This window comes from Temnothorax longispinosus, chromosome 6 (genome assembly GCF_030848805.1).
Source record: "Temnothorax longispinosus isolate EJ_2023e chromosome 6, Tlon_JGU_v1, whole genome shotgun sequence".
Lineage (NCBI taxonomy): Eukaryota > Metazoa > Arthropoda > Insecta > Hymenoptera > Formicidae > Temnothorax > Temnothorax longispinosus.
The window spans coordinates 14,815,026-14,959,204 of record NC_092363.1 but is presented as its reverse complement, the minus strand read 5'-3'; the positions used below and the strand labels follow the sequence as shown (position 1 = coordinate 14,959,204).

General features: G+C 33.1%; 13 protein-coding genes, 3 long non-coding RNA genes and 3 pseudogenes across 35 annotated transcripts in view; 9 read left to right on the top strand and 10 right to left on the bottom strand.

Moving 5' to 3' along the window:
- Prosalpha6 (Proteasome alpha6 subunit) overlaps positions 1 to 977 on the bottom strand; it is a 5,715-nt gene extending 4,738 nt beyond the window's left edge. The window contains exon 1 of the mRNA XM_071781613.1: positions 829 to 977. Coding sequence (XP_071637714.1) covers positions 829 to 831 — 3 coding nt within the window. The 5' untranslated portion in view covers positions 832 to 977. The remainder of the gene's footprint in view (positions 1 to 828) is intronic.
- A 9,742-nt stretch (positions 978 to 10,719) lies between these two features.
- LOC139814272 (WD repeat-containing protein 26) lies at positions 10,720 to 23,845 on the top strand. Of its 5 annotated transcripts, none has more exons than XM_071780419.1 (11): positions 10,720 to 11,329; positions 11,715 to 11,951; positions 14,064 to 14,223; positions 14,868 to 15,038; positions 15,236 to 15,409; positions 21,069 to 21,254; positions 21,662 to 21,928; positions 22,239 to 22,384; positions 22,474 to 22,682; positions 22,840 to 23,031; positions 23,169 to 23,845. In XM_071780419.1, exons 1-11 carry the CDS (start codon positions 11,316 to 11,318, stop codon positions 23,222 to 23,224), a joined length of 1,812 nt encoding a protein of 603 aa, XP_071636520.1. In that variant the 5' UTR covers positions 10,720 to 11,315; the 3' UTR covers positions 23,225 to 23,845. The 5 variants fall into 5 exon arrangements, with proteins under 5 accessions (XP_071636520.1, XP_071636518.1, XP_071636517.1 ...); XM_071780417.1 differs by having other exon boundaries at positions 21,066 to 21,254; XM_071780416.1 differs by having other exon boundaries at positions 11,703 to 11,951.
- An 8,085-nt stretch (positions 23,846 to 31,930) lies between these two features.
- On the top strand, positions 31,931 to 44,338 carry LOC139815028 (thioredoxin-2). The gene is made up of 4 exons (XM_071781620.1): positions 31,931 to 32,148; positions 43,251 to 43,367; positions 43,457 to 43,570; positions 44,010 to 44,338. The coding sequence occupies exons 1-4, from the start codon at positions 32,110 to 32,112 to the stop codon at positions 44,070 to 44,072; spliced, it is 333 nt and encodes a 110-aa protein (XP_071637721.1). The 5' UTR covers positions 31,931 to 32,109; the 3' UTR covers positions 44,073 to 44,338.
- On the bottom strand, positions 39,447 to 40,905 carry LOC139815030 (uncharacterized). Of its 2 annotated transcripts, XR_011732647.1 has the most exons (5): positions 40,764 to 40,904; positions 40,478 to 40,687; positions 40,096 to 40,386; positions 39,831 to 40,001; positions 39,447 to 39,710 (listed from the first exon to the last, which is right to left on the bottom strand). It is a non-coding gene; the product is annotated as an uncharacterized lncRNA (long non-coding RNA). The 2 variants fall into 2 exon arrangements; XR_011732646.1 differs by having other exon boundaries at positions 40,478 to 40,905.
- A 2-nt stretch (positions 44,339 to 44,340) lies between the features above and the next one.
- Positions 44,341 to 57,057, bottom strand: Rpi1 (RNA polymerase I subunit RpI1). 3 transcript variants are annotated; one of them, XM_071781607.1, is made up of 8 exons: positions 56,805 to 57,057; positions 56,342 to 56,400; positions 56,036 to 56,146; positions 55,764 to 55,968; positions 49,656 to 53,992; positions 47,606 to 47,761; positions 47,201 to 47,504; positions 46,867 to 47,029 (listed from the first exon to the last, which is right to left on the bottom strand). In XM_071781607.1, exons 4-8 carry the CDS (start codon positions 55,939 to 55,941, stop codon positions 46,911 to 46,913), a joined length of 5,094 nt encoding a protein of 1,697 aa, XP_071637708.1. In that variant the 5' UTR covers positions 55,942 to 55,968; positions 56,036 to 56,146; positions 56,342 to 56,400; positions 56,805 to 57,057; the 3' UTR covers positions 46,867 to 46,910. The 3 variants fall into 3 exon arrangements, with proteins under 3 accessions (XP_071637710.1, XP_071637708.1, XP_071637709.1); XM_071781608.1 differs by lacking the exons at positions 56,036 to 56,146; positions 56,342 to 56,400 and having other exon boundaries at positions 56,805 to 56,953; XM_071781609.1 differs by lacking the exons at positions 46,867 to 47,029; positions 56,036 to 56,146; positions 56,342 to 56,400; positions 56,805 to 57,057 and adding an exon at positions 44,341 to 44,474.
- Positions 57,058 to 57,409: 352 nt separating this feature from the next.
- LOC139815031 (uncharacterized) lies at positions 57,410 to 79,726 on the top strand. Its single transcript, XR_011732648.1, has 3 exons — positions 57,410 to 57,424; positions 79,015 to 79,578; positions 79,712 to 79,726. It is a non-coding gene; the product is annotated as an uncharacterized lncRNA (long non-coding RNA).
- On the top strand, positions 58,734 to 60,824 carry LOC139815027 (uncharacterized). Of its 3 annotated transcripts, none has more exons than XM_071781616.1 (6): positions 58,734 to 59,228; positions 59,406 to 59,556; positions 59,678 to 59,887; positions 59,955 to 60,156; positions 60,232 to 60,425; positions 60,509 to 60,824. In XM_071781616.1, the coding sequence occupies exons 4-6, from the start codon at positions 60,122 to 60,124 to the stop codon at positions 60,718 to 60,720; spliced, it is 441 nt and encodes a 146-aa protein (XP_071637717.1). In that variant the 5' UTR covers positions 58,734 to 59,228; positions 59,406 to 59,556; positions 59,678 to 59,887; positions 59,955 to 60,121; the 3' UTR covers positions 60,721 to 60,824. The 3 variants fall into 3 exon arrangements, with proteins under 3 accessions (XP_071637717.1, XP_071637719.1, XP_071637718.1); XM_071781618.1 differs by having other exon boundaries at positions 58,734 to 59,237; XM_071781617.1 differs by having other exon boundaries at positions 58,734 to 59,252.
- LOC139815023 (uncharacterized) lies at positions 60,864 to 66,259 on the bottom strand (annotated as a pseudogene).
- On the bottom strand, positions 68,615 to 69,600 carry LOC139815026 (uncharacterized). Its single transcript, XM_071781615.1, has 3 exons — positions 69,376 to 69,600; positions 69,023 to 69,292; positions 68,615 to 68,842 (listed from the first exon to the last, which is right to left on the bottom strand). The coding sequence occupies exons 1-3, from the start codon at positions 69,598 to 69,600 to the stop codon at positions 68,630 to 68,632; spliced, it is 708 nt and encodes a 235-aa protein (XP_071637716.1). The 3' UTR covers positions 68,615 to 68,629.
- On the top strand, positions 70,686 to 77,375 carry LOC139815022 (putative nuclease HARBI1). 6 transcript variants are annotated; one of them, XR_011732644.1, is made up of 8 exons: positions 70,724 to 70,874; positions 71,008 to 71,208; positions 71,295 to 71,555; positions 71,672 to 71,887; positions 72,169 to 72,915; positions 75,277 to 75,446; positions 76,270 to 76,383; positions 76,816 to 77,375. XR_011732644.1 is itself a non-coding variant. In XM_071781610.1 (5 exons), the coding sequence occupies exons 1-5, from the start codon at positions 70,736 to 70,738 to the stop codon at positions 72,600 to 72,602; spliced, it is 1,251 nt and encodes a 416-aa protein (XP_071637711.1). In that variant the 5' UTR covers positions 70,686 to 70,735; the 3' UTR covers positions 72,603 to 73,156. The 6 variants fall into 6 exon arrangements, 2 of the variants coding, with proteins under 2 accessions (XP_071637711.1, XP_071637712.1); XR_011732643.1 differs by having other exon boundaries at positions 76,481 to 77,375; XR_011732642.1 differs by having other exon boundaries at positions 76,270 to 77,375.
- On the bottom strand, positions 74,052 to 76,899 carry LOC139815021 (uncharacterized; annotated as a pseudogene).
- Positions 77,371 to 82,838, bottom strand: LOC139815029 (uncharacterized). The gene is made up of 5 exons (XR_011732645.1): positions 82,650 to 82,838; positions 78,678 to 78,785; positions 78,294 to 78,446; positions 78,034 to 78,099; positions 77,371 to 77,951 (listed from the first exon to the last, which is right to left on the bottom strand). It is a non-coding gene; the product is annotated as an uncharacterized lncRNA (long non-coding RNA).
- On the top strand, positions 79,860 to 81,344 carry LOC139814833 (uncharacterized; annotated as a pseudogene).
- Positions 81,760 to 82,655, bottom strand: LOC139814832 (uncharacterized). Its single transcript, XM_071781325.1, has 2 exons — positions 82,233 to 82,655; positions 81,760 to 81,893 (listed from the first exon to the last, which is right to left on the bottom strand). Exons 1-2 carry the CDS (start codon positions 82,555 to 82,557, stop codon positions 81,760 to 81,762), a joined length of 459 nt encoding a protein of 152 aa, XP_071637426.1. The 5' UTR covers positions 82,558 to 82,655.
- A 990-nt stretch (positions 82,839 to 83,828) lies between the features above and the next one.
- On the top strand, positions 83,829 to 88,420 carry Thg (tRNA-histidine guanylyltransferase). Of its 2 annotated transcripts, XM_071780575.1 has the most exons (4): positions 83,829 to 83,988; positions 84,051 to 84,551; positions 86,162 to 86,406; positions 87,916 to 88,420. In XM_071780575.1, the coding sequence occupies exons 2-4, from the start codon at positions 84,200 to 84,202 to the stop codon at positions 88,369 to 88,371; spliced, it is 1,053 nt and encodes a 350-aa protein (XP_071636676.1). In that variant the 5' UTR covers positions 83,829 to 83,988; positions 84,051 to 84,199; the 3' UTR covers positions 88,372 to 88,420. The 2 variants fall into 2 exon arrangements, with proteins under 2 accessions (XP_071636676.1, XP_071636675.1); XM_071780574.1 differs by having other exon boundaries at positions 83,859 to 84,551.
- Positions 88,421 to 88,993: 573 nt separating this feature from the next.
- Positions 88,994 to 91,403, bottom strand: Vhaac39-1 (V-type proton ATPase subunit VhaAC39-1). The gene is made up of 6 exons (XM_071780576.1): positions 91,172 to 91,403; positions 90,466 to 90,816; positions 90,172 to 90,329; positions 89,923 to 90,099; positions 89,680 to 89,757; positions 88,994 to 89,581 (listed from the first exon to the last, which is right to left on the bottom strand). The coding sequence occupies exons 1-6, from the start codon at positions 91,290 to 91,292 to the stop codon at positions 89,420 to 89,422; spliced, it is 1,047 nt and encodes a 348-aa protein (XP_071636677.1). The 5' UTR covers positions 91,293 to 91,403; the 3' UTR covers positions 88,994 to 89,419.
- A 2,791-nt stretch (positions 91,404 to 94,194) lies between these two features.
- LOC139814131 (uncharacterized) lies at positions 94,195 to 97,690 on the top strand. Of its 4 annotated transcripts, XM_071780182.1 has the most exons (5): positions 94,195 to 94,347; positions 94,437 to 94,607; positions 94,729 to 94,852; positions 95,023 to 95,471; positions 96,928 to 97,690. In XM_071780182.1, the coding sequence occupies exons 2-5, from the start codon at positions 94,440 to 94,442 to the stop codon at positions 96,982 to 96,984; spliced, it is 798 nt and encodes a 265-aa protein (XP_071636283.1). In that variant the 5' UTR covers positions 94,195 to 94,347; positions 94,437 to 94,439; the 3' UTR covers positions 96,985 to 97,690. The 4 variants fall into 4 exon arrangements, with proteins under 4 accessions (XP_071636283.1, XP_071636279.1, XP_071636282.1 ...); XM_071780178.1 differs by lacking the exon at positions 96,928 to 97,690 and having other exon boundaries at positions 95,023 to 96,854; XM_071780181.1 differs by lacking the exon at positions 96,928 to 97,690 and having other exon boundaries at positions 94,226 to 94,347; positions 94,456 to 94,607; positions 95,023 to 96,854.
- A 1,588-nt stretch (positions 97,691 to 99,278) lies between these two features.
- L(2)gd1 (lethal (2) giant discs 1) lies at positions 99,279 to 126,638 on the top strand. 2 transcript variants are annotated; one of them, XM_071780176.1, is made up of 12 exons: positions 99,279 to 99,577; positions 99,813 to 99,957; positions 100,756 to 100,868; positions 100,955 to 101,318; positions 103,374 to 103,745; positions 108,609 to 108,971; positions 113,801 to 114,162; positions 114,343 to 114,518; positions 118,164 to 118,430; positions 125,889 to 125,927; positions 126,241 to 126,331; positions 126,411 to 126,638. In XM_071780176.1, the coding sequence occupies exons 1-12, from the start codon at positions 99,518 to 99,520 to the stop codon at positions 126,528 to 126,530; spliced, it is 2,472 nt and encodes an 823-aa protein (XP_071636277.1). In that variant the 5' UTR covers positions 99,279 to 99,517; the 3' UTR covers positions 126,531 to 126,638. The 2 variants fall into 2 exon arrangements, with proteins under 2 accessions (XP_071636277.1, XP_071636278.1); XM_071780177.1 differs by lacking the exon at positions 125,889 to 125,927 and having other exon boundaries at positions 99,280 to 99,577.
- LOC139814132 (uncharacterized) lies at positions 114,538 to 116,329 on the bottom strand. Its single transcript, XM_071780183.1, has one exon. The coding sequence runs from the start codon at positions 116,012 to 116,014 to the stop codon at positions 115,142 to 115,144; it is 873 nt and encodes a 290-aa protein (XP_071636284.1). The 5' UTR covers positions 116,015 to 116,329; the 3' UTR covers positions 114,538 to 115,141.
- Positions 126,639 to 144,179: the final 17,541 nt, after the last annotated feature.

The following is a 144,179-nucleotide window of genomic DNA, read 5'->3' as shown; positions in this document are numbered from 1 at the left end:
TCGACTCTTAAAACGCTTTATAGGCAAAAATAAAAAAACACGACACAAATATTTTTCGAAGTTCTACAAGTGTGCACAGTTTCAAAAAAATCGGCGTGACACCTGGGTGGTGTTACTTGTTACTTACATGCATCCAGCAATTCATTATCAAGATATAAGTTGAGAAGAAATGGACATCAACATAAAAGTCAGGTCAAAAACTGTGTCTATGCCAATGATATAATAGTTGTATATTTAACACATTCCATGTCACTTCCCAGGTAGCAAGTTTGTCGTCATTTTAACGTTAAAATGTTAAAAACGTTATTTTAACGTCTAAATGATGGCAATGTCAGTTTGCTACCAATGTTGTACCATCAATTGTCCATGCTGAATTATTTCCATTCAGGCCATTTCGATATTTTGAGTATAAGCAGATATGTTATCATAAAATATTTCATATCATTGATTGATACATTATATATACAATTAACATGTATAGAATAGTTATCATACCATATAGCCGTATACTATCGGTAGTATCTTAAATGGGCACTTGCGCACAAATCTCGATACATGTTAATGTTTAATTATTCAATTTAAGCAATAAACTAAACACTTATACACAAATTTTTCATCTTTTCAGGCAATATATTTATTTTTTCTCATATACCTTTAATCATTACTATTTCGTCACGTAATGTATACTTTCATATTGCTATATACAAATATAAGTACATAACCATAAAAATGGCGACTTTGACATGATTTATAAATTCTTTTTGTAATAATCATTAAATAAACAGAAAGCTCGAAGTATAATATATCAATAATTAACTAAATACTTACCATTTTTATTAGCAATTCTTTCAACTGGAAGAGTAAAGATAACAAACAATATTATATATATACTTGCAAAAACACCCGACTTTCGCCGACTAACCAAAATCACTTGTCATGCAGTGATCAGCAGTGATCAGTGATCTGCACTAGTGATCTGCACTCTGCATGGTGGAGTGATCCAGTGATGTGCGTTAAGGTGAAATTTCATGGGCAGTGAAAAGCAGCAGCAGATCGTACTGATTGGCTGCAAAATAGAGAAGTTCTCAAGTTTCTAGAACTTCTCTATTTTGTAGCCAATCAGTAATCAGTACAATCTGCTGCTGCTTTTCACTGCCCATGAAATTTCACCTTAAAGGTGGAAGCATTTAAAATTGCAGGAGCCATAAGCAGAAAGCAGAAGCCATATGCGCATGCGCTATGGTATCTGCAGAGCTCTAATAAATACCACAGCGCATGCGCATATGGCTTCTGCCTTCTGCTTATGGCTCCTACACGTTTATGTGCTTCCACCTTTAGGCTGCATCCCCATGGAGAGAGAAATAGCGGAACGGAACTAATGGCGTTTTCGATTTACTACTCGACCCGACTCGGGTCGCATCAATGGACGTGGAATACATACATAGATATGTATGTATTCCACGTCAATGATGCTAGAGTCCTGTTTACATGATGCGACCCGAGTCGGTTTGAGTCGCAAATCGAAAACGCTATAAAACGGAATTGCTCTGGGGACTTATTATGGACTTGTTCGGAATGGATTCCGATCGGAATTGTTCAGTTATTTCCTAGATTTCTATTGTCTTTTCTAGGGAAAACGGAATAATTCCGATCGGAATCCATTCCGAACAAGTCCATAATAGGTCCCCTGATTGGCTAATCTTCAGGTGGAGGCTCTCAAGATGGGATATTAGCCAATCGAAGGAATTCCGTTTTCCGTTCCGCTATTTCTTTCTTCATGGGGATACACCCTTAAGGAGGCCACAGACAGGACGCGTCAAGCGTCAAGCAGCGAGCAGTAACCAATCAGCGAGACGATATTTTCTACGCCTGCTGATATCACCTCATTGATTGGGTTGCTGCTCGCTGCTTGACGCTTGACGCGTCCTGTCTGTGGCCCCCTTTACTAATGACGTCGCTTATTTACCGGCTAAATTAACACTAAAAATTATTTTTGTGATTACGTAAAAACTATTAACTAACAAACGTTTTAATTAGTCTAACAATCAATAACAAACGACTAACAATCGATTCGTAAAAAAAATGTCATAAGTCGAAATTGTCCGGCTAACTTCTATGAGGTTTAGCAGTATAAACCAGCTCTGGTAACTTAGCCGGTCAACTTCGACTTTATTAATTTTCATATTTTTTTATCGTTTGTTGGTCGTTTGTTGGTGATTGTTGGCTTAATTACAACGTTTGTTGGTTCTTAATTTTTTTTTTAATTTAAAAAGAAAAATTAGCATTAAGTTAGCCGGAAAAATTGTATTTTTAATTTCAAAAAAGCCTAATCGATGCGTAATCGTTTGCTGATGATTGTTGGTCTAATTTTAGCGTTTGTTGGTTTATTATTAGTCTTAAAAACGAAAAAAAAACGAAAAATTATCTCACATATTAAAGTAATCGAAGATTGGTTTATTTGCCTACGACTTAAGCTTTATTTCTATCAATTTAAGGCTAACAGCTATAAAACTGCCATATGAATACGGGCCTTAACATCGGCAGAAAATCGCGAAAACATCAAGAAACATGGTGGTTCGTGGGAAGCACACACACACACACACACACAACAGGGGGGGTGCGAGGGGGGGCCTTAGCCCCCCCCCTCCCCCGCACCCACCCCGCCGGTAGGCTGCGTGGACCTCGCTTTACAACATAAAGTACATGCTAAGTTGTAAAACGAAATTATAAAGCACATGCATGGAGGGGTGCAAGGGGGCTTACATGCGTGAGCGCACGTGAACAGAAAGGCTTTTCTCCCCTGCACCCTCCCCCATGCATGTACTTTATAATTTGGTTTTACAACTTAGCATGTATACTTTATGTTGTAAAGCGAGGTCCACGCAGCCTACCGGCGGGGTGGGTGCGGGGGAGGGGGGGCCGAAGGCCCCCCCTCGCACCCCCCCGTTGTGTGTGTGTGTGTGTGTGTGTGTGTGTGTGTGTGTGTGTGTGTGTGTGTGTGTGTGTGTGTGTGTGTGTGTGTGTGTGTGTGTGCTTCCCACGAACCACGATGTTTCTTGATGTTTTCGCGATTTTCTGCCGATGTTAAGGCCCGTATTCATATGGCAGTTTTATAGATGTTAGCCTTAAATTGATAGAAATAAAGCTTAAGTCGTAGGCAAATAAACCAATCTTCGATTACTTTAATATGTGAGATAATTTTTCGTTTTTTTTTTCGTTTTTAAGACTAATAATAAACCAACAAACGCTAAAATTAGACCAACAATCATCAGCAAACGATTACGCATCGATTAGGCTTTTTTGAAATTAAAAATACAATTTTTCTGGCTAACTTAATGCTAATTTTTCTTTTTAAATTTAAAAAAAAATTAAGAACCAACAAACGTTGTAATTAGGCCAACAATCACCAACAAACGACCAACAAACGATAAAAAAATATGAAAATTAATAAAGTCGAAGTTGACCGGCTAAGTTACCGGAGCTGTATAAACCAATAGTATTGGTCAATACTGCTAACTTTAACCGTCGGTTAAACTAACTGTGGTTGGTGGGCCCTTAAAAGTTGAATAAGGACATATAACGACGCTGGTGTGCATCCGAGACCCACAAGCTCCCAGCCAGCGACCTCTACAGTAATGAAACTTACGATACATGAAAAAAATCTGCTTAATTTGCTCCTTCATAATATGCATGTTTCATAATTTGCTCCATTTTCTTTTTTTATAAATAAATGATAAAGTTAGTAACAATGTAAACGTTAATATAAGCGAAAATCATTAGAATTTGTAGATTCGCAAGGTACAGAAAAATTGCTCCCTTTTCGTTTGAATTTGCTCCACCTTTACAAACTAATTATCTACAGTATTTATTAAGAAAAACGTAAATAATTGCTTTATGCAGTTCGGAGGTTATCAAGAAATTGTGCGCATGCGCAGTACTTAGCGCCTGCGCAACAGAAATCGAGCGCGCCATTTTTTAAATTATTCATTTTTCTTTAATTTGCTTTATACAGTTTGCGAGATATCAATCATTAGAATTTGTACATTCTCAAGGAACAGACAAATTGCTCCATTCTTGTTTCAATTTGCTCCACCTTTAAAAACTAATTATTTACAGTATTTATTAAGAAAAAAATAAAAATTATCGTTTTATGCATTTTGCAGGATATCAATCATTGGAATTTGTACATTCTCAAGGCACAGACAATTTGCTCCATTCTTGTTTCAATTTGCTCCACCTTTACAAACTAATTATCTACAGTATTTATTAAGGGTCGACAGGAGTAACACTACCGACCTCTGTCGGGTTGCTTAGCTGCGAGTCCGTATTTTATTTATTATAAATTTTTTAAAAGCCAAAATGGAAAATCCGACTCTGTACCAGCTTGCGGCTGATCTTACTGATTAAAACGAGCATAAGTGAAATGAGATTCGTTAATTAATTTGGCTAAAATTTGGGACAAACCGTTCCTAAGCAGCTTTGCAGCTCTAAGCAAGCCTGCAAAGCTGCTTAGGAACGGTTTGTCCCAAATTTTAGCCAAATTAATTAACGAATCTCATTTCACTTATGCTCGTTTTAATCAGTAAGATCAGCCGCAAGCTGGTACAGAGCCGGATTTTCCATTTTGGCTTTTAAAAAATTTATAATAAATAAAATACGGACTCGCAGCTAAGCAACCCGACAGAGGTCGGTAGTGTTACTCCTGTCGACCCTTAAGAAAAACGTAAATAATTGCTTTATGCAGTTTGGAGGTTATCAAGCAATTGTGCGCATGCGCAAAAGTATTTAGCGACTGCGCAACAGAAATCGAGAGCGCCATTTTTAAAATTGTCATTTTTCTTTAATTTGCTTTATGCATTTTGCGGGATATCAATCATTAGAATTTGTACATTCTCAGTGCACAGACAAATTGCTCCATTCTTGTTTCAATTTGCTCCACCTTTAAAAACTAATTATCTACAGTATTTATTAAGAAAAAAATAAAAATTATCGTTTTATGCATTTTGCGGGATATCAATCATTGGAATTTGTATGTACATTCTCAAGGCACAGACAATTTGCTCCATTCTTGTTTCAATTTGCTCCACCTTTAAAAACTAATTATCTACAGTATTTATTAAGGAAAACAAATAATTCCATTATGCATATTGCGGGATATTAAGAAATTGTGCGCATGCGCAAAGGTATTGGCTGCGTTCAGCAGAAGTCAGCGCTTAGTAAGCGCTTTGGGCTGATTGGATTAAATTTGTAGATCTAGAAGAATAGTCCTATCTCAATTAAGATGTAAAAAGGTTTGTTCGCGTCGCATGCCCCACCATGCTCCTACTCACTCCAACGCACTCCAAAAACTCATCTGCTCCAATCGCAACCTTTACTCGTGATCCAAGTGCTCTCTGGTGTATATTGGAGTATGCGACGCGAACAAACCTAAAGTCTAAAGGTGAAATTTCATGGGCAGTGAAATGCTGCAGCAGCGAGCAGCAGTTTAGTAATTTCTTAGAAAATTTCTAGGAAATTACTAAACTTCCCTAGAAAATATTAAACTTTTCTAGAGATTACTTAGTAATACTTAGTAATTTTTAGGAAATTACTAAACTACTAAAAACCCACAGTCCGTATCTACTAATAGCTGTAGTAAGCCTCAAGATGTAAGAAATTGACCAATCACAGTCGATTATTCTCCTCACATTCGCCTGTAATTGGTCAATTGCTTACGGCTTGAGGCTTAAAGGCCTTCACACATAAAATCGCGTAAGAACGTAAAACGTAAGCGTAAGAAAATCGACCAATCCCAATCAAATATTGTGCTGTCCGTAACCACAGTAGGGGGAAATACTTGATTGGGATTGATCGATTTTCTTACGCCTACGTTTTACGTCCTTACGACATTTTATGTGTGAAGGCCTTAAGCGGGGAACACAGACTTTTGCATAACGCATAATACGTAAGCATGAGAAAACTGATTGGTCTATTTCCTTATACACATTTGTATGAACCAATCAATTTTCTTATGCTTACGCATTATGCGTTGTGCAGAAGTGTGTGCTCCCCGCTTTACTACACCCATTGTACCCATTGTAAATACGGACTTAAGGCCATTGCACGTAACAAAGTTTTAGTCATAATCGTAAGGCCGTAAGAAAATAGACCAATCACACTCGATTATTCTTCAAGCTCAAGGAGAATAAACAACTGTGATTGGTCTATTTTCTTACGGCCTTACGATTATGACTAAAACTTTGTTACGTGCAATGGCCTTTAGGCCGGTATTCATAGTCGGTTCTTATTTTAAGACCGTCTTAAGTAATGTCTTAAGATGCTAATACGGCTTTGTGATTGGTTAATGACATCTTAAGATTGTACTTAAGACGGTCTTAAATATAAGAACCGACTATGAATGACCGGCCTTAAGGTGCCTCCCCATGCAGGGCGAAATTTCGGAAAACGGAATCTCGGAATCATTCAGATTGGTTAGCCTCATGAGACTAACCAATCAGAATGATTCCGAGATTCCGTCCTGCATGGGGAGACACCCTAAAGCCCCTTGCACAATGCCAGGCAACAGGCAATAGGAACAGGAAATAACCAAAAAATCGTTAATTACAACCTAAAAAATTCAAATGCTATGATTGGTTGGCAATAGGCAATAGGCACAGAATTTCCAACGTGACGGAAACTTTGTGTCTATTGCCTGTGTCACTGTTTATTCTGCATTTATACATGATTTCTGATTTCTATTCCCTGTTCCTATTGCCTGTTGCCTGGCATTGTGCAAGGGGCTTAACGCCTTGTGTCCTCCAGCTCGAAGAATAATCGACTGTGATTGGTCTATTTTCTTACGGCCTTACGATTATGACTAAAACTTTGTTACGTGCAATAGCCTTAACAACAGAATAAAAATATAGAATTATGATTGGTTGATACCTATATGCGTTATGCAAAAGTCTGTGCTTCAGCATTCAGTTTGTTAATTTTTTAATAAAAATGCAATAAATCATTAAAGTAATGATGGAGCAATTAAGGAGCAATCGTTTTATGTTGGATATACTTGCAGAGAACTATAGGAAATATGTTATTCCAAAGAAATAAATGGTTTTTTGCTAAAATATCATTAAAAATTAATTATACGAATGGAGCAATTAAATATCTCAATAGAGCAAGCGAGAATCAGTTATTCTAGCAAAAATCAATAGGAAATATTGACTAAACTCTTTGAGATATAGTTATAAACAATAGAGCTGTTATATTACGTTTGAATATTTCCGCCAAATTGTCTGTGCCTTGAGAATGTACAAATTCCAATGATTGATATCCCGCAAAATGCATAAAACGATAATTTTTATTTTTTTCTTAATAAATACTGTAGATAATTAGTTTTTAAAGGTGGAGCAAATTGAAACAAGAATGGAGCAATTTGTCTGTGCACTGAGAATGTACAAATTCTAATGATTGATATCCCGCAAAATGCATAAAGCAAATTAAAGAAAAATGACAATTTTAAAAATGGCGCTCTCGATTTCTGTTGCGCAGTCGCTAAATACTTTTGCGCATGCGCACAATTGCTTGATAACCTCCAAACTGCATAAAGCAATTATTTACGTTTTTCTTAATAAATACTGTAGATAATTAGTTTGTAAAGGTGGAGCAAATTGAAACAAAAATGGAGCAAATTGTTTGTGCCTTGAGAATGTACAAATTCTAATGATTGATATCCCGCAAAATGTGCATAAAACGATAATTTTTATTTTTTTCTTAATAAATACTGTAGATAATTAGTTTTTAAAGGTGGAGCAAATTGAAACAAGAATGGAGCAATTTGTCTGTGCCTTGAGAATGTACAAATTCTAATGATTGATATCTCGCAAACTGTATAAAGCAAATTAAAGAAAAATGAATAATTTAAAAAATGGCGCGCTCGATTTCTGTTGCGCAGGCGCTAAGTACTGCGCATGCGCACAATTTCTTGATAACCTCCGAACTGCATAAAGCAATTATTTACGTTTTTCTTAATAAATACTGTAGATAATTAGTTTGTAAAGGTGGAGCAAATTCAAACGAAAAGGGAGCAATTTTTCTGTACCTTGCGAATCTACAAATTCTAATGATTTTCGCTTATATTAACGTTTACATTGTTACTAACTTTATCATTTATTTATAAAAAAAGTAAAATGGAGCAAATTATGAAACATGCATATTATGAAGGAGCAAATTAAGCAGATTTTTTTCATGTATCGTAAGTTTCATTACTGTAGAGGTCGCTGGCTGGGAGCTTGTGGGTGCATCCGAGTGAAGTTTTCGAACGCAGAGGGACTCTACTTTGGCTGCATTCCAAAATTCACTGTCAGCAACTTTCAGTACTGAAAATCTATAGTAAACGTGAGAGCTATGAAGTTGGTCGGACAACTTCAACGTATCGAACTTTCATTAATTGGAATCGATTGGTGGTCGTTTGGTGGTCTTTGGTAGTCTAGTCCGATCGTTTGGTGGTTAGTCGTTTTCCTGTAAAATAAAAATGAAATTTCTGGTGTGAAGTTAGCCGAACAATTTTTATTTTTCAACCAATTTAACTTTTTTATAGCTCATTCGACGCGGAATCGTTTGGTGGTCACGAATATCATCGGTAAAACGTTTGGTGGTCAACCGTTTTCCCAGAAAATAAAAAAAATCGTATGCGCATAATGCTGGACATATCACCACTGTGCCATTAGCCGGAAAAATTGTATTTATCACCCAAATTGACTTTGATAGGGCTCAATCGACGCGGAATCGTTTGGTGGTCACGAATATCGTCATTAAACCGTTTGGTGGTCAATGGTTTTCCTAATAGAAAAAACCGTACTCTCACGCCATTGGTCGTATGACTCCGTCACGTTAGCTCGGTAATTTGATGGATAAACATTATTTATCAATCAAATTGACTTTCATACGGCTCAATCGACGCGGAATCGTTTGGTGGTCACGAATATTGTCATTAAAACGTTTGGTGGTCAATCGTTTTCCTAAGAAATAGATAAAACCGTACTTTCACGCCATTGGTCGTATGACTTCGTGACGTTAGCTCGGTAATTTGATGGATAAACATTATTTATCAATCAAATTGACTTTCATACGGCTCAATCGACGCGGAATCGTTTGGTGGTCACGAATATCGTAATTAAAACGTTTGGTGGTCAATGGTTTTCCTAAGAAATAGAAAAAACCGTACTCTCACGCCATTGGTCGCATGACTCCGTGACGTTAGCTCGGTAATTTGATGAATAAACATTATTTATCAATCAAATTGACTTTCATACGGCTCAATCGACGCGGAATCGTTTGGTGGTCACGAATATAATCAGTAAAACGTTTGGTGGTCAACCGTTTTCCCAGAAAAAAGGAAAAACCGTATGCTCACGCCATTGGTCGTATGACTCTGTGCTATTAGTCAGAAAAATTGTATTTGTCACCCAAATTGACTTTGATAGGGCTCAATCGACGCGGAATCGTTTGGTGGTCACAAATATTGTCATTAAAACGTTTGGTGGTCAATCGTTTTCCTAAGAAATAGATAAAACCGTACTCTCCATTGGTCGTATGACTCCGTGACGTTAGCTCGGTAATTTGATGGATAAACATTATTTATCAATCAAATTGACTTTCATACGGCTCAATCGACGCGGAATTGTTTGGTGGTCACGAATATCGTCATTAAAACGTTTGGTGGTCAATCGTTTTCCTAAGAAATAGATAAAACCGTACTCTCACGCCATTGGTCGTATGACTTCGTGACGTTAGCTCGGTAATTTGATGGATAAACATTATTTATCAATCAAATTGACTTTCATACGGCTCAATCGACGCGGAATCGTTTGGTGGTCACGAATATAATCAGTAAAACGTTTGGTGGTCAACCGTTTTCCCAGAAAAAGGAAAAACCGTATGCTCACGCCATTGGTCGTATGACTCTGTGCTATTAGTCAGAAAAATTGTTTTACTGATTATATTCGTGACCACCAAACGATTCCGCGACGATTGAGCCGTATGAAAGTCAATTTGATTGATAAATAATGTTTATTCATCAAATTACCAAGCTAACGTCACGGAGTCATGCGACCAATGGCGTGAGAGTACGGTTTTTTCTATTTCTTAGGAAAACCATTGACCACCAAACGTTTTAATGACGATATTCGTGACCACCAAACGATTCCGCGTCGATTGAGCCCTATCAAAGTCAATTTGGGTGATAAATACAATTTTTCCGGCTAATGGCACAGTGGTGATATGTCCAGCATTATGAGCATACGATTTTTTTTATTTTCTGGGAAAACGGTTGACCACCAAACGTTTTACCGATGATATTCGTGACCACCAAACGATTCCGCGTCGAATGAGCTATAAAAAAGTTAAATTGGTTGAAAAATAAAAATTGTCCGGCTAACTTCACACCAGAAATTTCATTTTTATTTTACAGGAAAACGACTAACCACCAAACGATCGGACTAGACTACCAAAGACCACCAAACGACCACCAATCGATTCCAATTAATAAAAGTTCGATACGTTGAAGTTGTCCGGCCAACTTCATAGAGGTGTAAACGTGACGTAAAATATAGATTTGCAGTACTGACAGTGAATATCGGAATGCAGCCTTTTTAGCTAAACGCGTAGTCTATTCTTGCTTATGTCTATGGGCTTTGCCGTGGACAAAGAAATCTGAAAAAGAGAAGTCAGTGGAACGACTATGATAGCCAAATACAGTTAACGAGCGGATGTAGTAGGCGCAACGATCGCTAATCTATCCGCAAAGAAGAGCACGACGTGACGTAAACGACGGATCCAAACAAGTATCAGCTGTGTTGTAGTCATTGTTCCCTGGATTCATATCGGTTTTGGCAGACAGATCCCAGTTTCCCTCGACATCACCATCGAGTCCTTCGGAGACTGATAAAAACGGCGGAGATAGCGACGGTGGCTGGCCCGCGCCAAAGGACATAGCGAGGAAGCGCGAACGTTTTTAAGATCCGACGCGACAAGTGGTGAGAGGAGAGAAAAAAAACGGAGGAAAGCTAGGCCAGGCTCTTTTTTTCGTTCCTAACAGCAATCGTGGCTGCGCGCGTGCTACCCCGGCCCCAGCCCCAGGTCCGTGCCACTATTCACCAACGGTTATCCCCGGGGGACAATAATAGTGTGAAAAACGGGGCGGTACGCGCATAAGCCTGGCCTCGAGCAGCGAGTCGGACGACGGTGGACTCGCTCCGCCACCGCGCAAACGGTCCCGTAGTTCTGTACCGGCTACCCTACGACCAGCGGACGAGCACCACTCCTCCAGTCCGGACATGGATAATTATCGGTAATGTACAATATTTTCGAACACTTCAACGTGAGCGCGTCGACGGAGGTCTATCCCGTATATGTCCGTGATTTCAGAATCTCGAGACATTTTCACACGTTCGTCTTTCTTTTCTCATATGTCTCTCCTGTGTCCATTTTTTTATGTGCTCATATTCTTTACAGGGATTCAGTCTCTTTATACAAATTATTACAAGTTATTATTAATAAGTTATATTATCTCTTTTATTTTAAACTGACGTGAAATTTACGGTGGATTTTAAACTCTTCAAGATCATTAGAATATAGTTTCTATATTGAAATAGTACCAGTTAGTATGCCCTTGAGTTAATGTGGTGATATCATTAGTATTGCCATTATGGATAACATTCCAGTATGCACGACAGCATAATGCAACAGCAGGCCTCAAACGGTGGTGTATCTTCTGGACTACAGCAGAATGGAGCTAAGGCAGATTCTGGTGGGCCTCATGCCAATGGCAATCTGTTACCAGAATCAGATAGTGACATTAATGGTGTGAATGGAGATATGAATCAGAGTTTGGGACCACCAAAAATAATGGACAAAACTAATCAAGACATTGTGAGACTTATCGGACAACATTTAAAGACAGTTGGATTAGAGTATGTAACATTGGTGGTTTAATTAATTCTTAATACGTTAATTCGTTAGTTGAAAGATTTTAGTTTATAAAAGTAAGAAATTTGGCTTACGTATTTAATACAAATATATTTACCTTTTTACGATATATCAAGATTAGAATGTATGTACTTGTATATACATATATAAATATATATACAGAATATCTCAGGTTTTTCCTTACAAACTTCAGTGTGTTCTATGAGCAGAGATAAGAAAAAAAAGTTATGTAAACATAGGTCATCAAAATACTTTATTAGAAAGTTGTCGTAAAAGTTAGAATTTTGTATTAAAGAAATAATGATGGTCTTATCCACTTCTTTTAGTTGTGCTTACTGTTTGAAATGATTGAAGGCGATTATAAAAACTTGTATGAATACTAGTAATGAGCAGTACTTTGTAGAACATTAGAGCCCCTCTAATCAGAGTCTGGCCATATAGCAGCAACTTCTGATTGGTTTGCCATTTCTTGATAAAAGCAAGAGAACAGTAAGAGAAATCGATATAAGAGAGAAAGAGAAAGGGATATGAATGTATATTCTCTGGTATATCGCTTTCTCTTTCTCTCTTGTATCCTTCTCTCTTGCAGAATTTGCAAGTTGGCCAGACTCTGATTAGAGGGACTCTAGTAGAACATTATCTCAAAATGCCGTGAAAATGTCGATTTCACAAATGAAGAATACATGGATAATCATTTTGTATACGGTTTGTGTGCAAGGAATATAAGGACTTCTGTTAGAGAATAATATTAACGAAGATTCTCTAACAGAGAGAAGAGTGCCGTATCACACAGTCTTAACCAATATTTATTTGCAATTACGCTTGGGTTTAAATTCCTAGAGTAATACATTTTTAGTATTATACTGATGTATAGGTTGTATGACATTGGCGAACTTTGAAGTGCAAACTTAAGTGAAATTGTTTCTTACATATTTATATCGTACTTTTGCTATAACTTTCTAATAAAGCATTTTGAGACTTATGCTTATATAACATTATTTCTTATTTCTGCTCATAGAACATATAACTAACAATAAAGTTTGTACGGAAAAACTTGGGACACCTTATATGTATATGTATACGCACACACTTAAGGCCCCCGCACAATGAAAAATATAAGGAATAAGGAACAGATATTAGCGATTAGAAATAAGAAATCAGAGGAATAAAGCTGATGTAGCATTGATATACGGCTTCCGATAAAATCTATTGTCTGTGTTATTCCCTGTTTCCGTTGCCTGTTTCATCGTGCATCCAACTTTATTCTTGATTCTTTAATCCTAATCGCTAATATCTGTTCTTTGTTCCTTATATTTTTTATTGTGCGGAGGCCTTTAATTATACAATAGTAATTTTGTTATTGCCAGAAACAAGATATCAAACAATTAATTTTTTTATTTTTATTAATTTATTGTCAAGAGAATTACATTAGCCTTACATAAACTGTATTCGTATAGTAGGAAAGAGCTGATTATAGAATTTTGAAATACAGGAAATACATACTATGATATCTATCAATTACATTTAATTTATAATGACAGGTACTTTAAAAAAGTATTGAAATATTTTAACCATTAATAAATAAATAATTTAAGTTTGAATAAAACTATAATTATATTTCAAAATTATTTTAACCTTCTGGTCGACGCGTCCTTTTCCATAACGGGAGGAGGCGTACCGTATACAAAGTACTGCATGGAGTAAGATTGGAAAGAAAGGATAAGGGATATTATCGTAAAATAAATATTATGCAGTGAAAGTTTACGATATTTTAAAACTTATTAGACACTGAAGGAATAGCTCGGGGAGCCGAGACTCAAATTGAAAGTTTTCACGAATTTCGTCCAGAATCGCCGCGCGTGTACAAAGTACACACACGCGCCTACCAGAAGGTTAATAATATGAAATAATAAGCATTAATATCTATCATTATTTAGTAACTTTGACGCAGATAAAATATTTTATACTCTTGCCTATACATTTGTTAATATAAAGTCTTAAAAGATCTTACTTAAATTCTTAGTGAGATTAAATATTAAGATTAGATATTATAATTTATAATTAACAACAAGTAACAAAGGAAATATTATTTTTAGTCGGACAGCAGATTTGCTTATGCAAGAATCAGGCTGTCGTCTAGATCATCCTGCTGCAGCGAAATTTAGGCAACATGTTATGGATGGTGATTGGAATAAAGCAGACCATGACCTTAATGAACTTAAGTCTTTTTTAAATAGTGCAAACCAGAGTTTAGTGGTAAATTTTTTTTTATATAATTGATGGTCGTACTAATAGAATGTTTTTAAAATGTTTGGTCAAATTGATATATTCTATTAATTATATTAATGACAGAAAAAAATATGTAAATATTTTTTATGTAAATGCTTTTTATTGTTTTTATTATATATGATACAAATTTAAATTAACAGTTAAATTTGTAAACATTACTTAACATTGCTTCAATACAATAGCAAAATGGAAACAATTTGACACTAATGAAAAGTATTGTAACTATAATATCTCAGAAGATTTAATTGTATAATAATGTTCTTTCCAAAAATATTTTAAATCATGAAAATAAAAAAAAATTTTACAATCAATACATAAATATAAAACTTTTCATTTTTTTTAAATAATAACTTTTTAATATAATTTGGTCAATTTTGACAAAATATTGTTGTAAAATATTCTTGTTCCCCAAAGTTACAATATTTTTTACACGTATACACGTACACAAATGATGTTGAATTATATTTAAATACAAAATAATGACAAGAAGAAAGACAATAAAAGACAATTTTAATGAGTTAGAAAGGTATAGGGTTAAACTTTTATTAATAAATTAATAAAAGTAAAATACTTAATTGACAATTCAATCAATTTCTTGTTTTTATCCGTAGGAGATGAAGTTCTTATTGCTAGAACAAAAATATTTAGAATATTTAGAAGAAGGCATGGTGTTTGATGCGTTACATGTACTGCGCAACGAACTTACACCATTGGGCCATAATACCGGTCGTGTTCATCAGTTATCTTTATTCATGATGTGCAGTGGACGTGATGAATTACAGGTATTCCATATATTTGCTTCAAATAACGAAAGAAAGTTACAAAGAAGTTACAAAAAAGTTATGGTATTTTATTGAGCTATAGGTGTCTTGTACTAATGAGTTCCTACAAAAACTGAAGCTTTCTCATTCTTAAGACATAGTTGAAACTAACTTACAACTGAAAATTTGATCACTAGCAAATGGACACTTGTTGACAGACACGTGCAGGCTGGGATGGCAAAGGGCCAGCCTCCAGGGCTGCGCTTATGGACAGACTGCAAAGATTCCTGCCACCCTCCATTATGTTACCGCCACGCAGACTTCATTCTTTACTTTGTCAAGCTGTGGAAATGCAAAATCAACTGTGCACGTATCATATAACACATTCGCAGGTACATTGTTGAATCATATTACAATTGGAACTAAGCTATCTCTTATAGTATTACTTCCAAAATCTTTGTCCTATTTTTTTAACAATATTATAATGTTATTTTAATACTAAATACCTTTAATAAGTTCACTACAATATTACAACACATATATTTATCAAAGAATTTAATGTTATTTATAATACCATAAATAATTGATAATAATAAGATTGATACTAAATAAGATGAAACTAATGAATTAATCGTTTTTAAAATCATATTTTTGCTAAAAGAATAGTATTTATATTTGCTATATTTCTAAATTTCATTATTTTATTTTAGAATGATAACGTGTTTTACACTACTTTTATTGATAACAATGAACAAATTTTTCGTATACTTGAAATATTATAATAATAATATCTTAAGAACTTCTTAAGTTTAAAAACTTAAGTTTAATTACATTCTTATGTTGAAATGCTATAGCATCTTGATACTAACAATAAGTACACAACGATAAGATAATGATGACTGTTTATATTTTTGTCTATTGTCTATTGTACCCGTTTTTTTTCTCTCAAATTCTTACGCAAATTATATTTTTGATTAAAATATTTCAGGACTAATATAATAAAAAATATAATCATACTTTTGGCATATACCATTACAAATATTTAATTGCAATTAATTCGAATATATTTAACTTCAAAGTTAAATATATTAATTTCATTCTACACCCACATGCACATACGCGCATGTACATTCATACTCGCACTTGTATCCACATCCCTATATATAAAAGAATTTTAGATATGAAGCAAGGTGCGCTCATGGTTACACTATTGTTTTTTACATTTCTTGACAAATAATGATTACAGTAATTATTATTATATTAAGCAATATTTTTAAAATATAATTAATATAAAATAGATAATATAGCAATTAATATGATCATTAACCGTTATTATCATTATTTATTTTGTTGAATTATGAGAAATCTTATATATTTATTTTTTTCCTTTAATTGTTTACTTAATACTTAAGCAGTTATATATTAAAAACGTAATTAAACATAATTGATCATATTTCTGTTAAAACTGTCACCAGAGTGGGTCTATTCTGTAACTCTTAACGACAGTTTCGTTATCGTTATATTGGCGTTGCGCAGCTTTTTTACCATATATAATATCTGCTCAACGCAAATATAACGATAACGAAACTGTCGTTAAGAGTTACAGAATAGTCCCACACAGAGATATTTATTTGTGAAAGAAAAGCTCAAAGTACTCTAATAAAACGAATAACTTAAACGATTTAAAAATAAAGCGCACATTAAAATAATAGATTCCTAAAATAAAAAAATATAGTACTTTTAAATAGTAATTTCAAATAATTGGATTATTATGACTTAACGTAAGCAATTAAAAAATTATTAATAATTATTTATTAATTACTTATATTATACTTATACGAAATATTGATCAAGAAAATCACTAATTTTGTGTAAGTTTTTAAAAATTGCAAATATTAAATAAGAATAAAATCAAATATTTATTTTTGAAAGTTACAAAAATACTAAAATTTCTTGAGGTTTTTATTAAAGAAGATAAACAAAATGTCATATACGTAAAAAACTATTTGCAATAAAAGTAAAAACTAAAAATATAAAGGATTATTAAAACATTTTAAATATGGATATGAAATGAATTACCTAGTTACTTAGATTAGCTACCAATAATTTATAAGCTAAGCAATTTAAGATTTTTTTAATTTCCAAAGTACATTTTATACAATATTTATAAAAAATTTTATTATATTACACAGTTTAGAAGACTAAATAAAGTATAAAAATTTGGTTTTCTTGCTTAGATCATAGACTCAAATACCTATGTTGTGTCGTAGTTGTACATTTTCTATGTCATATGTAAATTATTTGAATCAAATAAATAGAGTAAAAATATTATTGTATATAATATTTACACGTTTAATGAGATCTATATAAAAAAGAAACATCAAGAAAGACAGCTTATTTATCTATTAAAACTGTAATTTATAATGTTTATTTTTATATTGTCTAATCATTTATATTATATTTATATTATTTGAAATATTTTGATATAAAATATTTAAACTGAAAATTTGCGAACTATTACAAGAAAAAAATTGAAATAACCTACAGATTCGCAAATATACGTATAGCTTGAGTACATTTTAATTAGCGTTAGTTAAACGTTACTTATTAAACGCTTTGAGATAAATTACCTTAGGTAAAATTTTACATGACTTAAAGTTTACACAATATTGTCAAACAGTAAGGGCTCATGCACAATGAGAGAAATAAGGAACAAGGAATTAAACATAAAGAGAATTCATAGTCGCATCTTTTTTTAAGACAGTCTTCTCTCTTTTTTCAAGACACAGAATTTTTTCTATGTTTAATTCCTTGTTCCTTACTTCTTTCATTGTGCATGAACCCTAAGGGCTCAGTCACAATGAGAGGAATAAGGAATAAGATAAAGGAATAAGGAATAAGGGAATGTCGCATCTCACTTCAGTACACGTACATTAAAGTGAGATGCAATATGCCTTATTCCTAATTCCTTTATCTTATTCCTTATTCCTCTCATTGTGACTGAGCCTTAAGTTTGCTTTCAAATTTTAGATATTGTATGAGAATGATATTTCATGTACTGTATAAGTTTTCAGATATATTGATTGACTATTGAATAAAAAAATTTTGTAATACTGAAAACTTCTAAAAAATATCGTTTAAAGTTGGTAACAAATTATATTGCTAGTTATGATAAAATGTGCAATTATTTATATTTAAGTACATTATCAATTTGGGATTAAGATATTTTAAATAGTTTTTAATCACAGCAGCATAATTCTCAGTTTAAGAAAATTGAGAATGTAAAAAATGCTTCTCTTAAAGATAAATCAGTTAACATCGTATAACAAACATCGTACGAATTGATATGCAAGATATATGTATAATTATTTTGTAAGATAGAAATATAATGAACATATAACTCACAAAGAAAACACATACACGTTTACAAAATATGTTCCTGTGTTATTTATTATTGACTGCTTTTCTTGTAACAAGTGAAAAGATATGAAGAAAATCGAAAGAAAATTTTATTATTTTGTTATAAGAAACGTGTAATGATTTATATCAATTATCAAAAAATTCATAATATTTTAACAAAATCTAAAAGGTTTTCTTTATTTTTTCTCTGATTACTCATATATCTCAAAAACGTGTTACTTTTATTGTGTGTTATCTTATTATATTGTATTACTTTTATCGAAATAATGCCTTGAAATGATCTTTCATATGTTTCTATTTTTTGTATTTGGTCATTATAAGCATGAAATTGCAATATTTCCTTGGAAATGCTTAAATTGAGGATTCATCAACGAAATATTAAACAAAAAGATATATTTATGCGCTCGTTTCAAGATTAAATAAAAAATTATGAAAAACATATAGGGGAGACCAGGGCTATCTGTCTACGGAGGCTATGTGTCCACAGTACTGCTATCTGAAGTTTTAAGAGACAGATGTCTTTACCATTGTAACAAGTAGTTGAAAAATGCCCTACGTAAGATATTTAAATGTTATTTGTTTTCTTGCGATGCCTCTCGCAGACGCTATATACGTTAAAAGAAAAGCGAAAACAATTAGTCACATTTTTTTGACGGTCGAAAAATTTGCTGTGCGACAGTAGTTTAACTCAAATTAAAGTAAGCAATTCATAATATTATTAATTAATATATAGTTATCAGGTGTGAGAAGCGTCAAATCTTAATTCTGCATTATCTAAAATTGGCAACATGTTAAAGACTGAAAAACGTGATCGGGGCTATCTGTCTTATTTTTGATGGGGCAATGTGTTCATACTTCAATGATGAATTGTTCTTTTATAAATAGATAACGGTGCGTAACTACAAAAGAAAGACTTTCCTTAAGACGGATAAGGTAGAAATATCTAATAAAATTATATTTAGAGCGATTAAAAGAATAAAAATTAAGCGAGAATCTTTTCGTAAAAACAACGTTAGACTTGGGAATAAATGTTCGGGTTCTCACTCGTTACTGTAAAAAAGTGACCTACGAGCAACTACTTGATCCTGCGATTCAAGAATCGTCACCAAATTTTTTTTTTTTAAATACGCGTCAAGTTAAATATATGAGTTTGTCTTAAATTATTGAATATTTTCTATTTCAAACGCTGCCGAGGATAAAGTAAAGGCCCCAAATTAAAAAAAAAAGATTAAAGAATTGAGAGGACAAAAGAAACTCATTATATTGATTTTGCAACGGACTCAAAATCAGTTTGATGCCACCGTATATAAAGAAAAGTCAGCTCTACGCAGGAAACTTGTCAAAAAATCTACACAAAGTGCCTACTACTTCTCTGACTCCAACGACTAGGCAGTTTTTTTAATATTATATATTAATAATAAATAATATTATAAATAAGTATAGAAATTAATATAAATAATGTGTTTTTTATTATGTGGACAGATAGCCCCGTATAGGGGGCTATCTGTCTACACTTGACTTGTCCACTTAAAAAAATCGCCTCTTTAAAATGTTAAAAGATCAACGATTCTAATTGTTTTTTTTATAGAAAGGTTGAAAGGTTATACCATTAAAATTTTAGCCAAATATCTTTATTAGTTTTTAAGTAAACTTGAAAAAAGCGTAAAGTGTGGACACATAGCCCTGGTCTCCCTTAGTCTTCTTCTATGTTATGAAGGCAATTGTCAAGATAAGTTCAATGCGATATTAAAATGAAGTTAAAGAAAATCAGAAATATGAGACGATTAATTTAGATATTTTACATTTTTACGATACTTTATTTATTATTATTTATAATAAATTACGCTTTTAAAAGAAAGTATGCAATGTGCAGTATGCAATTACATATTTTTTTTTTAAAGCAATTATATATTTTCTTTACACCAATTGATTTATTTTATTATATTGTGTGTAAATGTATTAAAATAATGTCATTAAAAAGTCAATATTTTTTAAAGTATTTCGGATTTTATGTCAAGATCGTCAAGATTGTAAAATATTCTGTCTTACTTGTAAACTATTGATTTATTGATAATTAATCTTAATATTTTATATGCATTTTATATGCAGAATGGCTAGAGGAATGACATATTAAAAAATTATACATGTCTATAAAATATATATACATATATATATATATATATATATATATATATATATATATATTATATATATATATATATTTTTTTTATAAACATGTATAATTTTTTATACATTTTATATATATATATATCTTTATATTTTTATATATATCTTTTATATATATCTTTTATATACATATTGACGACATTGATATTTTAAAAATTAATGCATATTTTCTTCCTAAAACCGAAAAATTTTTGCCATGTGACATTGTGTGTGTGTGTGTGCGTGCGCGCGCGCGCCTATAATTTTTTTATAAAATCCACTTTTTCGAAATTATGTTTAGATTTTTAAAATAGGATACCCTACATATCTCAAAATTTCTATAAAAATAGATTTATATTATTACATATATATTGAATATAAATCTGTGTGCTTGAGATTATCCTTCTGTATAATATCTTATTGTATGCGATGGCTGAAAACGAAATAATTTTTCTTCTAAAGCAGACAAGCTTAGAGAATGTTTCTCTGCTTGTGGATCATAACTGTGGCAAGGAACAGTTCCCGTGCCATACCATACAGGTACTCAACGATCATTGCGACGAAGTTTGGTATTGCAAATTCTCACCCGATGGTCTCAAGCTCGCCACAGGTTCTAAAGATATGACTGTAATTATATGGGATGTTGACCCAGTGAGTATACATACGTATAGTGTAGTGATATAATGTTAACAATGTGTATCATATCCTTCACTAAAGGCATTTTTTTATTGTAAATTCTTTTATCAACCTTGACACGATTTTTTTTTTAAATGTCAAAATATAGCTCTCAAATAAATAAAGACTGAAAATAAAAGGTTTTTCTCAGAGTAATTTTTTAGAAAAATAGATAATAAAGTTGTTTTTCAAATAATTTTGAAACATTGCTTTGATAAAAATTTGAGATTTAATTGATATTGAAAGATATACGTAATATTGAAAATTGGAAAATTGTAATAAATTATAACCCTTTTCGAAATTTTTACTTAAAGAAATTACAGATTAATTTGAAAATAGTTCAGAAAGATATATAATTAATAAACGCTTTAAATGTAATGCAGGAAACGCTAAAAGTGACGCATAGGAAAACGCTCGAAGGACATACGTATGGCGTAGCGTTAATTACTTGGAGTCCCGACAGCAGCCATCTAATCGCTTGTGGTCCTGAAGATTGTCCAGAATTGTGGCTTTGGAGCGTTGATACACCTGATTGTGAATTACGCGTAAAGTTGACACAAAACACGGACGACTCGCTGACGGCTTGCGCCTGGCATCGCGATTCAAATAAATTTGTAGCCGGAGGTCTCCGTGGTCAATTTTATCAATGCGTATGTTAAGAAATAAATAATAAATAACAATTTATAATGTTAACTTTTTTAGTACATAAAATTACTTTTTGAAGATTCTCAATAAGTAAAATAGGGATTTTTTACAATTATATAAAATGTCCAAAATTTTCAATCAGTACAAATTAATTAAAATTTGAAGCTTTTAAGTCTTGCATAGATATGTACGGCATTCACAGCTAAATAGTTAACAGGGGAGGTTTATCTTTTTATTAGATAAGATTCATTGAACATCTTAAACATATATTAAACGTTCTTTCTCAATGTATTAAATTCTGATAAAAATATTTAGGATATGGACGGCAATGTTTCTGATTCATGGGAAGGAGTAAGAGTAAAATGTCTGTGGTGTCGCAGCGATGGAAGAACTGTTCTAGCAGCTGATACTCACCATAGAATTCGCAGCTATACTTTCGACGACTTGGGCGATACTACTATGTACAATTTAAAATAACCAATTTAACGTATACTATCTCGATTGTCTTATTAAACAAAACTTTTGATGGAATATTTCCACACTGTTACAGATTACAAGAGGATCATCCTGTTATGTCATTTAGCGTAAACAAAGCAGATCGACTCGCATTACTTAATGTGGCAAATCAAGGTGTGCATCTTTGGGATTTAGAAGACAAATGCCTTGTAAGACGTTTTCAAGGTGTTACTCAAGGACATTTTACTATCCATAGCTGTTTTGGAGGAGTTAATCAAGATTTTATTGCCTCTGGCAGTGAAGGTTTGTCATACATAAAAATAAAATGTATTTTTATACATTGCATCACTGTATTTTACTAGTTTTATTTAAAAAAGCAATATGATTTTATGATGCGCATGGATTAATACGCATATGATTAATAATGACTAATAATTGTTTTCTTCCTATTTCATTACAGACAATAAAGTGTATATATGGCATATCAAAAGAGAACTGCCTATAGCGACTCTTACAGGACATAGTAGAACAGTCAATTGTGTTTCGTGGAATCCTGTTTACCATCAAATGATGGCTTCTGTTTCGGATGATTTTACAGTGAGGATATGGGGCCCAAGATCATTTTCTTCAGATGGAGAAAATGATAAGACAGGTAAGTTTTTGCACAGCAAAATCTTTCAGGATATATTTTTTTCTGTAGTTTTAAAGAATTGCTTTAATTTATCGTGTTAATGTCACAATCTCTCGCATTTCTTTCTTCTCTTTTCATGTATTTCTTATTTCTTTCAGTTTCGCTCGAGACCAACTCTTCAAATAGCAGCGGCTGGCACGAGATGGTATCGTAGCGAACTACAGCGCACCCAGTTCACACTGTTCCCATGACCTCATGGTGTTCAAAAGACTGTCATACTGACATTTGACTGTCGTACTGTCCTGTTGATTGTCGTACTGACATTTTACTGCCTTCTGTAGCAGTTGCTCCTCTATACCTCTTGTCGATCTTGATTACTATCTACTGTGTACAGAGGTAACGGGAGGGATGTATATGTTTAGCAACAACTGCTAAATTGCCTGCAATTATTAAAACCGAAAATCAACCATCGAGCGTAATTATCACATTTGTGTATACTTTTTTTTCATAGTACCTTTAAGTATTTGATATGCATCCATATATAATATCCGTTGTGTTGGTATCTAAATTAAAACTTCGAATGCTTTAACGTCGGAGCTAATAATCGAAAATAATGTGACGCAGCATAATACGATATAAAGTAGGTCATATGGCAGAGTAGAAAATAAAGAAAATTCCGTCTTAGGATTGGTGTGTAAAGGTAAAATTATGTAAACAAGAATATGGAATGCATCCACGTATTGGGACAGTATCGTAGAAAAACACTATGTTTTGACATAAATTTTGTCAAATTTGACTATAATTGTATCAATAAATATTGTACATAACAGTTTCAGATGTAGAGTTTTATTCTAAGTCGTTTATCGATTAATTACTTAAACATTATCTTTGCTATGTTATGTCGCAATTTTTGTCTTTCATTGAAAGACTAAAAATTTTCAAATACTGTGATCTCGTAATGGGATTAACGGACTTTGCGGATTGGACAGGAATTCAAGAACATTCGATGGAGAAGCAATCTTGTTGCGTTCACAGCAGCACACCAAACTATAGAATTTAGAAAGCGCTATCTGTAAGTGACTGAAGAAATGGCTTTATTATTTAGGCATTTATAAAGAAATAATTATATATCAATTTTTAGTTAGAATTATAATGATTTGTGCAAGAAAAGTTATCCAGTCCATGTATATCATTAGACTGTAACATTATAATGAAGAGTATATCTAACATGAATTATAAAAATGTTTTTTCAGTGAAGACTAATTTATTTATGTGTAATTAAACAATCTGAAATGACGAATATACATAGATAATATTGGAAAATTATAAGTATTGAACTCGTCTTATTAACTGCCATGTGTATCGAAAGATGCTATCTTTTTCATTACTTATTATATTCAATAATTATATAATACAGAAACAATATATATATATATATATATATATATATATATAATTATAGCGTGCTTAATGTAATAATGTCTTGATAATGTGATGATATTATAATATTTAATAAAGTTAATATATTTGTTTTTTTTATCATTGTCGTCTATTTGTTTACATAAATAATTTATAAAAATTATATGGTATAAGAAGAAATTGCAAAAAGTATATTAATAAAACAATCCATTTTTTTTTAATCCGACGATTGGTTGACTTTTCTTAAGTTGTAATGAGCTCAAAATGTAATGGCAATTAACGGGATGAGTACATTTGAAAAAAATTTAATTTATTTTACTCTGAAATAAACACGAGAACGAGAAGTCTGAGACTATCAAGAGATGTAGGGTATACCTATATATGTAAACATGTATAAATATCTTTGCAACATATGTACCACTATTAAACATATTTACACACAAAAGAAACTCTGTAGTTAATGATCTTAATGTTAATAGGAAGTAACAGTGTTAATCACTATTATTATTTGCATTTACCTATGGTGCCTTAGCACTTTATAATCTAATCGAAAATCTACAATTTCTTACGCAATTTGAAACTATATTTAATTCTCAACTTGATAGATTCTGTAGACTTGTGTACGATGATATGGTAACAAGCTATATAATTCCAAACAATCCACCAAAATATATATATTTTTGATTTATTTTATGATTATTTTTCATTTTAATTTTTTGTATTTTTATTTTCAAATAAATCTGATTGCTATTTTCACAGATAATGTACGTGTTTTTTTTTCATTAACTATGACTTAATTGTTACATGCTATCCGTTAAAGTTTCCCAATTTATAATATTCCATTAAAAAAAAAGTAATTCAATAATAAAAATAAGTAAAAATCCAATTAAAAAATAGAAAATATTCGAACTTCCTCTTTATCTATAGATCGAAATTTCAGGATGGCTGTCTATAAATTTATCAGATTTTTTGATAGCCATTGGAAGAGTATAAAAATTATTTTCGAAAAAAATGAAGAAAAAGTCCCTTAAAAAATCGAAGTTATTGAAATCTCATCTTTATCAAAGATATAATATTTATATTGATCGTTACGCGAGCAAAACATATTGATGTAATAAAATTAGCTTTTAAATAGAATAATTTTACTATATTAATCTTTGATGAAGAACTAAAAAAGGATCAATTAGAGAGAATACCATTTGCGATCCGGGCTGAATCTTAAGTAGTCCAATAATAATATTTCTTTGTTAATTTTGTATACTTTTTTCCAAACTCAATAAACTGCGCGCCGATATTTTATCGGTTGTTAACACAGCTCTTTGTTAGAACAGTAAATCCACATATACTTAAGTCAATAAATCGATTTAACTTTTTGGGGGGGTCCCGTTTGCCTACAATCCCGATTGCCAACAGCTTCGTTTGCCCACAACATTTTGCCTACAGCTTCGTTTGCCGACATTCCCGATTGCCTACAGAGCGATTGCCTACAAGCATTATTGCGCACATGTAATATTTAAAAGTACGAAAGTACGTTTGCGCACATGACCAAACATATTGCACACATGACTTTATTGCACACAAGCAGATTGCACACATGACATTATAGCGCACATACACTTTGCACACATGACATTATTGCGCACACACACATTGCACACATGACTTTATTGCGCGCATACACATTGCACACATGGCTATATTGCACACATAAAATAAAAAATCATATTAACACTTTGCACACATGACATTATAGCGCACATACACTTTGCACACATGACATTATTGCGCATATACGCATTGCACACATAAATTTATTGCACACATAAAATTAAAAAAATTATAATAATAATTAATATTTTGCACACACGACTTTGTTGCGCACATACACTTTGCACACATAACATTATTGCGCACATACACATTGGACACATTATTATTGCGCACATGAAAATAAGAAAATCATATTAACATATTGCACACATGACGTATTGCACACGTACACTTTGCACACATAACATTATTGCGCACATACACTTTGCACACATGACTTTATTGCGCACATACACTTTGCACACATGACATTATTGCGCACATACACATTGCACACATAATATTATTGCGCACAAGAAAATAAAAAAACCATATTAGCACATTGCACACATGACGTATTGCACACATACACTTTGCACACATAACATTATTGCGCACATACACTTTGCACACATGACATTATTGCGCACATACACTTTGCACACATGACATTATTGCGCACATACACATTGCACACACAATATTATTGCGCACATGAAAATAAGAAAATTATATTAGCACATATTGCACACATAACGTATTGCACACATACACTTTGCACACATAACATTATTGCGCACATACACTTTGCACACATGACATTATTTCGCACATACACTTTGCACACATAATATTATTGCGCACATGAAAATAAGAAAATCATATTAGTACATTGCACACATGACATTATTGCGCACATACACATTGCACACATAATATTATTCAACACATAAAATAAAAAAATCATATTAACACATTGTACACATAAAGTTATTACACACATACGCTTTGCACACATAACATTATTGCGCACATACATTTTGCACACATGACATTATTGCGCACACACACATTGCACACATAATATTATTACGCATATACGCATTGCACACATGACTTTATTGCGCACACACACACATTGCACACATGGCCGTATTGCACACATAAAATAAAAAAATTATATTAACACATTGCACACATAACGTTATTGCGCACATATATTCATCCCAAGTTTTATAAGGGGAACAGAAAAGTCAAAATAATGTCACTTTGATGTCACATTGACCAAATTTACTGATTTTTTATCACGATTGAAATCTTTTGATCTTAGATGACTTAAAACAGACTTTACGCTGACTCCTTTTATTATTATATCTTTTTGATTTTTAGAAAATGTGGTATCCCAGACAAAATGCATGTATCAAATCGGGACAAATGACGTCTTAAAGGCGTCATTAAGATATCTTCAAGACGTCATATGATATGACGTCTTTAAGACGTTTTAAGGTTGGTCTATAATAGCCGTAACCGTTGATTTAAGCCGTAATCTTTAAGAAATTGACCAATTACAGTCAATTATTCTTCTCACATTCCACTGTGATTGCTCAATTTCTTAAAGATTACGGCTTAAATCAACGGTTACGGCTATTATAAACCAACCTTTAGGCCGGTATTCACAGTTGTTTCTTATATTTAAGACCCGCGTCTTAGGTACAATCCTAAGATGTTATTAACCAATCACAGAGCCGTATTCGCGTCTTAAGACATTACTTAAGACAGTCTTGAAATAAGATCTGACTATGAATACCGACCTTAATGGTGTCTGTTATTGGGAGTTTGAACTATAGACTAAAGGCCGTCGCACACAAAATTGCATAGGCTGCATAAGCATAGCATAAGACCGCTGGACCAATGAGCATCTTATGTAAATTAATATGACGACTTTATGCTGGATGCTCATTGGTTTAGCGGTCTTATGCTACGTCTATGCTAAGCTATGCATTTTGTGTGCGATGGCCTTAAAGAAGGGAACACAGACTTTTACATAACGCATAATGCATAAGCATAAGAAAATTGATTGGTCTATTTCTTTACGCACATGTATGTATATATAAACCAATCAATTTTCTTATATTTACGCATTATGCGTTATGCAAAAGTCTGTGCTACCCGCTTTATATAGATATAAACCGGTTCCTGCCGTAAGAGGCAGCGTGGGAGCATGACGGTGCAGACAGGCTGAGTTTCCACTGAGCGTATCATGCGTCACGCATCATCACGAGTTAACCAATCAACACATCCCATTTTGATCCCGTCATAAGTAATGTAATAAAATGGGATGTGTTGATTGATTAACTTGTGATGACGCGACGCGTGACGCGTTCAGTGAAAACTCAGCCATAGCCTCAATTGTAGTTTTTTCTCTTTCTTCTGATCGCTTGGTGGGGATAGAAGTCGTGTTCAGCAGACCAAGCCGCTCAGTAGTAGTCAAATGTGATTGACTCTTACTTTTGGAACCAACCAATCAACGCAGTGTGTTGATAAGATGAACTCAACAGTTGTGCAACAATTGTGTCTGCTGAACGCACCCAATGTATCTACGCTAGTTCAGATTTCGCCACCAGAAGCGCTCGCGCAGAACTTTGCGTAAAGTCACTAGATTTATAAAGTACCGCAATCATCTGCCATTTTGGCTTCATCACACAAACAAACAGCGTATACATATAAGGGTTTTCGCGGTTTTCGCACACATGAATCAGGTTTGAAAATGACACTTAACGTGTAGCTAAGTTACACTATGTAACATGATAAATGTGCACTTTGGTACACTTTTTGACGCCATTTTAGCTTTAAATGCTAAAGCATTGGGAGACAATTACTACGTTTACGCGAGCGTTACTTCTGTAGTAATTTCGATAATTTCATCGCGTAAACGGGATTTTCCTTCGCGTCAACGGGATTTTGTAGTAACTTACGATAATTTACTCCGCGTAAACGAGTGATATATCGTAAGTTACTACAGAAGTAACGCTCGCGTAAACGTAGTAAATGTGGATTGTGGTACTTTATAAATCTAGTAACTTTAGCTTAATGATGTAAAAAATTATTATTTTGTTCATGTTACATGAGAAATGTTGACATAAGGTTTGGACACTTTGTGAAATGATCATGTTTCTTGACGATAGTAGATTTGTTTGTGTTGCTTGAAAATCCAAAAAATTCCTGCATTTCAAACTAGAAAAATATATATTAGGCGTTGGAGAAAGAGAAAGCAAAGATTCTAAGTGCAAAAAGTGCAAGCTACACAAACAGACATAGTGATGCATAGGGACTTTTTTAAAACAATTTTGTATGGAGGCCCCTTAATTGTCCCCGGGCTCAGACCCCTTCACAAAACCCTCTACGGTCTAAGTTAGAGTATCATGAGATAGTATACCAAATTTAGTTGTTCTATTTGTGAAAACTAAAACTGTGATCGATAGAATAATAATATCACAAATTTAAATTAATCATCAAATTCTAAACGTAACTGATGCTAATAAATAACATTCTTTCCCAGCAGACCTTTTCCCCTCGCCTTGACCCCTTCCCAAAACTCTCTACGGGCTAATTTATTAGACAATAGACGATGTTTTTTCCCCGAATAGTAATATTTACCTCCGAAAATTTTTTTTTTAAAAGGGACCTTTTTTAGACAATTTTGTATGAGGGCCCCCTTTTTTTATTTTTCTTTATTTTTTTTTATTTTCTCATATTAATTTATTCTTTATCGACACCATCCCTGAAAAATTAGACAAGTTTTGGCACCTGTTTTCAAGAAAATCGATTCATTTATAAAGGAGTATTTCGCGGTTTAAAAAATTTTTTAAAAATTTGGCACCGGTTTCAAGAAAATCGGTCCATTAATGAAAAATTAAACCGATCGATACCATCCCCGACAAATTAGACAAATTTTGGCATCGGTTTCCAGAAAATCGACGACTTTATTTGTGTTATTACATTTGTGTTCTAGCTAGTCTTACGTCCACCAATATACCTATGATTCATAAACACATATTTTCAATAACTTTCCACATCACACATGATCCTCGCCAAATTCAATAACAACCTTCCTTAAATGATAGGTACTCTATCCATCAAATAACTTATACATTTTTAGGCATAAATCGGTATCCCCTTCAACGATCCTCGCCAAATTCAAAACAACCTTCCTTTAAAATGCGCGATACTCTATATAAGATATGACATGTATAACTTATACACTTTTTAGGCAAAAATCGGCAACCCTTTCACCGATTCTCGCCAAATTTAATATCAAATCGGCCCCCTACCTTTAATAATACTCCATCCATAAAAAAAAAATTTAGCTTCATATCTCAAAATTTACGGAAATTAGAGCAATCACGTAGATTTTTTTTAACAGAAATCGGTAACCCCTTTATTATTAGCATTTTTTGAACCCTTACAGAAATTTAATACTGTAAGTGATTATTTAGCTAGTGATTAATTACTTATTTAAGTATTAAAAGTACTATTTTTAATGATTTTAATACTCAAAATAAGTAATTAATTACTAGCCAAATAATTACTTACAGTATTAAATTTCTATAAGGGAATTCTATATTATATTCCTCAGTTTTTTCTACCCCTATTTCATATATAATACTTTAAGATTTGGTTGATTAGTTTTTAAGTTAATAACGTTCAAACATACACCACCCGTAAGAATTTTATATATGAGTACGACACCATCCCCAAAAAATTAGAAATTTTGGCACCGGTTTCCAGAAAATCGGTCCATTAATGAATGAGTAGTTCGCAGTCAGACAGACAGACAGATAAACATTAGGAAAATTTTGGAACCGGTTTCCCAAAAAATCAGTAATGATGCGGTTCTCAAAATACGTCTACGGTCTAAGTTAGAGTATCATGAGATAATATACTAAATTTGGTTCTTTTAATTCGAAAACTGTAGATTTGCATAGCGGACAAACCGGGACAAACATACATTATACATTCATTTTTATATATAGAGAGATATATAAAGATTAATTAATTGCATCTGATGTACTCTAACAATAAGTATTTGTTTAAATTTATTAATATACAAAATTTTTATTTGTTTCATTATTATATTTTTTATTTCTATTACTATATATTTATCTATCCAAAAATGTGTAGTCACAATTATAAATTATCTAAATTATCTAAATTATTTCAGTCTAAATTATTTATTTAATATCTATAATATGTATTAATATATTATGAATTTATGTATATAATATTTATAATCTTAAAATTATCAATCAAAAATATTATTTTACTTTTATTTTATTATATATATTAGTTTTTTTATAATTTAGTATATTAATAAGAGTTTTAATATATAAAATGAACGTTAAGACTTTTTTGTACTTTTATATAATAAACCAAGATATTTGAGTTTTATAAATGTTTTTTTTGTTTTATGAATATTGATTTGTGAAAATTTTCTTTATCCTTGCAATAAATGCAGTTGGTATTTTATATATATTTCTACTAAATAAAATATTTTATTTTACGTCATAGTAGGTACGTTTGGAAGTATACATAATACGTTTGAGAGTCATTTTTCTCTTTTTCACTTTTATCCTTTATTTTTTAAAATTAAATATATAGATTATACTGAACTAATATGTCTTATAATCATATGTGCATATGCAGCATATGTATATGCATGTATATGTGTGCTCATATTTTTTCTCAATTTTTGAAAATTTTTGAAAATGTTAAAAAAATTTTTTATAAACGATTAACAGTACATCTTTTTACTTATATTAGATACTTTATTGATATCGCTTTCGTCGCGCATGCGCGAAAAACCAATACTGGAGACTGGACCCAATCAGTCGCAGTCGCTACTCCTGGCTTATTATTGCTGGCTTAAGTCAGCTAGGTGGCTAGTAATCCTAGTATCGCTACAGCCGAGTGAACGCTACTGACGCTGACGCTACCAGTCGCTGCCGAGTAACTGTAGACACTGTAGTGCATGGTCAACAACGATCTCGCTATTCGCTAAAAGAAAGTCTGCCACTCATCGTATTCTCAACAATGGGCAACGAAGGAGAAGTTACTCTTATTCAGAATTCTGTAAGTACTGCTAGTATATGAGAAGAATTCGATGGATCAGCGCACGAATGTGTATCTGCATATCTTCGGTGTGGCTGGCTTACACAGATATGTGAAATAAGATAACCTTGAGTATACGCCGCACACGCAAGCGCGGCAAACGGATGCGTTCCGTCCTACTGCAATGTTGCCAGAAACTAGGGCTGTGTTCCAATATTCACTGCGTTAACTAAAAATCTATAGTGTACGTAAATTATAGATTTTGGTTACTGAGAGTGAATATCGGAACGCAGCCGAGAGAAGTACGTACATACAATACCAACTTGAGGAAATAGTGGCGCATATGTTGCGACAAAGCCAACAGAATGATATCGCGCGATTACAGCGATTTTTGCTTCTAAAACAAATTTAGATTTATGAATTAAGTTAATTCGAACGCGATGGAAAAGATATGCGACACTGTTTCCTTGTTGCGAGAAAAAAAATACAGATTAGCTAACAACCACCTCACACGACTTGTTTAGTTACAGACCGGTATAAATCTGGCAACACTGTAATCCCAACGTACCCGCGTGAATCGCATTGTACTTTTTTCATGAAACCTTCTTCGATATTAGTCCTCGGGTCTCGGGTCTCGACCTATATCCATGGTCTCGACCTTGAAAACAATCGATTTCGCATTGCGTTATTACGCGAGACGAGTCTTTGTTGTAGATAATAATTTGAAAGCGCGAATTCTAACGAAACGACTTTCCACGAGTGTGTGCCGATCGTGGAGACGGATGATTCGTTGAATATTGCGTCAATCGTGAACGATTTTAATTACGTCACTGTTTAATCGCGAGGACTTGAATCATCGAGTCGAAGGAATGGCGTGTAACGTGGTTCTGCCTTATGCCGCGGGTTTTTTGCCGAACAATTGAACGCAATTACCAACGAGATATTAATAACACATTGAATACGTGGCAATGGATACGTCGCTCTAATTCGCATCGTATAATTTATATACATACATATATATACTTGTGTATATAATATATATACATATGTAATTTACATTACATATATAATACACATATATATATATATATATATATATATATATATATATATATGAATTAATTAATGTAAAGAAAACGCAGTTTTAAAGAAAAAATGTATAATTGGGCATTCTATATTTTTAAAAATAAGTAACTAATATGTTTTCTTCATACTATAATTGATTTATTTTATTATTTTGCAATGTACACTGACGATATATAGATTATATAGATATTTTATACTCTAATCTGACATATTTTGACATGATATGTGAAATATCTCGTAAAATATTAATTTTTCGACAATATTTTTTGCAAAATACACTGCCGGAAATGGAAATTCCCAACACCAAGGAGATAACTCGGATCTTTATTAAAATATCTGTGTATCGTCAGTGTACGTTCCAAAATAATAAAATAAATCAATTTTAGTGTGAAGAAAACATAGTTACTTATTTAAAAAAGGAGATAATTCCTTCTTGGTGTTGGGATTTCCATTTCCGTCAGTATATTTTGTAAAATTGTCGAAAAATTAATATTTTACGAGATATTTTATGTCATTTCAAAATATGTCAGATTAGAGTATAAAATATCTAAACCATTCATTTTTTATCCCGTTTTTATCTTTTTATACAAAACATTTCAAAGAATAGATTTATTTAAAGAATTAAGGAGGGCCAGTTTTTTATATATTCAAATTTCTATATGTATTCAAATACAAACATTATTTGTATGTTTATTGTAAATAAATACAGGGAAACAAGTATTTCCAAATCGAAGATATATATTATAATATCTAATTCCGATTTGTATTGGGAAATAGCATTCATGGACTTACTTTGCTTTTAATTAATCCTACATTAATTGCGTGGGTTTCTTTAACGTAATTACTAGCTTCAAGTGTATTTTACACCAGAACGTTATATCTCAATTTTCATTATTCTCTTTGATGATTTACAATTAATTGAAGATTGATAATCTGTATATCTTTTAAATAAAGATAAGCGCAAAAGTTCTTTTTAATTGTGAACCAATTTGTGCAGCATTCGATCGATAAAAAGTTTTACTCTGTAAAGAAGGCTGTGCTATAGTATTTTACACCCCACGCGAGCAACATAGGGTTAATGTATGAATGCAATTTCCATCCATTAATTTCCATCCATAAATTAGAATCAAGTCAAGTTAGACAGAATTAGAAATGTTCGGATATGTCTCAGTGAAGATCTTTTCTTCTGATGTTCATGCATTTATTTTGCAATAAACGTATATGTATATATAATGTGAAATTTATATTTGATGACCTTATAGATTATTACGTTCAACTCTGCATGCTCTATCATGTTTGTTAGTTAATAAATAATAATTAAACGGCTAAAAGGTTTTAAAGTTTAGATAAAAATAAAGGTCCTATTTATTGCAAAATGCATTTTGCAGCGGAAGAAGGGACTACCCGACAGTCCCGACACCCATTTTGCACCCCCACTCCGGAAATATTCAAGCATTTCTAACCTTTTTTTTACGTGGGGGAATTTTCCAAAGACACCCCTGTCCCTTAGCCGGGGGGTAGTGCGGGATTCATTACTCATGTTCATCCCGGCTTATATACCCCTTGCGGGGTACCAGCCAGCACATAGAACATAGAACGCCTACCCGCTAAACCACCCACGGTGACCATAGTGAGACCAGTCCCTATGTAAATCTAACCTGATCTAACCTATCTACTTTGGTGAAAAAATATCAGATTTTTTTAATATTATTATTAGGGCCAATTTCACCAACCACGGTTAGCTTAACCGACGGTTAAAGTTAACAGGATTGACCAATAGAAAGCAGGGTGGATTCATTTCTATTGGTCAATCCTGCTAACTTTAACCGTTGGTTAAGCTAACCGTGGTTGGTGAAATTGCCCCTTGTCAAAATAAGTCAGTTTCTATGAAAATTTAGAGACTTTCTCAGAATTTTTTAGATTAATTTTTTATATGAATTGTTTAAAAAAAAAACAGACGAAATAATAATAAAATATTTCAGATTTTTCCTGCTAACACATCTAGAAATCTGAATAAATATGAGAAAATCCGTGCAATAATTTATCAGAAATTTTCATATACTGAAATATCCAAAAAATTCTCATCCAAGTATCTGGAAGTATCTGAAAAATTTTACAGATTTTTTCAGAATTTTTTATAAATTCAAAACATGAGAAAATTTTAAAACAAATTATTTTCTGCTTTATATAAGTGTTATTATATTGAGAAAATATATGAGTAATTTTTTCACCAGGGTAACCTCATTTAGTGTGGTTGACATCCCGCTGCGGGGCAGGCGGCGCGGGGAATTATTTGCACCTATTTTCATTATTATCATTTTTAACAATATGCTTTCGAGAATTACATTACAGGTTAGGTAACATTTTTGCTATGTCGCCCGTGTATAAGAGAGAGACAAAAAATATAACTTCAATAATTAATTACTCAACAACCATGCAGACAATTGTTTTCAACTTTGGCATGGACGACAGATTCCCATAGACGAATATTCTCCATAAATTTGAACTAATTCTTATCATATTGATTTGAGCAACCACACACTTTAATTCTAATTTAAAATGAAATAAACTCGGAAATAAATGAATAAGAAATTGCATCATCCATACATGATATATACTTTACTTACGTAGGAATGAATTTTAAAAGTCGTTATCTTAATTATTGACAACATATGTTCAGGTCATTAAATTGAAGCTGCATCCTCTTTTTTTATAACTGTCATAAAATTATTTTTAAATAAATATTTAGTGTTATAGAAGCAATTACATTGATTTTTATGAAATATGTATGTTTTACACAGTTTGAGATGTAGAAATCGAATCTACTTGAAAAAACTTGGTGTTTGCTGGGTTAATTTTTATATATAATAACATTTATACAAAGCAGAAAATAATTTGTTTTGAATTTTTATAAATATAGATAATTTTAAAAATATAAAAAGAAATTTTTTGAACAAATTTAATTTTTGCTGATATAAGCGGCGTTTCTGAAAGATTTTATCAAAATTTGAAGGTGTGTTTTACTGATGTAAAAGATAAAATAATATGTATCTAGAAAAGCTTTTATTTCTAGTTATAAGTTTCTTAACAGTTTCACGAAAAATCCACAATGTGATAATATATCTTTTCGCAAATTAAAGATTGTAGACTTAGGCTGGTATTCATAGTCAGATATTATATTTAAGATCGTTTTTAAGTTTAGTCAAAGGCAGTATTATATAAAGGCCGTGGCATCCAAAAAAAGTTAAGCATCAGTAAAACGTTAGCAGTAAGCAAATCAGTAAGACATATTAACGTAAGCGATAGCGAATCCAAACTGTTGATTTCCTTACTGCTTATGTCTTACTGCTTAAGTTTTTCTGTATATGTGCCCAGGCGTGAAAAATAACAAAAAAAAAGTTATATTCTTGCATCGTAGAGCATCATTTTTCGTTTTTATATACATAGTATTTTTATATTTAAAATAATTGTAGTGTTAAAATATACTGAAGCTTTCCATTTTGTTAGAATTTAATATGTGAAAGTAAATATTTATTTTAATTCGACAACTTTTTTTTGTCCTTGATCATGATTCGACATATGTATATGAGTTATTTATTGATCAGTAGATTGATTTATTGATAGAGTTTTCAATATATAAGTTTGTTCTGTCGATTATACATGCTATTTCATTAAAAACATTTTTATTTTAATATATGATACAAGAAGTTTTATGACGTTTTTTTCGCTTCTGATTATCAATCGAAGTTGGCTCAGGCTACATTCCGATTATTCACTGTCAGTACTAAAAATCTATATTTTTCTGTATTTTACGTCACGTATACTTTTTAGATTTTCAGTACTGACAGTTGCTAACAGTAATGCGAGTCGTAAATTGACCAATCACAATCGAATTTGATAATAATCGACTGTGATTGGTCAATTTCTTACGACTCGCATTGTAGACCCAGAATAAGTATCGAAATGCACTGGAGCATTTTCTTAAATCTGTTAGATGACGCAATACTGTCTTTTTGTTTATAATTATGTGACAGAACTTAAATATTAATCTATCAGTCATATAAAGAAACGGCATGCGGTGTGCAATACCGCCACGAAAATGTTAAGATAGTGTTAATAAATCTTAATAAATTTATTTTTTATTAAAATAATCGTTTTATACTTTAAGGCGACATTTTATACTTTAAGGAGGCAGTCAGATTTGTCGAAAATAAAGCTTTTTTTAAATTTATTACAAAGAATTAATTAAAACCGAGACTTATCCTTTAACAATGTTTATTATGATTATAAACTATAAAAAAATTTTTTTTAGTTGAAAATATGCAGGCTCAAATCGACTTGAAAAAAATTGAGCATGTTCACAATACGTTTAATTTGGGACTAAACCTGTAAAAAGTCTGTACAAACTTCAGTTTTTGAGAAAAAAATCAAACAGCTCTTTTTCGAAAAAAACGAACGTTTTGTTTGAAAATCACGCGCGTAATATTCTAATACACTTTAATATTTAATACACTTTTTAATATCTAATACACTCTCACTGGTATTAGATATTAGGGTAGTATAAATAAGAAGTAATTATGTAAATAATTATAATTATATTTTTTTAAATAGATAGGCTGTAGAATGTTGAATGGTTGCAAATGTTTATAAACAGTAAAAGATATCATTAACAATAAGTATTTTATTGCCTTTCACAATTTGTTTCTAGTTTATAGTGTTCTCCATTATCTTGACCGTGAACTTTTATCTATAATTTAGAATAAAATCTTATTTTAAACACGTGTCTGTATATACGAATACAGTATTAGCATTTTTATTTGATAACTATTTGCACGATGTTTACCAGTGTGTATTTTCTTATCAGAAAGTATAACCCATTAATAAAAAACAAAAAATGCAATGACATCGATTCGAAAACATTCGATTCTGGTTAAATATTCTCTTGACATTTGGATAAAATTAATTTAAATTTTATTTTACGTTTAAATCTCGATGGAATGTTTGAAAAAGAACTGCCATAAGGCCATAACTATAGAAAATAAAAACAGTTTACATTTGGAGCAAAGTTACATTTTATGTTTAAGAAATGTACTTGATTGATTACCTATCGATTTTCATACGCTTTAATAAATTGAAAACAAATCAATATGTATTTGATCATTTTATTCTTAAAATTTCGATTTGATATTTAATCTAAAAATGGACTTTCAAAATTTTGATCTGAAACGTATATTTCCTAAATCTTGAAAGAAACAAAGTATCGCAGATTATAAGACATTTATAGGTAAACAGTATAGTTGTTGGGGGTAAAACTTCGGATTAAGGGCGACCTCACCGATTTCAAAATGATCTTGATATATGTTGGCAAGGTCATGACCCCGAGTGACTGACCTTCAGAAGGTTTTAGCCGTCGCTCGTTATTCGTTAAAAAGTTATTAACAAAAAAAGTTTGGAAAATATAGTAGCTATTTTGAGTATTGGAATGCATAAATGACTAATATATATGTCGAAATAGTTCACGCATATACACTTTCCACGCGAGACGAGTTGTCACATGGGTTCGTGGCGTGCTTTACAAGCTCGTTTATATATATACATACTATCTGACCTTGATTATTTACATTCTGTAGTATTCGGTCTATTTGGCGTGTTTGTGCTCATATTCTATCAGTCATCTTTTGTCAATCGTTGTTGCAAGACTGATACGACTTAAAATGAAGCTTTACGAGTTTTTGGGAATATGTGATGATAAAAATAAACTTATTAATTATCTAATAAATCACAAAGTTCTGCCAAGTTCTGCGTGTTGTCCTCGATGTAATAATTTGATCCCAGCAAACACGGGTATATTACTGTTATATTATCTTGATATAACGAAATGTAACACGCAATATAACACAATTGTATCAGGTTATGTACACGTTAGTGGTAATTTCCCACTCGTGTGTATTGCAGTTATATAATATAAATATATAACATTTATATAGCAGTAATATAATTTAGAGCATTATTGTAATATAACTGCAGTGTAACTGTTATTGTACCTTTTACTGTATATTAATTAATTTATAATTTGCCTTTTGTACATACTAATTCCAGAAAAGATCGTTAAATTAATTCTAAGCGAAAACAAACTGTTTTATTTGCTTTTGCTTGAAATTAATTTAAAAACCTTTTCTGGAATTAGTATGTGCAAAAGACATACATGTTTTTGCGTAGGAAAGAAACAAATATAAATATTTAATAATTTTATTAGAAATATTATTGCAAATTCCATTATGTACATCTTACACATACGAAGTAGATTAAATAGATTATTTGTGGTGGAGAAGAAATAATTACGGATAAGTGCGGTAAGCTAAAAACAATCTCGATCGTTTTCTTATAATCCTCGTGTAGATAGTGAAAATGGTGAACAATTTAAGTGAATAATTTGCTCTCGTTGTTCTGACTGTTAGCGTCGATGTTCGCGTCCTCTGATAGATCATCGTCCGCGCCTGAAGAACGTAACATAGAAAAACATAAAATAATTAAATAAAATAAGATATATTGATCACAAAATCGCCAACATATAAATTTAAGAATTAAGTTAACTCAATAATAAACTCGAGACTTACATGTCTCTTCCTCTTCGTCTTCTTCTTCTTCTCTGGAAGAGGAATCGCTGTCGCTATCTGTGCGCTTGGAGTTTGGAGTTTGCCGAAAGGGAACATTGATCGTATGGCTCAGATTTGGAATAAACCTCCGCGCCAGGGAAAATGTACCTGCCAATTGATAGTAGGACTTTTCTGTAAAAACAATCGCAACCCCGTATTAGCACTTGTATCATTTACAAAAATGCCAAAGTATTAATTTGTCGTATGCAAAATAGTAGATTTGTACCTGGTAGTCTAGAAGCGAGGCTCTCCCGAATCTTTGGTTACCAGCAGTGTCTCTCCAATCTTCTATTCTTTAATTCGGCTATATCGAACTTTTCTTCTGTGCTATCGATGCTGTTACAACTGTCGCCTATGCCGGAATCCAATAAGGAGTCTACTGATGCTTGCCTCGGTTTCAGTATCGTGCTATCCGACTCGGCGGCGTCTAGATTTGCGGCGTCGTCATACTTGTTCGATTTTCCACGTTTATTCAGCGACTTGTGAGACTCCAAAGTGTTTTCGCTTATTATAGCTTCTGAGGAAAGGGACAATATTGTCGGTATCACCAAATTTTATGTGCAATAATGTGCATAACGTGTTCTAACCTTCTAACATATATCACATACCTTCAAGTAGGTTATTTCTCGTACGAGGGCGAATCAAAGCAACGTCCTCGACCGTCTCTCGCCGGCGTCGCATCCTTTTACGACCGACGGGCCGTCGGACGCACGAGACACCCGCGAACGTGGTACACAATCTCCCACGGACGGGTGCGGTCTTCTAAATGTATATCGTCGCGATCACGTCGCGATCGTGGCACGATGGCACTAGCGGAACTGCGGAAAGAGACCTATATTATAGTATGATATGCACAACGTATTCTAACCTAGCTTTTAACGTGTATATACATACCTTTAAGTAGGTTATTTTTCATACGAGGGCGAATCAAAGCGACGTCCTCGACCGTCTCTCGCCGGCGTCGCATCCTTTCACGAGCGACGGGCCGTCGCGTCGCGCGCACGAGACACCCGCGAACGCGGTTCACGATCTTTCACGGACGGTCGGTCTTCTAATGTATATCGCGATCGTGGCATGATGGCACTAGCGAAAGCGGAAAGAGATCGCGAACTTGCACGCGCCGCTATGGCACATGCTATCGAGGTTATATAATTCCGGCGGTAATTGAAATTATGTTATACAGCATTAATATAATATCAACGCAACAGTTGTTATATAACACGCAATATTGCAGTTATATTAATGTGTTTTATAACCTAGTTATATTATAATAATACAATAAGTTATATAACTGTTATGCTACTACAGTCTAACACCTGTTATATTATCTGTTACTCCTACGTTATATACCACTTATATTTGGTGTTTGCTGGGATGGATTTTGATCACAACTCTTTATTGTTTCGATGTTACAATGTAGAGTATATTCGTAACTGTCATAAAAAACGATTCAGAGATCCATTTTATGTATTACTAGATGACAAAATATGTGTATTCAGGAAATTAATAGAGAATATATATAATGTTTCATTATGTATATATATAAACGAGCTTGTAAAGCACGCCACAAACCCATGTGGCACCGTTTCGCGTGGAAAGTGTATGCGTGAACTATTTCGACATATATATTAGATTAGTCATTTATGCCTTCCAATACTCAAAATAGCTGCTATATTTTTCAAACCTTTTTTTGTTAATAACTTTTTAATGAATAACGAGCGACGGCTAAAACCTTCTAAAGGTCACTCGGGGTCATAACCTTGACAACATATATCAAGGTCATTGAAATCGGTGAGGTCGCCCTTAATCCAAAGTTTTACCAAAATGTTTTTAATTATAAATACAAAAATATTTAATACACTTTTAAAAGAAATATTTTTAAACATTTTAATAGTATTTTTTTATAATCTTTAATTTTTTTTAAGATGTGGCCAATCATTGTAGAATGGCCAACAACTGTACTGTTTACCCCTAGTCCAAAATTACATAATCAAAGGTTCAACTTCCTTTTTCATAAATTTTCATGAAAAATAACTATATAAAATAACTAATTTTGGAATTTGTTGAACCTTATACATAAACTACACCTCCTCTTATATTACGCCTTTAGATAAAGAATTTCTCACGTAGCAAAAAAATCGCTATAGGATTATCTGATTTGATTCCATTTTGATCCAAACTAAAAAATCATCCATAGGATTACTTAAGAATATCTTATACAACATTAGATATTTAGAAATATCCAGTCGATATTGTTGGGATCGAATTTCGTTATGTAATTATATCCTAGGGATATCCATTAATCGATCCATTGTTGAATATCCTTTATAAGCGAACATATAGGCATCCGAACATCCAAAGTATGATCCTCAGATTTTATGCGGATAAACCCTGTGGATATTCGAAAATCTCTCGAGATTGCTATGTGGATTTGTACTCTCAATTTTTTAAATATCTTTCTAACATTTCTTGCTTCCGATATATTTTAATGCTGAAGACATTTTTATTTTCCCCACATTTTTGCTAAATTCTAACGATAATCTCGACTTCAGCTGTGTTTGTGCGGCGAAAAAATAATTAAAAAAAATTATATTAGCTGATAGAAGTTTAATTGAAAATAATCTTGTAAATTCATTAACAATATTAATGATACAAATACGTGCTCTTGTTTTAATGAAATGTTTCATTAATACTGTTATTGAATTGAACTGTTTATTGAATGAGATTAATTAATGAGATTATTTTCAATTAAATTAATGCTGTTAATATATTATTTTTTCTATATATTTTTTACTTTCAGGGTTGCTTTTGGAATTTAGATTTTTAAAAAAGTTTATCTATTAATGCTATTATAAGCACATGTAGAGTACTGTTACTTTTATTCTTACTGTTATTCGAGTATTTGCGTGCGCAATTTAAAATAATATAAATGTAATATTATCTATAATATCAATTTGTCATAAATAACAATGAAAATATTAAAACAGTGCAAAGATTTATTTTTTATTATTACCAGCGAAAGCTCGTTAAAATCGGATAGTCAGAGAACCATGTCCTCCAATTAGAGTTATTATACAATAAATATTTATATTGTATTTCTTTTACTTATATTATTAGTGTTTATTTAAGCGCATTATTTCTTATCACTTATAAAATTAGTAACTTTATTTGTATTATTATTTAGTGGCACTTTTAAGTACCTGATATCTTATCTATTTTTGATAACTATCTTTTTTTTCTATCTCATTTAACTTTATCGTACAGTACTTTGCATTAAACGACGCATATTCTTTCAATAATTTATGTATTTTCTATCCATCAATTAACAAATATTTATTTAATAAAAAAGAACCGATATAATCATTATTCATTTTTTTATAGGATGACCTGAAAAATAAGCTTAAAGATGCAGGCAATAATTTGGTAATTATCGACTTCTTTGCCGTATGGTGCGGGCCATGCAAGATGATTGGCCCATTGATTGAGGAATTGTCAAAGGTATTATATTACATTAATTTGTTATTAAATCAAGTTTCATGATGGATTTGAAGTTGAAATTGAAGACACGAATATTTTTGTTCATGTAGGAAATGCAGGATGTTGTTTTTCTTAAAGTTGATGTGGACGAATGTGAAGATATCGCTGCTGAATACGAGATATCCAGTATGCCTACATTCGTTTTTATAAAGGAAGGTAAAGTGGTACGTATTGAATAAACTATTTATCTAAATATTGCAGAAAATATTGCAGAAACAAGGCGAGGGGAAAAGGTCTGCTGGGAAAGAATGTTATTTATTAGCATCAGTTACGTTTAGAATTTGATGATTAATTTAAATTTGTGATATTATTATTCTATCGATCACAGTTTTAGTTTTCACAAATAGAACAACTAAATTTGGTATACTATCTCATGATACTCTAACTTAGACCGTAGAGGGTTTTGTGAAGGGGTCTGAGCCCGGGGACAATTAAGGGGCCTCCATACAAAATTGTTTTAAAAAAGTCCCTATGCATCACTATGTCTGTTTGTGTAGCTTGCACTTTTTGCACTTAGAATCTTTGCTTTCTCTTTCTCCAACGCCTAATAAAAAATTGTCAAATAAATAGTCAATAATCAAATAAAATTTTTTATGCTTTCAGTTGGAGACCTTTTCCGGTGCGAATTTCGATAAACTTAAAAATACGATTCAAAAGCACAAATAAATAAATAAATTGTCACGAGTGTTTAAATATATTGTATTCTTAAAAACTGTAAAATGACACATATTAGCTATAATTACTATTTTACATAAATGTTATAGAACGGCTATTTAAATAGAAAGGATAATTTGCGTTATTTACATTGTGCACATTGAAAAAAATAGAAGAAATTATTTTTTAATAATGAAAAAATGATTTCCATGGATTTTGTTGCAAAAATGTATAATAAACTCACAAATATATAAAATATAATTATGAATTAAAATGTGGATATTGATATTAAGAAATTTTATTATTTTTACATATTGTACAACGATGGTAAAATAGAAAATGCCCCAGTTCCAGATCTGCACGGTTGTCCTAACATCAATCTACTTGAAGGTGATAATATGTCATCTTTTTTTCCTATAAATGATAAGACAAGAATAAGATAATGTACATACAAACAAGTACACATGTGTGCATGCATGCATGCGTGTATAATTTTAAAGGAGAATTATGAGTCTTTCAATCAATTTTTTATAATACATGTTTTTCTATGACAATATCATTGATATATTTTCTTCAATAGAAAAAATTCATGATTTTTTTTATATAATTTGTTTTTCTTCATCACGTAATATTGTGCATATAAAAATATAGTAAATCTTTGGAAAACCCATCTATATAAAATAATGAATCAAAAATACCCAATTCTTACGTATTTTTGTCTGAACATGAATATGAAACTTAAAAATGGCGTTCGAGACAAGAAACATCGAAATTTGCAAAAAAAAAAGAACAGAAAAACGCAAAAAAAAGTCAATGAAAATCAGCGTTAGCTGAATATTGATGCTAAATCAATATTTGTAATTATGCATAAAAACATTCCACTCTCTAATGACCTTGACCTTGACATATGTTGCCTTGCAAAGTACATGGGCTTTCCACGCGTGGAAAGTTGTAAACCCATGTGGCACCTCGTTTCGCGTGGAAAGTGTAATGCGTGGAGGCAGTAGGTTCCATCCCCCTGCAAGGGGCTCCACTACCGTTAAACCAGACACATAGCGTGCCTTGCAAAGTACATGCGTGGACTTTCCACGCGTGGGAAGTTGTAAACCCATGTGGCACCTCGTTTCGCGTGGAAAATATGTATGCGTGGAGGCAGTTGCTTCCGTTCCCATAAAAAATAGGTAGGGTACATATTCTTCGGGCTCCCCTAATTGATTATTTATCACTGTCGGAGTCACAACAAAAATGTTTATCAAGAGAGCCACAAAAAAATATCAAAATTTGGAAGAGGCCCTATTCCGAATAATTACCTTATTTCTCTTCAACTTGCGATCGCCATTTTTAAGTTTCATATTCATGTTCAGAGAACAAAATACATATAGGAATTGGGTATTCTTACATTATTTCATACAGATGGGTTTCCGAAGGTTAAAGGTCGACAGGAGTACGGGTGCACTTTATGCACTAAGTGCACTTTAAACTGCACTTTAACTGCAATATTCGTAATATTTGTTTTCGGAAAATTTATTTTGACCCTTTTTTCAAAATCCGGCTCTGTAGCGGGTTGCGGCTGATCTTACTGATTAAAACGAGCATAAGTTTAATGAGATTCATTAATTAATTTGGCTAAAATTTGGGAAAAACGATTCGTAGCCAAGATCGTTTTTCCCAAATTTTAGCCAAATTAATTAATGAATCTTATTAAACTTATGCTCGTTTTAATCAGTAAGATCAGCCGCAACCCGCTACAGAGTCGGATTTTGGACAAAGGATCAAAATAAATTTTCCGAAAATAAATATTACGAATATTGCAGTTAAAAGTGCAATTAAGGTAATCCTAAAGCTGTCTGTAATACCTACACTCGTTTTTAACAATATTTGCTTCGTATAAAAATTCTACAACTTGATGTTACAAAATGAGGGTGCAGGTCCATTCAGTAGACATCAAGGAATATCATACCGTTTGTAGAATTAGGCTGAGACTCCAAACAAAAAAGTTAAACGAAAAGTACGATTACGTGAACGTAATGTACGTACATTATCGTACTTTTCGTTTAACTTTTTTGTTTGAAGTCTCAGCCTAATTCTATAAACGGTATGATATTCCTTGATGTCTACTGAATGGACCTGCACCCTCATTTTGTAACATCAAGTTGTAGAATTTTTATACGAAGCAAATATTGTTAAAAACGAGTGTAGGTATTACAGACAGCTTTAGGATCACCTTAAAGACAGAGGTCTTCACCCGTACTCCTGTCGACCCTTAACCTGTATTTTTCTGTTTTTTGTTTCTTTTCGATGTTTCTTGTCTCAAGTGCCATTTTTAAGTTTTACATTCATGTTCAGAGAACGAAAATACCTAGGAATAGGGTATTTTTATTCATTATACATATAGGTGGGTTTTCCGAAGATTTATCAAAAATATTAAAATAAAAAGTAATCTAAAAAATAATAGTTTATAAAATATCCTGTATATAATTTTTAAAAGTTTTAACGTAAAATATGAAACACATGAAATAAATATCTTTGATTTTACTTCTATGCACGAAATAATAAAACGAATCAATTAATTGATATAAAAGTTATACATAACTGCATTTTGAAAAACACCAAATATATATTCTACATATAGCATTAATTTAATTTTTTTCTGTACATAATTGCATTATAAAAAGTATGTAATATACATTCTATAACATTAATTTAAATTTTTCTGCAGATATAAAATATTCTTTGAAAAAAGTTATTTATTTTAAACTTTATAGAATATTTTTAATAGGGCAGATTTATTTATTTGCTATGTATATATTTACCAAATTATCTTTCTTTATTTAAACAATTACATATTTTTTAAAGTAAATATTTATGAAAAAAGAAATAGTTTTTAATAATTTTGTAATCGATACAATAAATAAAAATCTTGAGTTGTTGTAAATAAGAATAAAATATGTCATTGATTAACATTCTTTCTGTAAAGAAAAATTATTTAGAAATATTGTTAAATTATTTTGTCTTATATTAAAAACAAATACTTTTTAGACTCATGAGTTTTTTTTTCCTATGTGTTTTGACACATTTTGACCATTTCATATCTTTAAAAATTGACAGCAATTTTTAAGTTTATGTCTAACATAACTCACCTTGCAACGTCGCCGTTTTCAAAAAACCTAGCGAACTTTCGAAGCTTATTTGTTGTAACGGCGAGGCTGAATCCTCCATTCCTTTTCGACTAAGTGGTTTGAACGTGCCATCAAAGGTCATGTAATCCGCGATTAAGGACAGATGTCTAGAGTCAACAGTGATACCATACATCTTGAAGACATCCCGAACTTCTTTTACAATGACTCTATTTGCAGCTTCGATTCCATACGTTTGAGAAATATTATAAATGTCATTAGAATATAATCTGTTTAAATCAAGTATGTTATCATACTTAAACATTTCCTGTAATGAAAGAAATATGAAATATATTAGAAAAAGGTACAGTAAAATATCCCACTTACAATTAGATAGATTGCTTATGATTTGTATTTATATTTATTTACCACTATATTTAAACCATCTGTTTTGAGAATTGTTTCGCCTTTGCTGTTTTGAAATGTAAAGGCTTTCTTGATGCATGGTGTTTCCCACAAAACAGTTTTGCTTGCAGCATTCTTGATTATCGTTGGCAAATCCAATCTGATCGTTTTAAGCGGTAACTGAAAAGGATTAATATATGTCATTTGTTATAGTCTGTTGATGCATTCTGAAATATAAACTGATAGTAAAAAAAAATATGATTCACATTATATAAGATATGATTCACGTTATATAAGATTTTCCGTAGAGTATTTCAGAATGTACCATATAAAGGATGTTAAAGAAGAAAGGTTCTAAACTTTGATTTTAACTGCATCCATAACTAAAGAGTTAAAGGCGTATAATATTCACTGACAATAAAAGTAAAAAATACTTAATCAACGTAGGTAAAAAAATCAATCTTATTAAAGATAAAAATGTTTTCCAGTTTCGACAATATAAGTAATTTTTGCACCCAAATTAAGTCATTGTTATTAATTACATATTGTATATTATTGTTCTACAATTTCTATATTTATTAACATTTGAGGACATTATGTGCATAGATTTACTTAATAATTTTTTGAAAAATTCAAAAAACCAAAAAATATTAAATGGAAGAAGGAGATTAAGTAGCTTATTGTGACAATATTTCTAAAAAATGAAAATATTAATTAAGCGAAAATATTAAAAACGCTTTTGTATTTTCGATGGAATTGCCATTTTATAACAATTTAAAACAATTCAAAGTCGTTATCAAATAGTCATTTATGTGATAGTAAAACTTATACTATTTGTTCTTCCAGAATATACAAAAATATTATATTTATTATTAACAAAACATGTATTTTATAGAATAGAAAAATAGAAAAATTTATAACAATTATTTTATTACTTGATATTTTCTAAGCATTTTTACACACATGTTTTTATTCCCACACAATTCTTATTTTTTCCTCTTTTATATTAATCCTCCGCCCCATATGGATGACGGAAAGTAACTGTTATAATTATACACGATTATTTATATCTCATTAAAAAGCTCATTTTATTATTTCAAATTTAATATAAACTCTTACTATATTTTATTAATTTTTCCAACATAAACAATCACCTGAAGTGTGTGATTTATACATCCCAACAAGTTTCAACTAGGTGGAATTATAAATGTACAGGTCACTATTATAAACTTTTTTTATTATGCAAGTTGGGTCTCGGAACCTTCGAAAGGTATGAATTCTAGATCAATAACAAAAATTACTATGACGTGTGAGCTTGATTTTTTCAACGCTAGGGTTTAAAAATCACCCCAGGTGACTATTCTCGGATTAAGGTACTCTTTTAGTTTGTTTCTTATATGTATAAGTATATATATATATGTATATATAGCTACAGCATAAGAAAATAACCTTTTTATATTAAAGCAATGTGTGAATATTCACGGATTAATTGTATATTATATGTAATATTATATTATCCTTGATATAAAAGCTATATTATTTTGTATATTTCTTTGTAAGGTAATAAAAAAACAAACAAGCACAGTAACAACTGTGCCGCAATTAACACGTAGAACTACGTCTATTAGAATAAATAATTTTTGGGATTTTGGATAGTGCGACTTTTTCAGCGGTTATGTTCTTCTGATACTTCGTTAATTTGTCGAAAACATTTGCAAAAACATTTAGCTTACATCGAGAGCTTTCAAAAACTATATAATAAAGTATATTTTCCTTTAATACTTTTCGAGAACAAACCCATATCGAAAAATTAACCACGAAAACATTTAGCTTACATCGAGAGCTTTCAAAAACTATATAATAAAGTATATTTTTCTTTAATACTTTTCGAGAAAAAGAAAACGTTGCATGAAAACGTTGCAAGAAAACGTTGCATGAAAACGTTGCATGAAAACGTTGCAAGAAAACGTTGCAGTCATACCCCCATACCCCCCGAGAAAGACGTAGTTCTACGTCAAAAAATTGTAGAGATAAATCTTTGCCCAAGGCAATTTACCAAGAGGTAAATACATACCCAAAAAGTGAATTTGCACCACGATAATTTACTCTCGTCATAATCATAATCCATAGCATTATCATACATATTTATGACACATTCCTTTCTGTTAGTAAATTTATTTTTTCTATTTAATGTTTTAATATCATCGTCATCGTCTTCGTCACCTTCCTTATTCTCGACAATTTTACTTGCATTATTATTATCATCTGCTTCTTCTTCCTTATCATCTGCAATATCTTCAATTTCTTCGGGATCTTCATATTCCTGATTTTCTTGATGACGCAACAATGACTTAGTCATTGTCGCATCAGCGTCTTCCGCAGCCTGTTCCTCATCGGATGACTCGTGCATTTCTCCCAAATCCATTCGCGTTCTGTTTCCAGTATTTTCCGGTACTACCTCGTCAGGATCAATTTGATCTATTGCCGCGTCCTCGTCATTTGCCCATATCTTTTCTCCCTCGAAGTGTAACAAAACCTTAGTCATTTTGGCAAATTTCTTAATTTCTTTGAATATATTCTTGAAGAAGGTTTCCTCGGTGCACTTAATCATGGTCCGCGGATGAACGGAAAATTCTCCTTTATAATACTTGTGAGGAAGATATTTGATTGTTATAGTGTGCACCAATCTTCGGTGTGGGCTCTCTTCTATTCTCCTGCTCATCGTGATATCTTTTAGTACATCGCGCAAGACGCATCTTGTTAATCCTAATCTCACCTTTTTCGCCTGTTTTTCAAGATTCTGCAAATTACTTTGGAAGGGTATTTCCATGCTTGGAGTTTTTATGTTTCTCGACGCCATCATTAAGATCTCACGTAATCTAGGAATACCCAAGGTCACGTTCATCTCTCCACGTCCCGCAAAATGGAAAGTATTCAAAGTCATTTGAGTGGACGGCTCACCAATGGATTGCGCTGCTAATAAACCAACCGGTTCACCAGGCGGGCAAATTGTCTTCATAACTTTTATAGCTAACAGATCTCTCAAGGCAGATTTCTTAACAGATTTCGATGAACGAGAGAGATATTCATCTACTAGGCTTTCTATTCGTTCAGATAATACACCGAATTCAATGTCTTGTCTGTATTTTGATATTATCGGATCGGGACATTTAGCACATTGTGCGCGAAATGACTCTTTCACTTCTTTCTTCGCCTTCCCCCACTTCCTTATAAGTGATAACGCGGCTTTGGTCCTTCCACTATAGTTATCAATGGCCTTTTGTTTGGCATTGTTGCTCTGATTGGAATTCTCCATAGAGAATCTACTGAACTCACTGACTCTTCTCTTTAGCAAAGAGGAACCATTTTTACTTTCCCACTTCTTAATCTTTTTTATCGTCTTCATAATTTCCTCACTGTCTGTCTTTAGATATTCCAATAACTTCGTATCTATAATAGAATCTTTATTGTCAACTAGAAACGCAATTTGGTCCTTATTCAGAAAACGCGAACCCGGTATATCAAGGCCGTCCTCTCCGTAATAAAACTGAATTAAACTACCATCATAGTCTCTAACCGTCGCGTCGTAATTAACAATCAAACCTTCCAGATGTTTTACCAAACATCTTTGTAGGTAACCGGACCTACTGGTTTTTACAGCAGTATCGATGAGACCTTCGCGTCCTGCCATACAATGAAAGTAACATTCCTGACTTTTGATGCCGGTCATAAATCTACCATCGATAAAACCACCGGCTCTGGGTGTCGGATCGTATGCTGGAAAACCCGATAAACTCTTCCCGCTGATCATTAACGGTGGCCTTTTACCTTCCAATTCGCTCTGACCGAGCAAACACGATATTTGCATAGTATTAACCGTTGATCCCTTTGCACCAGATTGCACCATAAGCTGTAAGTTGTTGTCCGGGAACTTCTTAAAGAGTCCCGTTTGCAGGCAGACTTTGTTAATATCATTGGTATAAACGTCCAAAGTGCTCTTATACTTGTGATCAATTTGCGCACGAAATTTCGCGTTATTCCAATAAGATTCTTCCATTTTAGTTCGAATTTCATCCATAGGCATATCGTCAGGTACTTTTACAATAGATTTTTGTATAGCCTCTCCGACTTTTCTGCAATTGGAAATGATCTCTTTACGTTTTTCGTCAGTTTCACGTGTTATTAAAATGTCTTCGACACCGAGAGTAAATCCGTCGCACTGTAGAAACATTTGGAATAATCTGCCAAACGCGCTTAACATTTTGCTCGCGCATATTCCTCCATATAACTCGTAAATACAATGAATGAGACCGTAAGGAGTCGCGCCGTAATGCATTTTATCGAGTACGCCGCATAATAATTCTCCGTGTCGAATTATAACTTCAGCTTCCGACATGGTTATCAGATTTTCAAATTCTGTTCCACATTTCCAATGTCGCGGAGCCTTCGTCTGCCATTCTTTTGCGTTAATCTTTGTGGTAGAAACTATATTGATTCGCGCCTTATGCGAGGGAATAATGTTAATAATAACCGTCGAAAGGATCTGCTTACCCGACCACAACATTTTCGGTTTAATGATAGCTGGCGGTAGAAGAATTATATTCTTTTGCTTTATCGGCAGCGCAGTATAAACTAGTTTCGTATAATGCGCCTTTGAGAAGAATTTACCTCTAGTTGTTAATCGTACTCCGGATACCATGTAATCCTGTATAAGGCCACTTAATGGAGTTCCATCTTTCGGCACGAGATACTGATTGAATACATTGGCTATGTTATAACTTTCGCTCCTGGCCAGTTCGTTTTGCGGGAAATGGGCGTTGAGTTCGTCGCCGTCGAAGTCCGCGTTGTACGCTTTACAATTGGCATAATGAAGATGTAACGTTTTCTCTCCTTTCAAAACACGCGCTTTGTGAGCCATTATACTCGGTTTGTGTAATGTTGGTTGTCTGTTCAATAGCAGTACATCGCCGTTTTGGAGATGCCGATGTACTACTTTAACTCCAATGAAGGACTCGTTAGTCCTGTCGTTCGTTGTTAAGAGACGTTTCGCGATAGCTTCTCTTTGCGTGGAATCGTTACTATTAATGGCTTGTATCGACCCATCCTCATTTTCTACCATAACTGCACCAGGATGAACATCGGGACCATTTAAGACTAATCGTCTCAATTCAACGACGTTCCACGGCGTTATAGCTACAGGATACGTTAATTTGCGAGCGAAAGCCTCGGGAATGCCAACTTCATCGATATTCAAGTCGGGGTCAGGAGTAATAACTGAACGCGCGGCAAAATTCACCCTTTTGCCCATCATGTGCATTCGAATGATACCTTCCTTCTTTTCGAGAATTTGCTTCAAGCCCTGGCCATTGATAGATTCCGGTGTTTTGTTCATATCGCGATCTATCAAGTGATTCACGTTGCTTTGCAACGCCTGCCAAGCATTGTGCAACTTTTCAACAGCCGTAACTCCCTTTATCTGTTCAAAGACAAGTCGACCCTCTTGAGGTAAATGATCGGTACCTCCATCTTGGATCGTTTGTATAATATTTCTCAAGACCAGACAATCTTGTATGATGCCTTTATAAATGTGAGTTTGAGGATGTTCGACCATTTGACCGTTAAGAAAATTTACCGGCCGTACGATCGGCGGTAGCACGGGTATCACTTCAAAGAAGAATACGTCAGTGGGATATTCGATGTCTACCAATTTTAAGCAAGGTACAATTATCTTGAGAAAGTCTCTTTCGTTGTTCCACAATTGCCGTAGATATTCCTTAGATTGATCTGGCATAACCATCACTGTCTCCAATTTATGTGCCACTTTGCGAGAGAGCACCTCTTTGGAAGATGCAACTTCTTTGTTGTTTATCATTATTTTATTTTGCAGCGTCGAAATCTTTGGGAGACCGTTTTGACAATTTATGCATATCCCAGCTTTATTGTTTCTCACATATTGCTTAAGTATATTTTCGACATACGCGTGCCATTGCATAATGATGTTCTTCATATTAGTTTGATCCTCATGATTGTGAGGCACGATTTGACTGCTGTTCTGCCGAATTCTGTCGAAGTTCTCCATATAATCGTCAATTCGACGAATATACTCCATTTGTTCTGCTTCATTCTGTGTGCTCGATATTACAGATGTTACTTCTTGATCCAAGCTATCGAGATCGCTAAGTTGCCCTTGATAAAGTAACTTTAATTTTGCAGACAGCAATCGCTTGATGTATGATGGTACTTGTAACGTGAAACAACTTAAACATGACAGTTTGAGTAACATAGATAATGCTTTGTGAAATAATGGATTGACGACAGGGACTGGCAGTTCTATATGGCCAAAGTGACCTGGACACTTGAAACCACTATGTCCACATGTGCTGCATAGCTCTGAACTGTTTTTCGTTGTACCTACAATAAATCAAAGTATAGTAAATTAAACTTTATAAAATATAAGAAATATAACATAACTTTTTTGTTATGTATTTAATTATCTATATATTACTACGTTTACGCGAGCGTTACTTCTGTAGTAACTTACGATAATTCACTCGTTTACGCGGAGTAAATTATCGTAAGTTACTACAGAAGTAACGCTCGCGTAAACGTAGTATATGTACATTAGATTAATGATATTAATATGTACAATATACTCTTAGGGGAGAGTGGGAGAACCATGTTTTGAAAGAGCCATTTCAACCAACTGATTGTAGTAAAAAATTTTAAAATATTTTTATTTCATAGCAACACTGAAACTACGTCATCCATAGACATTTTACAGTGTTGCCGTAGTGAGGTAAAAGATTGTTACGACAAAAAGTAAGTTTTTGAGTTAAATTTCCATGTCTTTTCCATTTATTTGCAATTAGCTTTTAGGAAAAGTATTTTTTTAATTAAATGCTATATATACTAACCTAACTAAAAATGTAGTTACAACTCTTTCGTTTGTTTTGGTTTATCAGATATTTTGTGGTTAAATTTTTTACACATAGTTATGAAAGAGTCGGTGTTGAAAGAAACAACAATAACTGTGTCTGTTCAAAAGATTATTCTGTAAGTAATGAAGATTGGTATCAGTGCAAGTTGTGCAATGGCTTTTATAACTCATGTTGCAGTAGAGGAAATTTTCATTTCTTTTGTAATAAGTGTGTTTTTGATTAAAAATATTATATTTTCTATCTTTCAGATATTTATTAGTTTTCTAAGAAGATAATTTTTGCTAAAGGATAACATACTTTGATTTTGTGCTTTGATTTTGATTTATTAGCTTAATTTATTAGTACCCGGCTCAACAAAACGGGCTTTTTCAAAGCCATGTGTTAAAAGAGCCAAATTCTTTATCTTTAAAAAATTGATTAAAATCTGTTAATGACTAAATATTATTTTGTTAAATTGATCTTATATAGATAAATAAGTACATTTAAGTTAGAAACCGGTTTTACTTCATTAACACCAGATTAAATACCTTTTTCATATTTTGAAAAATACTAGCTCTTTCATGCCCATTCTCCCCTATAATAAATAGTAATTTTTTGAAAATTTGCAGCTAATCTTTTAACAATAACATTTATATCTTTAACGTTTATTTCATTAATTTGTTTATTTTCATAATATCTTATTAAAATATCCTGATTTTTCGATACATAGATATATCTGAAATTGTCATATTATGATAAATTTCAAACTAACAGTCTACACAAACTATAATTAAGGCTGCTAATAACATTTCGAAAAAATCAAATGTATGTAAGAAATATTGTTTCAAACAACGAAAAACTATTTTTTAACCCTCCGTAGTCACACCTATTTTTTCAAACAAGGAAGTCACTCTGGGTCATTTTGACCCGAGACGAACTTTGACCGTTTGCCATTTGACCATTTATCCACCAATCGTGTTGAAAAAATTCTCGAATGCACTTGCGATATTGCTAAATTGATTGCTATAAAAAAAGGGCCTCAGGAATTTTTAACATATAAAAAAAATTCGCAAAAAATTTGTTTTAAAAAAAAAATTTTTTTTTAACTACAGCTAAAGGGCGTCATGCCCGCCAATTTTCAAGTTACGCGCAAGATATTTACGAGCAAAGTTGAGGCTCGGGTCAAATTGACCCGGTGTGACTACGGAGGGTTAATTGGCCAAAACATTTTTCACAATGAATTGTATTAGAATAAAATGTTTTACCTAAAGATGGATCATATAATCCACCCTTTAATGGATGTCCAAGAATGTTAAAAGATAATGGTGTTCTGATTTTCGTTACACTCAAATTCCTTATATCATTTGCTGTGAAAATTGAGAACAGTAAATGCTGGGAATCTTGATGTTTCGGTGTTAAACGCTGCCTATGGTATTTACTCATCTTGATATTTCTCTAGCATTCACAAGTCTGTAAAAAAAATATTGAATAATAATGTAATAATCAGAGATGATATGTATAAGAGCTGTCAATTCACAGTAAATCCCAGATTCGATTTTGACTCTCATTCCATATATGCCTTGATTTGTAAGAAATTGATTGAGGAGTTGAAGATTAATAGTAAAAAAGAGTATCCAACTGTTATAACCTATTTTGGAAACAATAAAAATAAAACATAGTGTAATAAGTTTTTATGAAATGTTAATATAAACGGCACTATTTAACTTTTTTGAAATTTCAGTAATTAAATAATTATATGAGGAAGGTCTCTTTACTTCTTGACTTTGACAAAAGTTATTACATATTTGAATTGTAACCAAAAATTAAATTAAATTAAAATTACCGTTCTGAAATATAATAATATAGTCGCTTACGATATTCCACACTGGTTCATACCAAACGCTGTCAAAATATTTTAATTATAGAAACAAGGTAAACATATTGAGACCTTTACGGCAAGCGATACAAGTTGATGTCTTTGTTTGTTACTCATTGCCAAAAAAGAAAAATAGAACGACGTTTATGTGTCGACCTGTGTCGCTTGCTGGAAAGCTCCCGTTGATTAATAAAATGCTAAACATTATCACATTTTTTAACAGAATTACACTTAACCTAATCTAATCAAATTTAGTTATTTTATAAGGAACTTATATTTTTTTAACATAAAATACAGAATGCGAATAAAATAATCGTTGGCTTAAAATGTTGCGTTTATTATATCAACTGAACGTGTTGAGAAATGGAAGAATTATTTGTGTACACAGTACTTAAAATTTTGGTAATTATAAAGGAAAGGGGTTCCTCACCAATTTGGCTCTGAAACTTCACAATTTTGTGCATTTTGGTGCGTAAAACATGAATCTATAAGTTAAAATAGTCGCTCTTAAGGTAGTCCTAATATCACAATAGTAGTGCGGTTGGACTCGATTTCTAGGTTAGGTCAGGCATGACGGTACGAGTAAAAAGGTGGAAGCACATAAAATTGCAGGAGCTATAAGGTGAAATTTCATTGGCAGTGAAAAGCAGCAGCAGATTGTACTGATTGGCTATAAAATAGAGAAGTTCTCGAGTTCCTAGAACTTCTCTATTTTGTAGCCAATCAGTACGATCTGCTGCTACTTTTCACTGCCCATGAAATTTCACCTATAAAGCCTGATCTACAATGTGCTCTATGCTTTCTGTTTTTTGCTCTTAACCTCTTTGCGACTATCTCGTATTTCGCAATTCCGTCGCGTAACGTGATGTTTCTTGTCTCTTCTGAAGTTCGTCAATTTTTATCTTAGGCGACAGAGAACAAAAAACATCGCGTTACGCGACGCAATTGCGAAATACGGGATAGTCGCAAACAGGTTAAGAGCAAAAAACAGGAAGCAAAGAGCACATTGTAGATCAGGCTAAGACAGAAGCTATATGCGCATGCACTATGGTATCTGTAGAGCTCTATAGATACCATAGCGCATGCGCATATGGCTTCTGCCTTCTGCTTATGGCTCCTGTAATTTTATGTGCTTCCACCTTAAGGTGATCCTAAAGCCGTGATTCTAGCCGGTTTTTTTCAGTTTTTTTCTTAGCACTAATCTTTTAATTGGCTTTATAGAAATGCAAAATTCTTGTCTAGAATTAAAGTACGCATCAAAATCTAGGTCATGGTGGTCGAATTTATATCAAAAACGAAAAAAAATTAATATTTTTTATTATACGTGACGACCACCACATATAAATTCGACCACCATGACCTAGATTTTGATGCGTACTTTAATTCTAGACAAGAATTTTGCATTTCTATAAAGCCAATTAAAAGATTAGTGCTAAGAAAAAAACCGAAAAAAACCGGCTAGAATCACGGCTTTAGGATCACCTTAAGGTGGAAGCACATAAAATTGCAGGAGCCATAAGCAAAACGCAGAAGCCATATGCGCATGCGCTATGGTATCTGCCTGTATTCTGCCCATAGAGATATAAAGGCTCAGTCACAATGAGAAAAATAAGGAATAAGATAAAGGAATAAGGAATAAAGGAATGTCGCATCTCACTTCAGTACACGTACATTAAAGTGAGATGCAACATGCCTTATTCCTTATTCCTTTATCTTATTCCTTATTTTTCTCATTGTGACTGAGCCCTAAGAATAGAGTGCGCGAGCGAGCTGAAAAAGCGATATAGGAATAGAAAGAGAAAGCTGCGCAGAATAGAAAGAGAAAGCTGCGCATGGGCCCCTTCTGTCTTTGTTTCGCATGCACGCGTAGACAAAGACAGAAAGGGCCTATATGCAGCGTTCTTTTTCTATTCCTATATCGCAGCCTCTTACGTGCTAGCATATGACTCGCGCACTCTATTCTTATATCTCTATGATTCTGCCCATGGCTGTGGCTTCTGAATTTTCAATCTACATAAACTATGCTTATGTATTTTTATGTAGATTGAAAATTCAGAAGCCATGGGCAGTATGCAGACACCATAGCGCGTGCGCATATGACTTCTGCATTCGTGCTCATGGCTCCTGCAATTTTATGTGCTTCCACCTTTAAGGGGATGCTAAAGTGACTCAATTACCGACAATTACAGTCAAAGGTCTAATTTTGAAACGGCTTTATAGATCGCAAAATCCTTTTACAGGAGTAAAGTATAGGTACTAATGAAGGGTGGGAATGTAAAATAATTAGTAATAATTGAAAAAAATTAAAAATGTTGTTACCTCATTTTCTAATATAAACAGTTGTATAAGTAATATGTAAGAAATGAAATGTTCCCACCCTTCAGAAGACGTGCACAAACAATAACGTACCTTTGAAATTGAGATTGAAAGCCTGGAATAAAAATGAGACGTTCGAAAAAATTATAACCTATAACCATGTCTATCCTTATCTATCATCATTGTCTATACAAGGACAGATATAGAATTCGGTCGGTAATACAAACGGCTTTAGGATCCTCTTAAAGGCCATTGCACGTAACAAAGTTTTAGGGTGCTGTCCCATGGACGTCGGAATTATCGGAAAACGGAATCGGAAAGGTGGGATGGTGGGGAGCTAACCAATCAGAATGATTCCGTTGCGTGTCTTCACATCTGGGTTCCCCATGGCGATCATTTTTCGGAACGGAATTCATGCATGTGCATGTGCATGTACGTAATTCAAATATCTGGCGGTCACTGGTGGTTAAAGAGTGGTGACAAGTTGTATTTATATATTTATTTTGATCGGAAAAAGGGGAATATGATGTCATCTGCTGTAAGTATTGTAATTATGAGATATGTATGTTAATAAGTTATGTTATATTAGGTTATAATGTTGATATATATTGACGGTCTAGCATACATTTCTAGCCCAACATACATATACAATATGCTTATAGTGGTTTCAATTTGTTAAAGACAATATATAATAAAAATACATTATATTTTGTAGTGTCATTTATTTATTATTAGACAGCAAAATGTGGTTACTGCGGATGGTTGCTGAAAATGGATAATATTTTGAAACATTCTTGTTTTGGTCTTTTCGACGCTGCATGTCAGGTTTTTAGCGTGGGATGAGGCTGGAAAAATTGTTATGACAGGTATGAAACATTTTGTATGTAGTATTTATGTAGTATTATATATAGTATTTTTACGCAATGTACGAAACAGTACGAAATTTTCGTTACGATCAATAAGTGAGTTTTCATTCTTATTGTTTAGATATCAATTTGATGGAGACAACAGGGGATAAAAGCCTAAATGATGTAACAGAGAATGAAAATAATGCTTCAGAACCACAAGAAGTAGATGAAGAGCTGATAAGTATAGTTCAACAACGACCAGCCTTGTATGATCCTCGTCTACCACTTCAAGAAAGAACTAAGTTAAAGAAAAAAGATCTATGGCAGGAAGTCAGCAATTGTCTAGGAGGTAAACTATGATTCAACATTATCATTACATTCTTTTTATAAACATGTTTTTTAAATTAATATTTTAGGAGCATATTCACCTATTGACGCCGAAAAAAAATGGCAATATTTAAGAGATTGTTATACAAAAGCTAGGAGGAATTTTAAGAAAATATAGAGCATTGAAAAAAGAAGTGGTGCTGCAGGTACTTCTATAAATGAAAGAAATAAACCATCTTTTCGCTATTACGATGCAATGAGTTTTCTTAATGATACATTAGAATATAAAGAGTAAGTTATATTGAAGTTATATCGTGTTAAATGACATGTCGAATAACAATTAAATTTATTTTTAATTTTTTTCAGAACATGTTCATCTTTAAGATTTCCAAACAGGAAAGACACAGCTCAAGTAACGAATAACCTTTTTGCTCCTTTACCTTCCTTTTCAAATTCACCTATGAATAACAGCAATGATTGCACAGATTCAGAAAACAGGCCACCTTCAACGCCATCACCGAGTATCTCTGAATTGTTTGTAGCGACTTCAGCTTTACGAAGTTCGTGTTTGAAATAGATATACACACACATTAATATGAGGATATTAGAGTTTTTAATAATTTAATCTACCGTTTGGTTTCAGAAAGACAACATTCAAGTAACATCGACGAAGTAGATAGAGCTTTTTTACAGACCTTAAACACAAATGTTCAACCCAATCCTATTGATGGCTTCATGTTACGACTGGCAGAAGGAATGCGTCGACTTCCTTACAGGGAAAGATCACAGTTAGAGTTGGAGTTCTTAATAAAACTGCGTGAAACGGAGGAAAGATTGGGACTATTAAATAATTAAATAATTAAATAATTAAATAATTAATACGATATCTGTTATATCGTATATTATACTTAGTTTTACAAAAAAATATTGTAGACATTATAAAATAATATATAAATTAATTTTTAAAAATCATTGTGTAATGCCTTCTCCCATTGTTGTTCTATGGCTCCAGCAGTACAAAAAAATTCTTTGAATGCATCTCGAATGTTCACTGCACTTTTGAATTACATTATTTCTTTCTGTATTATTATCAAAACAATGTAATGCTTGGAAAGCACTATTATATACATTTACATGATCTGAAAGTGATAAAGACATATATTGTCTTTTTTCAGCGGAAACTGCGAGATCTTTTTGCATTAGAAAATTATGCAGACAAACTGTTGCTTTTACTATTGCAATTGCATTGTTTACATTTGTCGACAGAGGTCGTCGAAAAATTCTCCAACGTGCCGTAAAAATGCCAAAAGCACATTCCACAATTCTACGAGCTCGGCTAAGTCGATAGTTGAATACTTTCTGTCGTAAATTTAAATCGTTGGCACGTGGATAAGGTCGCATCATAAAAGATGTTAAGGCGAAAGCTTCATCACCCACTAAAACGAACGGCAATTGTGAACCATTTTCTACAATTGATCTCGGCGAAGGTAAGTTACATGTATTATTGATGAGATGATGTCCAATTTTACTTTCCGCAAAAATGCCTCCGTCACTTCTTCTACCTTCAGCTCCAATATCTACTGCTGTAAAACAATAATTTGCATCTGCGATTGCTAGGAGAACAATGCTATGGGTACCCTTGTAATTAAAATAAGTTGAACCACTGTGAGGTGGAGCCTAAAACAACACCAAAATTATATTTTTTTTAATAAAAATAAAAAATTATTTTTATTATTAAATCAGAGTAAGAACAAAAAATTAATTAAATTACGTACCACTATTGCCATATGCCTTCCATCTATCGCTCCAATGCAGTTAGGAAAATTCCATTGTGTTTCAAATTCGTTGGCCTTTTCTCTCCAAAAATCTTCAGTGATTTCGGGAAAAACTTTCTCTTTTAATATGTTCCATATAGCCTCACAAGTTTCTGATATAATTTTTGAAACCGTATTCAATCCTACTCGAAAAGCAAACGAAATTGATGACATATTATCTCCAGATGCTAGATACCGTAGGCATATTTCCAGATGTGTAGAAGCGGGTATTGGAGATATCTCACTACATGTTGCTTTTCGATCTTCGGCCCGATGAGACGTAATAATTCATGAAATGTTGATATATCCATACGAAGATATTCAATATACTTTTCCATATCAATATATTGCATTTCTCTTATTAAATTATTACTTGCTCCCTGCAAGCGCCTTCGATCTTCGTTAAATATTGGACGTACCCAAAATCGTCGTTGGTTCTTCTGCTTTTCTCTTCTTTTCATTATTCTATAAATACCGAAAGCTTTCAGCAACTGTCTTCTTCGAAACTCTCTTTGCCAAGATAATTGTGGAGTATTTTGCTACTCCATTATCATTTTCATAAGAAATAATTTTGCTGTTTTTGCTTTCATTTTTTATTTCTATAAAATAAAACATACTTATAAACAAAATATAATGTACTTTTATATACAAAATATAATGTATTTTTATTATATATTGTCTTTAACAAATTGAAACCACTATAAGCATATTGTATATGTATGTTGGGCTAGAAATTGGGAAAGTTACTTTTTAAAAATAACTAGTTACAGTTATCGTTACCGAGTCAAAAAAGTAATTAGTTACAGTTACTAGTTACTGATTCTCAAAAGTAACTCGTTACAGTTACAGTTACTTAAAAAGTAACTATTAGTTACTTTTTCAGTTACTTTTTTAAAATGTTAAAACAAGATTACAGAATAAAAAGTTTAATTTTAACATGATAATTTTAAACTTAAAATTCTTAAATAAAATGTATTATATATGAAACTAAAATTATATACATATATGTATATTATAATATTATATATGCATATTATACAGGGTGTCCTATGAGTCCTATGACTCGAGGTCCGGGTGTGTTATTGAAGTCATTTAGAGTTGAAATTGTTTAATAAACATTAAACATATCTCCGTAAATGTTCCTAACAGAACCACAACTATTGAAAGTTAATATGAATATTTGAAACATTTTCAAATCCTTAGACTACTTTCTTTGGGGGCATATGAAGTCAGTAGTTTATACAGAACAATCTCGCAATAGGGATGAACTTGTGAACAGAATTATGGATGCAGCAACGCAAATAAGACATTCTCCTGGCATGATGGAGCGAGCTATTAGATCACTTTTACCTTTTACCGACGACAAGACTTTGCATTGAATCTGCAGGAAATAATTTTGAACAGAATTTGTAAATAAACAAGTTAAATTAAATGTCTTTTTTTTTTCCTTTTTTAAATATTCACATTAACTTTCAATGGTTGTAGTTCTGTTAGGAACATTTACGGACATATGTTTATTAAACAATTTCAACTCTATATAAATGGACTTCAATAACACTCCCTTAACATATATAGACCTCGAGTCATGAGACACCCTGTATATGCATGTATATAAGGACCAGTCAAATGAAAGTGAGTCAAGAAAATTATTTCAGAAACTCTTACCTTTATTTAAAAAAAGTTTTTGAAAATAGTCTGAAAATAGTTCCACAGCTCTTCAGATCTTGATAAAATTAGACTGGGCGCATAGTATCGACTTACATCGACTAAACTGTTTAATCGATGTCGAACAGCAATAACGATTTCTTATCAACTAAACAATTTAATCGAGAACTATATTATTACAGAATGAGTGTATTATATCTAGTTTAACGTTTAACAAGCTTCTCGTGTTAATTCCCAGGTAGCAGGATGACGTCTAAAGACGTCTTAAGGGGATCCTGCAGTGACTGGCGAACTTCCTCGATGTCGATAATGTCAACCTTTCTAATTTTGTTTTCCCTATATCTGTCTTTGTCTAACGAAATGACATCTGTCCTTTTTTCGATTGCTCGCCATCTTACGCAAGATCCGGCAACTACTGTTGCTGCTCTTCTTGTCATCCTGCATCCGTATTTGCATTACTAAAATAATTATTAGATGGATCTTTTTTTGTATGCATTGAATCTTACTTCTACTTACACGATATTATTCCTACATGTTTTCCCAAGAGTGGATGATAAACATTATGTACGTATAAACTGTAGAATTTTTGTTTTAAGCAAATATTGTCGTCAGGTGACAGCTGTGTATGTGCCCCAATAAGTAATATTTTTAATTTTTTGGTGCTTTTGATATAAAATCGCGTTTTCCACCCTAGATTTTTGTGCGGACTTTAATTCTAGACCAAAAACTTGCAATTCTGTAAAGCCAATTAAAAGATCCATCGATTAACGATAATGTCGGTAAATCATACGGCTGCAGGATCCCCTTAATGATGTTTTATTTTATTGATGTTAGAGACGTCATTAAGATGTTATTAATACGTCATTTGACGTCACTCGCTGCTACCTGGGTTAACCTATGTATTAGAAAATATAATATTTTTGTCGATAATATACATGACTTCATACTTTGGCGTGGTAACACGATCGATGATAGTCGATCGACACTTATTTCATCAAAAAGTTATGAGTTATCAAGCTGTCTTTTGACTTTTTAGTCGACTCGATATCAAGTTGATGAGTAAGCGCGTTCTCATAATAACTCTGAGCTTTTTAATGATCTACTAAACTGTCAATCGACGCAAAGAGTCGATAGTATGCGCCTATAGTCTTACTCAGGAGCCATGGCTTCTGAATTAATGCTAATATTGCCTACATCACAGCTATGCATCCGGCTAGAATTGCCAAGTTCTACTTACTGCATCTTAATCAGCGTTCTTGCTGTGATACAAGTCGTTTTAAGCCCGTATCAGACTACGGATTGGGATTAAGATTGGATAGAAATTTAATCAATCAGAAATAGAAAAAACTGACCTCAAGTTTAGTGAACTTTTCATTGATTGGTTTGACTTTACAGCACCGGGATGGTAAGACCTGCCCTCTTTCAAACAGTTTCTGTTTGTAACACCAGACGTTACATTCTCTCCGCGTTCTTTATCGAGCAACTTTACAGTTACTCAACCTAAGCCGCAGAAGGGCTTGAAACAGTTTTTCAGGCTTCCAGGGAGAAGCCGCTGATCAAGGCAGCGACATAGACGCACTTGACATCCCTGCTTTTACTCTCCCTTACGACGACTTGGCTACCAGACCTGTGTTTTGTCTGTCGAAGAAAGATTATTATTTTTCTTCGACAGGAGATCTGTCGGTCTCCTCAACCGACAAATCAGGCTCTTCCACATGTACCAATGGTGTTTGGGTAGCTCATCGGCTGGCAATGCATCGAAAGGAATATCCCTGATTTTGATCTCGGTGAATAGGCTTTTTAGCTAATCCGCTGATTGTTCATTGGCGCATTTATATAAAGATGATTACGCTATTTCTTTCTCAGGAATTTCTCATAAAGGTGGGAACTAGCGCACTCTCGAAGTTCAAGGATCTGCTGATCAGCTTTCTGATCACACCCACTTCACCGACATCTAGCCCTCGTTCTAGAAGGCTATCCTGATTATGCTCTTATCTTAATCGCTTGGGCGCAAGAACATAATCTTCGATCAGTGACTTTGGGCTTTTTGCCTGGGTGACTGTCCGACAGATTGGAAATATTGTGGCTTAAAAAAAGACACGCTTTTACGTGTCACATGTTGACCATATCTTTCTCTCTTTGTCCTTTGTATCCGAAAAGTAGGACTTTGGGCTTTTTCAGCCTGTTCTTCTCTCTGCAGCTGCTTTTTATAACAACGTCTGGCAGTGCTGCTATAGCGAACTCGAGTTTTAGTTAGACCCGATTCCGCAACTGGGGACTCCTCTAGTCGTTCGCTCCCTAGGAAAACCATATATCTTGGAGGACTTTGTTTGAATTATTTCAATTGTTAAGGCCTCCGCACAATAAAAAATATAAAAAACAAGGAACAGATATTAGCGATTAGGACTAAAAAATCAAGAATAAAGTTGGATGCACGATGAAAAATACAGGCAACAGAAACAATGAATAACACAAGCATTAGATTTTATTGGAAGCCGTGTATTAATACTACACCAGCTTTATTCCTGATTTCTTATTTCTAATCGCTAATATCTTCTTTGTTCCTTATATTTTTCATTGTGCGCGGGCCTTTATTGTTATTTCTGGAACAAAATGGAACTAAATTCTATTTTTCGTCCCACAAATACCGCGATCGCACGATTTCATCCGGATAGAATTGCGAATGCCTGGAATTTGGTTCGTATTCCCGAAGGGCACACGATATCCGGGAGGCACCGTGTGTGACATAACTTCCCTTGCGCCACACAGCAATCGGTATAGTATAGCTTATACCTTGTGTGGGAAATTTCTCTTCGTAGATTGTACTCACAATCAGTTACACCTCTGAGTGCGACCTTATACCTTATACCTTTCCACCATTCCAAGATGAGATAAATCCGACACATACACTATAGATCAGAGTACCTATTCTTATAGGTCTAGGTACCTATTCTTGAAATCGTTTGTTATTAAATAAATTCGTTTTTGGCGCCAATGAATGCCAGTCAGTTGGCGCCACTAATCATTGCGTGTGTAAACTTACCTTAACTATAAAAGTAACTGTATTAAAGTAACTTAAATTAGTTACAGTTACCGAAAAAATGTAACTAAGTTACCGTTACAGTTACCAAAAGAAAAATGTAACGCAGTTAAGGCCTTCACACATAAAATCGCGTAAGAACGTAAAACGTAAGCGTAAGAAAATCGACCAATCCCAATCAAGTATTGTGCTGTCCGTAACCACAGTAGGGGGAAATACTTGATTGGGATTGATCGATTTTCTTACGCCTACGTTTTACGTCCTTACGACATTTTATGTGTGAAGGCCTTTACCAGTAAGTTACCAAAAAAAGTAACTTGTAACGGTAACTAGTTACAAGTAACTAGTTACTTCCCAACCCTGCTAGAAATGTATGCTAGACCGTCAATATATATCAACATTATAACCTAATATAACATAACTTAACATACATATCTCATAATTACAATACTTACAGCAGATGACATCATATTCCCCTTTTTCCGATCAAAATAAATATATAAATACAACTTATCACCACTCTTTAACCACCAGTGACCGCCAGATATTTGAATTACGTACATGCACATGCACATGCATGAATTCCGTTCCGAAAAATGATCGCCATGGGGAACCCAGATGTGAAGAGACGCAACGGAATCATTCTGATTGGTTAGCTCCCCACCATCCCACCTTTCCGATTCCGTTTTCCGATAATTCCGACGTCCATAGGACAGCACCCTTAGTCATAATCGTAAGGTTGTAATAAAATAGACGAATCACAGTCGATTATTCTTCGAGCTCAAGGAGAATAATCGACTGTAATTGGTCTATTTTCTTACGGTCTTACGATTATGACTAAAACTTTGTTACGTGCAATGGCGAAGCACATAAAATTGCAGGAGCCATGAGCACGAATGCAGAAGCCATATGCGCATGCGCTATGGTGTCTGCATACTGCCTATGGCTTCTGAATTTTCAATCTACATAAAAATACATAAGTGTAGTGTATGTAGATTGAAAATTCAGAAGCCATAGGCAGTATGCAGACACCATAGGTTTGTTCGCGTCGCATGCTCCAATGTACACCAGAGAGCACTTGGATCACAGATAAGATGACGGTTGGGTCAGATGGGTTTATGTGCACCAACGCTCAGTGACACGAACGGACTTCTGGATCACAGATAAGATGGCGGTTGGGTCAGATGGGTTTATGTGCACCAACGCTCAGTGACACGAACAGACTTGAGCACTCCCTTCCCTTCTTCCAAACTTCCAATCGCACATCCAAGAAGACTAGAGACCAAGAGACCGAACTCCTTAAAATTTCAGTGGTGGGGGTGAGTCAAAATGTGGTCCGGCGCTGTTCGCAGTATGGTCGCCGGCCAATTCATGAACTACGGCGTGCTGGATTTCCGGTGCAAGATGGTGCAAGAGCTTCGTGCAACATAACCAAGAACATCAGCTTGGCATCTTGGCAGATGTAAACACTGAATTTAATTTTGATGTCGTAAGTATTAATAAATAATATATGATACTTAGGAACGACGAAGTTCACATAGGAAACTTTTTTTGGATAAAACAAGTGATAAAAAAAATACGATATTCTGTGTTGTAAAATATAATTAATTGAATTTTTTTGCATAGGGCACTGAGTCTGGAAAAGTAATTGATGCAACCATGGGCGAATATCGAGAAGAAATTGAGGAAAGATTCGTAAAAGCAAGTTGCGAAATACACGGCGACTACAGGATTGCAAAGACATGCAAAAATTGTCTATTTCAATATCTACGAAAGAATGCAAAACTCATTCAGTTGCCACATGAAAGTTGGGGATTTGTTGTGCAAGATCACCGCATAATATTTGCTAAAGCAGAGAATGATTATACTATAAAATTAAATATGATCATTGATTCGAACATGAACGGAGAGATATATTTTAAACAAAACCATATAAAGTGGCTAATACCTGAGCCAGAATCAGTGAGAGATATTGTTGAAAGTTTGAATTGTATTGATAAACTCTTGGTTTTTCAAAGCATATAAATTTTTGTAATGAAATTGATAATAGCTTCCTCGGAACAGCTAAATTGTACATAAAAATGTTTATTGATATTGGATGTGTAAAATGCAATGTAATTTTTTTAAATAAAATTATGGTTTTTCCTTTATATTTATCTCCTTATATTTTTACATAACTTTAAATATATATTATAACTTTAATAACATAACTTTTATTCAGTCTTTTTTTATCGAACACTCGTTTTTATTTTTTTGCAGATTTTCCACCAAGTTTCGATTGTTTTCGATGTTTTTGCATCTCCACTTTCTTCTCATCATATATTTTATTGTAAGTTTTACTGAGAATATGTGCTCTGCTTAATGTATAATAATGAATCACCCGTTTTGTCAACGCTCCCTTATGTTCTTGACATCCAATGAACGGGAAACTCTCGAGGAGGATATTCTCTGCTATGCGCTGGAAAGAATAACAATTCAGCTCCTCGGCACCAATTGTCTTGAGAATTGCTCTTTCAATAGCGATCAAGAGATTGAATAAAGCGTCCGACGGGAACTTTAAATAACCGTTGGTGAGTTTTTTGTAGAGAATATCTCAAATATATTTTCAAAGCATAATTTATAACGATTTTCAACTTACACATAAACTTTCGTCTCCTGCATCCATGGACTCTTCTTCAAAATTATCTTGATGTACATCGAAAATACATGGTACACTACCTTGATTCAATTTAAATTTTTCACGTGGTACTTCGTTTATTGTTCCATCTTTCAAGACAGTTCGAAAAGTCCGCTCAACATCGTTGTCCTTGAAATGTTTATCGCAAATACGTAAATATTTTCGAGTAGCGTTTCCCTTACTCAAAAACGGAGAAATCTTATCTATCCAGATTTGATTTTCATGAGAATCCTGAAAAGTGAAAAAATCAAACTGATTGTATGTTCTTGAGAAAATGATTGTTATTCATTTTTATTTCAATCAAATACACTTACCTTCGGAAATCCAAATAGCGTCCTTTTATTCGAATTCAAATTGGGACATTTACTCTCACAATTCACAATGCAACACACTTTAGACATGATTTCACTTTGTTTTAAACGGTTTGCAACAAACAAGAAGACTAGAGAACAAACGACGTAAAGATTCGAACTTATCCAGCACGTAGCGTAGTTCATGAATTGGCCGGCGACCATACTGCGAACAGCGCCGGACCACATTTTGACTCACCCCCACCACTGGAGTTCGGTCTCCTGGTCTCTAGTCTTCTTGCGCACATCGCACATCATTGACTGGTTATTCCAAATTGGTAAATTCGCTGTGTGCGCTGGTATACTATAGCGGAAAAGTAAGACTTAGAGCGCCCATGGTGGCCGGAATTTGCATTATTTGCTGGAGTTTTCTAATACATCGTAATGGAAAAATTGCGGAAAGGAAATTTAAATTGTTGCGTGCACACGTGTAAGAATGTATTTCACAATACAAGTTCAGAAATAAAATTTTATTCCTTTCCAAAAGCGATTTATAAAATTGAGCAGCGAAAAATGTGGATACGTTGGGTACAAAAAATAAAGTAAGTATATTCTTTGAGATTATATGATCATATTTTACCTCGTTTAAAATAATGGTATTTATTTAGAATACGGGCCTCACCTCCAATATCAATAAAATTATGCTTAATCGACATGTGACCACGGGGCATGTACATGTCGCTACATTTCATCGATATGACAGGTTAAAACCTAAATAGTTGTCAACTTTAACGATTAATATCTCGCTTCGCGAGGCAGACCGCCGCGTTTTTCTTCCAGATTCTTTCGTTTCGTGTAAAAACGCGTCGGTTAAGCATAATTTTATCGATATCGGAGGTGAGGAGCGTATTCTAAATAAATACCAAAATAATTGTACTATGTCATACAAATAATTTTTGAAACAATTTGTCTGTAGCTTACATGATTGGCAACCAACAAAATATTCACGAATTTGCAGTGCACACTTCGTGGGGAATCGTTCATCTTCAATACAATCAAGTCCGAGTTACGTTCCGAGCATCTCGGCAAAAAAAAATCATGAATTAAGTTCTACCGAGAAATCATTGCAAAAAGATTCATTGCAAAAAGTCAGAGAGAGGTTAACCTTTAAAACAAATGTAGGTTAATTTCTCTCGAAAAATCTTTTCAACTATAATTTTTGTAATATCATCATTGAAATTAAGATTTAAATTACCTAACGACAGTTTACACGTAGCTCGAATATATTCACAATCGTTGACAGCTATTCCATACAGCTATTCCATCAAAAAGTGCGATATTTCACTAACCGTGGCAGCACTAGTCTCTGCGCACACAGCGAATAATGGATCGTTTAGATTTTTTGGGCGGTTTTCGTATGATAATAAATAATATTAATGATGACTTTTTGGCTGAAAATCTTGTACCTTTGGCAAGAATTGGTGATTTGTTAGAAGACAATGGGAACGACGATGAAATAGAAAGTGAGTATTGATGATGATAAAGATGTGGCGTTTCTAACTTTGACGTAATCTGTAAAGATCTTGTAATTTTAAATTTATTTTTTTCTTAAGTAGTTTGTGCACTTTTATTGTATTTTATGATTGATATTTGCAGATATTGCCATTAACGCAATTGTTGAAATTGCAGAAGGTTTCGTCCAAAGAATACATAGAACATGCATAACTAATTACATTGAAAATATAGTGCCTATGTATACGGATAGAGAGTTTGTTATGCATTTTCGTTTGAAGAGAACACTTTTTATAAGTATGGTAGAGAAATTTAGCCATTGGCCATATTTTAGAAATTTAGGAGGTAAGTATTGATTTTTTTAAATTAGATATGTGTATACTAAAAATTTTTAACTTTATTTTGAATAAAGTTTGATCAATATTTTATAGGACATGGAGGATTCAAAGTAGTTTCGGCTGAGAAACATATTCTCACTTTTTTGTGGTTTGCTGGCCATCAAAGTGCTAGTTTCAGAGATGTTGCTGACAGATTCGATCTCTCTCTTAGTACCCTTGAATCTGATGTGTTACGTAGAGTCACACAATTTTTGTATGATATGAGGAATGAAGTTATTCGGTATCTTACTGAAGTAGAGAAGCAAAGAACGCAAAGATACTATCTCGAAAGTAAAGGTTTTCCTGGAGTAATTGGTAATAATGTGATTCTCTTCGATGATATTATATTTAATTTAAGCTCACAGTTTTGTAATTCAGTATGTGTAATCCAATTACATTAATTTATTTAGTGTATTTCTTTTTTGTTGTAGGATGTATTGACGGCTCACATATCCATATTGACAAACCTTCTGAAGATCCAGTGGCTTACATCAATAGAAAGCATTATTTTTCCGTACACATGCAAGGGACCGTTAATGAACAGAAGAAGTTCTTAGATGTATTCATTGGCTACCCTGGTTCAGTGCACGATGCAAGAGTATTTGCAAATTCCAGTTTGGCTGAAGATTTGCCAATACTTTGTGAAAGTATAAACTTATCACATTCATAATTTGCTGTATTTTTGTATATAAACCAACTAGCTTTGTATTTCTTATTCAATTCAGTTAAAATCGTAAATATCTTGTAGATATGGACTGGTAATTATCTATAATTTTTGTATTTGAAAGTGTCCGGAGAAGATATTCACTGCCAGTATTATAAATTTGTAGTACATGTAAACTATAAATTTTCAACGCTGGCAGAGTGAATATCAAAACGCAGCCTTAGCATTAGCTGTTAATCTTAAATATACGTGCTTTTATTTCAGATGGAAGCATACTTCTTGGAGATGCTGCATACCCATGCCTTCTCCAATTAATTACTCCATATCGGGATAATGGACATTTGACACAGGCCCAAAGAAATTTTAATCGTATACATAGTCAGTGCAGAATTTCAGTTGAGCATGGATTTGGAATACTGAAACAACGTTTTAGACAGTTATATTTTCTCAAGCTGAGAAATATGCAATTCATCGTCAAATTTATCTTCGCTTGCTGCGTTCTTCACAATTTGGCTGACTTGGATGATTTGCAACACATGGAAGAACCTGAAGTCGACAATCATGCCGATATAAATGCGCAAGTATTGTTGCATAATGTCCCAGCAGCAGATAGAGATGAAGATCCAGATGATGATCGACATGGTCGCGATCTCAGAGATGAATTATGTAGACAATTGTTTCAACGACGATTTGAATAAGAGTATCCAAATAAATTTGTTTAAATATTTTCTTCTAATATTAATATTTAAATATTGTTTATTATTTTTTTTAACCCTAGAATCCATGAAAGGGGTCGATTTCGACCCCAGGCGAACTTTGAACTACGCTCCTGAGCTAGCGAGTGACATTATTGACTCAGGACCTGAACCATAATTCATTTCAACTTTCTAAAAGTAGGGTTATGTCGGGCGCAGCGTTAGTTGTTCGCTAGCAGTGAAGTAGCACAGTCGCAAAGCGGGCGTGGGGTCGATATCGACCCCAGTCGTGACTTGCCGTTTGAGTTTCGTCACGGTAAGCTAATTTTATTTTTTTGCTAGAATCAATATATATCATGTATTATTACGTAATCTGAGCATAAATAGTCATAAATATTATTTAAGACGAAATATCACACAACTTAGTCGGTAAAAATCCCGTTGCCTATAGAAGATTGACATTTCGCAGAAAATGGCTGGGCGATATAATGTTTTATTTTTTTCATATTTTTTACTATTTTGTATCAAATAAAAATAAAATAATACTTGAAATACAATTTTTTATGGTTTTTTCATCGATTTTTTCCATATTTCAACTTTGTGAATTTCTTCATTTTTATAGTTCCAAATAAATATACTTTTTGAACAGAACATAGCGATAACAATTTTTTTCCAATAGTCTAATGTGTCCTCTTTAAAACCCCGTTTGAAATTTGAAAATCGGTTGATTACAAAAAAAGATACAAATTTTTGTTTAAAAAAAGAGGTTTTTGCTGATTTTCTGCGTTTTTCGGTCTTTAAATGGATTTTTCACTAACTAAACTTGAGTAAAATTAAATTTACCGTATACCATTCTCTTCGTTATTAAAAAACGAAGAAATTCATGTAGGTTTAAAGGCCCTTTATTTCTGTAGGACCGGTTTTACGATCAAATAAAGCGTGGGGTCGATATTGCCCCCAGTCATGGATTAGAAGGTCAAAAAAATGATACATGGATTCTAGGGTTAAATATCGATATCGTGTCGTTAACATTGACATATCACATGCTGCATCGTATCAATCTGTGTCGTTCAATTAAAAAATATGTATGATGTACTTGACGTATAAAACTATCTCAAAGTGCTTTCAAATATTTATGTTGTTTTTTTTAGTTATAAAAATTAGGAAATATAATGTACAAAATGTAATAAACAAAATGTATAAATTATATTTTCAAGAATTGCAACAACAGCAACGCGTTATTTAAATTTTAGATTGTAATTATAACGATTATAACAATTAACGATTACACAAATATATTTCATTTATTAATAATTATGAATATTACAATTATATATCTTCTATTCAGCTCATTTTAATTAAAATAGATTAAAATTTGATATTAAATTTGATGAAATAAGTTCTCATGTAATATCATAAAAAAGACAACAAATAAAACAATTTTATTAAAAATTTATCCATACATCAGTCTTTTATTGTCATATACGCCTATTTTTTCATACAAATAGAGAAATATAACTGCATAATGTAAATGTATATTTTACTATTATATGATTTTTTTATCGATAATTATCAAAATCAAAAATGTTATCGAGAATTAACAAAAAATATAAATTGGACAAGAAATGACAGTTTTGATTTTCAATCATTAGCTTTGTACGCTTGACTGCAAGTAAATAATGCTGCTTTATTATGTAAAAAAAAACTCAATAAGTAAATGCAGCTTTGCTCTGTTGCAGAGTTTGATACAGCTTTGTTACGCTGTTTATCAAAATAACAGAAAAGAAATAAATGAAAAAACTGAAATAAACTTTAATAAACTAAAAATTATTTAAACTTGAAATAAAAATTTTAAATACAATTAACAAAATTATATAAACTTTAAATACATATAACTACATACGTATATGTGAAGCGTTCATAAAGTTTGTAACTTTCTCAATAAAGAAAAGAATGAAGTCGATTGAAAGTGTGCACATTTATTAGCCTTTATTTACCTATGAATCCTGTAGTTACACATTTTTCCCAGTGATGCAAGATCTGTCAGATATAATTATTGTAAAAACCAACACATTTTTGTTTTTCAACAAAATTAAAATTAAACTTAATAAACTGTTTATAAATTTTATAAATTAAAAGGTGTTTATATATATATAAAAGACAATGTGTCTATTTTTACAACTATTATACCCTTACAGATCTTGTCAGTAAAAATGTGTAACTTCGCAGAATTCATATGAAAAGGTTAATAAATGTGCACAGTTTTACTACTTTTTCACTTTTAAGCCCAGATAGCACAGTGCGTCAAATAACGTTGTAATGCCGTCAAAATGACGTCTCTTACGACAACAATCCGCCACTTTGACTGCACTATTACGCCACTTGACGCCACTGTGCTATCTGGGAGTAGACAAAGAAACAAACTTTATGAATGTCTCATGTATATAATTTGATGAACCTTCAGTCTTATTATATCTTATTAATCTTCTTCGTCTGATAATTTTTGTGTTGAGTATTTTTTATTTTCTATTCTCTCTAGTATTTTAAGTTGCCTTTCTAAGATGCTATTTCGCTCTTTTTGCAATTGTAATTGTTCTGTTTGTAATTCATTACATTTTTTGAGCTCCGTCAGATATTTTGTACGTATTTCTTGTTTGGCATCACTTTCTCTTTGTAGCACAGCACAGATGGATTCCTTAACTGATTGTAGAGTATGCGCCAATTTGCCATCTCGTACTTTTGCTTTTGTATTTATTAAAGATGAGCAACTGCTATCCGTTATGGACGATCTGCTGCTACCTGCTACTGATAGAGATTCACTGTTAACTGCAGATGGTGTCGAAGGTGGTGAGTTTAGTGCGATAGAATATTGTTCTTCATTTTCATTCCTGTAATAGAAAACATTTTAAATTATATATCTAGAAATGAATTAAAAAACATCTTAAGGAGATGATTACTCACTGAGACAAATGTTGATTGACCACCCTTTGCAAAACTTCTTCTTGAGAAACCATTTCATTGCGGCCAGCTACAAAAGGTGGCACTCCACTGTGACTTTTTCCAAATAATTTTATCATTTCACTGCAAAGATATATATGTATTCTATTACTTACTCATTAACTACTAAATATAATACTAAATACTTAATAAAAACAGAATATTGTGAGAATAACAAAATAAAAATATAAAACAAACTGACTGAAGAACTGTTAATGATAAATGTTTAATTCAAAAATATTACATTTATAGTTATATACAGAAAATACAAGATAGAACTTACTCTTCATATGGAAGAGGTTTAGTACCTTTCCCAGAACTGTTTTTCCCATGGTCCGTTTAATATGTTTATCCCATTTCTTCTTCAACAATTTAAATTTATTTTTCATGTGATTTTTAGTAGCATTCACATAACCTCTTTCCTGGAAAGATTCTGCTATCGCTTGAAACATGGCCTCTTTACTTTGATATTTTCTTTTCTGGAATTTTTTTTCATGCTGTTCATACTCTGTGAAAAACAACATTATGGTTCTATGGTCCCAAATAAAATAGCCATCATTATTGACACCAGAAGTATTCTCTTTTTCATTATCTGAGCCTTGATTTGAGTCTTGAATTGAAGAGTCCAATGAAGATACAATTGTAGGCGTGTGCTGCATAGAGCTTGTTGCAGGAACCGTAACAGAAGGACTCTCATGGATTTTAATCTGAGGCTGAATTCTAGAAGGACCTGCTTTATTTGGTAAAGCATCCAAAAGTGAAGAGTCCAGTGAAGACACAATTGTAGGTGTGTACTGCATAGAGCTTGTTACAGGAACAATAACAGAAGGACTCTCATGAATTATAGTTTGAGGCTGAATTGTAGAAGAATTTGTTTTATTCAGTACAGAATCCAGAGGCGCAGTTGTGGTTAGGAACTGTTTCGAGTCTGTTATAGTAGTTGCAACAAAAGTCTGGGGAGGCTTGAATAACTTTATTGACACCAGTTTAGGTTTCACAGCTAAAAAATAAAACAATATTAATTATAGTACAATATTCATGCAATTTAAATTACCTTAGAATAAAATCATTTAATCTATCTTTTAGAATTTATTTTATTAGTCAATTAAGTAAAAATATAACTAAAGTATTGTATTTAAGTAATCAGCATCATATGAAATTCTTACGTTTAAAAGAAGTCTCCATGATTGTTAATTTTGAAATATTCTATGGACTCTAGACCCGACTGACTTGAGCAATGGCTACTGTTTACACACTTCACACGCATGCGCGTGATGCGCGCATAACATAGCCTCAATTGCACCACCTTCGAAGGTGAGGCAAATAGAGCGTGCTCCTAATTGCTCCTTGGAGTGTACTCTAACGTGACGCGAACATTTAGTCGACATCTTGGTTCAGGTGACGCGAACGTATTGCTAAATAAAGGGTGCTTTCCAGCAAGGGAACACAGTCATACACAGTGCGACACAGTGTTACACAGTGTTGACTTGTAGCTGAAACGCTGTTTAGCTTTTTTATTTCACCGCCAGAATGGAGGGCAGTCACTTTACATAACCTGATCTAACTTGTCACTAGGTTTTTGACAATTTTAATTATGATAATGTTGAAATTGAGGAACCGAATGATAATATTAATGTAAATGATGATCATAACGAAAATAATTGCCGATTTCAAGAAGATCGAAGGATGCAATTATTCATGGAAATATTTGGCCAGGAATAAACAATGTATTGTTATGTATAAGTTGTAAATAAAAGTATTTAGCCATAACAGCTTGAATATGAACATCATATTTTATTATAAAAGTATCACAAATGTATGCTGTCATCCAATAGCATGAACATTTCTTATAAATTAACACAAATAGTGAATATTACAATTATTTAATCACATAATAATTGCAAAACGTAGGAACAAAATTATAATTATTTAATCACATAATAATTGCAAAACGTAGGAACAAAAAATAATAGAACAAGTTTGAAATATTAATAATTAACCTGATGACTATACTATATGTTTACTATTAATAAATGACAAAATTAGAGAAACTAGTTTCGTAAAAATGCAGTTATTAATTATTATAATTATAAGTACTTATGGATTATCGAATACTGACCTTTAATCAAAATGCACTTTATAATTTAAATAACATAATAATATGGTGTGTACACACACACACACACACACACACACACACACACACACACACACACACCTCGATTTCGAAATCTTTTAGGCCATCTGATATTGCTGTCCAAATTTTGGTTTTCTTCTTCGGATGATCTAACATGTGCATATTAGCTTCATAGAGGCTGAGAAGAGCCATTGTTGCATTATCAGTCCACACAGCACCTATAAAATATAAAAATAGCACATTTAAAATTAATATGGAAAAATAATTTAATTTCAAATGTATATTTAATATATAACTTACTTTGTTTAGCAGATTTCTCACTACTACTTGCAGTAGTGCGTACGGATTCTTGACAGTTACTGAATGCTGTAAGAATAAATTATAAATATATATATTGTATTTCTTAAAAATTCTATGCATAGGATAAATCATACATATTGCATGTATTAGATATTTTATATAAGATTCTATTTCAGTTCTAATTTATGAAATAGTTTGAAATTAGATTAGGAAATAGCTTATATATTTAATAAGTTGTATCTACTATTAAATAAACTTACGTTCATCATTGACATCCAGATTGTCGTTTGACTCGTTTGTAAATAAAACGTTGTCATTTTCCATATATATATCTTTATTTTTTAAGCATTCGTGCATGGATGCTTCCTCTAATAATAGGATATCTGCATTGCAATGTTTGCATGTGAATCCTACTGCAATTTGGAAATAAATAATCATTAATTATTAAAATGACTAATTTTTAATAAAATACAATATTTATATGTATTGTACAATTGTAGAAATGTTAACATTTTAAAAATATTAAATGACTGAAAGCTGTGGTACAATAATTTTCATCAATACGTCAGTAAAGTATTATTGTATGCAACATTTGTCTTTGCAACAAATAATAAATAATATAAAAATAAGTATGTACTAAATACCTTCCATAGTTCAGAAACTTCTACAGTAGAATATCTTTCACCTCTTGTCGTCACACGTGTCACACTATTGGAATATAACCTTAAAGTTTTCTTACCGGACCGTAGAAACTACAAAAATAAATGGTACCACATGTAAAAATGTCGGTAATGTTGGTATCCATGGAGTGACACAAAACGATGACACAGTCAAAGGGTGCGTTCGGGAAAACGCTATTAACGCTATAAACGCAAACGCTACCAAAACTGTTCATGGAGCCAATAGCGCGATAGCGATAGCAAGCTCCATGAACGGCACTAGCGTAGCGTTGGCATTATTGGTGTTTGCGTTTGCGTTTAGGTAACAGGTGGAGTCTGAAGTCCCACATCGCTTTTCGGTCATCGGTTTCCTCGTCTCTTCATACTCTTCTCCGCGAGACGGTCGATCGGCACGGTTCTCGCGATCGTTGATTCGCATTCGTGTCCGTGTCGTCTCGTCTCGTGATTCGCGCTGTATCGTCACCGTTCACCGTCACTGTACGCTGTACCGCGCCGTGTGTCGTGTGATCGTCTCGTCGCACGGGCGCAATTTCGCCCGCTGAGCGCGATCAGCTTCGTTAACCGGGTGCAATCGTCGCACACTACCCCCCGCGAGTGTCTCGTTCTTCCCACAGCTGAGGCAGCTGAGGAAATCGTCCGTGCGTTTAAGTAGCAAACAATGGAGGCAAATCGAAGAGATTTGGTAACAATAATAGCACTGCAAATACGGGAGTTGGTAGAAACGTCATCAAGTGACAGCGATAATGATGAACTTGAAATATTGGAAAAAATATTAAATAAAAGAAGAAAAGTGTCCAGAGTACAAAATTATGTTGAAACAGTAGTGCCAGGGTTAACAAGTCAAGATTTCAAAAGCTCATTTCAGGTATCAATAATATAAATAATGTCTTCCTAAAAATATTTCTCTATCAAAAAATCTATGGTAAACAGTTTAGTTACAGATTTGAATACAGAATGTAATATCTAACTGGATAAACAATAACTAATGTATGATTTAGGATGCTTCCTGGAACCTTCGAGTATCTTCTGTCTATTATTGAGCCAATACTACTAAGAGAGAAAACAGAGGGAGCACCTATGATTTCTCCACGCAAACAGTGTTTTGTTGGCGTTGTGGCGATTAGCTACTCCAGATTCTTTAAGGTAATGAATAAGTTCACAGTTTTGTTGAACATGGTCAGTGATATCAGTCAACACAAGCATCAATCTTTCTTTGTTTGACATGTGGCAACATAAACAGAGATGCTTATGTTGATTTGTGTCATTAAGACTCCTGGGCTCTCGCCGTCATCATGTGAGATCGTGACGTCAGGGACGAGAAATAACACGCTGAAAATTCTTGCGTGCCATTTCCAAATAAAAAGATAACATAATACTTCAGATCACTTCAGCACACACCAAAATACTCCGAGAACTATCCCTTTCCATTGACAGTTAAAAAACAGTCATAAAATGAATGTAATATGAGTGCTTATGCGCCGGCGCACGGTTCGTATTACATTTATTTTACCGTTTTATTAACTATGAAGAGAAAGGGATAGTTCTCGGAGTATTTTTAAAGTGTGCTGAAGTAATTTGAAGTATGTTATTTTATTTGGAAATGGCACGCAAAAATTCTCAGCGTGTCATTTCCGCCTTTGACGTCATGATCTCACATGACGGCGGCGAAACTCTAGGAAGCCTTAACTAGAAAACAACTGTTATATATTTTTGTTTTAATCTTCAGGTCGATTCCGATCGATTTAATGTCGGTAGAAGTACTGCATTATATATAACAAGACGTGTTATAAATGCACTTATTGAGCTGGCACCTACTGTAATTAAATGGCCTACAAATGAACGAGTTGGTCAAGTGTGGGCAGGATTTGAAGCTACTAGTGGATTCCCTAAAGTCATTGGTGCTATTGATGGCACGCACATCAATATTCCAGCTCCTAAAGATGATCCAGCAGCATATGTCAATCGCAAAAAGTCATCACTCAATCCAACTTCAGGTAATATTTTCTACTTCAATAATTTTAGCGGGAATTCCAATGTTAATGCTTTTCATGCCAATTTTATGTAATCTATATTGGTTTGTATGTCTTTTGTTGCAGGCTATTTGTGACCACACTTGCCAATTTATCCACTGTTATGTTGGACATGTGGGGTCGGTACATGATCAACGTGAGTGTTTCGTCTGTCGGAAGTACAATCCTATCTTGGAGATGTGTCAAAGTTTCCACAAGATTGTCACTTAGTTGGAGATCTAGCCTATAAATTGCATGAAAATTGCTAATACCGTATCGAGACAATGGCCTATGACACAACGTCAACGAAATTATACTTTTGTCATGCTTCTGCGAGAATTATTGAAAGAGCTTTCGGACTATTAAAGGGACGTTTTCGAAGCCTTCTTACAACACTTGCAATGATAGAGTAGACTAATTCCACTGCATATTCTTGCCTGTTGTGTTTTACATAATGTGTGTCTAATGAAAAATGATGATTTTAATATAGAAGTGATTGAGGATGTAGATGTGATAGATTGTGTGATGGCCAATAATAAAATATGCGTGATGCTGCTTATGCAGGTGCTGCAAAGCGAGATCTAATAGCTCAGAGATTACGACTAAGAAATGTATAATTAATACATATTCATTTATTGAAATAAAAAACTACAATTTACTATGCAATCGGTTAATATTTATTGTATACAAACTAAAAACCTTAAAAAATTATAATGTAATCTTTGGTTTAATCATTATTTCTCCATCTTTTACCTTTTAATCTTTTAATCTTCTATATACCCATCTTATATACCTACTTTATATACTATTTAATGTTAATAAATGAAATTATAGTTATCACTTACACTTTGTTCAATATAACGCAAGAGAGAATATATTAATAATAAAATAAACGTGCGTGTAATATAAAATAATATATAATAGAATATATATTAATATTCCGAATAACAACCAAACTTTTGTACTATGTAATTGCACTTTTCCAAACTGTGCAACTGGTTCTGTAACATTGAGGTATTTACTTCTTCTCTAGAAGTTTATCCAGTTTTGCCAACATTTTGTTTCCATTTCCATCCTTTCTTTGTGTCTCTTGCTTTTTCTTCCTCAGCTTTTTGGCGCTTTTCTATTAGCGTTTGTATGATGGCTGGTTGATCAGTGGCTTTACGTTTACCTAAAAGTAAAATTTTTTATATTTCACTGTAATGTCTAAAGGCTGATTTATAAAGGCTGTAACCATTAATTAAACTGTAAGCTCTAAGAAATGACCAATCACAGTCTAATGTGAGGAGAATAATCGACTGATTAGAAAATTTTTAGGGCTTACAGATTAAATCAACGGTTACGGCCTATAAATCAACATTAATAATGTGATAAAAGCCAAAACCATATTAAATTAGTTGCATTATTATACATAAATAAATGTGAAATTATTGCAAGCAGGAATCCGTTAAAAAATTGTTTATATATAACTTTATACAATATTATTTACAATTACGTAAAAGAAACTTACCGGTTTTTGCTTTCAAAGCACTGTTCGGTGAGAGTTGCAATGTAAATTCTTCTCCAGTTATAACATCCTGAAGATTTACTTCCACGGAATTGTCGAGATACTCGGGATTATCCATTATAAATGTGTGTATTACTGGCACCTTCTTCTTCCTTATTTTTCTTCGACCGGTAGTTTGGTGGTTAGGTTCGACAAACATGTGCAATACATGGGCGTTCTGAGCGTTCACGAACCTTGCAAATGCTAACACTACCAATACACTACCTCGGAAGGAATAGCGTTGATAGCGCTCAGTTATGACGTATAACGCTACCATGAGTGACGTCATAGTAGCGTTTGCTGCGCTACCATCTAGTTTCGCGAACAGCTTATAGCGCTAAATAGCGCTAATAGCGTCTTCCCGAACGCACCCAAACTCACCATTTTAGCTGTGTACGATTGTGTCGACTTGTGTCGTAGTTGGAAAGCACTGGGTCGAACACTGTGTTACACAGTGTCGCCTGTGTACATTGCTGGAAAGCACCCAAAGCGTGCTCCTAATTGCTCCTTGGAGTATGCTCTAACGTGACGCGAACATCTAGTCGCCATCTTGGTTCAGGTGACGCGAACGTATTGGAGCGCATTGGAGTGAGAAAGAGCATGTTGGGGCATGCGACGCGAACAAACCTCATAGCGCATGCGCATATGGCTTCTGCATTCGTGCTCATGGCTCCTGCAATTTTATGTGCTTCCACCTTTAATATCTCGCTTCGCGGGGCAGAGCGACACTTTTTTCTGCCAGATTCGGTCGTTTTGTGCAAAAACGCGTCGATTAAAGGTGGAAGCACATAAAATTACAGGAGCCATAAGCAGAAGGCAGAAGCCATATGCGCATGCGCTATGGTATCTGTAGAGCTCTATAAATACCATAGCGCATGCGCATATGGCTTCTGCCTTCTGATTATAGCTCCTGCAATTTTATGTGCTTCCACCTTAAGCCCAAGTTCAACGAAATCGGTGAGGAGGCCACTATTCTTTAGATTTACCCCAGATTTTTTTTGTTTCATGCAAAAACATGTCGAATAAGCCTAATTTCACTTATTTCTGTGCTGGGGTAGCTAAACTGAAGAATTACCCCCAAATTATATAAAAAAGAATAATTTAAAAATATTCAATTTGTCTCAGATGACTCTCTCTCAATTAGATGCCATCAACCTGTTGCACGCCGTATGGGTGAACCCTAACTTTCCACCAGGGAGTCGATTGTGCATCTTGAAATGAGGTGAAAATTACAAAAGTGAGGAAATTCACTAGCGTATCTACGATTTTATTTGTGGAAATCTAGTAAAATCTGTTCACTTTTGTAATTTTCACCTCGTTTCAAGATACACAATCGACTCCCAGGGAATCGATTTTGTATCTTGGGACGAGGTGAAAATTACAAAAGTGAGGAAATTCACTAGAGAATCTACAATTTCATTTGTCGAAATCTAGTAAATCTGTTCACTTTTGTAATTTTCACCTCGTCTTGAATCGACCCCCAGGGGGTCGATTCAGTATCTTGGGACGAGGTGAAAATTACAAAAGTGAGGAAATTCACTAGAAAATCTACAATTTCATTTGTCGAAATCTAGTAAATCTGTTCACTTTTGTAATTTTCACCTTGTCTCAAAATACTGGGGCAGGTGCCATTAAACCTCGAAGAAGAAGAAGGTTCCACGAATCGGGACCACTTTTTCTACTCGCGCTATCATCTCTGATAGCATGGTTTTAAGACCGTGTATGTATGTACGGTAGCCGAGATTAAAAATTTGCCAATAATTGAAAGTTATTATTATTTAGTGCACAGCGCTTGCCCGTAGTTCCGGAAGTGAGAGCTCCGGTTGGAAGACGATTGCGATTTCAATTATATTCGTTCGACCGTTCGACGGTCTCGCCACGCGGCAATGCTTCAACGGTGATGTGCCTCATGTGCCTCTGGCATAGTACGGATGAAGAGCGTTCTCTCGCGGATCGTCAGCCGGGCCAAACGAGTGGTTTCGCGCCGGTATTTGAGCCTGACGACGATGGCCAAGAGCAAGTTCGAGTACGTGAAGGAGTTTGAGCGAGACGACAATTGTCTGCCGAACTGCTGGATTGTGATTCGAATAGACGGCAGGAATTTCTCGAAGTTCTGTGACACGCAGAAGTTCGACAAGCCGAACGACGTGGCCGCACTCCAGCTGATGAATCGCGCCGCTATCACCGTTATGGAGGATTTCAAGGAGATTATATTGGGTTTTGGCCAGAGCGACGAATATTCATTTGTCTTCCGAAAAGACACGCAGCTTTACAAACGCAGAGGTACTTGTCACATGCCTTGACAAGTGAGATTTGTCGGACCCAGAATGATAGAATCGATTCGTCTTTTGCATGCATGAAATTACGGCATTATTGCGTTAAATGTTAACTACATAATAAGTCTTTATTTTAGGATTTGTATCTCAATAATGTTAGTAGTTAATTTCAAGTTTTTTAAGTATTAAACACACACAATTAAGTATTATTAAACACTGTATTATTTTAGTCAATTACTAAGTACTGTAAATTTATGATATTAATTTTAAAGTGTTTTAAGTAAAATTCTTTACTGTTCTATGATTAAATTAAGTATTATCTGTCAAGCTATTTTTTATATATAGATTACTTCTGATGATAATCTAAAATTAAGTTCTCTTTAAGAAAAAATATGCAATTAATAGTTTTTGAAATTATAATTTAACATAAAAAATTTTTCTAAAAATTTGAGATTTAAACAAATAAATATTGCTTTTAATTTTTAATAGTTTTTACTTCAAAATTCATTTATCTGTAGATTAATTAAAAATATATTGTATGTCAAAAATTAAAAATTTTCAAAAAATGATAGTTTTTTTAAATATTTTTTTTTAATATTTACAAAATATTTATTTCAAGCTATTAGAATAATTTATAAAAATTGAAAAATGACTTCTTAGAAAATATTACATACAATATATTTTAATAAGAAAAGAACTAATTATTTTCGTTAGCTTGACAATAAAAACATTTTGAATATAATTTGTATAATTTGGAAAGACTTTCTTTTTTGAGCTCATTCTCGCGCTCATCCTTTTCAGAATTTTCTTTTTAATATTTTACTCTTGATAATTAAGAGTTTCAAGTATTCTTCTCTTGCTCGTTTTAGCCAACATTAATGTGTGTTCAACTATATACAAGAATATGACTTAAATAATTTTGAATTTTTAAGTTTAAATTGAACGCAAATATTAGGATGTCAAGTGATCGACTATTATCAGTATACATATAAGTATATAAAATAATATCTTGCAATGAAATTTTGCACTTTTAAAATGATTATTTTATTTCTTTCTCGCTATAATAAAGTCATATGTTGTATATGTTTATAGGACTTAATCCACTTGTCAATCTTGAGATATTGTAAATGCATTGTTGTACTTTAAAAGCATTTATTTTTATAATACTTTAGTAAATTATTGGTGTATTATAAACACGGTATTATGAGAGAAGAAATTACAAGAATCTCTTTAAAGATTTCAAAGAAAGTCAGTATCAAATATTTTTTTATGATAATATAATATATATAATAATTGAATAAATTGATTATTTAACATTATATTTAATATTGGAAAGTACAGGTAAATTGTACTTACAATTAGTTCGACGTGTCATTGAATAAAACAGTACAATATAATAAAATTGAATTGTAAATTAACTGTTATTTTATAGGCCATTAATTGAATTCTGCAATTCATTAAAAATTGATTAGTTTGATTTGTGACATCCTTTTTTCTAAAGTAAAATATGGAAATGTTGTATGGTAGTACATAATTAAAATTTTATATGATTGATTGCCAAGTAACTACATATCTCCAAAAACTTTTTTGTATTTAATATTTTTATATTTGTTTCAGCGTCAAAATTAATGTCTAACGTAAATTCGTTATTTGCCTCGGCGTACGTTTATCACTGGCCCAGTTTTTTCAGTGACAAAAAATTATATTATCCACCTTCATTTGACGCTCGTGTTGTATTATATCCAACCGATAAAAATTTAAGAGATTATCTGGCTTGGCGACAAGCTGACGTACATGTTAATAACTTGTATAATACTTGCTTTTGGAATCTTATTCAGAAGGGAAAATTAACTCCGAATCAGGTAAACATAAATAATAAAGGATCTAAGTTTTTAAAAAATTACGTATGAGTGTTTCAAACGTAAGGGTTAATTGGTCATTAAAAAGGAGTTAATTAAATGAAAAAATTTCATTATTGATGAAAAAACATTTATATATCTACTTTACTTTTCTACATAGTCATCGTTTCTTTCTAAATATTTATACTAGAGTCCTAGCCTTTTTATGTCTTCTGTATAGAAATCCACTGCTTTCAGCATTACTGTTTTCAATCTCTTCAAATCATTGAGGACCAAAGCATTTCTTGTTATAATCTCTTGATATAATTTCTTGGTATAAATTTGTTGAATTGTTTTGTATTATACGAGCCACAGTATTGTGAGTATGTATTGTTGTAAAGATAAACGATTTCTGACATTGAAATTCTACGTTTTTTTTTATTTCAAGAAGTGGCAAAATAGAATCCAGACAAAGGATTCTTTTGGAAAAGACATGACAAAACTGATGCCTCAGTCCAAACGTGGAAAGAGATGATATATAGAAAAGAGTAAAGACAGTATATACAGAGTGTAAAAAAAAAGTGTTCCATATTTTGAGAACAGGTAGTACTCATCAAAATAAGAAGAAAATGTTTAGTAAACATGGGTGCTAAATCAAATATCTCTTGAGATATGGGCTAATATTGTATACTTTAAGAGGTGTTCTATGTGGTTCCCATTCATTGTCACACATTTTAAATAAAGAAATACACTTCCTACAATGTTTTGTACATTATTGATACCTGATAATGACTAGCGGACAAACCTTACTGTACTACAGAATAACACAACTAATGTAAGAAGAGGACAATGTTTATCATTTGAAGACCTTGGTGTATTCAACAGCTATTGACGATGTACAAATATTGTAAAAATATGTATTTTTTACTTTTTTGAAATATGTGACAATGAATGGGAACTATATAGAACATCTATAGAGAGAGTATACGTCGTATACGATAAAGATTGGTCCATAGCTCAAGAGATATTTGATTTAGGACCCATATTTATTGGACATTTTTTTCTTATTTAACATCCTGTATATATTTTTTGTTTTATCTTAATTGATTTTTTAAGTGACTAACTGGTTCTTATTTTTGAAATGCATCTCATATAATGTGTAAAGTATATATAAACATCTTATATAACAATTGTCATATGCTTACTATCATTGTACAATATCAAGTACATCTTATGACAACTATGCTTATTTTTCAATAACAGAGTTATTACTTTTAAATTTACAAATAGCAAATTTAATTTCTCAGCAATCTCTAGCGATAAATTGTAATACAAATTTTGTTTAGAACTTGACTGCCAGTTTTAAGATATTGCAAATATTATATTATATTCTGTCCTTATAAAATACAATATGATATTTGACAAAACACATAGAGATATGTATAGTAGGAAGTTATAATGTATGATCATTTTTGAAAATATGCAATAGAATTAAATTATCTGTTTTAACACTGTTATTTATGGATATTACAGGCAGATGAAAAACTTAGAGGCACACTGGCATCACATAAGAACGAGTTGCTTTTTCAAGAATTTGGTATAAATTATAATAATGAACCGCCTCTGTTTCGAAAGGGTACAACGCTTATTCGGAAATTGGTGTCCGACGGTACAGGAAGATTGAAACCTGTTGTAGTTCCTTTGGTAGACGATATTATTGGTGATCGTTTCTGGAAAGAGAATCCCGAAGTAATTGGTTTGAAAAGTTTAGCAACTTATCAACAACCAAACTTAACGAATAGCATTAACAATACAATGCCTGTGCCCGCTCCTCCTTCTCCTACCATGACAAAACTGGGAAACAATGTTTCTCCATCTTCACAAGTGACCAATGTAAATTTAGTTAATGAAGAAGTGTATCCTAGTAGAGGCAGAGAGACAAACGGAGATCAAAGGCAGTGTGAAAGCGAACGTATTTGTAAGAGATAAGTTTGTACCTTGTTCTTTTTTTATACAATAAAAGTAACTTGAAACTATATCTATATCTGATGGTAAGGATCTATTGCAATTTCTCCAAGAGAAAAAATCCTGAGAAACCAATAAAAGAGTGTTATAATAAGGATATCTTTCTATAGTTATTTGTGTAACAAGTGCGGGAAGTTGAGAATTGGACACGAGTGCGGGTGATCACACTCGCCTTCGGCTCGTGCGTCCACTCCGGACTTCCCGCACTTGTTACACAAATAACTATTTAAGAATATTTTTTTAATCTTTGAAGATTAACTGTTATATTTAAAAAAAAGCAACATAATAAGAAATATGTTAATTAAGTGAAATTAAGATACGAGAATCGAGTATAAATACAAATAGACTGGTAAATGATTTTGTTGATGAATTTAATGATAAATTAAAACAATGATTCTTTATATTATTAGATGTATCTTCAAAAGTATGTAAAGGACACTAACAATTTTCACTAGAATCATTGACAGCTTTGATAAGAAAGCTGCTGTTAATTAGTTAATAATCATTTTTTCCTATCACTGACTTAAATTATGATATATATTATTGTATAAAGTTATAGAATTACTGGTTGTATTTATTATTAATCTTATGAAATGGAGTATATTTTTATTACTTTATAGTATAGTATATATATATTCGTGTTAATAATTACAATATAGAATAATACATGAAAATGATTTACATTGAAGATTACAATAAGATACACATACATTACATTATGTACACATACAGATTTTGTTGCTTCACCTAAACTTCTGTAACAATTCTAAATTATAATTCTTAATGCATGTATGCAGCCTATCAATATTCGATCAATATATATTTGCACATATCTACTTCATTTACTAAAATCAATTTTTGTGGCAATATTATTCCACAAACAACTTCCAAAAGCCTTTCTGATAACAATTAGACTATTACTCCATAATTTTGTGCTATGTGAAAGACAATTGGATTATCGTTGGAAAAGTAAATATAAGTAATCGAGTTTAATATGTTTAAAATAATTGGTTTAAAATATGGGGATATAATTATCTATTTTAGCACGATGCTTTTGAGCAACGCATTCCGCAATCCATACGATATTACGACACTCTTGCTCCTTCAATTTCAAGTAGCTATAGAATACTCCAAAATGAAATTGTTGAAGGAATGCATGGACGTTTAAACGAACCTTTGTATAAAAAATTAAAATTATTTAATATAGATAATATAATATACAAATTATTATTTGTATGCTATTGTTATTTTTTATATTACAAGTGTACTTGCCTCGTGTTCAAAGAACTTGTCTTCCAAGGTCTTATCACCAGGATTATTACCTGCTCCTTCAAATAAGGCGCTGTATTCCTGTTTAAATATTGATAAATATTGTTTAATAGAAATATCTGGTAATAAAAAGTGTAGCCTATAGTAGAACATATAAGACAAAGAAAACTTATAAAATACTAATGCTACGTAATAGCATAACTAATCATAAGTCTAATCAAATACATTATTTAAAACTTTACTCACAGCATAATATTCTGCCACTGCCTTTACTTGTTCATAATCATCAGCTCTTGCTAAGGCAGCCAATCCATCTGGATTCAAACGTCCACAACGCGGATATAATTTTGCACGATCATCTTTACCCAATTCAGTGCCAAATGAATTAATGGTTATAATGATCGCTCTTCTATCTGCTTCAAACTATAAACACAAAAACGATATAATTTTATGAAGTACGATAAAGTATTATTTTAACGGAGCAAAATATCTTACGGCAAGTATTTCACACATAGTGTCTGCAGTTGTACCGCCAAGATCTTTGCAGAATTTATAAAATGCTTCCAGATAAGCCTTATAAAGGGTGTTTCTTATTATCTCAATGTTCATCTCATCCAAGTCTTGCTCAGAAATACAATCCACGAAGAAAGGTGCTATAACAAAATAATTGTTGCACAGTTCAAGAAAGTAATTATATCGCAACACTTATATGTATTAACATGGGCATAATAACATGGGATAAAGAACAATACAAATGAGAAATATAATATATTCCAATCAGGATCATACCCAAAGGTGTATCTACTAGTACAGCATTGTACAACTCTGCGGGTGTAGCAGCAACGTGAATTGCTTCCATCTGTTCAAAGCTGCCAAGCGGATGACACTTTGGAATCAACTCAGAAATAGGCCGTTGATGCAAGGTACCGGTAATTAACAAAATAATATTGTCAATCATATAACTGTAAGTAATGAAATCCAAAAATTGAGACAGAGGCTCCACGGAGTGATTGCGCATATGTTGAAACTCTACAACCAATTTTTCCCTCAATTTGTCATCGATCACGCTGACAGAAAGCGGAGATGGCTCATTGGCCAAGAAGCTGCCGTAGTCTGTACCAGCCAAGTGTAGTTTTAAATCTAAATACACAATTCATCAGATTTAGGGCCCAAACACATAACATTGCATAGCGATATGTGACTATCATATGATAGTCATATATAGTTTACGCAATGTTATATGTTTTGGCACTAAGAAGAAAGAATAAGTTTACGATTTATAAAGAGTAGCAATTGAATCAAAACTCTGAATTTTTGCACGTCAAATAGATTTGTTTTCTCTTAAATTTTCTTCAAGTTACATTTTTACAAATTTAAAAAAATGGAAGTTACACGTTATATAAAAACATGAGATATCTTTTTTTATTAAATATGCGTTTAAAATGCTTTGAGAAAATTATGCTGGTTGAAAGATCAAAGGGAATCGAACAAGTACCTTCGAGTGTTTCGCATTGAACTAGGTTCAAGTAATCACTCTGTTGAAGTATACCACATTTGAAACCACGGCATAAACCCTCCAGGTAGCCGCCGTCGATGTTGAATAGACACCCCTTCATTTTGCGACGAGAATCTCCTCAAATATGTCCGAACGAAAGACCGATGTGTCAAACTGCTCCTTCAGACTCGCCCTTTTCCACAAAATCATATGACCGAGTGAACAGAAGTTTGCCGCGAGTTCTCACGTGCAGCTGTATAGCGATATGACTCACAATTCGATTCGATTCTGGAGAATAGCGCGATTTTTAAATACAATCTTCTTCCAATAAATACGTTGCGTGAAATGCTTGATTATATTACGGAGGTATTATATTAACAATTAACTTATGAATGTTTACGTGAAGAATTTAATTTAAATAGTTAGATTGTAATGTAATATTAATGTTATGATTTACCGTTATCCTAATATTTTGTAAAAACATATATTCGACGACATTTGATCTTCATTTAAAACTGCACTTCTATCGTTATAATAATTTACTCCGCGTAAGCGGAGATTATCATAATCAGATCTTATTTCAAGACCGTCTTAAGTAATATCTTAAGATGCTAATATGGCTCTGTAATTGGTTAATGACATCTTAAGATTTAGGGTGCTGTCACATGGCAGTCAGAAATTCGGAAAACGGAATCTCGGAAAAGTAACGGAGAGGGGGTCAGAAGTTATTAAATGCATTTAATAACTTCTTTCGTTAAAAGTATTTTAATTTTTTTCCATTTCATGATCTCTATCTCCACAAAATAATATAAATACACAATTTTTAATACATAAATAGTTAATGTACATACTGTCAGACATGCAAAAATTGCGGACTTGCCAGTCCGAAATTTTTGTGACTGGGCTCCTCATGGACTGATATTTCCGGAATAAGTAAAAATTGAAAAAATTATTTTTATTGTTTTAGAAGAAAAAAGATACTTACCGTAGTAGTAGAGTCTATTAAAAAATAAAGCTTTGACGTATTTTTTATTATACTCTAAAATTATATAGAAATCTCTTTAATTTAAAAATATGTTAAGGTTAGAATGCCATTTAGTTTTCTGTAAAAGTCGTTTCATGGGGAGCCCGGCCCTTGAAAAATCGCACCGATCGAGCTGACTCTGATTGGTTGACCCCCTCTCCGTTACTTTTCCGAGATTCCGTTTTCCGAATTTCTGACTGCCATGTGACAGCACCCTTAAGGGCTGGTTTATAATAGCCGTAACCGTTGATTTAAGCCGTAATCTTTAAGAAATTGACCAATCACAGTCGATTATTCTTCTCACATTCGACTGTGATTGGTCAATTTCTTAAAGATTGTTACGTCGCGATTATTGGACAAATCGATATAAACCGCGATATAACTCTGTTCTTTTCTTCTTCCAGCACTACTACCTCGGCGTAGTGCATGGTAGAAAGAAAACAAGGTATGCTCGTTAGAGGGGTCGAAATTGAGCATGTTCTGCGCAGACATGGCGACGGCCAAGCGAGCGCCATATTGAATATATATAGATATACTTTATGTATATACATATGTACGTCAGAAGTGAACGTGTTCGGCTTAATTTGTCTTTTTTAAAATGCCTATGTGTAGTGTAAGTGGATAGAAGCCTCTCCTTTGTTATTTCGGGAAAGTCTGCATGCACCGACTATATCCCGGGACTGGCGAGATGTGTCGTTGTCGGAACGGTGCGTGGAAAGGGAAAAGAGAATCTTATTCTACAATGAGGGTGTATCGCTCAGGAGCAATTGGGAACATTTATCTGTATCTTTATTTGTAGCCGGGAACCGGCTGGTGTTTTGTGACACGGGTTTTTAAGGAATAAATGGTTGTTGAGTTTACTCGTTGCACAATGTAAATTTTTAATAGTAGATAAGGGGGAAACGGAAAAAGGGTAATTTATGATGCTTGCGAAGCTAGAGATTAATACTGAATTTATTAATTCAATCGGGTTCGATACAATCTCCACAAGTTATAAGCATAAGGAATACAAGTTTCGCTTAATTATTAATATTAGACTTACTATTATCGCTGGCTGCTGTTATAGAAAGAGCGTCTCCTAATGCGTCAATAGACCCTCGAGAATCGGAAGGGTCCAACCTCGTCACTCAGCTGGAGCAGTTTTCGAATAGTCGTTCGACAATTAATAAAGACAAATGCGTATGAACTTCGTACGTAAAATAAAAGACAAAAGGCTCTCGCTCCGGCTGAGTACGTATTTTTATAGGGACCGATTTGAATGCTGGCTGGATTTTTCGTGTCCTGATTTGCTAATGAGCGAATAGAGATGGTAATTATGGGAGGCTTCTATGGTTTCCATTGGTTAGAATTAATTCCTTCTAGAAGGTTCTAAGGACGCTTTGGAGGGAGTCAAAGGATGCACTTGAGTCATACTGCATTAGCTCTCGACTGGCAAATATTTTATTTTTCTCGCGCTATCATTCGGACGCTTCTTCACCGAGATCCTTTGATTCCTGCCGGTATTCTGGGTGGTACAGCCAAGGCGTATTTTATATTATTATCGATCGCATTGTAGGGGACTGCGACGTCTTATGAATCATCGCATGGCAAGGGGCGGCTGCAACGTCTTGGTGAATCATAGCAAAGGTTAATATTAATATGAAAATGCAAGGTTTACGACAGAGACAATTATAATTGACCGATTTTGAAGAGTTTTGAAAAAGGGGACAAAATTTAATTTGCGTGACGTCACAAGATTACGGCTTAAATCAACGGTTACGGCTATTAAGGGCTGGTTTATAATAGCCGTAACCGTTGATTTAAGCCGTAATCTTTAAGAAATTGACCAATCACAGTCGATTATTCTTCTCACATTCGACTGTGATTGGTCAATTTCTTAAAGATTACGGCTTAAATCAACGGTTACGGCTATTATAAATCAACCCTTAGGGTTCCTATAAGGGAGTTGGGCAGATACCGTTGCCCGATTGTGATTGGCTCCGCCATTTTCCTGTTAACTTCCGGTAGTTCCGGCAACACCGGCAGCCGCACAGCTTGGCAATCTTGGCATAGCTATCATCGATGATCGACGCGTGATCGACAATAACGTGATAAGTGCTGTACGTGCTGTATTATTATTATTTACATACGAAGAAAACTGTTTATATTGAAGGTAAATATTGTGTAATTGTAATAGATAATTAAAGTGAAAGTGATGGAATGCCCCGTATATAAAATACCTGTGATTAATGTGAAAAATAGAAAATGCCGTATTGTGTAGCTTCTGGATGCTACAATTCGCACCAAAAAGGCGCAGTAATGCATAGCTTTCCACGAGATTTGCAACGTAAAGAAAAATGGATAGAAAATGCTGGTGGACTTTCAGGATTCAAATACTGTAGAATTCCAAACGAAAAGTCATATTTATGTGAGGTACGTTTTCTATTTATGAGGAATTGATTTATTAGCGATTTATTATTGTCCACAAGCATGAGGATTCTGACGACGTACAACGTAATATATTACATTTTTAATATACTATTCCGTTTTATAGTTCCATTTCACGGTTGACATGTATGAGAAGGAACGTGTTGATGGCCGGAAAAAATTAAAATCATCTGCTGTTCCAACGATTTTTGGACAACTTGTCATTCAACAAAATGAAAAAAATGTTGCAGGTAAATAATATATCAATATTTGTTTTTAATTAATTCGTTACATTCAAAAATATTAACACTCATGGCTTATTTTTTTTCACATCAGTATATTATATACGACAGAAATTTGTAAGTCATATTTGCATAGTTTACGTTGTTTGTTTTGCTAAATATTAGTATTTATATTCTAGCGTTTATACCTGATACTACATCAGCTACAGAAATCGTAGCTTCTGAATTAACAGCTCAGGGGGATGAAGGATATGTTCCCAATATCGAAGCTGCTGCAGAAATTGAGATATCTAATCCGGTTCAGAGAGAGGAAGAATTTCTCTCCGATATTGCACCCACTAAAGAAATTGTAGTATCTCATCCAGTTCAAGGAGACGAAGATTTTGTATCGGAATCTGCTTCAGAAATATCTCAGCATATAGGCTCAGCTACAGTGTGCTTGCAAGATTCTGATGTCTGTCGCAATAAAGAATTTTGTAATTCGGAATCCCTTGAATACTACAAACAACAAGCTCATAGATTTAGACAACTGTTTGAAAGAAGTGAACGAAGGAGAAGAATTATGAAGAAAAAGCATAAGCAAGCACAAATTCTATTCAAGAAGAAACTGAAGACACTAGAAGAGGAAGTACGTATTAATAATCTATACCCTAAAATACTTCAAAATTTGTTAAATAGCGATCAAATTAATTTACTATGCCGCAAATATAAGAAAATACCGAAATGGAGCGATAAGACGTTAGTGAAGGCATATCAATTAAAATTTGCTTGTGGTTATTCTGGCTACCAAGAGTTATTGAGGCACGGTTTTCCACTTCCATCGATCAGAACATTAAGAAAAAAATTAGAAAATTGGAAGTTTCAGAGTGGAAAATCTGATGAAATCTTTGAGTTTTTAAATATCAAAGTTTCACAATTCCAAAATGATATAGATAGAGATTGTTTAATCGTACTCGATGAAGTCAGAATAACTCCAAGTAAAATTTACGATTCTTCAACTAATACATATGTAGGCTATGTTACTTTACCGAATCATGACAGTACAGAAATTGCTACACATGGTTTAGTATTCATGATCGTTGGCATTGCTAAACGATGGAAACAAGTCATCACGTATTTCTATACCGGAAAAGGTTCTGATGGAACAATATATAAACAGATAATTGTTGAAATAATTGAAAAAGCAAGTGCGATAGGATTGTATGTACAAGGTGTTGTTTCCGATATGGGCTCTTCAAATCAAGCCATGTGGCGAGCATTTGGTATAAACGTTTCTAAACATTCTACAGTACAAAATAAGTTGATATGAAAAAAATATTTAGATCATACGGTTTCGATAAGTCAGTTTTTGGAAGTTATACTAACTTGCGAGAATTTTTTACTAACAAATTTGAGGAAATACCATACACTGTACCCGAATGTCATGATTTACGGAATAAGATTATAGTTCGATATGCAACGTTTAGATTAAAGATACATTCTAAAAACTTTCGCATGAATAAAAAGTCGGAATTTGCGAGTAAAACAATGGCAATGCACTATCGCGTTAAGTAACAATAATATTTATATGTAATGTATTTTTTTGTACGGTTTTTATTTCTTTATGTCATGTTTCTGTTTTTCAAGAGTATAAAGCCTGATCTACAATGTGCTCTTTGCTTCCTGTTTTTTGCTCTTAACCTGTTTGCGACTATCCCGTATTTCGCAATTGCGTCGCGTAACGCGATGTTTTTTGTTCTCTGTCGCCTAAGATAAAAATTGACGAACTTTAGAAGAGACAAGAAACATCACGTTACGCGACGGAATTGCGAAATACGAGATAGTCGCAAAGAGGTTAAGAGCAAAAAACAGAAAGCAAAGAACACATTGTAGATCAGGCTTTATGTACGCATGTTTCTGTTTTTAAAAGAGTATTATGTACAATTAGTTGTACAATATATTATTTAACTCGTTTAAGATGTAAAATATAAATAGATAAATATATTACTATTGAAAAATGTCTCACTCTGTACTTTGTAACTTTATTTATTTCTTCCTTCATATTTATTAAATTAACTTTTACTAAACATTTACTTTCATTACAGATAATGCAATCACGTATGAAAGTGCCTCCTGGTTTGAGGTTTCCTTTCAAACGTTGAATTGGATAATAGACATGTGTGGATATATATAATATGCATACAATGGCTATATATATATTGTCCCACACAGCACAAGATATTGCAACATTCACCAGATATCCGAGGGATCGCAATATATCCAAATATTGATCACAATAACCGTAGGACATCCAATGTGATATCGCTATATCCTGGGGAAAAAGTGTGCTGTGTGGGGTATATAAATTTATTGCACTTAAGTATATGATGAATATGTGTGTATATTGCAACTAAGTATATCATTACAATGTAATTCATAAATACATATATGTAAATATCGAATTTGTTACATAAGCTCGTAAAATATTACAATTGTATATTAAAATTATATAAGTAAGTACCCCGATAAGAAAAGATTTATAAGATTATATGACGAAATCTGGATAAAATTGGGAATGCTGCAATTGACAACAACAGTAGTAGAAATTTAGACCGTTGTGCAAATATTAATAAATATTTGCACAATTTATTTCTAAATAGTATTTCAGCAAAAAAGCAGCGTTATGAGTAACCATCTTAGCGCAATAATTGTAAAATTCCTCTCAATTAAATGATGCAATTATTGTACATACAATATTTGCGTAATTTTCCTATCGGAGTATAAATTGATTTTTATATAACATAATTATATACGTATACTTCAGAAAGAAAGTTTCTTGTATTAAAATAAAATACATATTTATCTCAAGTTTACTATAGAAATTTTTATTTTCCTTCCCTCGTTGTTAAAAGTATAATTTTGGTTTACTAATAACTTTTATTTTTGCTGTTAACTGTAATAAATGTGTTAAATTTATGATGGCTTCAATATTTTTACTGTCATCTTAGGTTAAGTTTATAACTTCATCAATTTTTCATTTATTCTTTCATTTTTATTTTCTATTATATATATATATTTTTTCTATATTAATATACATATTACGTTTGCTACAATAAAGTTATAATAGCCTTTTTATACGTTGCATTATCATTTCATATAGTAGTTGCGATACAGGATTTAAAATTTGCCGCTCTTTATACGCTGAGGAAGGAAAATGGCGACTTCCGCCACATCTGCCCAACTCCTTTATAGGAACCCTAAAGGTGCTTTTTCATGGGCGTCAGTTAAGTTAGATTAGTATAATGACGCCGATATTCTGACGCGCAATGAAAAAGGTTTTCATGCGTCAATTTTTGGAACTCGCGTCGAGATGCCAGTTGACGCTAGAGGTTGGGAAATCTGAACTTCTCAGCGTCGACGCAGAAACAACATGACGTCACAAAATCGTCTTGACGCGCGACAACTGACGCCCATGAAATCGCACCTTTAAGCCCCGGACACACAAATCGACGGAAGACGTAAGACGTAAATCGTAAGGAAATCCACTAATCAGAGTCGACTATTCCCCTCTTCTTCCCTCTTAAAGAGGGGAATAGTCGACTCTGATTGGTGGATTTTCTTACGCTTACGTTTTACGTCCTTACGGCATTTTATGTGTGAAGGCCTTTAAAGGTGCGATTTCATTGACGCTAGAAACCAGCGGCAGCGTCAAGAAAATGTAGTGGGGGAAGAAGTTTCGTTGAATTTTGCGGTACGCTAAAAAGTTGAGACGGTCTGAACTTCTTCCCCCACTACATTTTCTTGACGCTGCCGCTGGTTTCTAGCGTCAATGAAATCGCACCTTAAGGGGATCCTAAAGTGAAGGCTGAACTTCCTCGACGTCGGTAATGTCAACATTTCTAATTCTGTTTTCTTGTCATATATCTATATCTGTCCTTGTCTAACGAGAGGCATCTGTCTTTGTTCGATTACTGCGCCATCTCTTGCCACACGCAATATTGCTTATCCTGTCAACCTGAATGTGCTTTTGCACATATAAAAGTTATATAAAGTAATCTTTTTTTCTAGGTTTTCAATCTTAGATCTAATTGCACGATATTGTTCTTAAATGTTGTCCCTAGGTCATGCCGGTCTAATTTTGTGGATATTTATCGTGGAATTTTTGTACAAAGCAAATATTGTCGTCACGTATACCAAAAATTAACAAAAATATTAATTTTTTTTTGTTTTCGATATAAATTTGACCACCATGACCTAGATTTTGATGCGTACTTTAATTCTAGACAAGAATTTTGCATTTCTATAAAGTCAATTAAAAGATTAGTGCTAAGAAAAAAAGCCGGTATTACAGACGGCTTTAGGATCCCCTTAACAACAAGAGTGTCTCTCTTTCTACGTGCGCCTATACCCCCACTCCTTAAAGCTCGGTCTAGATATAACATGTCTATGACGGGACCATACGTGACGTAAACTATAAATTTTCAGTACGCAGTGAATATCGAAACGCAAAACGCAAGTGATGTCAGTTATGACTGTATTTGTATGATTTGTGTTTGCGCATATTAGTGCGCGATATCGTATAAGGTACAATACATGCACACATATACAGTAATTGCAGTGAAGTTATTTTGTCTTTAATCCTTTGGTTTCTGTCAATATCGCTAAGTATTTGCATCACTGCGATTAACGAGTAAAATGTTTGGTAAGAAAAAAGAACAGCCGAAACAGCCTAGGCCAGTTGGTGGCTTAGAACAGGTATTGCTTTAGTCTTTTTAAATAAGTATATTGTGCAAGATTTCTTCTTTCTGATTATTTTTTTTAGGAACTTAAAGTTTACATTACATTTCGGGTTATAAGTTTAGTTTTTATGGTTAGAAATATGTAAACGTGATACATCTTTATTTTATGATTTTGGTTTTTATATGTATATGGTATTTTATGACGGATTATTATTTATCTTTTTCACTTATAATGGTTATGCTTTATATAGTACGGCATTTTTGAAGTACCTGATATAAATATTGGCAATATTAATGATAATGTGATGGAAGATGACGACAATGACGAAAGTTTGGAAGCTGAATTAGCTGCTTTGGCGGCTGGCAATGATACAGGTTACAAAAGCAGACGCAGCGGTAAGTTAGCTTTACAAATCGTGTATTTTATAGATGTTTCTTAAGAGAAGTCTACAAGATTTTAAAATATATCATTCAATGATATTATGAATGTACAAACAATATAATTTAAGTAGTATTATTATATTACTTATATTATTAATTATATTAGACACAGCAATTTTGAACAATTAGTTTTGGAAAAATGGATCTGAATATAATCTAGGGATATATATCAATAACAGACAAATAATAAAAGATTAAAAGATTAATTCTTCCTGAGTCATTATGAAGATGTTTAAAAATATAAAATGATACCCTTAAAATTTTTGTACAGTCTTGATTGATTTCTTCTTATACATACAAATTCTAATTATAAAAGCAAGAAAAGTATCTTCCAGATTATCTAAAGAAGTATAAAAATAAATAACAAAAGTTTGCTCTCTAATAATAGTTGCAACTTCACAAAAGTCATAGATGTAATCTCTATATTCACATCTTTTTTTCATTGGAAATATTTCAAACAATATAAATATATTGTCAAATTCCTCTTGAGATATATATTTTAAAGTGGAGAGCACAGACTTCTGCATAGTGCATAATGCATGACACATAAGGAAATGACCTAATCCTTTATTTTTATCTCCACTATGGAAAAGAAGGTCTCTGATTGGTTCATTTCCTTATGCGTTATACATTATGCAGAAGTCTGTATTCTCCGCTAAACTCTTGCATTAAAAGTAGCATAATCTGTATTACATACTCGTAAATTATATATATGTATATATATATAATATAAACGTATAAATAAAATTACAGTTGCACGCAAAGCTATTAATGATGTAAACTTGGATGAAATGGTAGCTGATTGTATGAAGGATACAAATTCTGATGAAGAACCATCTGAAGGAAATGATGATCCTGCATTATTGGTACGTCATGTAATACCTAGTAATATTATATTACTATTTATATAATATGAAGTTTAATTATATTTAAAATTATTTCTTTGGTTTAGAAAGAGTTGCAGATGCTCACAGGAAATGAAACTGCAACAGAAAGGACGGAGACGCCAGAATTAATCAAAGAAGAAGAAGAAAAAGCAGAACACGGTGAACATGAATCTACTGAAACTAAAGAGGAAAATAGTTCTATGCAAGAATTGATTCAATTATTGCAAGAGAGACTAAAAATTTATGAAATAGCTGAGGAAAAGGCCAAAAGAAAAGATGAGACTGGTAGAGCTAGAAGGTATAACAGAGGTGTAAAAACACTGAAGGAGATGTTGGTTTCTTTTCAATCAGGTAGAAACATAAACGAAGCTGACATTCCTCCAGCTTTGTCTCCTTCAGCTATTGCTGAACCTACTGTTAAAAATATAGGTAGTATATATTCCTTTATGCTTGTTTTCTTATCGATATCTTATCTTTCTTATTTGACTATCTGTAATTGGGCTTATAAACTCCTCACAAAGGTTAGAGGAACACTAAATTTTTCTTAAAAAATAGGCAAAATTCAAGCAACTGTAACTTCGTTAAAAATGAACGAAATTTAAGTTAAAAAACGCTTTGCGTATACTTGGTGCGAGACACTGCCGTGTCTTTTGATATAGAAAACTACGAGCTGGACAAAATGGAAAATTTTCTTCTCACCTTGTGGACCTGTTACGTGCACAAAAAAAATTGCAAAAATTTTCGACTTTTTAACATAAAAGCTTGAAGTTTTTCTTGCAAAATCTTTTTTTAAAAGTGTTTCAACGATTTTTTGTTAGAGTTATCACGGGTTGAATAAGAAATGAGCATTTTGACTTTGATTGCTCATAACCTCGTTAAAAATCATCGTATCGCAATTAAAAAAGCATATTCTTAAAGCTGAAATTTTGCTCTATTGAATGGTATAATTGCCAAATTTTTTAAAAATAACATGTAGACATGATACAAATGAATGAAAATGATGTAAAAATTAACAATTTTTCCCTTTTTTGACCCAGAAAACAATTGTGCAGAACAAATTCTTTACGTTTTTTTGTACTTTTAAATACCCCATTTAAAAAAAATTTGCCAAATGGCTATGAAATTTTTTTTCAGGGTATGCAAAATTGAGGTTTCGGGAACTGTTAGGGGAACGAATAAATCTTACGTATTCTTACGTACTTTGAGTTGTAGAATCCGAAAATGGCCATAAAAATTACGTCTATAGCGAGAAAAACGTGAAAAGTAAAGGAAAATGAAAAAAAAACGTGAAATTGTTTAAATCCCCAGACGTAATTTTCTTACGTTTTTTTATGTATTTTGAATCTTCCCAGATAGCTGGCTCAAGATTTTGAGCAAAGTTTTAGCTTTAAGAATTTGTTTTTTGAATTGCGGCACAATGATTTTTAACGGAGTTATGAGCAAATAAAGTTAAAAAGCAAATTTCTTATTCAACCCGCGATAACTCGATAACAAAAAATCATAGAAACATTAAGAAAAGATTTTGTAGGGAAAACTTTAAGCTTTCACGTTAGAAAGTCGAAAATTTTCACAGATTTTTTTTGTGCATGTGACAAAAAGTAAGAAGAAAATTTTTTATTTTGTCCAGTTCGTAGTTTTCTATATGTAAAAATTATGTAACTCACAGAAACTAAAAGAATAATAGTGATTTTTTGAAAGTAGAGATTTTAAGCTTTAAAATCTTTTTTTAAACTTAAATTTTGTTTATTTTGCTTCCTTATAGAGGAAGCTTTGTTTTCGTAAACCTCGTGTATGGACTTTTGATCGCGTATAAAGCTAGGTCTAATCAACCAAATTTTAAAGAATACACGAAGTTTATGAAAACAAAGCTTCTTTTATGAAGAAGCAAAAGAGTGTGCAAAATTAAGAAAATTTTGTGTTCAAAATCAATCGTTATGAAACTTGACATGGACATAATATGAGGTAAAATATGAAAAAATTTAACCAAAATCGAATGGCTGAATCCTGGGACATTCCCACTACTTTTACCGTATGCTATCGAGGCCGCTTTCTGGCATCACTGATTCAGCCTGTCAATTGCCAACGGTTATTTAGTGGGTCATTCACGAACAATGTTATTCTATTGCCAAAGTGAGATTGTATGAATGGCAAATGAACACTGTTGTCAATGCCGCCACCGGACCCATTTTCTGGTTTTTGACCAAGATTCACTCATTTAGCCATTCGATTTTGGTTGGATTTCTTCATATTTTACTTCATACTATGTCTATGTCAAGTTTCATGACAATTGATTTTGTACCACAAAATTTTCTCAATTTTGCACACTCCTTTGATGAGAATATGGAACATGACGTTTTGTATTTTAATAGTTTCATTCGTGAACAAATTATTAATAGGTTTATTATTATCCAGCTTTCTAAATGTTAATTGGAGATTTGCGATATTGATTTTTATTTCACTAATATTATTTTGTCTACTTTGTAGAAGAAAAAACACCATCACCAATGGAAGTTAGTGAAGCAGTTGCAAAATCGAATGTAATCTCAAATGATGATAATAACCCTTCTGAACCACTGGCAGACGTCATAGTTGATCAAGAAGCTTTGGATAAATTAAAAGTACAGCAACAAAAATATAAGACTGCAGCAATTGCTTGGAAGAAAGCGGGCAACAAAGAACAAGCGCTACAATATGTAAAAACTGTAAAACAATTTGATATAGTTATTGCTGCAGTTGCTGCAGGTGAAAAGCTTGATTTATCAGATATGCCACCTACTCCAATTCTACCTTCTCCAACTAATACTGCAACACCAGCTGCAAAAGAAGAAAATGAAATTCAACAGCAAGCTTCTACAGGTAAGATGTGAGAAATTCGTTAGATTGCAAAACCTTTTAAAAATTGTCGCATAGTAGTATTATGATGCGTGGATATGTATTATTATTGATTTGTGCTTTTGTAATGAAAAAATATAGTAAAAATGTATTTACGAATTTATTTAAATTCTTGATAATTATTTATATTAGGGGATACCTTTCCAATAACTTTGATCTTGATATATACTTGGTAGGGATCAAGAGACACGGTAGTGTCTCGCGCCAAGTACACGCGGAGCGAGACCGACCGTGACTCTTTTACGCGACGCGACGATTTGCGAGTACTCGAGATGTTGAGATCTCGATAACGAGTGAATGGATCAAGTTCTAAGTAGGCTTGATGATAGCTTGGGGTACTGATTAACATTATGTCTTAATTAGCGGTTACATACAGTTCTCTACATTTATTGAGATATACTATTTACATAAGTGTAAAAAATTTAAATTTTCCATTATATAAATTAATATATCATAAATATTTCTGATAATATGTTATCAAAATTGCCATTTTGAGTATGTTACAATTTGTCTTGTGTATTGTTGATTTATTAAAAAATTATGAAAGAAATGAAAAGAAAGTCCTAAACTAATGGAAATATTGTATATTATAATTAACCCTCCGTCTGTAGTCTTTTTTTCAGCCTCGGCGTGTAAACGTGGGTCTGTCATGTTTGACGCTATTTTTTTTCTATCTTAAAGTATTTTAAAAAATCTGAAAAAACTCACAAAACATCTGTCTAATTGCAGTTGATGATTTTATAGTTATTTTGATAAATATCGTTTATTTAATTTTTCTGGTAGGCTTGCAGTTTTACAGTTATGAGCAAATTTCATTTTGGCTCGAATGCCGTAGACCCATATTTATAGACGGAAGGTTAATTCGGTTTTAACATAAATTTTTATTAAACGGTCTGATAGATAATGGGATACTTTCTTTGTAAACTTTTTGAATTTTTGCAATATCTTCAAAATTGAAGAAAATATAGTACACGAAAATGTGCTGTGACGTCATACCTTATATGCGAAATCTTTTGAAGTTGCCGTCATCAAAGAAACTTTAGCAAGCTATAACTTTCTCAAATTTAGGTTTTTTTTTAAATTCAAAAAGTACTAAAAATGGCTTAGATTCTCTACATTAATTATGGTAATTATACAGTAATACGGACCACCCTCCGATGACCTTGATCTTGACATATGTTGTCAAGGTCACCCTCCTGAGTGACCTTCAGAAGTTTTTAGCCAGCGGTCGTTATTCGTTAAAAAGTTATTAACAAAAAAGTTTGGAAAATATAGCAGCTATTTTGAGTATTGGAAGGCATAAATGACTAATATATATAAGGCATTCCATGCGAAGTGATCCACCCCAAAAAAAATGTTTTTTTTGATTGTGCTGAAATTTGCACAATCTATTGCCCTATTGACCATAATTATCCACACCAATTTTTTAGACATTTGTCCAACGCGTTGTCTACTTACAGGGGTTTAAAGTTTCGGCGTTGAGGCCGTCATGTTAAACTTCACACATCGATAATTTGTCGTAAACATTACTGATTTTAAATAATGACCAGTGATTTTTTAAGTATTTTTTACACACTTTCGAGATATATTATGCATTATTAATAAAAAAGGTTAATTAATTGATATTTTTCAACATTAATAATAAATTCAAATTTTTCTTTAAGATCGGCATCTTTGATTTTAATAAAAAAAAATGCCAAAAAAAAAGAAGAAAATGTTGTCAACAAAAAAGTATAGAAAGTTCAAGATGGAGAAATCACTCCTTAGTAAGTTACAATTCATTCTGTGTGCGAACTCATGATCCGTGCCGCCGGCGGGGCCCGCCGCGGCGGCGCGGCGCGGGCGGCACGGATCATGAGTTCGCACACAGAATGAATTGTAACTTACTAAGGAGTGATTTCTCCATCTTGGACTTCCTATACTTTTTTGTTGACATTTTCTTCTTTTTTTTTGGCATTTTTTTTATTAAAATCGAAGATGCCGATCTTAAAGAAAAATTTGAATTTATTATTAATGTTGAAAAATATCATTTAATTAACCTTTTTTATTAATAATGCATAATATACCTCGAAAATGTGTAAAAAATACTTAAAAAATCATTGGTCATTATTTAAAATCGGTAATGTTTACGACAAATTATCGATGTGTGAAGTGTAACATGACGGCCTCAACGCCGAAACTTTAAACCCCTGTAAGTAGACAACGCGTTGGACAAATGTCTAAAAAATTGATGTGGATAATTATGGTCAATAGGGCAATAGATTGTGCAAATTTCAGCACAATAAAAAAAAACATTTTTTTTGGAGTGGATCACTTCGCATGGAATGCCCCATATGTCGAAATAGTTCACGCATACACTTTCCACGCGAAATATTCTTTCGGCGTATAGATTAGTGACGCGCTTTAAAAGTATTCTCAAGTGTTTAAAGCGCGTCAACTAACCTATGTAGGTTAGTGACGCGCTTTATCATCCGAGGAACTTGAAAAAACCCCCGTGACGCGCTTTAAAAGTATTTAACTGTTTAAAGCGCGTCACTAACCTACATAGGTTAGTTGACGCGCTTTAAACACTTAAATACTTTTAAAGCGCGTCACTAACCTACATAGGTTAGTTGACGCGCTTTAAACACTTAAATACTTTTAAAGCGGGTCACTAACTTACATAGGTTAGTTGACGCGCTTTAAACACTTAATAGTTATTTGTGTAACAAGTGCGGGAAGTTGAGAATTGGACACGAGTGCGGAGTGGACGCACGAGCCGAAGGCGAGTGCGATCACCCGCACGAGTGTCCAATTCTCAACCCGCACGTGTTACACACCATATTTTATATTACAAAGTGCGTGGAAAGTGGCCTATTGCGCGCGCGTCATCTGTGCGACGGATGGCCGATTCCGCACGCGCGAGAGATTTCTCAGGAATAAGATAAAGGAATAAGGAATAAGGCATGTTGCATCTCACTTTAATGTACGTGTACTGAAGTGAGATGCGACATTCCCTTATTCCTTATTCCTTTATCTTATTCCTTATTTTTGTCATTGTGTCTGAGCTCATATACAAACCTTTATTTAAAATATTTAATGTCATGACAAAAATGTCATGAAAAGCGAACGTGTAATTGTGGAAAAACATGCCTTTTTCTCTACTTACATGCATCTGTTCTTAAAAACTCAGATTAGATTAGGTTAGGGTCATGTTAGGTTAGGCTAGAGTTTTTGGAGGATTAAAAATGGATATGGTGGAAACAGGCCAAAATCTTTCCTGTATGTTTATTTTTCAGTTTTTATCTATATTTTTACTTTTTATCTATACATTTACTTTTCAATTTTTGACATCTAATGGAAGCTTCCCAGCAAGTGACACAAGTCGAAACAAACGTCGTTCTATCTTTCTTTTTTGACAATGAGTAACAAAGATAAAACGACACTCCAGCGTCGACTTGTGTCGCTTGCTGGAAAGCTCCCAACGTAATCTAACTCGATCTGACCAGACTTAACTCAATTTAATCTCTGACCTATTTATATTTAATGAATTATTGCATCTATTACTTGATTGCAAAACTAACAAAAGTGTGTTTGTTAATAATTTTTTCACGAAGAACGAGCGTTTTTGTCATAGCACTAAAGTGGCTTTGATAACATACAAGATAAAAATTAGGAATACTTACGGGTGTAGTTTCGAATGACCCCTGCTCCCGATCGACCTCAAGTTATACACATAAGTTTTCGATGTAAAAAATAAAATCTGCGTAGTCCCAACTTCGAGAAATAAAAAAAAATTTTTTTTATGATAGCACTTATCGACTAAAATCGATTCTATATGATATATTTGTGTAAAAGTGATAAATTCGATAATTATATGTATAATTACCTGTTTTTATGCATAATCTTCAAGATACGGTGGTAAATGTGATAGATTATAGCAAATTTATCAATTTTACCGGTAATTATAACCAAAACTTTTTGTAAAAGTAATAAATATTTCATTAATTTTGTTGTGGGTAGGAAAGAGCGAATCTATATTGTATTCACGCATATACCATCCATACTACAATTGGGTTGGGTTAGGTTAGTTTTTTTGGAGGTGGAACCCCCCGTAGGCGGGGGGAGGGGGCGGAACCTACTGCCTCCACGCATACACTTTCCACGCGAAATGAGGTGCCACATGGGTTTACAACTTTCTACACGTGCTATATATATGCTATATATGTTATATTTTTTTATATGTCATAGAGGAAAGTCTCCTATTATGAGACAGGATACTAATATGAGATATGTTAAGCTAAAGGCCCTATATAGGACCCATCTGTTGATCCCACCATGAAAAAACCCCGCCATCTCATATTAGGATCCTTATCTCATAATAGGGGACTTTCCATATATATATAGATAGAATCAATTTTATTAGTCAATAAATGCTCATAAATTTTTTTTTTAATTTTCCGAAGTTGGGACCACGCGTACTTTATTTCTTACATCGAAAACAATTTATGTGTAAAACTTTAGGTTGATCGGGAGCAGGGGTCATTCGGAACTATATCCCTACTTACTAATGTAAATAAGAATTGGACCAAGCTAAGATTACCAAAGAGATGGCTGTTAATATAAATAATTATCACATTTGTTTTTAAATATCCAGTTTTTATATTATTGAGATGTTAAGATAGAAATGTTAAGATACACTTAGTTTCTGTATTTTTTATTATACAGCAATAAATAGATTACATACACAAATTCATATTTATGATACGTGATAAATAAGCTACATAATATTCAAATTTTATTGGAAAAAAACCGTGATAATATGAATACGATATACTGTGTTAAAAGTTGATCCAGCAAAATGTGGTCCCGAGAACATTGAAGGTGCTCTTAAGGAGCGCCTCGAGGTATATAGAAGAACTAAAGTAGCTGCTGAAGATGAGGGTAACACATCTAAAGCACGGAGATATGGTAGAATTTGCAAACAATTTGAAGATGCCATTAAGTTGTACACGCAGGGAAAGGTAATACCTCTGGATGAGCTTCCCGTTCCGCCTGGTTTTCCACCATTATCGTTGAATTCACAAAATGACGCCATTACCGCGCAATCTGCGTCCGAGCCTGAGACATCTGATAATAATACTGTAAAGAAACCTGTGCAACCACAAGTGCCTGTGCAACCAAAAGCGCCTGTTCCTCCTCCTCGAACAGGTAATTAATATTAAAATTTTTTTTACATAAAGATATTCACATCATACGCTTATATTTATATTTATATATTAACATTGTAGTGCATGTATGTATGTACAGTGTACATATATTACATTTTATGTTATATATATATATATATATATATATATATATATATGTTATATATATATATATATATATATGTTATATATATATATATATATATATATATATATATATATATATATATATATATATATAAAGGAAGATGTCCTGACTGACTGACTGACTCACTGACTGACTCATCAATGCCTAGCCCAAACCCCTGAACCGAATTTTTATCAAAAGTATATGAAATAGGGGTAGAATTTTCCGGGGAGTGCCACTATGTGTATAGTTTTTTGTTACCGATTTTCTGGAAACCGGTTTTTCTAATTTTTCGGGAAATAATTGACCGAATCTCAAAGAATTTATAGATCAAACAGGAGTAGAATTTTCCGGGGAGTGCTATAAAGTGTATAATTTTTTGTTACCGATCTTTTTGGAAGCTGTTACTGAAATTTTTTCAATTTTTCGGGAATTAATTGACCGAATCTGAAAGAATTGTATATGAAGTAGGGGTAGAATTTTACGGGGAGCGCTATGATGTGTACAGTTTTTGGTTAACGATCTTTTTAAAAACCGGTTTTTTTAATTTTTCCAATTTTTCGGGAAATAATTGATTGAATCTCAAAGAATTATACCTATATGAAGTAGGGGTAGAATTTCCCGGGGAGTGCTATAAAATATATTATTTTTTGTTACCAATACTTTTTGGAAACCGGTTCCGAACACCGAATCTCAAAGAATTGTACATAAAGTAGGGGTAGAATTTTCCGGGGAGTGCTATAAAGTATATAATTTTTTGTTACCGATTTTTTTGGGAACCGGTATCTTTTTGGTAATCGGTTACAAAATTTTTCAACTTTTTTAGGAAATAATTGAGTGAATCTCAAAGAATTGTATGCGACGGAATTGAACTTCAGTGGATAAAAAAGTAATATTTTTCAATTTATAGCATTTTAGAGAGAGAGATGATGATGATTAATTTTTATTAGCCTTCTCGGCTATTTATATACATAAAATATACAGCACATTACAATCTCGCAACATTGTGTGTAACATAATCTTTCAACATTCTTTTAAATTTATCTAACTCTATCACATTGCTTTACCTCTGTAGGTAAATCATTATACATTTTAATACCTTTATAAAAAACACTCCTTTGTGCCTCACATATTTTTCGCAACTGTACAGCTATATTACCCTTTTGTCTCGTCTCCCTCTGATTACTTTCACCTACTAAATCTAGCCTATTTTTCAACATATGTGGTAGATAACCTCCTAATATCTTAAACATAAATATACATGCGTTATAATATATTCTCTGTCTTATTGACATATATTGCAAGGCTTCCAGCATATGTTCCACTCTGGTATTCCTTTTACACTGCAAAACTACTCGCATAGCTCTGTTCTGCGCCACTTGTAGTTTCTTAATTTGCGTCTCGCCCATCCCTACAATCACTGTTGCACAATATTCAAAATGCGGTGCAATAATCGCTTTATACACTATTTGTCTACTGTACGGTGTCAAGTAGTGACCTGTTCTATTCAAAAAGCTAGTTTTCTTACCTATCTTTTTCAACATATAATCACAATGTTCAGCAAAAGTGAGCTTACTGTCAATCATTACACCTAAATATTTTATTACTTCCACGCGTTCTAACACATCGCCATTCATACATGCTATTCTTATCTGTCCTCTAACTTCCTTTCTACTACTCCGAACAATCATATATTTTGTTTTTTCTGCATTTAACTTTAGTTTATTTAGGTTCATCCATTCTTCTATCTTATAAAATACGTTATTTATCTTTCTATTAAGTTCCTCACTAGATTCTCCTATTACATAGATCAACGTATCATCCGCAAACAATTTCACATTACTACCCATCGGACATGCATTAATTATATCATTAATATACAATATAAAAAGCAACGGACTTAACACCGACCCCTGCGGAACACCATGGTCTATTACCATTGGTTTGGAAAACTGACCATTGAATCTAACTTTTTGTGTTCTGTTATTTAAATATGACTTTAACCAATCCCAGACCTTACCTTATTCTTATTACATTATATATATATATATATATATATATATATATATATATATATATATATTACAAATATATATATTTTAATATATATTTTTTGTACTATATATGTTCTATATTTATGTTTTACATTATATTTTATGTATTATATTTCAATATACTATATGGCTAAGCTGTTTCGTAAAATATGGATATAATTTAAGATGAGTGAAATTATGCTAACTCATTTCATGACCAGAGTTATTGAAACGTAAAAGTGCCTACAACTCGGAAATTTACCTCAGATACAATAACTTTTATATAAATTTTTTTTAATTATTATGTACAAAATAATAGATAGAATAACTAGCAATTTTACATAATTGCATGGAAGTTTTTAAATGAGTTATACGCAACACATACTATACAATACAATACCATATATATGGGGTATTCCATGCCAAATTGACCTGGGTTTGACCTTTGACCTCTCAGATTTGGACGGCGATTTTTTATGTTATTGTTCTAACTCTAAAATGCACTCAATTTTTTTTAGATTTTTTAAATAAAATTGATTTAGTTATAATTTTTTAACCCGACATATATGGCCACAATTTAAAAATCTAAAAAAATTCTCACTATTAGCTCAAAAATCCTGTGTCAGATACCAAAATTTTTAAGCTTTGACCGAAATTGTGCCCGCGTTCGCTTCTAATTTTTTCGAGCTTTTTTCGATTCTTTTTTTGAAAAAAATAAAAAAAATTAGAAGCAGACGTCAGTCCACTGTAGGCTGTTGCTCAAACATTTTTATATACCTACAACACAGGATTTTTGAGAATTTTTTCAAATTTTTTCGGAGATTTTTTAAAATAAAAAAATTGCGTCGGAAAAATCTGAAAAAATTCTCAAAAATCCTGTGTTATATACAAAAATGTTCAAGCAACAGCCTACAAGGGACTGACGTCTGCTTCTAATTTTTTTCAATATTTTTTTCGAAAAAAACTTAAAAGAAACTCGAAAAAAGCTCGAAAAAGTTAGAAGCAAACACAGGCCTACTTTGGGTGAAGGCTTAAAAATTTTGATATCTGACACAGGATTTTTAATTTTTTCAGATTTTTAAATTGTGGCCATCGATATGTCGGTTTAAAAAATTATAATTAAATAAATTTTATAAAAAAAAAATATAAAAAAAATTCAAGTGCATTTTAGAGTTAGAACAATAACATAAAAAATTGCTAACCAAATCCGAGAGATCGAGGGTCAAATCCAGGTTGATTTGGCATGGAAATGCCCCATATATGTATAATACTAATAATATACATATAATGTTTCATAAAATGTATATTATCAGTATTATACATATATATAGTATTGTATTGTATAGTAGATGTGTTGCGTATAATCCGCAGATTTTAAAATTGGTTTTTTTTTTACATAGAACCATTGTTTTTCTTGTGTAATATAATAATTGATAATTTTTTAATAATTCCATAAAAGTATTAAGATGAGTTTATCAAAAGATCAAGGTGAGTAATCTACAGAATATTTCATATTTTATCATAATATATTCTGATACAAACATGAAATATTATGTATGTATTTATCTTTTAATGATTTAATTTTAACAATTTTGTAGAATAATAAGAGAAAATGCATTAAGAACTTTTTCTTTGTATATAAATATTTGAGATAATATGCATTTGCACTTTTTCTTTTATAGCTATTTTTTTACACATGTATATTGATGGATTTTTGTCATTTTATATAAAAATGCTTAAAACAGAATCATGAAAACGCGAATATTTTATGAGATGTGTCATGAGATTTTATACTAGAATGTATCAGAATAAAATATAAAATATCTTATACAAAATATTTAAATTCAAATAAATCTTTATCTTTTTATATGCTGAATGGTGAGAAGAATTGATTTATGTAATAAAAAATATTTATATGATGTTATTAAAAAAGATAGAATGAATTTTAAATCTCAGAAAAGAATGATTTTGTTTAGATTTGATACTTGTATAGAACAAAATCATATTGTTCATAAGACGTCGCCTCGAAATTATGCTGTTATTTGGAACCAAGCCTGTTCTTTGATTGTATCATTGTCTCTGTTATATCAATCATCGGCGCTTGAAAATCATTTCAGTTTCTGTTGTTTTCTCTTCAGTTTGTCAATCTCACGTTCTCTGGACTTGATTTGATGAGTGAATTTTACGTTTCTTTGTCGATTAGTTCTAATTTTTATTTCTAAAATCTGACCATTTTGAAGACTATTTGTAGAATTTTTCTGGTATTTTTGGTATTTCTCTTGAAAATTACACCATCTTTATACATTTAATTTTTAAATATTTACCTTATACTTGTTGGAGAACTTGAGATTAATTTATCTATTACCGCGTTGCTAAAGACTCAAAGTAAAGCCGAGACGTATGATTTATAAATTGTATTAATTAAATGTTAAATAATATTAATTCACGCACAATTAATTGCGTTTGACTCTCAAAGCCTACTTTTCCTTGTTACTCGTTAAGTTTAGTATTGAGAGTATTTAGTCAATTAATCATTTATATATTCAATTTAAGCCAATTTTGTATATTGTTTTTGTAAATTGTTTTGCGTAAATTTATCTGTTGTTGAGATATTGGTTTGATTCTATTAAAATAGAACACTCTATATTTATACTGTATTTTTTTTATTAGGACTGAAACCAAATCAGAGAATTACGTCGCGTGCAGAGAAGCAAATGCTACAGTTGCAACTACGGCAACGTGAATTAAAGCAAGCTGCTCTAAATGCAAAGAAAGACGGGGACATGGATTTGGCACGTGACTATCTAAGACAAGCAAAAGGAATACAACCTTTAATCGAAGCTAGCAAAGCTGGCCTGCCCGTCGACATGACTTCGATTCCATTGTCGCCTCTTGAAAAAGTAGAGCTCAGTACATCACAAAAGGATGAAAATTTCATATTGGTATCTTCCGAAGATTTTTTGGAGGGCTTGAACGGAACAGGCGATAAAATTTATGAAAATCTTGAAACTCAATTAATTAAACAAATTAAGGTGATAATTATATGATATTGTACAGCTGAAAAGAAAATTTATTGAATATTATGGAAAGATTAACATATATTAACATTTGCATACTTTATTAAACATTATTTTCTAAGCTGTAAGGATTAATTTAAATTAATAATTATACAATTTATCACTCTTTATAATACTAACAATTAATTTTTACAGTGGTGTTTGTCTACGCGAGATCACTCAAAAGCACTGGGAGATGTTCCTGGATATAACAGATGGGAGCGGCTTGCACTGAGTTACACGCGAGATTTAGATATGCTGAGAGTTCGAAAACGTGACTCACTGCCACCACCACAACACCATTATGAAACAAAAACTTATCAAATAGTACAGTTAGTATACATTTATATGTAATTTAGATTTACATACAAGGTTTAGAAAAAAAAAGATTATAGCATAAAAGTTTTATATTTTTTATTTATACAAAATTCATAAAAATTGTCCGTCTTAATAATAATCTTTGTTTTAATGTATTTTTCAATTTTTTTATTCTAAACTTAGAAATAATTTCTATAGTTTTCTCGGAAATATTTCTGAAATGTTTTGAATAAAATAATAATTTTATTTTAATCCTTGCCTTGCAGCTTAGGATGACTTCCGTCAACCCTTACATAATTTTACAAACGTATAACACATTTTACACATATAACTCTCATTTACATATACAGGGTGAATTTTAATGGATGTCCCATTCACAATTGTCATCTGCCAATTTGTCTCAATTTTCTTTCTATATATATATAAAAAGTATAAGTATATAAGTATACTTATATTATACTTATATTAGTATATAAGTGAAGTGCTCTTTATCAAAAAAAGGATGCTCGATGAAGTATTGATGGTAAAAGGATGGGACATCCATTAAAATTCACCATACATTATACATCTTCATATCATCCTTACTAACTCCAAACTAACTCAACATTCTATTCTGACTGTCCTTACATTTCCCTTCCTACTCTTCTCCCTCCATCCCTTCCATTTTCTCCGCCTCTTTTCTAATCTTTCCTATCCATTTCATTACTTCTAGTCCTTTTCCTTCCTCTCCTAAAAATTCTTTTAACTGTATCTCGCTTTTTGTCGCTTCACATTTTCTTAGTATATGTTCTATGTTCTCTTCTTTTTGGCATATTCTGCATCTTCTATCCTCTTCCTCTCTCCAATGTTTGCTGCCTTTCACCTCACTCCCGCATCTGTACCTGGCTATCAACATTCTATCCTTTTTCTTCTTCTTTCCTAGTAAATACTTTGGTAACTTCTCTGTTAAAATCTCTTTATAGTTACTATTGTATCTTGACTCGTTTATCTTTATCTGTCTCTCCTTCTTCTCCTTTTCCTCTAATCTCTTTACGAGACTCTCCGCCGCCTCCCGGTTCCCTGCCTCCATTTCTCTCCTCAGCTGCTCCTTCTCCATTTTTGTCCTCTTTATCAGTTCTCTTCTCTTCTTTTCCCAATTACTTTCTTCTTTCCTTGGTCTGCTCCTCTCTAGATCCTTTATACATGCTTGAACTATTTTCTTCTCTGACTGTCTCGTCTTCTCCTCATACCTCACAGCTCTCCTTATTGCCCTCATTTTTATCTCCTTTATTTTGGCTTCTTCTGATACTATGTAATTCGGGGTTCTTCTATCCAATCCTAAAATCCATTTAACATACTTTCTTTTTATTACATCTAATCTGCTTTCGTATAGCCACCCCCATATTTCAGCTCCGTATAATACCACGCTTTCTATCAGTGCCTCGAACATTTTCATTCTTCTAAAATCTTCTTTAAATATTCTCTCTCCTATGCTCCATGTCCTCTTCATCGCTATTGTAGCCTTCTTCATCCTATCTTTTATATGATTCTCCGCTCCCCCATTTTTCTGTAGTATATATCCCAGATACTTTATTTCTTTAACCTTCTCTATTTTTTCCTCTCTCCACTTCTATTCCCTTTTCTTTCTTCTTCCCCTCGCTTTCTCGAATACCATTATTTTTTATTTCTCCGGACTCAAACTCAAACCTTTCCCTTCCAAATATCTCTTGAACCTCCTCATCATTTCCTTCAATTCCGCCTCTCTCGTCGCCATTAACACTACGTCATCTGCGTATGATATTGACCAAAATTTTTCTTTCCCTATCACAAGGCCTCCTGCTTGCCTTTTTTCTATTCCTTCCTCTAAATCCATGATGTATAAATTGAATAGATTCGGGCTCAACGGGCGTCCTTGTCTTATTGTTAGTCCCTTTTCTGTCCAAAATTCCTCTGTCTTCTTATCTCTTATCTTTACTACATTTTTCGTTTCTTTGTATGTCTTCATTATTCTTCGTCTCAAGTTATCTTCGATTTCTATCTTCCTCATTATTTTATTCAATTTTCCTTTTATCCACTTTATCGAAAGCTGCTTTAAGGTCCACAAAGAATGCAAAAACCTTTCTACCTTTCTTACTCAGCTCCTTATTCGCTACATAATTTACCGTGTATACTGCATCCATCGTTCCTCTGTTCCTTCTAAACCCGAATTGCCCCTCCTTTAGCTTAGACTCCACCTCTTTCTCTAACCTCGCATTTAAGATACTTGCATATATTTTGTACGCCGTATTCATTAAAGTAACTCCTCGGTAATTTCTTGGGTCGTTTCTCTCTCTTATGAATTGGACTAATCATACCTTTATTCCAATCTCCCGGTATGCTCTTTCCTTTCCAGATTCTGTTGATTAACTTCAGGAATTCTTCACCTACATCCTTCTGCATAAATCTCCACGCCTCGTTCTCAATCCCGTCCTCTCCTGTTGCCTTTCCCATCTTCAGTTTCTTTATTACTTCAATCACCTCTTCCCTCGATATTTCTTCAACTCTTTTTGTTACCTCCATTCTCGTGCCATCTTCTTCTCCCTCGTCTTCTATGTCTAGCACCACTCTTTCCTCTGTCCCTCCTAGCATTTCCATGAAGTGGTCTCTCCACTCGTCCATATGTATCTCCTCGCTTATCCCCTCAGCTTTCTTTTTCCTGTATTTATTTATATACTTCCAAGCTTCTGCTTCGTTTTTAATGTTCCTTATCTTTCCTTTTTCCTCGCTTTCGTGCCTCCCCTTCTGCTCCTTACACCATTCCTTGTGCTCCTTTCTTTCCTTCACATACTCTTCTTTTCCGATCCTTCCCTTCTTCCAGTCCCTCATCAATCTCCTCAATCTTCTTTTCCTTCCCTTCCATTCTTTATTATACCATTCTTTTCTTCCTAATCTCCATGGTATTATCCTTTTCTTCCGCTTCGTGATAGCGCTCTTTACTTTTTCTTTCATCTCCTTCCAGATATCCTCTGTATTTATTTGTGCACTCGACCATCCTTCACATTTCTCATGATATTCTCTCCTCCCATCTTCTGTCCAGTTGCTTCTCTCTATTTCTATTTCTTTCTTCCTTCTCCCTGTCTCCATCACCCGTGGTCCTGTCAACTCCACCTCCAGCGGAACATGATCCGATTCCGTTTTAATTCCTTCTTCCACCATATTTATTTCTTCTCCTGCTCTGTCATTCCCTAAGACATAGTCTATAACCGATGATCTCAAGTCTCCTATATAAGTCCATCCCCCTTCCCTTCCGAAACTCCGAAATGTTTTGTTATATTTTTCTTTCCGTTCTCTGTACTATCTATAAATGTTTTACGATATAGCTTAGGTTTCAATTAAAATTTTATTGAATTTAGCTAAAAATTTATCTTTATTTCTTTATATATTTATTTCTTTCATATTTACTGGTAAAAACAATAAAATACATCATAGAACGATATTATTTACTCAATTTTAAAATATGAATGCTTTTTAAAGTGAGAGACTAGATAACTGTGTAAATTTTTGTAATCTTATTATGAAGGAGATATTGTGTACATTAATTATTCACAATTTTAGTGCTTTTCTATCAAATTATTTCCCATTTTTTAAATTTTTTGTTCATATTATAAAGATTGAATATAAAGGAATCTGTATTTTTTCAGGAGTTGCACGGATTTAAACGATAGTGATATAGAAATTTCTATAATTAGAGGAATCAATTATTCTCGGGAAGCAGATACATATGTAATGTGTGAATTTCCATTTCCATTGGATAATCATCCTATAGAGAGGACATCGACGATCAAAGATTCTGCCAATCCTGAGTATCAAGCTGTATTTTTGCTGAATGGCATTATAAATCGCACCTCCAGACAATGTCAGAGAGCATTCAAACGACATACTTTGAAGTGTGAAGTTTGGGCAAAAGGGTAATTTAATGATAGTGTTTAACATTAATTTATGTTAATTTAAACTGGAAATTAATTTGAGCTTTGACTCATACAACGAAATATTTTTAGAGATTACGATTATACAGTAGATAATTTCGTAATTATCAAGTGAATATGATAGGTTATTTTAATTTTTGAGCATTGATATAAATGAAGATATAATGAAGGCTTATGCACGATTAATTTTCTAATTTATTATTCTAATATTTTAATCTTACTAAATTACCTTGTCTGACTTTGTTTGTTGTTAATAGGTTTGTTATTTCCATATTGCAAGTTGTGTTGAATTATGACGTCAGAAGCAAGAAAAACTATGTGCTTTTCTTGCAAATTTTAATTGCTAAAAATATGATCAATCTTATAATCTTGTTATTTCATATGCAATAACCTGATACAAAGGGAGGTGTCCAAAATGGCTCTTAGAATCCTCTTTTTGAACAAAAAAATTTTGAATTGAGTAAGGTACTATTGGAAAGGTTTTCAAAAGTGGATCATTATTTGTAAAAAAAACTATTACGTTACAACGTCAGAATTAACATCTAGTTTTTAAAATATTGTGGATTAGAGTTCCAGTTAAATTGCCTAATTTGTCAATAGTAAACTTGTTTCTTTGAGTAAAATCGAACATTACAGTCATTTTGGTTGCGACTACAATCACAATTGTGATGTCGAATATTGTAGCTTAATTGCGTGCATTTTTAAATATAAATCAGTTATTCCTTGTCAGCAGTATATATTCTTTTTTGGAACAATATTAGTGTTCCACCAAAGAAAAAAGAAGAATATATATAAAATAAAGAAAAAAAGAGAGAGAAAAAAAAGTAAAATAAGAAAGAAAAGAAAAGATTTAGATGCAAAGTGACGGTTGCAAGGTGACTGTTGCAGTTGCTGATGATGAGTTGAAGGAAGAATAGCTATAAGAAATAATCGCTCAGAAAATATTTATTGCAATATTTATTGTAGAAATTAATGCAGTTGCAGCTAAAAACTGGAATTTGATTACATAACAAAAGATTGTTGTAGAATTACTTGAGAAATAGAAATAAAAATTTTTTGGCTTAAAGAGAACATTTGCACATTGTACTGCAATGTGACAGAGAGTGTGCGTTAAATCGAAATTGATTTTTGAACACTACGTTGGGCGCATCCAAAGTGATTTTAGTTATAAAATAATCAAACTTTATTATTTTATTGATTCAAAATAGTTTATAATAACGTGATAAACTATTTTGAATATACTACTTTGAACGTGATAAAAGTATATATATTTGTAATTAGTAAAAAATTAATTTTAATCTGATATTTCAAATATTTTATTTGTGCTCAGAAAGGGGATTTTCTGGATGTCACTCTTTTTTGTTATAATATATGTCTAACACTAAATAAATTTATTTTTTGCATGTGCATCATGCATATTTAATAGTATATATACGTGATAAATATACCGAAAATTGCCTTTTCAGATTCGCGGATTAATAAACAGTTATGTCTCAATAATTAGTATGGAAAGTTAATTTTGACTAAAAATATAAGATACATGTAGATTGAATTTAATGTATTTAATATATTTAATAATACGAGAATAATAGAATAATAAGAGAACGGAATGTTTCAAAATATTTTATCAATAAATCTATTGAATGCAAGTAATAGTATACACTATGAATTAGACAAAAGGTTAATTTATTTTGATATAGCAAGGTATATTTATCACTTTGATATACCAAGGAGAAAAAGATTTGCGTAATTTTTCGTCTATTAACTTATGCAAAGATAGAAAATATCCTAGGCTCTAGAAATTTTTTACCTACAGATGTATTGATGAATTTAGAAATTATTATTTTTTTAGCATTCTGGAATTTATTATTTATAATAATTTTTAACTTTGAACATTAAATATCTTTATACTTGATCTTTGAATTATAAAGAACCTCATCTATTTTATGAATGGGTTTTGGGCCGTAAACGCACATACTTGACTTCTATATGCATTTGTAGAAGAGGTTGACAGAAATAATAATAACACAATTTCAAGTCTCAAAAAACATAGGAAAAGACATTTTCTGGGGCGTAAATTACCATATGTAATTAGCTAGTTGGCACTAAAAACTTTACACTATTTAACTTAAATATTATAATATCATTAACTTTATATAAAATAATATATTTTATGATATTGTCTAGACTTTCTTGCGTTCAGGGCATTTTTCCGTGGTACCGAACAAACTTATTGGCTTGTTCGACTAATTGTAAGTCAGGCCTGTGGTTGGTTTACACTTTTCAGAAGGAAAAAAAACGCAAGAATCAAGCTACCATAAGGGTACATACATTAAAGATATTTTTATATCATTGTCTGACAATTATAACGGTGAAAATAATAGTGAATACCGAATAGGTATTAAGACTGGTAATTGAATCGGTTATAACTTCTTCCGTCCATTGTTCCACAACCTAATTTTTCTAATGATGTACACAACAATACCTACAAAATAGCATATGATTCAATGTTGTACGCCAGTGGCCTATTTTGGACGAGGTTCTTTGTTGATATTTATTTGCTATTTGATTGATAAAATTTAAATCTTTAATAATCTTTTTTAATCTTTGGTTCTATATTTCTGAAGTCTAATTCCTGAAAAGCTTTTAATATTCAATAATTTATAATTTAAAAATTAGAATTACATTCTGTAGCTTTAATTGTCTCTCTTGCTTGAAATAGTTGAGATATAGATATTCTGTTTCTTATGACTTATTTTGTATATGTAAAATATATGTTTCTTAAGGTTTTATTAAGATAGATTCCAAGCACAAAATGTACCTTTTGAGCTTTTATTAAGAAAGAATCAATTCCAAACAGATACAAAGTTCAAAAAATAAAGGAAATTGTGAAAGAAAAGGTGTTATAAATATTAAAATATAAGAAAAATACACATCAATCTTTAATATAAGTCTCCTTGGTCTACACAACGTTTCATTAGTTAATCGATATCATCAGAACAAAATTTATTTGATTTCAAAATAATCTCTTGATGTGTCGTTTTTTTTTATTTGATCAATATTGCTGATTTTTTTAAATTTTATTTTTAGCAACTTTGAATAGTTGGTATTATTTATTGTCACACCTTTTTGGTGCAAAGTATGCCAAAATAAGGCAAAGGAAGCAAGAGCTGAGAGAGCAATGAAATAAATTTTATTTTGATGGCATCAATCAGTGAAACGTTGAACCACTTGTATAGAACAAGGAGGATTATATTGAAGATTGATATTTTTTTTCTTGTATTTTTCAAAAATTTCTTTTCTGAATTACATTTGTAAAAAAAGAATCTACATAAACGATATTACGATTTAGACTAACACAGTCTAAGATTCCATATAGAAATATCGTTTTAATTTGTTTAAAAAATGATTCCATAAAAAGAATTGGGACAATTGTATAATAATCATTTCGAATTTTATTCAATAATTTCCAATGATAATGGTACTTTGTTCGTAAGAATTTATATTTTTTTTTTAAAAGAAAATTATGTTTCCGGAATAAAAGAATAAGGTTTTTTGATTGATTATCTTTTTAAGATAGATGATAATCAACGCCTCTAATGATAGTAAAAAAGAGTTAGCTTTTTTAATTGTAAAAAATAGGTTTGTATTATCTCCTGTCCCTCCTGTTTTGTTTAGGATATCATATATATATATATATATATATATATATATATATATATATATATATATATATATATATATATATATATATTAGAGTGTCATTTTGGGGCAACTTTTTTTTTATTTCACGAATAGCATATATACTTCCAGGAAGGTAAAATAAGATACCTGTTAAATTTTTAGCCCTTAATATTAATATTAACAGGTCGCTCATCGCAATTTTTTATTTTTTATTTAGTAAGATAGAAAAAATTTTATAACTATCTAACAAACAGTAATACAGCATTGCGCCACATAGATTTTCTGTAGTAAATTTACCGCTCTACAAAAAAGATCTCTTATCATTTTTTCATAAATTCAACCGTTCAAAAGATATTCAAAGTTAAAGTTTGATAAATTTTATAAAACTTTTTCCGTCGCCAGCAAATAATTCAAAATAAGTCGTTTTATTTTCGACCCAACTGGCCAATTGAAACAAGATTGCACGACGTTTCGACCGAATTCCGGTCCTTATCAAGTGCTTTAATTCAAGTTACACCGATCCGCATAACAAACTTAATTGCATCGTTGACGTGGTGTCCTAACAACGTCAAGACAACGCAAAACTAAACAAAAGAGAAAATAATACATTTAACAATAAGAAAACTATACAAAATCATTACAATATCGCGCTAGTCAAAAACAATAAAATCAATTAACACTGTAAAAATTAGTTAAAAGCTTACAATTCTTATGCGCTCCAAAACAAACGGTGAAATCAAAACGTCACTAGCCATATCGAGGGACAACGTCCGAACAGTAAGACAGTCAAAGTCGAAATAAAGTTGTCAAACGTAATCCGCGGATAGCAAACGGCGCTCTGGTGGAAAAACGAGCAGAAACGAATATACAGGGCCGACTAAGTAATACCAATGACACGGTTATAAATAGATGGCAGGCTCTCAGTATCGTTTTGTAAATTGATTGCGCAATCATGTTTTTTAATGAAAAACATTTTCGATATTTCTCTTTTTTTGAAATGTTTTTCTTTGTATAAATATTTCGGATGCTGCCACTTGAAATCATGATTGTGTGCAAGACGGTGTTTGCTCACAACAGAATGATTATCTACATTTTTCCTGAGATCACATCGATGTTCTTTGATGCGTGTTTCTAAATGCCTTTTTGTCTGGCCAATATATACCGCATCACAATTTGCACAATCAATCTTATAAACTAACTCAGTCTGACTGAGATTCGGCAACCGTCTTTACCCTTCCTAATGACACAATCCAATCTCTTCGGGATGGTGTGAAGAACTCTAAAGTTCATGTCTCGCATTGTACGGTTAACATTCTCGCTAAGGCCCTTTATGTAAGGTACAGTAATGCACCTTCGAGGATCTTGGGCCACTTCGCTACTGACAGGATCATTGTTGTTACGATTTCGCAATTCGCCAAGCCGGACATTGACATATTTATCAACAACTTTCTTCGGGTAACAATTATTAATAAGGATCTTTTTTATTTCACTAATATTAGACTTGTGAAACCGCGCGTCGGACAAAAGAATCGCCCAATCAACCAAATTCCTTACGATGTTAATTTTATATTTCATAGGATGGTTTGAAAAATAATTTATATACCGGCCCGAGAAAGTTGGTTTACGGAACCAATTCGTGAGCAATGAGCCTCCCTCGCGGATGACTGTGGTATCAAGGAAACTCAATTTACCATTGCTTTCCATTTCATAAGTGAATTTTAATTTATCGTGGTAATTGTTGAAACTGTCTAATAATTCCCTAATACCCGACTCGGGAACAACCGCGAAAATATCATCCACATATCGTTTGAAAAAGGATATCTTGAAACTGAGCCGCTGTATACAATGCTTCTCTAAATCCTCCATGACCATGTCAGCTAAGATAGGAGAGAGGGGAGACCCCTCTCTCCTACCATTAGTGAAATAAAAAAGATCCTTATTAATAATTGTTACCCGAAGAAAGTTGTTGATAAATATGTCAATGTCCGGCTTGGCGAATTGCGAAATCGTAACAACAATGATCCTGTCAGTAGCGAAGTGGCCCAAGATCCTCGAAGGTGCATTACTGTACCTTACATAAAGGGCCTTAGCGAGAATGTTAACCGTACAATGCGAGACATGAACTTTAGAGTTCTTCACACCATCCCGAAGAGATTGGATTGTGTCATTAGGAAGGGTAAAGACGGGTTGCCGAATCTCAGTCAGACTGAGTTAGTTTATAAGATTGATTGTGCAAATTGTGATGCGGTATATATTGGCCAGACAAAAAGGCATTTAGAAACACGCATCAAAGAACATCGATGTGATCTCAGGAAAAATGTAGATAATCATTCTGTTGTGAGCAAACACCGTCTTGCACACAATCATGATTTCAAGTGGCAGCATCCGAAAATTTTATACAAAGAAAAACATTTCAAAAAAAGAGAAATATCGAAAATGTTTTTCATTAAAAAACATGATTGCGCAATCAATTTACAAAACGATACTGAGAGCCTGCCATCTATTTATAACCGTGTCATTGGTATTACTTAGTCGGCCCTGTATATTCGTTTCTGCTCGTTTTTCCACCAGAGCGCCGTTTGCTATCCGCGGATTACGTTTGACAACTTTATTTCGACTTTGACTGTCTTACTGTTCGGACGTTGTCCCTCGATATGGCTAGTGACGTTTTGATTTCACCGTTTGTTTTGGAGCGCATAAGAATTGTAAGCTTTTAACTAATTTTTACAGTGTTAATTGATTTTATTGTTTTTGACTAGCGCGATATTGTAATGATTTTGTATAGTTTTCTTATTGTTAAATGTATTATTTTCTCTTTTGTTTAGTTTTGCGTTTGTCTTGACGTTGTCAGGACACCACGTCAACGATGCAATTTTGTTATGCGGATCGGTGTAACTTGAATTAAAGCACTTGATAAGGACCGGAATTCGGTCGAAACGTCGTGCAATCTTGTTTCAATTGGCCAGTTGGGTCGAAAATAAAACGACTTATTTATAAAACTTGTTTTTGCTTCTTATGAATTTTGTATCATATCGACTATCAAAAATTATGAAATACTCAGTACGTGTTTTTGTAGAAAATTTAACGATCTACAAAAAAGGTCTCTTGTATTTTTTTCATAAATATAACCATTTAGACGATATTAAGGTTTAAAGTTCAAAGTATAAACCTTAATATCGTCTAAATGGTTATATTTATGAAAAAAATACAAGAGACCTTTTTTGTAGATCGTTAAATTTTCTACAAAAATACGTATTGATTATTTCATAATTTTTGATAGTCGATATGATACAAAATTCATAAGAAGCAAAAACATGTTTTATAAAATTTATCAAACTTTAACTTTGAATATCTTTTGAACGGTTGAAAAAATTATAAGAGATCTTTTTTTGTAGAGCGGTAAATTTACTACAGAAAATCTATGTGGCGCAATGCTGTATTACTGTTTGTTAGATAGTTATAAAATTTTTTCTATCTTACTAAATGAAAAATAAAAAATTACGACGAGCGACCTGTTAATATTAATATTAAGGGCTAAAAATTTAACAGGTATCTTATTTTACCTTCCTGGAAGTATATATGCTATTCGTGAAATGAAAAAAAAAGTTGCCCCAAAATGACACACTAATATATATATATATATATATATATATATATATATATATATATATATATATATATACACATTTATTACATGATAAAACATTAGTCGTACAATGAGAATGTTATACCCAAAAAGTAGAACGTTGTTTGCAGATGCTCGCTGAATCCCATCTTGTGTTGCACTCATCCCAGGTATGATATTCCTATATTTCTGTAGAATATGCGCAGTTATATGCACAGAAAAATTTTGATGTTTTTAAGTATAATGCATATTTTGATATTATGTGTGTCATCTTTTTATTTTTCTATAAAAAAAACCGTGTTATAAATTTTATGATATTACACGAGCAATTTGTAACAACGTATACTTAAATTTCTAAATGTAAAAGCGATTTTTCGATAATAATGTGTTTATATATGTTTACAATATATTTTATATATTTATTTAATATTATGCATATATTTATTTATTTATATTTATATATTAATTTTCTTCATGTTACAGAGGTTTCTTCCGAAGTGATAGCTTGCTTGGTACAGTAATGATCAAGTTACAACCTCTAGAGTCTCAATGCACTCTACATGATTCTTTTCCGGTAATTAATTAATTAACTTTTTTATACTCACTGTTTTTATGCAAACAATAATAAAAGAACTCATCATGATATATTTCAGCTTATGGATGGCAGAAAAGCAACGGGAGGAAAATTGGAGTTAAAAATCCGTCTCAGGAATCCTATTCTTTTTAAGCAAATTGAAAATATAACGGATAAATGGCTAACTATTGATCAATAATTTAATTTACTGACTCAGCAAAAATTTATGTCTAATTTGCTATCGATTGTATTATGAAGCCTTTGAAAACAACGCATAGAAAATAAAATACTACTCTTCAATAACAAATATTAATGATATAAGTAAGATAAAAAGCCATGTATATATAAACACAATAATGTAATGAGCAAAAATGTAAATATTCTCTATGTAATTATAATAGATGAGCTACACATACAATTTATATTTAATTTATATATTTAATATAAATACATAAGAGTTTTGACTATTTTGCAAAGTAAAGTGTTCACACTGAATTAATTACATTTTTTATATACAGTGATTTACAAAGTGTATGAAAATTATATTAAAAAATAGAATCATTTTTTAAAAGATTGGAACAAATATTTTAAAACTTTGTTAAACATTGCTAAATCTTAAATATAAATATATAGTTTTACATAATATAAAATTATATTCTCGTTTTCTTGTATTTTTATGTATTCTTCATTTTAACATATTATTTTATTTTTAAATATACGTACATACTTGGTGGGCTAAATAAAGTGTTAAAATTAACTGTGGAATAGCTTAAGGCTCCTGGGTAGTCATCGCAGCCATATTGAATTTCTTGCTATCGAGGCGAGAAATTACCCTATTTTATGTTGCGGTATTTTCCAAAATGAAAAGACATTTCAATAAAAAATCACTATAGATCGTTTCAGCAAACTTCTAAAATTGACCGGATACTATCCTTTTCCCTCGACAATAAACAAACAGCCATAAAACGAAGCCTAAACATACGGAAAAACAAGCCGTTTTCGACTATCGAAAGGAGTGGAGAATGTTCCTTCCGCATATGTATTTTTTGCAAATCTTACCATACGGTCAATTTTACGAGTTTCACGAATACGTTAAACGTTATAGCACAAGTACAGGGCGAATAATAAAGAAATTTAACGCAACGCAAAATAGGTTGTCAACATGTCACAAGACAGAATTCTCCATTGGAGAGAGTGAGAGGAGAGAGTTCTTATTTCTGCCGCGACGGTACGGCGCCACCGTCAACGCAGAGTTCTCGGCTCAGGGACCAGGAGCCTTAATGGATTGTATAACCAATTTTATCGGTTGAAAATGAGCTTTCACATGAGCTAAATTTCATATTTCGAGAAAATCTTCTTTTGGAGAGCAGTAGTGACAAACTTTGTTTTTTAAAATGACACCCTATCCAAATTTAAATGATATCCCAAACGTGAATTGATTGATTCTACGTGAAAAAATAAGTATTTTTTACTTAAACGTTTTTTCTCAAGTAATTTTTTTTAATTTTAAAAGCATTTAAAATGATGATGAATGATGATTCTCCGAAGATACGCTTCTAATCGATGAAAAACGATATGATAGTTTTCGATGCCATAACGTTGAGAACATTATGTGCTCGTTGTTTCGACGAGCGCTGATAATATATTCACTTTTATATTAAATTATAACGTATCGTGAAGTAGTCATTAGAGTATAAGAGAAAATGGAGTAAGTTTCCACATTTTTACCGGATTTAAATAAAATAAAGCATTACATTCTCGCTTTCCTTTATCTGTAGTAAACAAAATCATGAAGGTCAGTTAATGAAGTTGGTAGAAGACGGAATTCTATGAGCTAAATTATTTTAAATACTTTTATTATAGAAAATAATTATTTTAGACAAAAATTTTTAAGTAAAAGTTGGTTATTTTTTCACTTAGAATCGACTCATGTTAAAATTTTGATTGAGTTTAAAAAACAAAAAAACAAGTTTAAAAAACAAAATTTACTTCCAAGGTTCTCAAAGAATGAAATTTAGTCTACGTGTATGAAACCTTATTTCTCTATTCTCCCCTTATTATTCCTTTATGTTTATAATTAAAAATTATAATATATTGGACTAATAGAAACTTTATAGGAATATATTTCTATTGAAAAATATTCTTTTTCGTATCCTTATAATTTGTCCTAAAATAATTCTTTGAGTGAATGTACAAAAACGGTTATGCCAAATTGGTATTAGAAAAATTTGAATGTTTAGTCTTCTCATATGTCGTCTGCCAGACGAGTGCACCTATGCGAAAAAAACTCCTTTATGATGTTTTAAATACAATTTAATTAATGAAGAATAAAACAAAAAAGATCTGCTGGGATGATGTTTAGATAGTTTTCAATCAAAATAACAAAGTCTCTGTTATACCTATAGAAGATAGCTCTGAGGATAATATTCAGCGGTACCCTTATAATTATAAAAATTACAGTAAAGGTATTTAATGAGATGATCATATAGAGAGAGATTTTAAAAATCGTGGATATAAATTGGCCATAATTTATATAAATATTATGATGAGGAGGTACGCATCATATCCACTATGCTGAGCGCCAGATGCAATTAACATGCTGCATAGAGCTTTAACTAACTTCGCAGAAGATATTTTTTAGGTAACAGGTAGCTATTAATTCACTGCAGAGAACTTATTACAGAAACAGCTGACTTATAAGTTGAAATTAACAATACAAATAAATATCAGTAATAAATAATAAAGATAATATGTAACGGGCAAAATTTCGATTTTTATTTATTTTTAGCAATAATAAGTGTAAAAACATGTGAATATGTACGTTCACTGTCTTACAGAATGGTTCCAAAAATAGTATAAAAGATTTGAAACAATTTCTTGTATTCTATGAACTAGATATAGGTACCATGTAATTTACAGAAGGAGAAACAGAACTAAAGCTGAATTCACGTTTCTCGAGAACAATATGGCAGGTGAACCTCACTAACAAACTATTGTTCGATAATCGTTCGACTCTGTCTCCATCCAATTCGCTATACCATTAGTTCATTTCCCAAGCTGTACATAGGAATTCTCATTTTAGAAAGATATTTTAGATTCTATATAAAAGTTGCTTTTTGTATGCAAAATAAATCGAATTTTGCTTTTATTTTAGTCATTTCTATTTCAAAGTGTATTAAAAGTATATATAAAAGTATATTATAAAATGTTTTTATATTTTTATATTTTATATGAATAAATTTCTTTTATTATAAATAATTTTTTTTATAAATAGAGTTTTCTGCGTCATTTCTCTGCTAATCTATTTTTGCTTCTTTATACAGGAAGCTTTGTTTTCATGAAGACATTTTTTTGGAGTTGCTGTTGCCAATGTGTTTAGAATGTTCTAAAACGTCGAAAAATACACTTTTTAAAAAATGTCTGTTATGACGTCAAATTAAAAAATAAAAAAGTTTTTATTCTCCGAAACGGAAAAAGCTAGGACCTTGAAAAAAATATGGGTAGTAGGATACTATAGAAACATTCAAACAAGTATGGTTTAATTTAATTTCGACATCTATAAGGTGTTAAAAAAAAAACATTTTAATTTTTAAAACGATATTTTTTTAACACTCGGTAGAGATATCATTATTATATTTTATATGCAACATTACTTTGTTCGAGCGCGCAATAAACGCGCCGAACGAGTTGCCGAATCCGTTCCGCGAGAACGCGAGATATCGCGACAAGCTCCGCTCAGCCTTTCGACTTTGAGACGACCGGGGTTTCAGTGTAACGCGGACTCGATCGCTTGTTAGGAACTTGAGTGGAAGGCCTAAAAGATAGCAATTGAATTATAAAATATATATAACTTTATTCGATATAACAAAACAAAACTGACGAACCGCGAGATGTACAGAACATTCAGTGTGAATGCACTCGGCGCGCTATGATTTGTCGTTTTGCGGCGCGGTTTTACATAAATTGCGATTCTCTCGAAACGCGGTTTTCTCCTACTCGATACTCCTTGGCGCGGTCCGTCGTATTGCCTTTGCACGCGGGCGGAAACGCGATCGGTATGGCTTGGAAGTGCGAACGCCCGGGGCGATGGCTACGAGAACTCTCGTTACGAGGCTGAGTACGCTCGACCTCGCTGGACCATGGCCGTCGGGAGTGAGTTTGATGGAGTTCGGGAACACTCTAAGAACTCTTAGTAGAGACTCGGAACGCCGGACCTCGTTTTGCGTGTTCCCTGGGAGGTTGGATAGGGTAGGCGTCGTCGAAGGCAGCAGAAAGCTGGAGCTAAGACGAAGTGCCGGCTCCTGTCGGAGCGCCGGCTTATATACCGCGGCGCGGCGGGTTTGTTGGAAGGGAGGCCGGCGGTCGGGCGAGCCGCGTGGGGATGCTGACGCGCGCTCGCCTTCGGCGCGGATCGGCTCCTTCCGGCGGTGCCGAACTAATCGAGCATTTCGCGTGAGAAGCGAACGAAACGTATATCGCAGTACATATAACGGTTAGATATAATTTTACATGACAAAATTGGGGGAATCCCCAACAACTTACCCATGTATAATTAGGTGGCACTTACTTAAAAAAAAGATATTTTCGGTTTTCTTGTATGTTTTTAACCATGTACCGCCACGATCATATCGAGTAAAATATAAATCTAAAAATCCAACCTAAGTGGTAGTAGCTTTATTTCTTTTTAACAAAATTATTATATCAAAAAATTGTGTTACGTATTAACTCAATCCAAAAGTGATATGTATTTTTCAAAAAATCTTTAAATTACGCCAATTACATTTATGTATTACCTCAAAAATAACTATTACATTTTAAAAAAGTGTGCAAATTAGAAACTTGCACATTGCTTTCTCATCGATCATTACAGACTGCTAACATTGCTCCTATTTTATTTCGCTCACAAAGCTCCTCTTATGAGGAAGCTAGTATTTTATTTGATGCATAATTATTAATATTTATTAGTTTGGCTTCCTCATAGAGGAAACTTTATGAGCGAAATAAAATAGGAGCAATATGGTATAGCGATCTGTAATGATGAGAGGAAGCAATGTGCAAGTTTCTAATTTGCACACTTTTTTTTAATTTTAAATTTAATCTTTTTATGAATTGATGGAGGGTCAGTTTAGTAGTACAAGTGGAGTTTTACAATCGACGCAATGTCAAATCGATGTTGATTTTGGGAGTTCAGGCTACATGGTCCATATATGGACTTCGCATATGGACCTTTAATCGCGTATAAAGTTGGGTCTAATCAACCAAATCTTAAAGAATTATATATGAAATAGAGGTAGAAAAGACTGAAGAATATAACAGAATTATAAATAGCCCGATATCTCAAAATTGGCGGAATTAAGTTAAAACAACTATGAACATTTCTCAAAAAATTCAAAATTTTATAAAGAAAGAATTTTTTTACCGATTATCGCCAAATTCAATATACCAACGTTCTTTTAATGATATTCTATATAAAATTATATGTATAACTTATATATGTAACTTTTTAAACAAAAGTCGGTAACTCCACCGATTCTCGCCAAATTCAATACCTTCCTTAAATGATATTCTATCCATCAAATAACTTAGGGGAGACCAGGGCGGAGTCGTCACTACAATTATCTCGAAATCTGTATGTTGTGCAAACTCGCCATTAATATTGTAAACACTACTTATATTATATTTTGAATTAGATATTTTGATTATTATTTAAACAAAAAAATGTTTTAAGACATTAACATAACTGGAAGGTATTACGTTTAAAGTAAAGATTTTAAAGACACAGTTAGAATTATGATATGATGACCAGATTTATAAATATAACATTTAATATACATCACCGATTTATTTTACTTTTGGCTATACAAAACTAAAAATATTTTTTGTTTGTGAAAATACGCTACTCAGCCTGAAATAACTAATTGAAATATTATCGCAATGTTTTTGCAGAAATACTATATTTTTTATGTAATATTATCTTTTGTCACTTTTACAATAATTGCTGTGTACCAACTTGCCCCATGTACTAACTAGCCCCGGTCTCTCCTAAATATATATATATATACACACACACACACACTTTAGAGTAATGTTTAATGCAATAATATTACGAGTATATTATATGTAGAGGAAGTTGGGATAACGTGAACCACGTAAGCAACTTGAACTATCACGGTATCTAGATTATGAAGTGTTACAACCTAGCGGACCTAGCAGTGAAATTACTAGCTGCTTGCTTCCTAATCTAATGTATAAAGCGGCAGCGTGACACATCGTGTCAAGTTAAAAATTAAAACTGAAGATTTGGTGTGTATCGCTTACAGCGTATGGTTAGTATGTAGGGGAGACCGGGGCGGAGTCGTCACTACAATTATCTCGAAATCTGTATAATGTGCGAACTCGCTATTAATATTGTAAGCACCACTTATGGTGCCAATATGTGACCAACGGAGTTTAGTGAGATTATATGCCATGTTGTGATTTTCATTAAGGCAAACGTGTTTTCGGAGGTCAAAAGTAAAATTTTTTGCGCTTCGAAAATTTGAAATATTTTAAATATTATTTTCTCTCCGAATCTCGAGATAAGTGATTCAGAAGAGTAATGCATGCTGAACACGAATCCAGTGAAAATTGTTTTATTTTTGTTGATTTCTAATATTTCATGAGCGATCAAATTTAAAATCTGTGTCCGGGGCGAAGTCGTCACCAAGTCATATCATGGAGGCTTCGGGCGAAAATCAAAGTCAAAGAAGCAGCAGTGTTCGGATTCCAGCGAGGACTTGAATAATATGTGCTGCGTGTGCTCAGAGATGACAGAATAGAGCTGACGAGAAACAGTGCATTTCGTGCGAGCGTAGCCCAGATAGCACAGCTGATCTTTATGAATTCAAAAAGATCTGAATCTGATCTTTATGAATTCATAAAGATCAACTGTGCTATCTGGGAGAGCACATAAGTGTGTGCGCTTTTCTTGTAATTATTTTCTGTCATCGTGTTTTTAATTAATGTTTCCATTTTTCTATTAAAAAATAATTAATAAAATGTATTCTATCATTTTTCATGATCGGAATTATGAATTTTTATTTAAAATTCAGTCCGAGAATAGCAGAGTGACGATTCCGCCCCGGCAATTTTGACATTTCAATTTTTGCACCTTTGTTGTTTTCACTCTATATACCAGTTGAACAAAGCGACATAGACCAAAAATGTCCTTATAAATGTAGCCAAGGGTTCACTCTTTACAACGGTATACCACATTTTACTAAAATTATTTGTTTTGTTGTTAAAAATTGGCACCGAAAAAAGTGGTAAAAAATACAGTTTTTACCACTTTTTCGAAAAAAAAATTAATGTTTAGAGGCTTTGAGCGACCTCTAAATATTAAGTTACAGCGCCTGCTCTTCAAGGATCTGCATTCGAGAGTTCGTAGAACAAAATTAAGGGGTTGAGACTTAAAATCAAATTTTTGACCCAAAAATATTGCCACTCTAAGGTTAGGTTAGGTGGCATTTCTAGTAAATATTTGAAAAATATTTACAAAATATTAATACAAATATTTATATTTTATTTATTATAAATATTATATAAAATATTTATTCTATAATTTAATAATATGTCGAATAAAGTTTTTATGATTTTTTTTTCTTACAGTATATAAAAAATATATATATTTTTAAAAAATACATATATATACTAGTAAAAAATATTTATGAACATTATTTATCATAAATATTGTGTGCTATCTGGGGAGTTGACGCATATGAAACGACAGTCTTTTTACTAAAATCTTGAATTTTTTTATAATTTTATTTTAGTAAAGTTATTAATTAGGCATTGGCGAATTCAATACACTCTTCCCAATACACGAGTTATGCCTCTACTATAAAAAAATCCAAGTTTCTATTTCTAAAATAAAACTGTAAAAATTCCTCCACCCCTACATACAAAGGTGCTCTTATTCTGTATTACTTCGTTGTTCAATATCTTTTGACGTAGAACTACGTATTTCTCCGCGTTAGGTAGGGGGTAACATCTGGAGCACAGGATACAACGAAAACATATCACACTTTGAACGTTTATAGCTTCAAAACTAATAATCGTAAAGTAATAAGTAAGACATAGATAACTTATAGAGTTCCATTTCCTCTTGAAAGTCTCGAAAGTTTCGAAAGTCTCAAAAAGCTTCCTCTATAAGGAAGCCAAACAATTATAAGTAAATAAATATGTTTTAAATTGATGCTGAAGTTGTCTGTATAACAGACAAAATTACCATTTTTTATGTTATCGACCTATATCTGTTCTTGTATAAACAAGGATATAGACAATAAGGATATAGACAAGAATAGCACCTACATTGCACGCACATATACCCATGAATCGTCATACACACTGTACTCTTATATTAGATTTCTAATCTCAATTTGGAGAATTCATCGATGTTTTCTTGTTGTGCAATTCAGGGAAACTCGTTTTCACGTTCGTATCAATATGGTATATCTTTTATATGAAGCACACCTTGTGATGAGTTGACAGCGATCGCTGTAACTCGAGACGCCATATTAGGATAAAAGTAGGTAAGGAAATCTGTAATTCCGTAATTTTTTCTCGTTTTTTATATAAAATCGGAGTTTCCCTGAATCATTGACGAATGTACTGCAATTATGGAGAAGTAATTATGGACAGAATTTTTAATTCTGTCAAATTAATACAACGTTACATGAGTAGAAAGAAAATGGTAATTTTATCGGTAAAACAAACAACTCCAGCATTCCCTTAAATTAAGAACCAGCTTCTTATGAAGAGGAACTTTGTGAGCGTATTAGAATATATTTTTTATGGATATAGTATCATTAAAGGAAGGTTGATATTGAATTTGACGTCTATCGGTGAAGGGATTACCGATTTCTGTCTTAACAAATCTCCTAGTCCAGGCAATGTAGGCGAAAAACATGCGTTATTTGGAAATTTGTTCTCGAAGAATGAATTCACTTAAAACCTTTTGAAAAGTGTTTTTCTACCCTTAAATGGAAAAGTTTACCTATTTATTTCATGTGTTTTTACCTATTTTTGGAAAAAAACGAAAAAAACCAATTTTTTAAAGAAAAATGTGAAAAAGTGATTATAATTTAAAAAATGTTAAATGTATAATCATGAAATTCATAGGTAATGTGTTTTCAAGGTTGCTGAATACGAATCTGAAGTAAAATTTTCAATATTATAAAATGGCGACTCAAAAAGGCGGGTAAAAAACACTTCCAACAATTACGGAGACTGTTCTGTGGCGAAGGCGCTTCGCAAACTGATTTTGTATAGGAACTGAGTATCAAACCTTTTATTCGAAGGGAAGGAAAGAACGATGCTTTAATTGCTTAATGAATCAATTATACTTTATTTGGCAGAATCTCATCGAATACCAACATTCGTTGCACGGGTAAGGAAAACTGCCAAAAACCTTACCAGTATTCATAAAATAAAAGTACAATGTTTATATCATTTTATAACAAAATCAAAGTATTACATTTGGTTGTGCAGGAATGCAGCAATTAATGTTTATCTCAATTAGACAATGTCAAAGTAATTTAAACGAAATCAAATTAATGCACAATATAATAAACAGTCATGAACATATGCAAAGAACGTAAATCATACAGGAACAATGCAGTAAAGGATTATATTGAATTGTTGTCATTTATGATTGAAGGTTTTCTTTGTTACTTTTATCAGATATTTAATCTTTCTTTTACCAATCAAATTACTAAGTTCAAGTAATGTTTCAGCATAGAACGTAGAATAAGAATATAATTTCTGAAAGGAATGATCATGTTTAGAATTCGATATGTTATATAATAGTGTATGGTACTTCAATCATTATTGACCTGGATAAACTTGTATAAGTTGAATATAGACTAATATCGCAAATTATTACCAAAATATATACAGAAAAACACGCAAGAAATAGAATAATAATAATTACGGTTAATAAAGGAATATAGTTTCTCGAACTGAGAATTTCGACAGTATTTACTATTTGTATCATCCGATAATAATATCTATATTGACTTTAGTTACGTTTAGTACACGCTATGTAATATGCTTAGAATACGCAATGTCGTACTAGTTTAACACGGTATATCACGCTCAAATCACGCGATGTTTCACGCCTCAGATATTCCGTTGTCACGCGCCGAACACGCTATGTGTTATACGGATAGAAGCACGAATAGCCTTATACTATTCGTCTTCTGGAAAGTTCACGAAGGAACTGAGCTCTCAAGAAAAGGCCTGTCGATCGTATTAATTTATGCGCGCCACAAAATGGAATCGTGAAAATCTCACGATTTTCTCAGTAACCAATATCCGAGGATTAGGCTGTGTAAAGCCTGAATATAATGTCAACCCAAGAACGGTTTTACCAGATAAAATGATAAGGTTACCTTGCAATTAGCCAAAATTAGGCTTGTTCCAGAATAAAATAACTGGAATTCTCTCATCAGAAGTATACTTATCAAGTACAAAGACGACGCAAGGGATCCTCGTCCTTCCAAAAATATATCTCGGGATTAATGGCCGCCCTCGTCTTTACTATCGGAATTCCCTCGTTTCCTTTTCAGCAGTCAGAAAGTCCAGAGACAAGGTTTCGTCTTTCCCAAATAATGATGTAGCTGTATATAACAGCTCTGCTTCCTCAGAAGCCGGAATATTACGGATTTTACGATTATAGAAAGTAGCGTATCTACGCAATATCAAAGCAATAACTAACATGCTCACTCGTTGAGCGTCCGAAAAGAAGAGACGACGAGAACGTCGTTGTTTGCGCGGTAAAATCAGGGAACGCCTGCGCGTCAGCGTTGCGCACGAATATAGAAAGAAACACGACGCATGCGTTAAATTGGACGGATGCCTCGCAGCGCGACAACAACAGAAACGCTGCCCGATAGATAGCGCGCTTACGGGAGGTCGATAACAAATAAATCTATCTATAGATTTCTCTCTGCTCATGGCTCTGTTTTACCCCAGGTAGCTCTGCTCGTCCTTAAGCCCCTTGCACAATGCCAGGCAACAGGCAATAGGAACAGGGAATAGAAATCAGAAATCATGTATAAATGCAGAATAAACAGTGACACAGGCAATAGACACAGAGTTTCCGTCACGTTGGAAATTCTGTGCCTATTGCCTATTGCCAACCAATCATAGCATTTGAATTTTTTAGGTTGTAATTAACGATTTTTTGGTTATTTCCTGTTCCTATTGCTTGTTGCCTGGCATTGTGCAAGGGGCTTTACTCTCAATTCGAATAAATGCTAGATTCTGAACAGATTTCCTTTTGTTAAACCTCAAAAATATATGTGACCCACACAGCACATAATATTGCAGAAATATTGCAGTAATATTGCAATATAGTGGAAATATTATGTATTACAATGAAATATTTCAGAAATATTACTGATGTATTACACGTTTTTAAATAATATTGAAATATTACAGTAATATTGCTGCAATATATTGTTGAAATATAATACTTTAAGTAGCAAAATAATGTCAAATGACATCTTATTGACGTCATTAAGACGTTATTAAGGTATCACACAATCATACGTATTGCACAGATAATATATATCAGTTAAAGAATTTTGGACTGAAAGAAAGAAAAATCTAAATAAAAAAATGTAATGAAATCAAAAGAGACTGCTTTTGGGGAATAAAAGTGATTAAGATAAATTTTATAAGTGGTGGTATTTACGCATTTTGATGCAACGCGAATCCTTGTTTAGACGATCGGATACCGCTTCAGTGCCACATGTCTTATTATAAAAAGCGTCTTTTGTATTTCTTTTTTTTGTTTCTGCTTTTTTAACGCGTGTTTCTGGCGTTGTTGACCACTTATTCTTGAAAGACAAATTGTAGGCAATATGTAATATACATTCCATGAATTTGATTCGTGCGTGCAAGGGTGACATTCCTAATTTGAGTGCTTCTTTCTTTGTTAGACCTTTTATTAATTTCTGTTAAGTTGTTCATTTGAGATGGTTTGGAACCGCAAATGAAGCACGAAGATGATGAAGGCGTGTGGGTTACAGCTTGAGCTACCTTACCGTCTATTGACATCATCTGTGACTAATTCTTGATAGGAGATGGAAAAGCTTTTCATGTCTTGAAAGGAGAAAGGAACGCAACGGATAATAATTGTTTTTCGAGTGCATTGTTGCTGCAAAAGTCTTTTATAACAATTGGCACTAACTAGTCACAGATGGTGCCCTTACGTCTTACTTCATTTTACGATAAAAATATTATTATTTGGAATAATGATCGACCTTCTTCAACGAGATATTGCAGAGCAATACAATTTGAATACATAAAAGAAACTGCTGAAAAAATAAAAAGTGAAAAGCAACGTATGGATGACGAAATTGCTCAATTACGAGAAACAGAAATAGAAAAGTTCGGAACCACATTCAAAATAAATCATCAAATGATATTTACGATGATAGACGGTAAGGTAGCTCAAGCTGTAACCCACGCGCCTTCATCATCTTCGTGCTTTATTTGCGGTTCCAAACCATCTCAAATGAACAACTTAACAGAAATTAATAAAAGATCTAACAAAGAAAAGAAGCACTCAAATTAGGAATGTCACCCTTGCACGCACGAATCAAATTCATGGAATGTATATTACATATTGCCTACAATTTGTCTTTCAAGAATAAGTGGTCAACAACGCCAGAAACACGCGTTCAAAAAGAAGAAACAAAAAAAAAGAATACAAGACGCTTTTTATAATGAACTTGGACTGAGGGATCGTTAAACAAGGTTCCGGATCATCTAAATGACGGAAATACTTCTCGACGATTTTTTGCTGATCCAAAAATCACAGCAGAAATAACTGGAGTTGACGAGGAATTGATCAGAAGATTTTCCACAATATTACAAACGATTAATTGTGGTGAAGAAATAAATTCAGAAAAATTCGGTTCTTATGCGTACAAGGCAGCGGAAATATTTATTGAAAAATATTCTTGGTACTTATGCCAATTACCGTTCATAAAATTCTTCTTCACGGTAAGGAAATTATAGAAATTGCCTCGGAAAATGCAGCGTTACCTGTTGGGACATTATCAGAAGAAGCTCAAGAGGCAAGAAATAAGGACTATATAAACGATATCGACTTAATCATAGTAGAAAATGTAGCCGTCTGTTTACAAATGAAGATGTTATGCATATGATGCTCGTGTCATCCGATCCGTTAATAACTAGTTTAAGAAGTAAACCACATAAAAAAAATTTAGACTTAAGCGATGAGACGCAAGAATTACTTTGCTCTTATACGTAAATTAAATGTAAATTGAATTTTTATTTAATTTCAATCAAATACTTGTTCCTATCATTAATTTTTAATAAATATACACTTTTGCAATTTTTATAAGTCAACATTGAAAGGTTCTATGATCATTCATTGCATATTTCACAAGTAACATAATTTTTTCCGCGATTCGCGCAAACGGCTCCACTGTGCGCCGCGGTCGCAGCATATCCCCTCTAACTGGCTAGTTCGGACACGAACCATTAGCACGGACGCAAACCATGTGCGGTTACCGAGCGAAACGACGTAGTTTGTGACCGGACGGAGGGGTTTTACCGACACGCTCTGTGTGAGATTCGTTATCATCGGTCGCCACTCGATCTTGTTCACGAGAAATCGAGAAAGATTTTTTTCTTATCGTGCACTGACCCTTCGCTAGACCTCGCTATGTCCCTCCTTTCCTGCTTCAAGCCCGCCTGCTAGGACTGTGGACCCTCGCTGGACCTTGCCTTGTGGACCGTCTCTGGGACTGCAGTAGCGTACCACCGGATTCGTCGCCCCTCTGGACCTTCGCTGGACCGCGTCTGGATCGTCCTTCGCCGGGTCGGGTAGCTCCGACAGGTAGGAATTACGGGAACGGGTAAGTCTTTCGCGTGGTGAGTCAGGCAAATGATTATGATCGTAAGTTCTTGAGAGATAATTAAACAATTTATTCTTCCCGTTTCTTTACAGGTATCGGTTCCTCCCGAACTTGGACTTTTGCCGCCCGCGTACAAACGTGAGTATAATTCGTGTCCCTATCAGACTGTACAATTCGCTTTCACGCCCGTGTTCCCTGATATCGCGAAACGGAGTCCCTGTCCTCTGGCTTTTCCGCCCTTTTATAGTCGAGCTCGTTTCCCTACTCTTGCCCGGGCCCCGGCCAACTATCACGTACCCGCCGCATGGGGCCTTTGTATTATTGTTGTTTCGGCTCTCGCTCGCTTCCGCGTTCCAATTATCATTGCTCGCACCTGTTCCCCCATGTACGATATATTCGGTGTACATTCCTCGGTTTTTCGGTGTTTTCGACGTTTGCCTATTGAAATCGCTCGCACCTGCTCCCCTGCGTACAATAGATTCGGTGTACATTCCTTAGTTTTTCGGTGTTTTCGCCGTTCGCGAATTCGCATAGAAGCACGTACGCTTTCTCGAAGTTTCTCGTCTCGTCGTTTTCACGAATGTCCCATTTGGTTCTACCCGAAGTTTCGTTTCCTCCCCTATTGCGATTTTATTTCGGACATTCTTTCGTCGTTCCGAATATTGTTTCATTATGGAAACGGAACTTCGCGTTTACAATCTTGGAGCGTTTCGCTATCACCCGTGGTGATGTTTTGGTGACGCCCTCCGCAGTACTCCGCACACCTGGGTCGCCCATGATCGCTTGCGGCTTCCGGTTCGCGTTTTGCCGTTCTGCTCATCGCATATCGACGGCCCGTTACTGTTGCCCTTTCTTTGACCCATTGGGCCACTTTATCTTGCGATACCCCGCGGGAAGCGTCCGGTTCGAGATATCGCGACCCGGTGTTCGGATAACGTCGCGGGTGGTACCGTTGTACCTTTTAGGTCCCCTTGAACCCCAATCCATCGTCGCTTCTCGCGGCGGGGTTTGGGTTCGCGATTTTGCGATCCCGTCGCTCAACTGCTCTGGAGTTCGTTTTGTCGCTCTCACGGGACCCGTCGCGCGCCGTTCTATCGAAAAACTCGACTGATACATCTCGGGTTCACTTGTTGGTACCCGCCAACTGATCGCGCCCTTGCGCCGGACATCACCCTTCTTTCGTCGCCCTTCGCGCCATGGGATGTGTCTTGGTCCGCAAGTATCGGCCGTTTGTATTTTCGCTATCCGGGTGATCAGTCGAGTTTATCGTTTCTGAGACACCCGATATTGTCCGCGACTTTGCGCGCCGCGTAGGGTTTGTTCCGCCGCTTTTCGTGTAGGCCGGCCTTTAAGCCTAACTGACTCGTAAGCTAAAGTACGGTTGACTCAACCGAGTTCGCCACTCACTCGCGACACTCGAGTCCGCGTAATCCGTCTCGCTTTGTTTTCAAAGAAAATGAGTCTTTGTACACCGAATACCTAGTTTTTGCCGCGGAATTACCAAAATATTAATAGTACCGCACTTGCTATCATTACGCGTAAATGCACCGCACGCACAAAGAAACGGAAAAGAAAAGAAACGAAACTTAAACTTGATTTCGATATCGGAAAATAAACATTAACTCGCGTAATATTGCTAATTGATAAACTACTAGACCAATAGTTTCTAAGAATCTAAGCATCTTATCATCCTAAATTGAAAAATGTTCACTGACTCAATACAAAATAATCACATGTTAGTTTGAAAAATATACATCGATTAACATACGTTATAAGTTCTATAATTTGCATTATACAGAAAGTAAATGACTTGTACTATAAAGAAAATAAATGTTATACTTTTACGTTCTTTAACGGAAATCAAATCATAGAACATATGTCAATGAACATTTTTATTACGAACTAACCATTATATGTCGAATTTAATGCTAATTTGCAAACGAAACTTAATTTTACTAAATGTTTTTATTTCTGAAAGGGAAATTTACGGGGTTGCCAGTCGCTTCGCTTTTCGCGCGCCTTCGGCCGCTGCCCGCTCGGTGGACTCACCGCCCTCTTTCATGCTCGACGTGAGGCCTCCTGTCGCCGCCCGCTTCTTGGTCGCCTTCCTGGCCTTTACCAGCGGCTTGTCGAGTATCACGTCTTCCGTGATCACCGGCTGCTGTCGCTGCTCCGTCGGGGCTGCTCCGAGCGCAGCTGACGGCTGCAAGTTGATCGAGTTGCACTTTCTCAGGCGGCGCGTCGGAAAATGCGACACAGAAAAATTGACGAAAAATGCCGGGATGGCCTCTCTCAGGTTTCTCTCTGGCCGAGCGTACACTGACAGAGGAGGGGCTTGCGCGACCAGCACATCCATCTGAGTAGTTTGGACACGAACCATAGCACGGATACGAACCCATGTATCGTTACCCGAGATCTCTCTGATCGTTACCGAGCGTAACGCCGTAGTTGACGTCCACTTTCTCAGAGGGCAGATTTAGGACAGGCGTCCCCCGAAGCGGGATGGCCGCTCTCAGGTTTCTCTCTGCAGGCATTACCATGCATTACCGACACTTTGGACATAGCACGGAACAGAACCAAAAGATCGTGCACATAGCACGGAACAGAACCTATAGAGCGTGCACATAACGCGTTACCCATCAGAAATTTTCGTGGACATGGCTACGTATAGTTCAATGCGTGCACGTTTTGTGCACATAGAGGCGCTCGAGGACGGGGACCACCTAAAACGCGGGCGTAACCACTCTCATTCTTCTCTCTGACCTTTACATATAACCCAAAAAATTACGTTTTATTTTTGCAAACATAATAATACTACATAATAGTAAATAAAAAAGAATTTTCTTGACAAAAAATAAGACTAAAGAAAAGATAATTTTTGTTCAAACTCAAATAGTAGCAATATATATGTACGACTGTACATACATGTGTGAGTGTGCGATCCGTTCAAACAACGTTCAGCGGATTGTTGAGCGTATCAAAAACGGCGGATCGCCTGTGATTGGTCGCAGGGTTCGATACGCCCGATACGCGCATATCGCGATACGCGCCATGGGACGGCACCCTAAATAAGAGCCACCCTAATGTACACTCGCCGACAGAAAGGTTGTCCCACTTTTCGTGATAGGTTTTGGGACGCACTCTATCATGCGAGCGATGACAGCCGCTGCTCTCGGACTTGCCGTGACAGCCATGATGTAATAAGATAGGTGTAACATTCCCGTGGATGCGCACTCGTCCAAAGTTATGGACCAATCAGGAGTTGGTCGCAAATGCTAAAAAGCAATATGGCTGCTAACAGCTGTTGTTGTTAGCTGTCATTCTCGGGCAATAAAGCGGGAAAAGTTATAAACACTAAACAGTTATTAAAATAGTAAAGTGAAGAGAAGTGAAGTAAAGTGAAGTGAAGTAAAGTATTGTGAAGTGTAATGTAGTGTTCCAGGTAGAACAGAAAGTCACAATGAAGTCAAAATGACATCAAAATGATAAAATGACCAAAAATCGTCATTTTGATATCATTTTGACTTTATTGTGATTTGCTGTTCTACCTGGGGTTCTATTGTGTAGTATTGTGTGCAGTGTTGTGTGTAGTGTCGTGTAGTGTTAGTTAATGTAGTGTTGTGTAATGTAGTGTTGTGTAGTGTTGTGTTGTGTTGTGTTGTACTGTGTTGTGTTGTGTTGTGTAAAGTGGGTGAAACAGGGACCGATAGAACAGTAAAAAGACATTAAAAAGATAATAAAACGATATTCTAAAAGGACAGTAAAAAAGGACATCGTAGAAGAAAAGACATTGTAAAAGGACAGCAAAAAGACATTGTAAGTATCTTGCATGAAAAGAACTTAATATAACAATAATTTTCTCTACAAATCTTTTCATTTACATATTATATATTTTCTTCTGCTTGCAGAAATCA

Excerpts from the sequence above, each read along its gene's own strand:
- LOC139814272 (XM_071780415.1), top strand. Across the intron at positions 21,929-22,238 it reads GTGGTCAATTTTATCAATGC|GATATGGACGGCAATGTTTC; the intron begins GTATGTTAAGAA and ends AAAAATATTTAG. Across the intron at positions 23,032-23,168 it reads TGGAGAAAATGATAAGACAG|TTTCGCTCGAGACCAACTCT; the intron begins GTAAGTTTTTGC and ends TATTTCTTTCAG.
- LOC139815027 (XM_071781616.1), top strand. The coding sequence starts at position 60,122 with ATGAGTTTTCTTAATGATACATTAGAATATAAAGA. Across the intron at positions 60,157-60,231 it reads GATACATTAGAATATAAAGA|AACATGTTCATCTTTAAGAT; the intron begins GTAAGTTATATT and ends AATTTTTTTCAG. Across the intron at positions 60,426-60,508 it reads AGCGACTTCAGCTTTACGAA|AAAGACAACATTCAAGTAAC; the intron begins GTTCGTGTTTGA and ends GTTTGGTTTCAG.
- LOC139815026 (XM_071781615.1), bottom strand. The coding sequence starts at position 69,600 with ATGTGGTCCGGCGCTGTTCGCAGTATGGTCGCCGGCCAATTCATGAAC. Across the intron at positions 69,293-69,375 it reads CGCTATTTGGATTTCCGAAG|GATTCTCATGAAAATCAAAT; the intron begins GTAAGTGTATTT and ends TTCACTTTTCAG. Across the intron at positions 68,843-69,022 it reads CAGGAGACGAAAGTTTATGT|CGCATAGCAGAGAATATCCT; the intron begins GTAAGTTGAAAA and ends TATTCTTTCCAG.
- Vhaac39-1 (XM_071780576.1), bottom strand. The coding sequence starts at position 91,292 with ATGAAGGGGTGTCTATTCAACATCGACGGCGGCTACCTGGAGGGTTTA. Across the intron at positions 90,817-91,171 it reads TCAATGCGAAACACTCGAAG|ATTTAAAACTACACTTGGCT; the intron begins GTACTTGTTCGA and ends TTGTGTATTTAG. Across the intron at positions 89,582-89,679 it reads ACAAGTTCTTTGAACACGAG|GTTCGTTTAAACGTCCATGC; the intron begins GCAAGTACACTT and ends TTTTATACAAAG.
- LOC139814132 (XM_071780183.1), bottom strand. The coding sequence starts at position 116,014 with ATGAAGAAGGCTACAATAGCGATGAAGAGGACATGGAGCATAGGAGAG.
- LOC139815028 (XM_071781620.1), top strand. The coding sequence starts at position 32,110 with ATGGGCAACGAAGGAGAAGTTACTCTTATTCAGAATTCT. Across the intron at positions 32,149-43,250 it reads TTACTCTTATTCAGAATTCT|GATGACCTGAAAAATAAGCT; the intron begins GTAAGTACTGCT and ends ATTTTTTTATAG. Across the intron at positions 43,368-43,456 it reads TGATTGAGGAATTGTCAAAG|GAAATGCAGGATGTTGTTTT; the intron begins GTATTATATTAC and ends TTGTTCATGTAG.
- Thg (XM_071780575.1), top strand. The coding sequence starts at position 84,200 with ATGAAGAGCGTTCTCTCGCGGATCGTCAGCCGGGCCAAACGAGTGGTT. Across the intron at positions 84,552-86,161 it reads GCAGCTTTACAAACGCAGAG|CGTCAAAATTAATGTCTAAC; the intron begins GTACTTGTCACA and ends TATTTGTTTCAG. Across the intron at positions 86,407-87,915 it reads GAAAATTAACTCCGAATCAG|GCAGATGAAAAACTTAGAGG; the intron begins GTAAACATAAAT and ends TGGATATTACAG.
- LOC139814832 (XM_071781325.1), bottom strand. The coding sequence starts at position 82,557 with ATGACGTCACTCATGGTAGCGTTATACGTCATAACTGAGCGCTATCAA. Across the intron at positions 81,894-82,232 it reads TGCTTTGAAAGCAAAAACCG|GTAAACGTAAAGCCACTGAT; the intron begins GTAAGTTTCTTT and ends TTTTACTTTTAG.
- Rpi1 (XM_071781607.1), bottom strand. The coding sequence starts at position 55,941 with ATGAGTAAATACCATAGGCAGCGTTTAACACCGAAACATCAAGATTCC. Across the intron at positions 53,993-55,763 it reads ATTATATGATCCATCTTTAG|GTACAACGAAAAACAGTTCA; the intron begins GTAAAACATTTT and ends GATTTATTGTAG. Across the intron at positions 47,505-47,605 it reads CAGATGGTTTAAATATAGTG|GAAATGTTTAAGTATGATAA; the intron begins GTAAATAAATAT and ends CTTTCATTACAG.
- LOC139815022 (XM_071781610.1), top strand. The coding sequence starts at position 70,736 with ATGGATCGTTTAGATTTTTTGGGCGGTTTTCGTATGATAATAAATAAT. Across the intron at positions 71,556-71,671 it reads AGGTTTTCCTGGAGTAATTG|GATGTATTGACGGCTCACAT; the intron begins GTAATAATGTGA and ends TTTTTGTTGTAG. Across the intron at positions 71,888-72,168 it reads TTTGCCAATACTTTGTGAAA|ATGGAAGCATACTTCTTGGA; the intron begins GTATAAACTTAT and ends CTTTTATTTCAG.
- LOC139814131 (XM_071780178.1), top strand. The coding sequence starts at position 94,440 with ATGCCGTATTGTGTAGCTTCTGGATGCTACAATTCGCACCAAAAAGGC. Across the intron at positions 94,608-94,728 it reads AAAAGTCATATTTATGTGAG|TTCCATTTCACGGTTGACAT; the intron begins GTACGTTTTCTA and ends TCCGTTTTATAG. Across the intron at positions 94,853-95,022 it reads AAATGAAAAAAATGTTGCAG|CGTTTATACCTGATACTACA; the intron begins GTAAATAATATA and ends TTTATATTCTAG.